The sequence below is a fragment of the Abramis brama genome, assembly GCF_963993115.1.
Source record: "Abramis brama genome assembly, chromosome: 23".
NCBI lineage: Eukaryota > Metazoa > Chordata > Actinopteri > Cypriniformes > Leuciscidae > Abramis > Abramis brama.
Window position 1 is genome coordinate 29,364,932 of NC_139985.1, and position 144,179 is coordinate 29,509,110.

General features: G+C 40.0%; 7 protein-coding genes across 7 annotated transcripts in view; 4 read left to right on the top strand and 3 right to left on the bottom strand.

The window, feature by feature from the left end:
- igfbp6a (insulin-like growth factor binding protein 6a) overlaps nucleotides 1-3,213 on the top strand; it is a gene marked incomplete at its 5' end in the record, with an annotated part of 5,332 nt that extends 2,119 nt beyond the window's left edge. Inside the window, 4 exons of the mRNA XM_084102007.1 lie at nucleotides 990-1,276; nucleotides 1,646-1,680; nucleotides 1,814-1,933; nucleotides 2,186-3,213. Of these exons, the coding sequence (XP_083958133.1) occupies nucleotides 990-1,276; nucleotides 1,646-1,680; nucleotides 1,814-1,933; nucleotides 2,186-2,299 (556 nt within the window). The 3' untranslated portion in view covers nucleotides 2,300-3,213. The remainder of the gene's footprint in view (nucleotides 1-989; nucleotides 1,277-1,645; nucleotides 1,681-1,813; nucleotides 1,934-2,185) is intronic.
- Nucleotides 3,214-14,232: 11,019 nt separating this feature from the next.
- pip4k2cb (phosphatidylinositol-5-phosphate 4-kinase, type II, gamma b) lies at nucleotides 14,233-35,260 on the top strand. Its single transcript, XM_084100822.1, has 10 exons — nucleotides 14,233-14,787; nucleotides 15,016-15,113; nucleotides 16,254-16,350; nucleotides 24,241-24,390; nucleotides 25,965-26,111; nucleotides 26,429-26,467; nucleotides 26,741-26,854; nucleotides 29,126-29,390; nucleotides 32,365-32,468; nucleotides 32,589-35,260. Exons 1-10 carry the CDS (start codon nucleotides 14,638-14,640, stop codon nucleotides 32,670-32,672), a joined length of 1,248 nt encoding a protein of 415 aa, XP_083956948.1. The 5' UTR covers nucleotides 14,233-14,637; the 3' UTR covers nucleotides 32,673-35,260.
- Nucleotides 35,261-36,775: 1,515 nt separating this feature from the next.
- Nucleotides 36,776-53,248, top strand: ube2v1 (ubiquitin-conjugating enzyme E2 variant 1). Its single transcript, XM_084100823.1, has 4 exons — nucleotides 36,776-36,979; nucleotides 39,322-39,470; nucleotides 45,489-45,614; nucleotides 52,074-53,248. The coding sequence occupies exons 1-4, from the start codon at nucleotides 36,958-36,960 to the stop codon at nucleotides 52,218-52,220; spliced, it is 444 nt and encodes a 147-aa protein (XP_083956949.1). The 5' UTR covers nucleotides 36,776-36,957; the 3' UTR covers nucleotides 52,221-53,248.
- A 9,669-nt stretch (nucleotides 53,249-62,917) lies between these two features.
- Nucleotides 62,918-67,657, top strand: b3galt6 (UDP-Gal:betaGal beta 1,3-galactosyltransferase polypeptide 6). Its single transcript, XM_084100824.1, has 2 exons — nucleotides 62,918-63,227; nucleotides 66,044-67,657. Exon 2 carries the CDS (start codon nucleotides 66,051-66,053, stop codon nucleotides 67,053-67,055), a length of 1,005 nt encoding a protein of 334 aa, XP_083956950.1. The 5' UTR covers nucleotides 62,918-63,227; nucleotides 66,044-66,050; the 3' UTR covers nucleotides 67,056-67,657.
- Nucleotides 67,658-105,818: 38,161 nt separating this feature from the next.
- LOC311074944 (EEF1A lysine methyltransferase 3-like) lies at nucleotides 105,819-109,051 on the bottom strand. The gene is made up of 3 exons (XM_084101989.1): nucleotides 108,148-109,051; nucleotides 107,628-107,739; nucleotides 105,819-106,864 (listed from the first exon to the last, which is right to left on the bottom strand). The coding sequence occupies exons 1-3, from the start codon at nucleotides 108,529-108,531 to the stop codon at nucleotides 106,476-106,478; spliced, it is 885 nt and encodes a 294-aa protein (XP_083958115.1). The 5' UTR covers nucleotides 108,532-109,051; the 3' UTR covers nucleotides 105,819-106,475.
- A 4,416-nt stretch (nucleotides 109,052-113,467) lies between these two features.
- Nucleotides 113,468-123,895, bottom strand: cyp27b1 (cytochrome P450, family 27, subfamily B, polypeptide 1). The gene is made up of 9 exons (XM_084101445.1): nucleotides 123,631-123,895; nucleotides 122,232-122,422; nucleotides 121,395-121,591; nucleotides 121,080-121,280; nucleotides 119,637-119,800; nucleotides 117,622-117,788; nucleotides 117,431-117,512; nucleotides 117,145-117,342; nucleotides 113,468-115,238 (listed from the first exon to the last, which is right to left on the bottom strand). Exons 1-9 carry the CDS (start codon nucleotides 123,814-123,816, stop codon nucleotides 115,125-115,127), a joined length of 1,500 nt encoding a protein of 499 aa, XP_083957571.1. The 5' UTR covers nucleotides 123,817-123,895; the 3' UTR covers nucleotides 113,468-115,124.
- A 5,129-nt stretch (nucleotides 123,896-129,024) lies between these two features.
- Nucleotides 129,025-144,179, bottom strand: part of mettl1 (methyltransferase 1, tRNA methylguanosine) — a 37,103-nt gene continuing 21,948 nt past the window's right edge. Inside the window, exons 4-6 of the mRNA XM_084100536.1 lie at nucleotides 138,325-138,438; nucleotides 130,278-130,379; nucleotides 129,025-129,280 (exon numbers count right to left, since the gene is read on the bottom strand). Coding sequence (XP_083956662.1) covers nucleotides 129,161-129,280; nucleotides 130,278-130,379; nucleotides 138,325-138,438 — 336 coding nt within the window. The 3' untranslated portion in view covers nucleotides 129,025-129,160. The remainder of the gene's footprint in view (nucleotides 129,281-130,277; nucleotides 130,380-138,324; nucleotides 138,439-144,179) is intronic.

Consider the following 144,179-nt stretch of genomic DNA (forward strand, 5'->3'; position numbering starts at 1 on the left):
CATTTCAACTTAAATTACATTAAACTGGCTTAAAAAAAATGTTGAATCTTGTATAACTTACAAAAGAAAAGATGAAAATTGCGTAGAAGCAATATAAAAACATATGTTGTCATAACTTATTGATCATATACTGATTTTTTACAGTGACTCATCAGTTCTCATCATTACTCATCATGTGTAACTATCCACAACACTGTCCAGCATTTGTGAGGCAGCAAAGGTTTCAAAGATAACCAAAACAAACTCTTCAGGGTATCAGTAATAAATACAATTTAATAGAATTACTCCATTTTAAAAATGGCATATAGAGAGATGCCTCTCTAAAAGTACCAGAGTGGCAATCAGATTTATTGTCTGGTTCACCATCAATTAATTAACTAATATAAATGAAGAATCATTCTCGTTTTAAAACATGGTCTGCCCATTTCTGCAAGTATATCTTGCGTAAAAATAAGTAGATTGTAGAAACCACTGGCACATTACAATGCTTTTGGGAAACCCACAATATCAATGTCTAAGTTTCATCTCTATATGCAAAATGCTTTGGGAAAATAGACTCATTTCAGTTTAATAATACCTGGAGAAATACCTATTATTCTTTATGTGCATCAGTGGAAACAAAATATTGCATGTTCACATAATTCATGAACTCAAACCAGCTGAATTTGTACATCATTTGAAATGTAGCTGTGGCAGAAATGGGGAGGGATAGAGTTATCCAGTAACTCCACCTCTTATTTAACGCCCAGCATCTCTCAGTCTCCCACCCCTACAGCATCTCAGCTCTTTAAAAGCAGCCCATGTTGCATTACTGAGCAATTTGATCTAATTACTGTCTTTAGATACCTGATTTCACACTACTACTTCCATTGAATATCAGAGAGACCTGGAAGAGAGAAGAGCATTCACTGAAAACAAGCTTTTCTGTACTGGACGAAGATGGTTTCTTTTTCTTATTTACTAACCATTTTGGTTACCATTCAACTCAGCTTATCTGGCTCCAACTCCCTTGTATTAGGCTTGAGGAAGATCTGCTCATTGTGCAATGGGCCCTCAGGGGACCTCAAGGGTCACCGAGCTGAAAGTTTATCCGGGGAGGAGATCACATCCACGTTGGCATTAGATGAACCCTGTGGGGTTTACACCCTACCGTGTGCTCAGGGTCTTCGGTGTATCCCTCTTCTCGGGGAGCAAAGCCCCCTTCAGGCACTGCTTCAGGGACGAGGGGTCTGCAAAAACATCAAAAGCACCTTCACTGACATTCCTCCACCTACAGGTAAGATGGTCTTGCCTCATGGCATCTTTTCTCACATGGATTTTGTCTGGTTTAAAACTGGCTAACCTAAACAAACTAAACCTAAAAGTTGAGCATGTAGATACTAGAATGAAAATGCAATTCACGTTCAATTTTGAGTTGTTCATATGAAAATGTGTAACAATGATTTATAAGTTATATAATTATTTTGCATGTGTTTAAGAGGGAAAAGAAACCAGCAAACTTAATGTAAAAGGCTTATCTGTACTTTGTACAATGAAAATGGTAAGAATACAGTACAAGGTATTCTTGAGCATTTTAAGAAAGTGCTGTTTAATTGCCAAAAAGCCGTACTGTAATCATATTAAGACTATAAGTTTTATTTTCCAGACAATCAACCATCAACCACTGATAACAATGAAAAGGTAACATATCTTCTTATGGCTCTGTAAATGATGTTATGCATAAATATTAATATACTGTTCATACTGTCTGACTTTGAGTCATAAATGAAAACTTTTGCATTAATCATGTTTTCATTGTTGTTTCATTCTATAGGGTCCTTGTCGCAAACTGTTAAACACAGTCCTCCAGAGCATTGAGCTCACAATCATTCATTCAATTCAGGACATCTACATCCCTAACTGTGACAGACAAGGGTCCTTCAGGAGGAAACAGGTGTGTAGAGAAGAAAGACGGTGTTTTAGCAATGCAAAATCAAGGCAAAGCATGTCAGGATTGTTAAAGCAGACGAATAAACGTGCTGCACATCACTGTAACAAATTTAACATGTTTGCACGGTCCAATCTGAATTGTTACTTAGAACCGTTCCAATTAATCCATTTGTCTGTGTTTTGCTCCATCGCCATGATTGTAAGAATGTAATCTGTTCTCTATAAACAATAATGCAGTTTGCTCTTCTTGAGACAGTGTCGCTCATCAAGGGGAATGCAAAGAGGCCAGTGCTGGTGTGTTGATGACAAAGGATCAAAGATTTCATCCCGTAAAAGAAATGATGGAACTATCTCATGTAACGGTGTCTGAGAATTGTGACAGAAATCTGGACCTGAAATGTGTTTAGGAAGGACTGAGAGCGAGCCAGCGAAAGAGATGACATACACTGAGAACTCTATGACCACAATCCTGTACAATCCTTCATCTCCCTCTGGTTGTGACAAATATGTTTGCAGCGTTATGTGGCAGTCATTTAACAGTCTGAACAGTTACAGTTACTGAATTAAAAACCTTTGTTTTCTTTTATATTAATAATTTTGTTTGTTATAAATCCTTTTAATCTTATTAAATGCTTGATGGAAAGATATAAAGATGATATACTCCAAGTGAATGTCATCTCCCATTAATGTGCTGTATGTCTAGATTGAATAAGAGCCTTGCAGTAAGAACAAATTAGTGGAAAATGTATTTTTTTCAAATTACTTAATATATTTATGTTGCCTATATATTAACTTCTTATATATTAATATATATTAACTGTCCTTTCTTTTGACATATATATATATATATGAAACAAAGTAAACTCTGTGTGTGTGATTTTAAAGAATGTATATAAATGTTGCTCAAGATATTGTAACACTTTATTTTAATCAACAAAATGTTGAACACAATGCAGCTCAGAGCATGAAATGATTAACATGCAAGACAAAATTAACACTACCTTTAGACTGCAAGCAAATGTGGTCAAACTTTTCTTATATGTGTTTTATCTGAACAGTCATGTTGACATTTATGCTGAGTTTTACATCCCTCATTCATCACTGTTCTGTGCTGCTGGGAATCACTCCAAATATGTAACATATCAGTAGTTCTTCTGTGAATATTGAAGATAGTTGGGACGGTAGTCACAGGAGGGACTGTGAGGTGTTGGAACTTATTATTTTGGGTAACAGATACAAGCACAACTTGAGCGACTGTATTGTAAATAAATAAAAAAAGTGCTTTCTTTCTCTTTACTCTCACCCTCATTATTGCCCGCTCATGAATTCGCTAGCTCCGACATCGCCTTATACAGTATGTACAGTAAACATGTAAACACTGACTTTAATACCCCAGTACTAGACCCGGGGACAGGGGCGTAACACAAGATCCCGGGCCCTATGCATAGGCAGTCCTGATGGGCCCCCATGTTCCTCAAAAAAATAAAAAATAATAATAATATGGCCTCTGCACACATGAATCTGTAGACCTAGATATTTATAGCGTAATAACTATTAACTGTAAATGCTTAGAGTAGCCTGATCATTTGTCATGTGTGCACACACATTTCAAACCTCCTTTCAACATTCTCTAGCCTACTTTACTGTGGGTAAGTTTAAGCTAAATGATATCACAATTTTTTTTGTATATAACACTCAAAGTAGGCTATATAATTGCTAATTTTAGATATTATAGCCTATTAATTTAAAATTAAACAGGTTTCAATTTAGGCTATTATAATGGTGTGTTGTGCAAACAGCATTGTTACTGTACAGTTTATTTATTTAGCCTTTACCTCAGATTACATGTATAACCAAATTATCATCTGAAAGTGTATGTTCTGCTCTTTCAGTGGGTTGTCTCAGTTGATTTTTAGCACTAACGATCGCGGAGATATTCAAGCAGTTTAGCACTACAGATTTCGTGCTCTAGATTGTGCTCACCTTTCTTTGAAAATAAGTCAGTTACCAATTGTTTCCCCTCATTTTGTTTTCTTTCCTTCTAATGTCGTTCCTTTCATTTGGAGGGGCCTGATTTGCCTTGCTTTGAGAAAGACATTTCTACAGCAGAAGTTTGCGCTCCTCCAGATGCTGAACTAACTAACATAAACAAATTGCGTGCAGATGGACTAAACCATTTGGCGCATTAGCAAGGGGTGGGACCAGTCAGTCAATCAACAGTTATTCAGCCAATACACTAATTTTACATTTCATCTGACATTCATTATGAAATTGAATTAGGAAATGAAAATATCTAGGTAACAAAATATATTCCAGACTTTTCAAGGGCCCTCTCTCCCTTTGGGGCCCTGGTAATCAGTACTGGTTTTACCCCCAGTCCGACGCCCCTGCCCGGGGATGGAGTGGATTTTTCATTGGTCCAAAGGTTATTCTTATGAACAAACTCCCTTTCATCCATACCGACTCTCACACCAAGGTTCAGGTCAGGGCAACAATAAAACTTCCAAAGACCTCCAAATGAAGCTTGGTGATTTTCTGACCATCAAATATTGACATAAGTATTCAACAGTACTTAGCTGAAGCAAATTTGGCAGAGATTACAACCTCAAATATTTTGTGTATGATGCATATGACCTGGATTTGAGGATTTTCTGCTTCTCTGCAGATCATCTCAAGCTCTGTCATGTTGGATGGGGACCATCAGTGGGCATCATTTCAGGTCTCTCCACATATGTTCGACTGGGGTCCGTTTCACTCATTCACAGAGTTATCCTTAAGCCAGGGGTCTCCAAATTCTTGTAGACTCTGCTTAAACACACCTTCCTCTAATTTTCAAATAACCCTTCACACGTGAGGTCTTGAGAGTTCTGGGTTGGGTATTCATTAGGGATATGTCAGTTTTTCTGGATTCAGGCTTTCATGTGTCTTGTATGGAAGAGAGGCTTCCGTCTTGACACTCTTGAAGGCCCAAATCGGCATGATGGTTGGGCTTCTGCAAATTTCTCTCATCTCCAGACATGATCTCTGAAGCTTGACCAGAGTGACCATCAGGTTTTTTTGTCACCACCTCTTACCTTCTCCACTGATTACTCCATTTTGCTGAGCGGCCAGCTCTAGGAAGAATCCTGGTTCCAGCTTTCGTCCATCTAATAATTATAGAGGCCACGGTGTTCTTGGATACCATTAATGCAGCAGAATTAGTTTTTCTAGCCTTCCCAAGATCCAGTTGATCTTTGTTGTAAGCTGTATTGATGAAAGAGAGAGAATCGATTTAATGCAGATGGGTTTTTGATAAAGTAAAGGATAAGGCCACAGTTTGGCAAAAGCTTAGTCTTTTGAGGACTTCTGCTACTGTAGCTGTTAGGAGACTGACACATGTTGTGGTTTCTTCTCTTTTGTGAAATCACTGCTCAGAGATCTTTGATGCCAGAAATATTAGACTTTATTTTACAACAAAGCCGAGCATCTCCTTGTCACGGTTGGTAGATCCGCTGTCTCATTCTAGTCTGTGTGTTTACGTGTGTGTGAGTGTGTGGGTGTGTCTCAGTTCATTCATTGTTTCATGTGGGCGTTGTCACTGATCTCCCTATCATCCTGATCAGCGACAGCTGATTGTAATTATCACAGCCTATTTAATGCCCTGTCTTTCGTCTCATGTTTGTCAGATCGTTGTTTGATGAATCCCCGTCTGCGTGCCTGCTCCTGTTTATTCCCTCGTGTTTGCCTGCACTGCACTGCACTGCACTGCACTGGACTGGATTATTCACCGCCGATCTCACCACGGATTCTTCACTTGCACTCCCACTACGGCAGTGGCGGAACTAGAGTTTTATACATGGGGTGGCCAGGGGGTGGCCACTGCTACTTTCGGGGGTACACAGTACACACACACACACACAGTGGAAAAGCTTATGGAAGGAATTGGGTCACTCTGTTTGTGTCTATAAGTGTTGAACATCCAAAATATTTGCAGAAAACAAAGCTTAAGCACCAAGGAGATAAGATACCGTAGCACGTGTCTGTTATGTACTGCTGCGTTTATTTACAAAAAAACTCACATTTACAACCAAAAAAAACTGTTTTTTTAATTGTACTTGAAAAATGTAAACAATTGTATTGCCCATCAATATAAAATCTTATCCTAGGAAGATTTAATACAACGTAATTCTTTCTTTATAATAATTTATAATTATTCTTTCTAATTATAATTATTTTTTTGTGTTCATTTTTGGGTGAACTATCCTTTTAATCTGGCAAAATCATCTCAACTTAAATTCCTGAATTGGGTATGTGATTGACTGCCTGACTCTGGTAGATGCTCTGACCTGTTGCTGGTCCTGAAGTCTGACCACACTGACTCTGACTAGCCAGTGGTGATGCAAGGGCTGGGGTCTGTTTGCACCTGATCTGCCTGTTAGTCATTTTAAGCCAAAATGGGGGTCAACCTTTAACAAATTGCAACAGAAGCAAACTCAACAGAAGCAAGAGATTGGGTTTGGGACTGGGTCTGGGACTGTTTCTGGGGGACGAGTCTGAGGGAAGAACAGGAGACAATGGTAAGGAGAATGCAAAGGACAAAAGGTAAAATAAAAAGTGAATCCCCAGAAACAGTTTTCGAAACTTTCCCCTAATGGGATTCTTCTAGACTTTTTTTCCTTACTCAGGACATATTGAGGATACAAAATGATTTGAGTTTGCTTCTGTTGCAATTTGTTCAACCTTTTTTCATAAAATGACTGGACTATGTTTGTGCTTATTTAAAAAGTAGGCTACTCTGATATCTCTCCCTTTCTTTTCATGTTTAATTGACCCTGTTCAAAAATATGACAAATTTAAAATATGATTCCAATCATATTTATATTCTAATCATCATCCAATTACCAACATTTTTATCTTAACTCTTTCTCGCAGTAGCCTATAAAAAAAATGGTGTTTTTGGTAATTTTCACAATTTCATGGCACCCCAGAATATTTTGTTGTATGAATATCTGAACATACCAAAAGAATGAACAGACAAAAAATTGTTTTATTCTAGCTTTGTGCATCTTTTTTTATCAACACTTGAATGTTGGCAAGTTTCATAAAAAGCAACATGAGCAAAAAGCTGAGAAAATCGCATTTTTATCAAAGACTACATCTAGATCAGATTCAGAATGATGATCAAAACACAGTAGATCGACTCCATCAACACCCTACACCCATAAAGCTTCATAGTCCTATAGTGATCGCATTATGATATCACTTGTTTCTGCTCTTCTTTGCCTGCGTTTTGATCTCCTATCCTCACATTAGCTAGAACATTTGTATACTGTAACGGCAAGGTACTGCATATGCGTGTATTAGGCCTAATGTAGGCTATTCGGAGCAAACCACCCTGATGCTAAACCTTAAAAACTTACTTCAATATGATGTTTTCTTATTCGGTGAAGTTCGGTATCTTGCAACCATCTCTCGTCCTCTGCTCGTCCGTTTGAAAACTGTGCGAACGTAATTTTTTTTTTTTTTAAATCAGCATCAGCAACTGCCAGTAGCAAATAAAATTTTGGGGTGGCACCCGGGGTGGCCAATCGCATGTCAGGGGTGTCCAGTGCCACCCCGGACCCCCCTCTGGCTCCGCCACTGCACTACGGATCGCCTGTCTCAGCCCCTGTGTCACGCTCTCCTGTTGCTGTGTTCCTGGCGATCGCATCAAGAAGAATTCGTTGTCTGTCATTAACCTTGAGTATTTGTTACCCAATAAATATATTGTGCACTCGCACTTGTTTCCTATCAGTTTGTCGTTACACTCCTGCAGGAGATCACTCCCGATCATTGCCCAGCTTTACACATATATACATACATCTTTTTCCAAAGATGGTAACACACCCTATAGATTATTTTTAGGGGTTTTGTACCATGTGACTTTCTCAGAATAGAATGGCAACATTCTATGCCTTTTTTCAGGCTTCCAAAAGTCAACCCAAAGGCACACACAGAGGAAATAATAGTGTACAAATATATAGCTAAATTACTTTTTTTTCTAAATAATAAAGTCTTCTACACACACAAGCAATATTGCATTTAAAAGACGTCTAATAGCAGTCCAAACACAGCCCAGACGTCTAGGCTAAAACAAGGCAAAATTTGGGCTGTCAGTGAAAATGTAATAGACTTCTTACCATAGCCCAAGAATAGACCAGTCATCAATTAGATAACATGTCAAAGAAATTAAACTGAACACCTTGTAATCACTGTTGACTTTGCCTACATGGTGGAATATCATACATCTCGCAAGTTATTTTGACAAAAATGACATGTAACCAAATTCAGTGTTATTTTGGCTAGAAGTGGGTTACTCATAGCAGGACTACATCGGGTCTATAGTTAACTGAGATGGTGAAATGACGGCTATTGCTTGCTGGGAAGGATTGATGATGATCCCAACAGCAGGACTTTATTTAGGAACAGTAAACAGGTAAGTGAACTTCGCAGGGTGTAAAGTCGCAGGGTGATTACTGGAAGAAGATGGCTGGAAGAAGACAAGGCTCAATGGAGATGACAACAGAGGTGGGAGTAAGTCACACATGTGCAAGTCACAAGCAAGTCTCAAGTCTTTACCTTCAAGTCTCAAGCAAGTCCAAGTCAATTTTGTGAAAAGCAAGTCAAGTCAAGTCACTGCTTTATGTCAAGCAAGTCAAGTCAAGTCGTAGCTTGACTAGTCACTGGCAAGTCATACAAACGTTTGATGATTTCACTGAATTTATATATTAAAATAAGTTAAAACAGAAGTTGTGGACTATGGTTTTATTTGCAACATTTTTTTTAAATATGCATTTCCACATACAGCTGAGTGGTTACTACAATAAAAATCTAAAAAATAAAAAATTAATAAAATTTCAAACTACATAGCCTAAAATGTAAATGTAACTGAAATTAGGCCAACATTAAAGCATGAAAAAATAAATATGCCTCAAACACTGCAGAAGACCATTAAAAGGTATTAAACAATTCACAATTCAAGTATAATGGTTCCTATGCCACCAAATGGCATTCTTCAAACTGGCATCCCCTTTATATAAGTTATATATTTTTAATTATGAAGTTAAAACCGCCAATAGGTGGCGCCAAATCACCGTCTTAATGTACGAGTCATAGAAGCATTCATTCAACTGATTTGTTCAAAACGGCAGATTCGTTCTGGAACCAAGCAACTATAGGTCACTGAATCACAAATATGCATAACTCTTGTTTGGAACTATTGTCACTGGAGAAATAGAGCAAAAACAGAGAATATTTGGAATATTATGTCTAAAATGTCACATCACAATATTCACTCTTTGTTTACTGAACTGTTTTATAAAATCATTATCACATTTGCAATCGCGTCAATATTCTGGAAATATTTTTTAATATCATATGCTATAATTATAAAAAATAACTCATAGCCTACTAGGACAATTTTTCCACCACATTATGAAATTTGGGTGCATATTAATTCTGCTGGCATTTTGCACCCAACCCCCTGATAACATCTAACCCTGCTTTAAGAGAAACATAAAACACGACAAAACATTAACAGTTTTCTATGTTGTTTTTTGTCATTGGAAAGAACAACATATTTGGCTTTAAAGCATGATTGGAAAGAAATGTGACAAATGTTATACAAAACATATGCCATCATTAATTATCATTTCAATACTGACAACATTAAGCTACATTTGAAAACATAATTGTGTATAAAGAGGCATGCTGTTTTGACCAATATTCTTTCTAGATTTAAAGATAGTCAAATTAACTATAACAAACAGGTTAAACAAGCCATAGCTTACTTTTAGACGTGGTGAATGAAGTTTGACTGTTCGAGGTTGTGATGGTCGTCCGATATCCCTTGCCTGTTATTATGCGTACAGCAAATCTTCTTGTATAAATATGGTCAATTTCTAGTGTTTATATCCAAAAAGAAACGATGCTGGGAGATGTTTTTGTATTTAGCGCGCTCACCGCGATGTATGTTTTTTCTGGGCTTGTGCAGCGTCACGCAATCGCGCATAATCTGATGACTGGTGTCAATGGTTCCGTTGCTTTCATTTTGTTCATCAATTGATGTTGCGATGATTTATATAAAAATGTATATCAAGTCATTCTCGAGTCATACAGTTCAAGTCAAGTCAAGTCTCGAGTCATTGGATCTCAAGTCAAAGTCAAGTCGAGTCATTTTCTTAATTTAGTCAAGCAAGTCTTAAGTCCTTAAATTTGCGACTCGAGTCTGACTCGAGTCAAGTCATGTGACTCGAGTCCCCCATCTCTGGATGACAACTGGAGGCGAGAACTACTTGGACGTCCCAAGCTTGTCTAGACAATGAGTGTGTGTGTGGTAATAGTGCTCTTATAATTAGTCCTCAAAGATCTTTCCACTGGGCCCTATCCCTTGCAAACATGGTAGGATTGATACGGTATTGTTCAGGTAATTGTAAAAGGTAAGTGACTGGGTTGGCCAGAGCTGCAGTAAAGGAGTGAGGTAGTCTGCCTTTACTTGAACAGGAGTTTGAACCTCATACTGTATGTCCACTCGAAGAATTGCTGTGGCGTACACTGGTGAAAGCCCCCCCAAGGGATAAAGAGTAGCAAGGTTAGTTGTTCAAGGAAGGAGGAGGCGGGAATCGACGAACATTTCACAACTTTAATCATAAAATAAACACAAAACCAATGTAAAGCAGCAGCTCCTCACGGACAACTGCCACACGCACATAAACATAACGTAAAAGTCCAGGCCTGGTCCTCTCCCATCTTGCACTGTCATCACTCAGTGGTGATGCTCATTAGCAATCGCTCTGTCGGCCTCGCTAGTTCCCATCTCGGCCTCGTCCTGCTCGCCACAAAGAGTAGTAGGCCCGTTGTGGCTTCCTCAATAGGAAGGGCACTAATACTCATGCCCACTTATCCTCTTCCCAAATCTTCTGTTCAGCTACTACCTCAAATGTGTGGCAATGTGCCTCCACATCTGCCTGGAGTGTGGTTTCCGTTCAATGGCAAAACTCGCTGCTTAACTATAGTACGATGCATCGTTGAAGAAATCAACTAGCTAGTCACGACTGTTTCCCGAAACCATATTGTTGCAAATTGGTCGTTCAACCGCGTTGGTTAATGATGTCACGCAGGTGGTGGAGTAATAACTTCTTTTAATGAATCTGTTTGAGATCGAATTAATGCAAGATGTTTTGCTATAAATTACGGACATTGCATTTGATGACTATTTCTTATTTTTCTCAGTTATTTTCCTTTATTTCCAGATTCAATCATAGGCTCGTTCTTACACACTAGAGCACGTACGCACATGGGCACTCTTCAAAAAGGACGCTTTAAATCTCTTGATGTAAATGACATTTGTATGTATTCTAAATAAAAGACATAGATAGTACTGAATGTAAGTGTAGCCACCGAAGGGGTGGATTTCGTGATTCTGGACTCAATTATAATTACAACACCGACTACGCCACCCTGGGAATTTCACCCAGGGAAATAATGGTCCAATAAGGACACACAGGTTCGTTCCCACAAGGATAGAGCAGAGACGTGAATATAGAAAAACAATACTTTATTATAACTAGAATAAAATCTAAACACAATTCAGTACACAAGGGGTTAATATGGCTTCAAAATCAAAACTAAAGGAAAATAACAAAATCAAAGATAACATTTCAGATGGCAAGGAGAAATAACAAACCTACCCAATTCCACTTCACTACAAGCACTTCAAACGTACACTAATGTACTCACTTCACCACAAGCACGTGCATTCAAGTGACAGGAAATTCAGAAGAATCAAATCACTCAGTGAACAAGGGTACCCATTAATTTGGACCTAGAGTGGTCAGCACTCCTTCTTAGCCAGTCCAACAAAGTTAACAAAATCAACGTCAAATTGTCACAAATCAATAAACAAGAAAAAAAAAAATCTAATTATCATAAATCAAATCAATAAACAAGGGGAAAAGAAAAATACAAAGTTGATCAACAAAATACAAAAGCAACAAATGACAGATGCAAATCACATTACACCTGGTCCATTAACAATATACACACACAAAAGATTCACTCCATAAGATCACGCAAACTCACAACCATTAATAACCTACTTCTCACGCTCGCACACTCGCACACACGCTCGCACACACTTCCAACAATAACCGAACGCACTCAACCAACTCACATCAACTTATGAATTCATTCACACAACAACCTAATTATACCATACAAACCCCACAAACACACAAACACAGTCTTCCAGTTGAAACAGTGCGGAGGTGGGCAAACGGCCACACGGATTAATACTCGGGTCTCACAATCTCCCGGCGTCAAGTTCACTTGATGTGGGCTGGTCAAGCAGGCGCAAATGAGGCGAGGCAAGACGGAACGTCGCGACAACGCGCAACAAAAGTAGGTTACTCAAGACAACGAAGATAAAGACCAAAAAAAGGGAAGGGGAAGCCAGGTCACGGTCCCAATCAGCTCGCTGTAATCATGCCGACATTACCAGCGCTTGGCGTCTTCAACTGATTATTAGCAAATCAGCCCTCCCAACGTCAAACCACGATGGATAAACACAGCCCGGGATGCATACCAAATGATATGCGGCTCAGCTCAAGGATCCCCATACAGGAACAGCTCGGAAAGACGGTGTCAGAGTTTGCAACAGTCTACACAATTCCCAACCACGCAGAAACCTTCCTTATACACACTCACGCACCTATAGCGCACCTGGATCTAATTAGGTGATTACCATTCAGTTAGTACTCAGGTTGTTACTAAAATTAACTAGGCAGCTATGCCTGCTAGGCCTACATAAACTTGCTTATTTGGCTCAAGATAAGGATTTATTGAGTCCACATGTCATGCAAACAAGAAACTACTTCTAAACACAGGTCGAGAGCCGTCGTTCCAAACACACAACTTTGCGATTCTTTTTGCAAATGTTTGTAAGAACTATGGTTTTGGGAAACACTGACTCGTTGAACTGTGCTGATAACGATGGAACTTGCGACCATAGTTGGCTAATGATGGTGTTGGGAAACACACCCCTGGTCAGTAAGCTTCTTCAGGAGGTCTGTCCTTTCCTGACGTCTGGCGTACAGCTGCTTCTTGAGTTTATGATGGCAGAGGAAAAAATGGCTAGATACAGCACCAGGATTTGCAAAGGACATAGTTTACTCATGTATACTCAGTTTAGGGCCGTAGCTGGGGTATTTGGGACCCCAGAACAGGTGGGGAGGTGGGGAGGTGGGGAGGTGGGGAGGTGGGGAGGTGGAGGTCCAATACAACGACTAACGTTAGAATTATATTCTCTTGAATTTTGATATGGCCGACACACGACCAAAAAGACGACGTTCCGATGAACAAATAGCAAAGAAGAGGGGAAAAGGAGAAGGAATGCGCCGGGGAGGGGGCAGGATGAGGAGGAGGGAGGGTCGAGCTAGCCTCCGTTTTGTTTGACAATACTTTGAACGTCAACAAGAAGTGACGTCACCCAACATCGCTTAGAGCACCTTTAAGTCACCTCCTTTCGCCCCGCTAGTGACTGCCCTGACTCACTACACCCAGTATACAATAAACTTAGTATATACATAATCCACTCACGTAAAGTGATAATATATACTGTATACTATAAAGCAAATCTCAACTGCTTGATTGATTATATCATCACAAAATGCAAACCATATTATCGCCCAGCTCTAGGGCCAGATTTACTAACAGCTCCAGCTCTTTTGGCGTTAAAAACGACTGTCAGGATTTACTAAAGACACGCAGTGAAAAAATATAACTGAAAAAGGTTTAGACAGGGTTATTTTTGCAGTTGACCTTATTGCATAAGCATTTGTAGGAGTTTCCCTGTCATACGCTAAATTTATGGGAGGAGAGTATTTAAAGGAATCGTGCAAGGTGATTTACTAAGGTTTGCGCTATTTCATTTACTGGTATTTGCGCCATTATTTTATGCCCAAAAAAGTACATCTTAAACTAATTTGCGCTGCTCTTGGTAGATTGCGTTGGTCATTATGGAAATGTGCGCATCGTTGATAGATCACGCTCTGAACTTTCCACTCCCATCTGCGTCTTTTATTTTTATTTTTATTTTTTTATTGCACTCTCACTCAAATTTGCCCTGTTAGTAATTCTGGCCCCTAATCTGCTAAATGTGAATATAAGACATGAAAATATTATAAAATTAACTTTATGATTTTCTAAACATTACACGCTACAGAAAGTTTAATATGTAAAAAGGCATAATAGGACCCCTTTAAATGTGTTGTTAAGCTAAACTCGGTCACTGCAGCAATGGCGAGCACACATTTGACTGTGTCAACACAACTAACCACCTCACCTCAGCACACACATGCACAACAATGCATCTATTTTGCTCTTTCACCACTGAACTTATCAGAAAAGCTCTTATTAAAAAATTGCTAGACTTAGGAGGAGCTTTCATTTACAAGAAAAACTACACGCCTCCGACAGAAATGCTGATCAGGCATGTGACTGTTTTGGATCAAGTTATAACAAGTTTAATTCTCTCAAGCTATTTTGGAGCAAGTCAGCGGAGTAGTTTATCCTCTACTGTATAGGTTCATTGCAATCGTTAATGTCTCCAGGCGTTTCAAGACATTCATCATCACAACTGAGGAGGCAAGTTGTTGTTTTGGTCTAAGATTACCTGGGTTCATTTCTGCAATTATGTCTTCCCCTGGTAAAACGGGGGCTATTTCAAGAACAAGACTTTCACGAACAAAAAGCAAGAAAAAACATTTTGTGCATCAAAAAGTGGAGATATTCTGGGCCAGCGACCCCGTCCTGACTGTTTTTATGTGGGGCATCAATCACACGGTATGTTACTACTGAACTTTATTCTGAATCTTAAAAAAACGATCTATTTAGTTTCCTGTAACGCCTAAATATTATATGTTGCCCTATTGCTAAAGTATGATGTATATTGTTTATTTTTGTTGTTATGTGCTTGGGAGAATGGCTGTCATTAATGCATATAAAAAACAACATAAAACAATAAAAAAGATGTCAGTCTTCCTTTAACTTTCCTGCATTTAACCTTTACAGATAAATGACCTGTTTCAAGTGCCTATGCCAGTAATGCTACTTCCAGATGACTTCAAAGCCAACATAAAAATGAAAGTCAACAACCATTTATTCAACAAGTATGGTATATCGAACACACACTGCAACAAATACTTTCTGAACATTAAAACTCAAAAGAAAGATTTTTTGACTGACAGATGAAAGCCAATGTCAATTTTAGTATGTTTGAATATTTGGATACAGTTTGAGAAGACATGATAAGGTTGCATATATACCATATATAAATATACATATACAAATAAAGTGCTAATTTTCACCTCCTATCTGTTCCTTTAGTTTTGATGGAGACAATTCTATTTAACTTAAATTCCACTTATTTCCAAAGAGATACAAGTGATACAAATATTTATATCTAGAAAATACTTGTTCTCATTGTCACAGTTTTGGACTATTTTGTGCACAATGAACTGCACAAAGCTTTTGTAAAACTCATAATCCGCTGTGGAATGGAGACAGGGTTGTTTTTTGGTGTTGGTGGGGGTTGCTGGCAAACAGTCCAGACTTGTGACCTCAATGAAATGCAACCTTAGACACAGTTCTTATGATTACATGCAATCACCACAATTGTCAAGCAAAAACAAAACAAGCAAAAAAAAATTTTTTTCGTTTATTCGTACACAAATGCATGCACTCAAAGTATTTGCAATTATTTTTGATCTTGACAGTAATGTGAGTGTGTGGTTTCTGCATTAAATTAGAATATTATAATAATTCAAATCTTAAATGTAATAGTAATGAAATAATAGTAATTATTACTATTATAACAGAGCAGAATGATCATTATCAAGTCTTTTTTATTTGTAGCCATTTTCACCATTCATGTTGTTTGTTTAAAAACAATTGTGCCTTAATGTCGTGAAGCCCCAGTAAGCAAAATAAATATATATATATATATATATATATTTACTAAAAGTTTAGGTAGTGAAGAGGAAAAACCTTAAAAGGAAGTCTGGAGGAGCTCTCCGACTCTAGCATTACAATTAATGCACATGATAAATATGATCCAGTTTTGTGTAATAAATCAATTAAGTTTTTGGTATGTTAGTAAAGCAACGTTTGAACTGTAAGGATAATGGTTAAATATATTCATTAGTATATCCTTGTTTTAGTTTTAGTTATTTAAGGAAAGAGAGTTTATTAAAGGTGCTCTTACACTGTTAAAATCCACAATGTTTATTTATTTATTTTTAAATATTTAGGGAAAACCTCCCTGGACATTTTAAGTTTAAGGAGTACTGCCCACTTGTGTTCCGGAATCTGAGAGAGAGATTTGGAGTTGAACATCAAGATTATCAGGTATGAAATTTCTGTATAGTTTAAGACTGGAAGCATAAAAGGCTGAAAGCTCCCTGTGTCATTTATTGTAGAATAGTTGCATCAGTCACAATCATGGTTAAACGTCACAACTGTCCCAGACAATATTTTGCGGTGAGCCTCTCTTTTTCATTATTTGCATAGATCAGGTCAGGCCTATTGGACGACAGATGTGCTCAACTTCATTTGAATGGTGGCCATCATTTGCTTTTATGTTTGCATGAGGCTCTTGCCAATGTAGTATTCGGCATATGTGTGCTTTAAACCTTCAAAATATACCAATTCTTTACATGACAGTAGAGTTTTATGTCATGATGCACTTCGAGCACCTAGTGGCCCACATGGATCCTACAATTTGCCCATAGGTCATATTTTATAAATTTCAATCCTTAAGTCTTAAAGGTTCTCTAAGCGATGTTGGGTGACGTCACTTCTTGTTGACGTTCAAAGTATTGTCAAACAAAACGGAGGCTAGCTCGACCCTCCCTCCTCCTCATCCCGTGCTTCCTGAAACAGTCATGAACCATTTAGAAAAAACAAACTGGATTTGCCCACCTGTCCAGCAAAAACAGAGCCACCTGAATGTCGGATTGGAAGCACTTCTGCCGGCGGAGTTCTCGACACCTTTTGAACGCTTTGCCGATGTAAATTCGTGACTTTGCGCGTTCCTTTTCCCTCTTCTTTGTTATTTGTTCATCAGAATATCATCTTTTTGGTCGTGTTGGCCATATCAAAATTCTCAAGAATATAAATTTTTAACTTTAGTCGTTGTCGTTGTCGAGGACATCTCTCTTCTAGCTAACTTCCCTCTTCATGCTTCTCTCTCCTCTACTCCCCACATGTGCACGCGCACTAACCCCCCCACCCCCACCCCCACCCCCACCCCCAAATCATTCTTGTCGGTTATTGGCTGGAACAATGTTTGTTATGTTTCGTGGTCCAGGCTGGGCCAGTTTGTTTTTGTTGCCGTTTGTGGAGCCTGGGCTGTCTACAGAGACCGCGTTTTTTTACAGTGTGTTCAGGGGACAGGCAGCTAGCGGATCGTGAGGAGATGTTTGCTGTATGTGACAAAAAATGTTTTGGCCTAAAAAACGTGTGACATCACGAAAGGACATTTTCCTTTCTTATAATACTTGCATGAAATTATAAAATTTGCTATTGTAAAAGTCCATATAACACAAAAAATAATAAAATATATTAATTAAATAATGTAATATTAAATAAGTCCCGGTTGAGTCAGGAATCCTTTTTGTATGGAGTTTACATGATCTCCTCTTGTCTGCATGCATGGTTTTTCTCTGGATACGCTGGTTTCCCGCACAATCCAAAAACATGCAGCATTGATGATTTATGTGTGAGGCCTGTGATGGACTGGAGTCCAGGGTGTTCCCCGCCTGTCCTTATTAACCAAACTACTTAAACTAAAGGAAAAGAAAATGAGAGTACAGCAAAATAAGACAAATAATAATAATAATAATAATAATTAATAATAAAACTCCCTTGCTAACATGAACAGGAGAAAAGGTCAAGTTCCAAGAGAAAAAAAGATGAATTAAACCATACAATGAATAATCATTGAAGTTAACACTCACTTCTTCCTTTTAAGTCTCAATCATAGAGTGTGATCAAAAGAGACTAAGGAGAGAAAACTCTACTTCAATAAGTAGAACACAATTGAGGTAAAGATACACAACACCACCAACTACTTGCTTCAACACATCAAGTCTGGGTTTGAAGATGAGACCTTAAAGCTGTTGCACACAGTCAAGCCACCACCAACACCATAGACAGTAAAAGAAATGGACACAGCGACCCCATTGGATTCAACGAAGAAAAGTGAAGTAAATTAGAAGCTCTTACTTCCTGATGGCTGAGCGACTGCGCAGACTCAAACTGAGCTTGACGACGTGGATGTGACGTGAGCAACCCGTCTGTCTTCTAGTAGCTGTGCCAAGAGAAATCTGAATCACCCTTCCAAAACTTGCAGAGACGGAGAGTGCGAGTAGGAGGTGTCCATGAGCTGGAGCAGGAGCAACTTTTGCTAAGTATTCTGATTAATTATTTTGTCATTTTGCCTCCACGTCCCCCCGATTGCCCGCGAGCTTCTCCTCCTGTCCATACGGTAATCTCTCTACTGTGCGACAGAGAGTTGTGTGGTTATGACGCAATCGTTAGCCTATTTTTACAAAAACTGCTTCTACGGGGCCATAACGTAAGATTACAAGGTAATGGAGCCTTTTATACATTTTCGTGTTTGTTTAGAAATAAATAATGGACAAATGGAGTCTTTAAATGCCTCAGATGTAAAGTTATTCGCTGTTAAAGTGACGCCAAAATGAATGGGAGTCAATGGTATGCTAACAGCAGGTGATGGTCTGCTAATCAATGGCGGCACCCGGGGAAGCTTCAATGTTTTCTGAAACTTTGGCCCCCTGGCCAACACAGCTCTTCTTCTTCTTCTTTGGGTTTTTAATGGCAGATTGCATCCTTGATGTTGCATTACTGCCATCTTCTGGTTCTAGTTATTCCCCATATACTTTAGTCATTAGTCCCGTTTTAGTCAGAAAGCAAATCAAATATTTAATTCCTTGTTCACTCCTACTGCAGTCCATTATACTCTTTACTCCATGTCCTATTAGTCCTATTTTTTTCCATGTCTTTTATCATATCTATCCTCTGTAATTCATATTTTGAACCATTAATAAGCACATATTCTACAGTCTCAGGTATTTGGCACTGATCACAAAACCCAGTTGGATGTTTCCCCGTTATATGAAGAGTACTATTTAATTTATTATGCCCTATTCTTAATCTGGTTACAATAGTCTCTTCTCTCCCTGTTTCCTCTCTTATTTTCCACAGTGTCAACTCTTTTTTTAATTGAGTATAAATGTCTTCCTCTTAATTCTTGGTTCCACCTTTGTTCCCCACACATACCTTTACTTTTAGGTATAGTTTCTATTGCTGCTAATAATATTCCTTGTTTTACTTCATTATTCAATAACTCTATATAGTTATCAACTTGACTTGATATTTATCACTTTCTGCTTGAAACTTTTCCCAATCAGCTTTTTCAAACACCCAATTTCCCCCTCTTCCATCTATTTGTTCCACTACAGAGATATTGACTTTACATAACCGGATAATGTTCACTCCCTATTGTCCCATCCTTATGTACTCTCCAATCACAAATTGATGCCAAATTATTTGATACCAAGGTAAGATCTAGCACTGATTCCTTTCCTGTCCTAATATCAATCTGTGTCTTATTTCCGTCATTTAGACACACTAAATTGCTTTCTTCCAACAACTCTTCTAATACTAAACCATTATAAGTTTGTTCATTTCAAGCTTTTTACATGGATCATACTAATTTATAATTGATCATTTTGATTTTCCTCCCCAAATCTCTATTCCCACATATTCTTGCTCACTTGCCAAAAGGAATTTGGCACAAATGTAATGTAACACACCCTCCACCTCCACCCTCTTTCCTGTATTGTCTTATTGCTATATATCCATTTAAAACAAAATCCAAATTAGGCTTTAGCCAAGTTTGGACACATACTACTTCCGGTTTTTCCTCTCTGTTGCCTATAAATTGTTTAAAATCTTTCCCATTTGCAATTAGACTTCTGGCATTCCATTGAAGGATTAACATAATTAATATTATCAACCCACCCTTGTTGGCTCTTGACTTGACTGCACATTAAGATCATCTCTTACTTCTTCCCATTTTAATCCTACTAGGTCCAAATGATGTACTGCCGCTTTAACTATGATTTGAATCCTTTCAGTTTTAGATTTGATCTCAGATGTTGCATTTATTACCCCTGCTATAAAGGTAACTAACTTCTTATTTTCTTCCCAAATCTTCCCCCATTCTTTATGTTCACCTCCATCTTTTCTTTTATTATACTCAGCATCCTTATCCTGCTTTTTCCCCTCACTTCTCTTGATAGCATCAGCATAAGACATTTTCTTCACCTTAATTTGTTGTACTTCCACCTCCCGTTTCTTTACTTCACATCCTCAGAAGGCAACACTATGATTGCCTCCACAATTGCAGCACTTTGGTTTAACACCTTCTCCACATTTCCCATAATCGTGATCTCCTCCACATCTAGCACATCTTCTTTGCTTTTTACATCCCCTAGCCACATGACCAAATTCCTGGCAATTATAACATCTCATAGGCTTAGTTATGAATTTTCTTATGTTACATTTAATATAACCAAAGTATATCTCTTTAGGAAGGTCCTTACAGTCAAATTCAATCAGAAGAGAATCCGTTTCCTTTTTGTCAATTCCTCGTCATTCTTTTAGCAGATTAAACTGATCCATTTCTCATCCTCAAATTTTCTACGATCTCCTTCATACCCACCATAAGAGGAACTCCTGCCATTATTCCTTTACAACTGTCGTCTTTTTCCCCTCCAACTCTTACCACTTTTGCTACTTTAATTTTTCCCACACTTCTCTTTGCCTTCTGTTTTTCAGAGCTACATCCAATAAGCAAGTTTCCATCTCCCAGTACTCTTGCATATTTTACTTCTCCTATTTGTGCTTTAATTACTTTATTAAGTTTTAACGGGTCAGTTTTCTTTACTCCCCCTTCTCCCTCAAAACGTAAAACTACATTGAACGATTCTGATCTCAAATAATTTACCTCAACTTCTCTTCCTTCACTTTCCGTTCCACCCAAACTTTCATCATTTTTCTTTCTTTTATGTCTAGCCAATTTCTTGGTTCTGGATCTCCTTATCACCTCCTCCCATTCACTTTCCCCTTCTTGATCTCTAAATTCCATGTTGATGTTTTCATCTACTGATTCCCTTTCCGTCATCCTGAAAAGTTTGATATTATTTAGTTGATGGGAAGTAGAGGAGGAGCACTGCTACCGGACCTATACAGGCCGTCGGCTGGTACTCCCACACTCCTCTCCACTACCGACCTACCGTTACCAAGTCCAAAAAAGTCCTCAGTCCAGTGTCCAATGATTAATCCAATAAATCAGTTCAAAATAATCCTCTGTTACTGTCCTAACACGCGCGTCACACTATGGAAAGCGAGCAGCTGCCAAACGGCGTTTCCAGAAGTCCCAGCCAACACTGCTCTGATGATGGTTGCAGTTTAAATACTCTCCTTCCCCTCCCAGCATCCAATCACAGCAGGGCATTGATTACTGACATCAGGTGGAAACCATATGTAAGTAATACATAGAAACCATCTACGAAGAGAGACAGGGAGGAGAGAGAAACAGAGCACAGCTTGGGCACACACAAACAAAACCTTACAGCTCTGGATGTAACATCAGTGAATTGAAAGCAGACAGCAATCATTTTTATTGAATTTGAACCAAACCAGTAAGAAAATTGCAAACTGAACTCAAGCTTCTTTCAGGGCCTCTCATTTTTTGATTTAACACAAAAAGCATTCTTAAAGCTGCATTATGCAGCTTTGCCGACTTCTTCGCTGTTTTCTCGCTTTTTGCTCGAGGGTTTCTCTATAGAGCTCCCCCTACAGCTTCGGAATAGATATTTGACAACACTGTCGTTAAAACTCGTTGGCTCGTCCCATCTTCTCCCGCTGGTCATGTGCATTTGTTTTCAAAGAACCCGGCGAACGCACGGAGCCATGTCCACTGAGGTATGTATAATACACAGAAGGCTAGCATATAAATGTTTAGATAGTGTATGTGTGGAGTGCCGTAAAGCAGTTTGTTACATCGCAAGACCTGATTTCACGCGATACTTCCTGATGCTGCGGCCGGCGGCCTGCCGGCCCAAAGTTGCAAGGGTGGTTTTTCGTCTCACAGGCGCTCGAGGGGTGCGAGAAGACCACCATTCAACCCGAAAACAGTCATATAACCATTCCAGTGACTCCGAAGCTGTTCGGTTAAGATAAAAAAGTTACTTAGTTCACCTTTAAATGGTGAAATTCTGAAGAGCACAGTGACTGTGATAGCGAAGCACCACATGAGCGAGACCAACTAGGAAATGTTGAGGCCAACTGGGAAATGTTCAAGACAAATCTCCACTGTGTAAGTAAAGGTAATGAAGGAGTTGGAAAAACAGATTTAAAGGGTTAGTTCACCCAAAAATGAAAATTCTGTCAGTAATTACTCACCCTCATGTTGTTCCAACCCCGTAAGACTTTTGTTCATCTTCGGAACATAAATGAAGATATTTTTTATTAATCTGAGAGCTGTCTCACTGCTCCATAGGCTTCTCTGTTATTGAAACTTGCCGGCCCAGAAAGTTAGTAAAGACAATGTTTAAAATAGTCGAAGTGACTACAGTGGCTCAGCCATAAGTTTATCAAGCGACGAGAATGTGCGCATTTTGTGCACAAAAAAGCAAACAAAAATAATGACTTTATTCAACTATTCATTTTCTTCTGTGCGGGCCTCTGATGCGAGTTCACATAGTGTAACAGCGCAGCGCAATGTCAGAACGTAGGCTCGCTATTGGCCAGCATCACACGCATCACACACATGACCAGCGTCGGCCAATAGTGAGCCTACGTTCTGACGTTGCGCTGCGCTGTTACACTCACTATGGAGAGCCCCACAGATTCCCTACGCAGTGAGCAAATGTAGCGTTCATCATCTCCCTTCTCCCCAGGTGTGCTTTAAAATGGGCCACCACCTCAAAGCATGTTATTCCCTGATCATTTCGTCATCCATAGAACTGTTAACCATGACTTGTCCTTTAACAACAGATAAATACACTTTCTGAGCCTCTGGTTTGTGAGGAAAGGGACACTACCAGACAGACTACGTTAACCAGATGGTTAGGACCCTCTCCGTGCTCCAGGATATCAGCGTCCCATTTGTGTTCAAGGCTTGAAAGGGATCCTTTCCGACTGCATTGTTACCCAGCACAACCCAGGACCCCGGGACTACCATGTGTCATGTACCATGTGTGTCATCCTCAGGAAAAGAGGACAGGAGGCTATTTAGCTCCTCAAGGATATTGAGGAGGCCTAGTTTACCTGGTGAATGATAAATGACAATAAAATGAAATTTGGCAGGGTTAATAACAGTAATGGCATGCACTGTTTCAAAGCCAAAAGGTTTTTACTAGCTGGCAAAGGCTGGGATGAAGTCTTTTCACAGATATGAATTTCATTAAGAACATAACTGTGAAAGTTGCAGCATCATTTTAACTGTGAGCAGCGCATATTTTTTCAGCGCCCATGTTATAGAAATGAGAGTCTCTATATGGAAAGAGTCATGCTTCACCACAGAGGATTGTGCCCTTAGCAGAGTGCAAATCAAGAAAACCGGGCATTTATCTTAGTCTTTTAACACGGTTGCTTGACTGTGGGGGTGGACTTCACATCCATCTATTTTCCAAACTGCTGTCCTAGGGTTGTGGTGATGCTGGATCCTGTCCCAAAGTCTCAGGCCTGGCCATCCATCTCGTATCCAAGCTTAACATACCTGGTGGTTTTGAGCAAGGATGATGATCAAATGAACGATTGTGTGTAGATCAGTTTTAAGACAATCATTTTAGAAAGTAAATTTGAGGTTCAAGTATAGGTCATGGTTTGTGAAAAACTGCATGAATTCATGCTTATCTTTATAATAGCCCTTTTATTGGATTCTGCTTCCAATATGGACTTTGAAATGCCATATAAAACACACACACACACACACACACAAACCCCTTGTTAACTCCCACTTACCCCACCTGTTTCCCTTTATCAGTTCTCATCTGCCCCGTTTCCCCCTCCCAGACCATTACCATGTGGTTTTGTATTGAATGACTTTGATATGTTATAGTAACTCTTTAGGTCACACCTGCTGGTAAGAGAGATTTAAAGTGGAATTTTCCAACATTTCCAAATTTCCATGTGTCCTTTTAGGTTTCTCTAACGCGTAGTCCTCCAGTTAAGGAATGCAAGAGTCAGGAAGCGGGATTGTTGCTGACATCATATGACTGCACATTAATTGTCAAGCAAATCACCAGTGAGGAGGTGGAGGACATGCACAACATCCTTTCAGAATACCACCAGGTATAGAGCACTGTTTCATAAGTCAAGTTGTTTAATAACACGTACATTTAACCTTTGTAAAATGTAGTCTCCTGATTACACTTAAAGGATTAGTTCATTCAAACAAGAAAATTCTGTCATTATCTACCATATATAGTACTATGATGCATTTAAAAGATCTAGTGAAAGAACTATTGGTTCACAAATTGGATATTGTTGCTTCTATCATGAGCTATCATGAACATCACAGAAAGCTAGCACAGATGTCAAGTTAAATTTTAGTCTGTTCCTCATACAAAGCTATCGTATTGCTTCAGAAGACGTGCAGAAGTGCATAAGTCATGTGAACATCTTTTATGGTGCTTGTTTCTCCGATGCACAAGGGGAAGTCATCTGGTGCACACTCATGTCTTTAATGCTCTGTATAGTTGTTCAGTTCAGTTTGTTTCTATTCCTAATGCCGGTCCATTTCCAGTCCAAGTAGGTTGGCTGGTCTTGGCTTTCTGTGAGAGGGAGGGAGTTCAACTGCCTCTCAACTGCTATCAGTTTTCTTCCATAAATCTAGTCCATATTTACATTTAGAAATTTAGCAGACAGTTTTATCCAGGCTGACTTCCTAATGAGGAACATACTAAGGAATTTCACTGCAGTCAACAATATCCATACTATACAATGCCATGTTTATTAGAAGGCGATATTAGCAAAAACAGATTGCAGATTGCTTATTTGTATTTATATTGGAAGTAAGTGCCTTTGTTTAAGGTTGTGGAGTGATTAAGTGCTTGCGGATGAGTTGCTTCTTGAAATATGTGATGGTCTCAGCAGATCGAGTGAATGTTGGTTGGTTGATAGCTCAAAGAGGCGAAGGTTTTGGAGAGTGACTTTGAATCTCATTGTGGAGGAACAACAAGGTGCTGCTTGTTTATTGAATGCAACTGTTGTGGTCCAGTGGCTGTCCTGATTCTGCCAGCTATTGGAAGTGATATCAGGAGAGGTCTTTGACTGATTGAAGACCAGATGCATTCTGGATAATATGTAGATGCTTTGTTGCACTGGCTGGTAGGCTTCCCTGCTGAAAAATCCAGCATGTTGGTCCAGGCTGGTTTATGTTGGTTAGTGCTGGTCAAGCTAGCATAGTCATGCTGTTCTCAAGCAATCTGAGCTGGTTTGAGATGGTCTCGCCTGGCCAAGCTGGTCTAGATGCGTAAACCAAGCAACTGCTATTGAGATGTATTTGAATGCTGTTTGGATGGATAGAATTCCCCAGACAAACCAAGCATAAACTAGGCTTTATGTCTATTTTACTCTTACCACAGAGGTAAACACTCACTTATTTGTGTTTAGTCATTGATTTATTATTTAAAAGATGAGAACAAGTCTATGTAACATTTGACTGCAATGCTATTTGAGTAAAATATAATAAATATAATATAATTACATAGGTAAAAAATAGTTTTAAAGATGTTTGTGCTGGTTTCATTGAGATGTAGCTTGATTGTTCAACTGACAAGCAACACTCACCTGGACATAGAAAGGCTAGTTTTTTTTATTCCCTTTTCTATCGAACTAAAACATCTACTTTTCTTTTCCCTCAGCACATTGTAACGTGCCATGGTAGCACACTACTTCCCCAATTCCTCGGCATGTACCGTGTCACTGTGGACAATGAAGACACGTATATTTTAGTCATGAGGAACATGTTCAGCCACCGACTAACTGTCCACAGAAAATATGACCTCAAGGTAGATCAATTTCATTCTTTAATCATTGTTTACTATTTAATGAATTTGTTATTGAGCCATAATGGTGAGGAACTAATATGTTACGGGTTTAGTATGTTATTCAAAACAATATGTGCAAAATAAGTAAAAGAAAAATGGAAAGATCACAATAAAAATGTGTTATATAAAAGTTATTGTTTTCCCTCAACTTGCATTTTTAAGGCAATTTATTAAATAAGATAGAGCTACTGTGTCATATTTATGTAACAGCTATTTTTTTCTAAGGATCATCAATTATTGTCATGTCTCTAAATGATCAGGAATATTTCATATTATAGGGCTCGTTGGTTTCTCGAGAAGCAAGTGATAAAGAAAAGGTAAGAGATGCAACCATGTTGAGTTTGTCCAAAACATTTACATTTATGAATCTTAAACATTTTGTTTTATAGCCTCTTCAAATTAAAGATTTCTTTTGGTTATTTTTAGAATTGCTTTAGAACAGGTTCCTAAATCCTAAACATTTACACTATATCTTTTCTTGTTTTCATTCTGATACAAAGGCATTCTTGTATGCTGTTCTTGAAAGATGTTTCTCAAAACTGAAAATTTGTTCTTGAAAAGAATTGCTTAAAGGTCATTTGAAAACACAGGTAAAAGAGCTGCCTACCTTCAAGGATGTAGATTTCAGAAACAACATGCAGCGAGTCTACATCAGTGAAGAGGAGAAAGAAAAGCTATTGGATAAACTGAACAGGGATGTAGAGGTGAGACGATTTAATGACAAAATTGACAAAATATTACATTAGGGTCAAATGTAATTTGATTGATTGATTGATTGATTGATTGATTGATTTTACCCACTGCGAAACCGAGAAGTTTTCTTGGACCCAAACAACCTGGTTTTACTGAAACTAAGGCCCTGTTTACACCTTGTATTAAGATGCGTTTTGGTCGATCGGATCACAAGTGGACGGCATTAAATACAGGTGTAAACGGGGTGTAAAACATTTTGAGCTTGTCTACTTTCGACCACTTTCAGAGTGGAAAACGCATTTGACCGGATTGCGTTCATAGTGTAAACGCTCATGTGGTCGAATGTGTTCGAACAGCCGCAAAAGACCTTTTTCTCTTAACTGACCTAATGCGCAGTGTGTGGAAAGAGTACTAAAAAATTTACTTGAGTAAAAGTATCTCTCAGTAGAGGGTATGTGTGTGACGTCACCGTCAGCCGGAGTGACTGCGGTCACACACACACTGAGTGGCAGAAGCACTGAGCGGCAGCATTGGTTTTCAGCGTGAATTCCGCGAAAAACACACATAACACATCTAAAACGGGAAAGAGCTTTGCGATTGACTGTACAACTAGACTTGACAAGAAATCTGAGGTATATTTTTACAGACTGCCGAAAGCTAAAGAACAGAGAAGCAAATGGATCGCTGCAATATAGAAACAACTGGATCCAGGCAGAGAAAGGTGGATTTGCAGTTATCATTTTGTGTCTAATATGCTGAATTCAGGGGTGAAATTATACCCTATATTGTATTGACAACTCATCAATTAAATATTTACCATCGTATATTCTGCATAATTGGATGTTTTTAAATAAACACTGACAAAAAACTATACAAGTTTATGTATATGTTACGATATGTTGATATATATAACATTGACATAAATGATCACATGGATTTATATTTTTTTTTATATAAAGCGTTCACAGGCTCAAATAAATGTCAGGAAACACGATTTCTGGCTGCATGTCAATATCTATGGATCACTGGATCTTTGGTAAGTTTTAAGGAACAGTATATCGAGTCCAACCTTTAGTTTAAACTGAAAATAGCTCTACGTCTAATCGAAAACTCGCGTTTTCCGCTAAAGTCTGGTTTGAAGATGAAAAACGTACCAAGCACAATATTCTCTCACCATTCCTGATTTCTAACACACACTTAGGCCTCGTTTACACTGCAGGTCTTGATGCCCAATTCTGATTTGTTGCCTATATACGATTTTTTTTGACTGTCCGTTTACACGTTCTTTCAATTGTGACCCATATCCGATTCATGTGTTTACAATTGCCATACTATCTGAAACACTGCGCATGCTTAAAGGGGGTTCTTGTACAGATGGACGAACGCAACATATGCTTGATGCTAGCTCTGCGATATAGGCAAAGTTCGCCAAACATCGCCATGATTATGAGGCGGAGGAGGACGAAAAGTGCCATCATTGCAGAATGCGCATATGCAACAGTTATTGTGTGCGAGGTCTCAGGACTGGTGGGAGCAGATTGTGTTTAAATATTGGCTTTAAAAAGGAGCAGTGGCTCTGAAATTGTAGTATGAGCAAGCCAACCTTTGATATGTTGTGTCAACGTTTGTCCACATTCCTCTCCTATGACGACATGACGTTTCGCCGGGCCTTTGTAGATGGGCGTCGGGGTTTCTCTCGTCATTAATCTGCAGAGACGTCGCCTAATGCCTCAGAAAATCCGATTTGCCTGTTTACATGACAGTCGCATTGGCACATATCCGATTTATTTCCACATATGAATGAGGCCTGAAACCGATCTCGAAAAATCCCAATGCATGTGTTTTATTCCTGTTTACACTGTCATAGAATACATCCGATCTGTGTCACATATAAGCAAAAAATCGGAATTGGGTGACATTTCACTGACAGTGTAAACGAGGCCTCAGTGTTCGGCTGGTCTTGTGGCTGTCAGAGCAGAAACGAAAGCTGCTGCTCTCCATGTGTTTTTCCGTCTCCGGTCGCGTTCATATGTAAATTACGTGAGCTTATTTCGGCAATTAGATCTAAAGATCAGAAAAAGCCCAAACATTTTTCCGCCCAGAGACTCTCCCCTCAAAGAAATCAGGACAGAAGTGGTTGAAAGTGGACAAAAGAGACCAGGTGTAAACGGGAATGTGTCTCCCTCGTCTATTTGTGATCCGATCGTCCAAAACGCATCTTAATACCAGGTGTAAACAGGGCCTAATACTCTGTTTTTGTATCTGTATGTGTTTGTGTGCAGTTTCTTGTGCGTTTGAGGATCATGGACTACAGCCTGCTGCTGGGCATTCATGATGTCGGGAGGGCAGAGCAAGAGGAAGAGGTAGAAATGAAAGACTCTTTAAGTGAAGAGGAGGAGGATTCAGAGAATGACCAGTGCCTTACAGCCGTGGGGTCTTTCGGCTCGTCCCCTGAGGGCATCGCAGGGTACATGAGCTCTTATAAACCTCTTGGTCCAGGAGAGTTTGACCCTTATGTTGATGTGTATGCCATCCAGAGCGCAGTTGGTGAGTCACAATTCAGTCTCATGTCAAACTCTACATGAAAACTTTGAAATACATAATGGACAATTAATGCAAATGGAATAAAATTCAAATAAATGGTTAGCGTACCAGTACCCAACTTTTCTATAATCTTGAACGCATTGAGTAATCTTTTCATGAAGGTAATGGCTTTTGCATTTCTCTTAAAATAATTGTCCATTACTCATTTTGTGTTACCCCTCTTACCTAATTTGTCTTTCAGATCAGGGCTGCGTTTACCGAAACTTTCTTAACGCTACGTCGTTCTTAAGTTACACCTTAAAGTGTAAATTGCAGGTTAACCACCACAACCAATTAATGTGTAAATTAAAGTGCTCAATATGTATATATGTAAAAATGTCTGTCTTAAAATGTGTTAAAATAACATTTATTGGGGTTTCTTCAAAGGTAGCGTGTTTTTTACAGTGACTGGGTGATGACGTCATAAGAGGCACTCGCAGAACATACTCTGCTAGATTCCCACTGTTTGTGGCTGACTATGGAGAACGACTGGGAGACTGATAACATTAGGGAACAAGCCAAAGTCTTTTCAAAATATTGCCGTCATGTAGAATAGCAAGGAGGGACAACGACTGAAGACATTATTTACTTACATGGTGTCAGTAGTCAGGATGCACACACTGCACAGGCACAATGGCGCTCTGCCGGCATCTGCTGACAGAACGCGATATTGTCAGTGCTAAAACGCAACAACACGGAGCTGTCGCGAGATACGCACCTTTAACTGGATTAAGCCGAGAAAAGCCGTTTTGGACGGACCGAGCTCAAGGCGGATGAGCGCAGCCCGCGGGAGGGCAGGTGTGTTTCTGCGGCGGGGTCCAGTTAGCGAAAGATGGACAAAAACCACTGAGTGCCGAGCAACCGAACTCTGAACGCCGTGGAGGTGAATTTTGATGTATTCGTACATCCCGCACAAACACAATAGTTAACCATTTTTGCTAGCTAGGTCTCCAATATAACTGCTAAAGTTAGCCTACTTGCCGTTAGACTAACGGTAACTCTAGGCTTGGAGTCCCTCTTATGACGTCACGCCCAGCCTAGTGGAAGGGAGAGGGAGTGCTTAAAACCACTGTAAAAAGTACCAACTTTTCATATTATATTCAGCATTTTGGTATAAAAAACATACAAAACAATGGTGGGTGGTTCTTATCTTTATGTTTAATAAGCACATTGCATTATCTTCGTGAAAAATTTAACCTGCAATTTACACTTTAAGCTGTACCCTATCGTTAATACGTATTTCCCGAAACGTTCTTAGTTAAGTATACCTTCTGTAAGTCATATGTGCGGAAGGTTGGTCTGGACCACTCTTAGCTTCACCTTATCACTGTTGCAGGTCTATATGAATATAATTATGAAGTTTTAATACACACAGACAGTGTTCAATTAGGCGAATTCAAGTGTTTTCATGCAAAGAATAAAATTGTCATTACACTGATTGCTGCTAGATTTTTAATTACATTATCCCAAGGTACATCAGCTGGCGAACCATTAAAGGCATAATAGTCTATTTAAAGGGAATGATTGCGGTGGGGAGTTTAAGCTATGGCAGCGATACAGCGAATAGTTGTTCTAAAAGACGGCGCCGTCCGCGGAGCGCTTTCAGAGGCCAGTGAAAGCAGACGGGCAGTTAAGTCGGACGCTAATTGTTTCTCATGGCCTCGTCCGGTATTTTAAACATTTACAGGGGTAAGTCTGTGATTTTAGTGCCGTCCGAATCCATAATATCAGTGTTTTTTCTCACCCAACACGCGTAAAAATCCCTGGCCAAATTAGTACCTACTGTTTTTTGACAAACAGGTCGTGTGGTGATTTAATTGTCGTCTGAATCCACATCTCCGAGTTTACAAGAAGAGATTCAAAATCCACTGTTTAAATCCTTTTTGATCACCGCCGAGCACCGCACGTAAGATGTACACTTTTATTACTGAAACGCTGGAAAGTATTTACAAGAATAATATTTTATCGCAGCTCCACCTCAGCGAACAAAAATGGGAAAGAGAAGAAAGCACGTAAAAATTTGAAATGGTTATTATGGCAGCAATATATGATACAATTTTAAAATATGTAGGCTAGGCTATTATAGGTGTTACGGTCACCAGCTGGAGTGCTCTTGAGAGCCACCAGAGGGCACTCCACACCAGACTATCATGTTTCACTCACAAACTACATTTCCCAGAACTCACTGCCCGGACTCATCATCACTGATTGCATTCACCTGTATCTCTTTACCTTGTTAGTTTCAGCGTATTTATTCCATGTTCACTCATTCACTCACTGTGAAGTTTTGTTTTAGTGTCACACTGCAATTCTGAGCATTCTCCTGGTTTTCATGTCTCTTGGTTTTGGATTTCTTGCCCTGTTCCCTGGATTACTCTTTTGCCTCTGACCCCTGCCTGTTTTGTTTGTTTGTTTGTTTGTTTGTACGGACTGCCTGCCTGTGTTTGACCTTGCCTGTTCTTTGGATTACCCCTTAAATAAAAGCTGCGTTTGGATCTTAACTTTCATGTCTCGGAGCAGTTCGTGACAATAGGCTATTAGTTTGGATTATTTTTTATAATATCCCATGAGTCCTAATAAATGCAATTTCAACTATTTCTGAAGTGCTTCTTTTATAAAGAACACCGCTTTCTCGCATAATGCATTGAAGCAGCCCCTGCACGAAAGAATAATTGATTCTCGAGCCATCGATATCAACCAATTCAGCAGCATCGCCACGGACAGCACCGGGTAACGTCGCACGTAAGAAGGTATATCTTAAGCAGCTTCCTAAGGTATGGTTCGGGGAACACGCCTAGAATTAGTATACCTTTAGTTAAGTTATACCTTAAGTGTCTTCGTAGCGCGCTAAGAGGCAACGTTATTGGGAAACGCAGCCCAGGTCTTTAAATCCTCACATTTCATTTATGAGTCTTGTGTTTGTCTGTCCTTGATCTAGGTGCCCCACACAGACAAGTGTACTTCATGGGTCTTATAGACATTTTGACCCAGTATGATACCAAGAAGAAAGCAGCCCATGCAGCGAAAACAGTCAAGCATGGAGTAAGTGATACTTAATGAATCGACAACTGAGATTTGCTCTTTACGCATTTATTGTAAAAAGACTAAACTGAGCTGTAGCCTAAATATTCTAATTTTTATTTTTATTTTTTTTATTTAAAGGCTGGGGCTGAGATCTCTACAGTTCACCCTGAACAATATGCCAAGCGGTTTCGAGAATTCATCGCAAACATATTTGCCTATTGAGAGCATTTTAAATCTAGTGGACAAAAAGTAGATTGATTGAGTGGTTTGTACGATTACAACATTATTAAATTATTTCAAAATCATTATTTAATTATTAAAAATTTTTTTAAAGCTTTTACTGTATAAATTATGGAAAATGTTATGAAATTGTGTTTTAGTGCTCTGATTTACAAGAGAATGGCTTTATTGCTTTTAAATGGATCCTTTAGTTTCTGGGTAAAATAAATGTGTAAAAAAATCATGTAAATTATAGTTATTCATTTAAAAAAAAAAATAAATAAAAACATCTGATATGGTACAAGAATTGGATGTGCAGACATAACTGTGAAACATAGGCTAATCATAAACATATCAAATGTAATCAAAGTGTGAAATTGCTTTTCAAGCACTGTGTTAAAATAACAGTGTATTGAAGAAAAAGTTAAAAGAGCTCCGTCACACACACAAACAAAGATCTGCTGCAAGAAGACGACGGTTCTGACGCCTGTACCAAACTGTAATGTAGCTCATAATGAGAAAAAAACAGGTATGCTTAAGCATGCTGTCTTTTTAGCATTGTCTCTTATGACATCGTCACGGGTGGTTGTAGTAAAGCGCATACGACGAAGGAGATGATTAACAAAAGTAGTTTTTAAAAAACCAGCAATGCGGGTTTGAGAGGTGCCGCCCCGACAAATCTCGCGAGAATCACGACTTGCTTTACGGCACGATGTCACATACATCAACAACATATGAAGCAGCCTCTGAAGACACTAGCACGCATTTCAAACGTGAATCATGGCAGAGTCGATGAAGAAAACGAAGAAAGCGCGGTCGGAAGAGTCAAGGAAAAGAAAACGACGGCTCTGCGTGAGTGGTATTTACGACAGTAACTAGGGGTCGCTGTTTGAGAAAAACGGAAACTGCATAGTGTGCCTTTAAAGGTGCTGTATGTAAATTTTTGACTGTACTAAAGCATAAAAATACCATAATGTGTTTGCAGATATTTAGGAAACATCCTGAGTTCACATACTCGTTTCTCTGAAAAACACTTCTACAGCCAGTTATTTTACTTTGAAAAGTACTTTCCGTGTTGGAATGTCTGTTTTTGTTTTGGTCTGTGCGATATCGCACGTTGCCGATTTACCCAATAGTATTTCGCCACCACAGGTTGCCAGTTGGCGGAAAAAACAGCATATTGCAGCCAGCGAACAAACTGGGTCAGAGATTGCAGACCCGACCTAAAAAGCCTCGGTATCCATCTAAATATCAACTCATTAATCAATAAATCAACTCATGAACTTACAAGTAAGTAAGTTTCATTGACAGTTGCGCTCATTCCTGTTGCGTGTCCTCAATCTGGCAACTTGCGTGAGCGTTGAGTCTGAGGAGGGGGCGGGGGAAACAACGATCTCTGATATTTTGAATTTGGACTGCAGTACCTATTTCAACCACTAGCTGTCAATCTTACAGACTGCACCTTTAAATTCATGGGGCCTTGAAAACATGTTTCCTCCTTGAGTCTGTTGTAAGGAACCTTTCATTTTTCATGATGATAAAATGTTATATTGTGTTATTTGTGTAATTCTTATAATTCTTCACTTGTTATGTTGTCCATATACCCCCTTACTTACAGTTAATATCTGTATCCTTTACTTTGGAAAAAAAACAGCTTATAGACTAAACACATAATACACATGTGCATGACGTCACCGCTTTCACAGATTCACGTTTTTGTAGTTTACACGGAGATTATGAGTGTGTCCAGTCGTATTCAAAAAGTTGCACTTTGAAACCCGTTTTCAAAGGTTTGCGTTTTATGTTGCAAAACGCATAAAAAGTTTTCAGTTTTTAGCTGAAAACGGTGTCGTGTAAACAGCCCCTATAAGGCAGGCAAAACAGGAACAGAACGAAGAAAAAACGAAACCAAAACTGAACATAATCGATAAAATCATATCCTGTTTTTGGTTCATTTAGATGTCTGGTTTGTGCTGCATATTTCAGTCGAACTGCACCAGGGTTTGTTTGGAAGCAGACCCATAGAAAATGTGATGTGTCTTCTTAGTCTGCTTGTTCGGTGCGCACCCAGGGCCTCATTTATAAAATATGCTTACTATTTTATTCAGAGGCCCAAACTGAGCAAAAATAGCAATTTGGAGCAGTTATTATTTATATGGCCTAAAGTGTAAATCAATGAGATCTACAGTATATAACAGTATAGCAGACTACTTACATAAAATGCATTAACATATCTGTCATCAGTTTTCATTTTCATGGAATTTTAGTTTGTTTGTCATTATTTCCTGTTGTCTTTGTTCATGTTTCCTGCCACTTGTTTGTTGGATATTCATTTAATCATCACAGCTGTTCATATTTGAGTTCGTTCTCATTGTATACTTAAGTTCCTGTGTTTCCTCAGTTCACCGTTACGTGCATGCTGTTATGCCTTGTGGATTATTTGTAGCCTATTTGATTTAATATTAAATACGTTCGTATCGGAACCTTTTGACTCTTCTTCATCTTTGGACTTTTATAGTTTTGAGATACATTTATAGAGATAAATTGAGATGTATGCATCATAATAAACAACATGTTGCGATACAAATCACAATTCATTTGTTGTTTGCAGTTGTTGTAAATTATTTTATTGGATTTGCAGTCATACATTTTTATTTTTATTAATCAGATGGACATTTGCCTGAACTTTAGCTACAAGTTTATTAAAAAATAACATTTTAATTTTACTGTCAGGTGGATAATTAAACATTTACCTGAACTTTAGCAACACGTTTATTAAAAATTCACATTTTAATTTGACTGTCAGATATATCTTATGTGAAATAAGAGCGTGTTATCTAGTAAAGTGCAGCAACGGCTCCACCATAACAAGAAAAGCAATGTACAGTGAGATTAATAATTTGTAATCAATTTAAGATTATTTAAAAGTAATTGGTTTTACAAATAATTGGAATGGAATTAAAAATAATATATTGATATTAATTTATAAAAATGAGTCTGCATTTACATTGCGCGTATCTATTTAGACGTAATATTTTTGTCCCGTGCTAGTTATCACTATGTCAATTTAGAGAATGAATTCCGCATTTATGTGTAGATGTCACTTCCAAAAGTTTTAACGTGTAATTGGTCATCGGTCCTTTTTGCAGCATAAAAAAACAATACTTTTATGAAAGCACGAAATAGCGTACAATAGCTTTACAATCACTAAAAATAATTAAAAAGCGATTTAAATCAATAATGTAGTCTTCATTACTGCATAATGAATATCTTACTTACATCGTGTCTTTCTTTGTTAAACTCGTCACTGAACAAAAACTCATGCGTTTTGAGCGGTGAGTGGATTCTAACTTAAACACCTCTGATTGGACATTGCGTTCAAGAGATCATCAAACATGTCTGTGATTGGCTACATTTCTCACCGCTGCAAAAACACGCTGCAAATAGGAACATTTCGCCATTTCTCCAGAACTCAAAAACAGAAAGGGAGTGTTTGCCAAATCTGTTTCGCCAATATTATAGTATTACAGTATCAACTGAGGGTGCTCTTGCTTTCGTTTCAGGGTGCTTAAATTTGACTTGTTTTATAAATTCATTTAAATTTGTGATGTTTTATTTTTATTTTTTTTAACAAAAAATTATTTGTGATCAAACATTAATTGGAGGACCCCCTGCAATACCACTGAAGACCTTGGATTAGCAGTTTTGAGCAAAAGAAAATAAATTAAATAACTTGTTCAAAGTTCTTCATATTTTACATCGGAACGGTGCAATGGATTTCTGATTCCCTGGCTATTTTAAACAATATTTTTTCTTTTCTTTTTTGTAAATTTATGTTTACACATAATAATATTATCTAATAATTTAATATGATTATTTCCTGGGGTTGAAGTTCAGCTATCCTTTGAACCTTAGTTTTGGATCTGATGTTGAACAAAGATCTTGACACACCAAAAAAGATTTGACGAGACCTTAAACTACATTGTTAGGCCTACTTGGCTACTTCTAAGCTCAGATGATGTGAACCTTTTTTTTCTTTTTCTTTTTTACAGTCTATTATGTAAACAAACTCTGCTGATTCACTGTATACATTACATACAAAACCTACAATAAAAATATACATTTCACATCAGCAATTATTTAAGAAATGTGCTAGATTCAGGAGCATATGATGAGTAATGAACGCACCAGAGAGAACTTCAATATCCAGGTTCAGTGATTATTCACATGCATAATTCATGAGGCGATTGTTCACTGTTGGCGCGCGTCCCCGCTGCTGAGCAACAAGATGGCGGCCGCCGCCGGATCAGGTAAATTTATGAAAAACTGCTGTTGTATTAGATTATTTCTTTCTTTAGTATGCACAGCGAGTGTTATGATAAGGTAAAACGCGTAAAAAGTATACTTTCATTGAAGTATTCACTCGTGTTGCTGTGTTTAGGGTCTCAGCAGTCATGTGGGTGTGTTTGCACAGCATTAGCCTGTCAAATCCGTAGCATTTGTCGCGTTTAATGTCGATGGAGTTTATGTTTTAGCCAGTTTTAAGTAGCTTAAGATTCAGATACATGGTTATTAATGTATAGGGGTGAAAGTACAACAGGGTTTTAATGTAATCTGCCTTTTCTGTTGGTTAGCCATGTAGCTTATTCAACTGCAGCGTCATGATAGGGAAACAACACAATACACAGGCTGTGTCACAAAACCTGCTGAGCCGCCTAGCTAGACTGCAGTTCTATGTATCATAGACGCCTTCCGAGTACGTTATTGAACTCCAGTGATGTTTTATAAGTGCTTTCTAGGTTGGCAGCTCGTTAGGTTTAAGAATATATTTACCAAAGTGCGGTGTAGGTAGGCAGATCGTTAATTTGAGGCACAGCCATTGACTTCTGTGATCTTTACAGACAGGGAACCAAACCTATCACTTCATTACCTCTTCCATTTAAGCACAATATCTAACATTAATTATCCGCCTATATTATTTTTTAATGTCCATTCAAATGTCAGTTGCTTTGCAGACCTCTGGTTGAAAACCCTTTCTCTATAATTATAATTTTCTCATTCGTCACACCCCTTAGCTCAGTGGTTTGTAGCACACAGTTGACATTTATATATATAACACACACATACATACACATATTATACTTTTTTTGACACAGCATATTCACAATATGCTTGTTATTTTACTCTGTTTTGTTTTTTATTGGGAGCTAATAATAATATTTTTTCTAAGCCCCCAGGTTGGTAATCAATGATAAAATTGCAATGATTCTGCAAAAACAATCTCCACCAATTAGAGAACTACGTCAAGCAAATTACACCAAAATAACTTGCGCCTTTTTTAGCGCCTCCCACCCGCATGAAGCACTGCGAATGATGTAATAGTCTACTTATGCTGTCAAACTATTTGAATGTGTGTGTATATATACATATACATATTGCAATCAATGTAAAACATTGTTCCTATATACACGATCAACATATCTACATCAATAGTTTTATAGTTCTCTATCATTTTCTATTTGATTGTCATTTGCAGTGCTTCATGAGACTGTGGCCTTTTCTCTCACTAAAGCCACGTAAAGTACACAGTATTGTTCCTTTTTTTCTGATTTTCAAATACATTTTGTCTTCAAAATTCCCTACGGGAATAATAAATAGGAAACACAGAACATGTTTTTCCATTCCACTGCTCTACTTTTCCATTGTTTTTCAATGTAAACTCATGCCAGACGGACGTCTTTAACCGTTGCGCTCGCGTCTTTTGCAGCGCATGACACGGCATTCAATAAAAAAACGTGGTGCACATGTTAAAAGTTGTTCAACTTTTAAAAAAATGCATCTCTTGACCTTTTGTTCCACTGACATGCGTCTTGTGTTTTTAACAGCATACATTTCAGGCTAAGTACCACCGTTGATCAAATCTGAGCATCTAACTACCACCTAGTCCTCACTAATCCTCTCTAGATATACTAACATTACTGGTTTGCAATCCAATTTAAACACAAATATCACAACATAAAAGTGCTTTGGGACTGCACTTCCTGGTTTCATTATCGGTATCATGCTCAACTGAGTCTTTGTTCTTAATCCAGTGTTTGTTAGTCAAAATCAGGCCATTCTTTAAGCTCACCTTCAGGAAATCAAGCTCACTGACTTTAAGGGTAAACACAACTGTGCTTTACCTTTTGCCATGTGCCTTATGGTTTTATGACTCTCTGAACAATTGACAGAGAAAAGACCGTATAATTGGGAATTATCTTTTGCATTGGCTGACTTAGAAAACTATTGCCTGGTTTCACAGACAAGACTTAATCCAGTCCCAGACTAAAATGCATGTTTGAGCTGTTTTAACCGAAAGCAATCTTAAAATATATCAGTGTCATTGTTTTGTCTCAAGATGTTTTTTCTAACCCATGTTTATATAAAAAAGCGACTTAGATGTCCTAATTGAACTAAGGCCTAATCCTGGCGTAATCTTAGCCCTGTCTGTGAAACCAGGCCTATTTGATATTTAAAAAAGATTAGAAATTATGCATAATATTCTGACCCACAGAGTTTCTATATCAGCGAGAAGAAGCCGTTTCCCCTGCCGTATCTGTTTTGAACATTATTCCAGCAGCAGATGTTCATGTGATTGTGTGTGTTTTCACAGGCGTGAAAGTCCCCCGTAACTTTCGGCTGCTGGAGGAGCTCGAGGAGGGTCAGAAGGGTGTTGGAGATGGGACAGTGAGCTGGGGTCTGGAAGACGACGAGGACATGACCCTCACCCGCTGGAGAGGAATGATCATCGGACCCCCGAGGGTCAGTTCTACCAGCTTCCTGGGCTCTATTTAATACAAATGTATAGATGCATATACTTGTGCATGAATAAGGCTATCATATTTTTATCATTTCACATCTTCCTACTCAAAAACAAGAGGTCTCTGTTTATTCTATTAGAAAATGCAATGTGCATGACTCTGAAAAGAACCGAATATGCCAATAACAATTACTGAGGGATAAAAGGCATATTACTACACTTTGATGTAGGGGTGTGCGATATGTATCATCTATGATAATATGGTAATTGTTGTTTTAACAATGTGCCAGCTGACATTATCAAGTATGTCACTTATTTTCTAAAAACCAAACACGCCTTCAGAGTAGACGACTGCGAGCGTACATTCAGAGCTCACACTTTCACTGCGTGATCTAGCCTGTGAGAATGGCCCAAATTTCATGATGCAAAATGCAAGATTCCTGTTTTTCTCGAATAGTAGCAAGCATGATTGCAAATGTGTATTGAATTGCTGTATGAATTCACTATCGCAAGAATTTAATATTAGAAGGGGTCATGAATTACACTTTTTAAAATGTTCTCTGAAGTCCACTTATAATTTTGTTAAGATTTTTGCATCAAAAACAGACCGTCTGGGTTTTTTTTGTTGGCCGTCTGGTTTGAACACTTCGTTTAAATGGGGTGTGTCTCCTTTGTCCTTTTAAGACTTCAGTGTACACGCCCATTCCTATGATTGGGTAACATCATTTCATGTGAAACATGGTTTATACATGTGTAATTGTTGAAAGTTTGTTTAAATCATTTCAAATTTCAACAGCCACTTTTTTTTCAACATCAGCTTTTTTAATCTACGTAAGCGCCACAGATCCTGACATGGCATTAAGTAAAACTATTCTGGTACTGATACTTAATCTACGTAATATCTCTTGCATTCGACTGCAGTATTGTCAAAACTCTGCATCCCGTTTGATCACTCACACGGCTCAAGAGAAAGAATGAGCATATCACTTCGATTCTACATAACCTTCACTGGCTTCCGGTTTACTCATGTATCGACTTCAAGATACTACTCCTCTCTTACAAAGCACTTCTTAACCTTGGTCCTTCATGTCTATCTGAATGACTTCAACCTTATCTCCCCTGTTCGCTCCATAAGATCTAGTGCTGGATTGTTAATGACTCAAATGTAGTTTAGTCACTACAGGGCCTGGTCTTTAGTGTTAGTGAAGGCTCTTCCTCAAGACATCCGTAAAGCTTCTTTCTTTCAAAAGCCTTTTAAAAACACATTTATTCTCTGTATATTATTCTTCAGCTCTTGGTCCGTGATCTGTAGTTGCTAATTTTTTTTCTTGAAATCTAACTTTGTAAAGCGACCTTGGGTTTTGGAAAAGTGCTGTAAAATAAAATATTATTATTATTATTATTAAGTGTGCTTGCTGAAAGCAGCACACTTATTGTTCTTCTTAAGTTTTCTTCTTCTTATTATTATTCCCGGGAGAAACATTTTGGCCAGCTCCTGCGCCTAGGCCCTTTGAGACAGAGACACCGTTCCAACTTTAAAACGTCCGGTCAGTACCGGTGTAAGTTGCTCGCGAAGATGACATCACGAGTCCATGTCGTTTGTCCGCCATATTGGATTGAACAGAAAGCGAAACTAAACTTTCACAGGTCACAAATTTGGTCCGAACTTCACGAAACTGGACGTCCATGATCCTTGGACCAAGCCTCACAAAAGTTACTAGAAGGATTTTTGATTTTCGGAAGCGTTTGCCCGTCACAGCCAAACGAAATGGCGGCGTAGTCGCCAAACAGGAAGTCGTCCATATCTCAGGAACTCTGTCACGTATCGAAACCAAACTTTGTACATGAACTTGGGACTCCAATGTGAGGATGCACAAGATCTGAATTTTTTTTTTTTTATTTCAGGCTAATTGACAAACCCATTTACCTATGTCTATGCAAAAGAGTTTCACCTCACACTTTTAATGTTAATGCATTTAGACAGTAGGTGGCACTGTTGTATTACATTTCACAGAGCTGCCAAGTCAGTGTATAGACTGCATTCGTTTTTACTAGGTTTGTCTTAATAAATGCAGGGCCTGAATTTCGTTTTTTGCATCGGTCTAATTTAATCATCTTCATTTATTAATATATACAGATTTGTATGCATGAATTGTGCATTTCCAGTTCTCAAAACAGTTAATAACAAAAAAAAAAAAAAACTTAATACAAAATACATCATGCTCTTCTTCGCTAACCGAACAAACAATTCATTGTCTGTGTTTGTGCGCACGGGAAATATACTGCGCATAACAATAGAAAACAAGGAGAAATGCTCAAACAATCAACAACGTCGCTCTAGAGGTGCGTTGTGGACTGCGAAGTGGACTTCACAGGGTTTTCCGCCATCTTAAGTGAGATTCCAATCCGAAGGGAGCGAACATGTTCAGTTCGAAGGGCACTGCGCACAGCATAGGGAATAAGGGAACATCGATACATCACTTCACAGGAAGTGGAGAGCGATGATCACCCAACTGTCATTTCGCGCACCACGTCATCACCAGTAAGAACGGTCATAACTAACGATGGAGGAGTTTACGTGTGTAAGTATTCATACATTTCGCCATTGTTATACAAATGACAGTATTTTAACGGTTATTGTTGTGAATATTACATACTACTTTTGATGATTATAATTTACCTCAGTGAATGCAGCCAGCTTAGCTAGTTTGTGAAGTAAAGTGATTTTATTTTAGGTAGTTGTAAAATAGTGCAATATAATTGTAAATATATAATATAATAATAAAAATTAAAATATGAATGTAGTCCTATATATATTTATGTTATATCATAATCTGCGCGACCCCGACGTTGACTTTCTTTGATGACGTTTGCAGGGCGTTTCAAATGAGCGGTTATTGTCAGTGAAGTCCACTTCAACTGATATACCGTGCTCAGGGAGTAGGGGAGCAGTGAACACTGCGTAAAAACAAGTGGAAAGCGCGAGCGCGCCACTCTCTCCTTTCCACAAGCGCTTGCTGTCCCGTGGCGTCTGTCATTGCTATGCAACCATGAACTGCGCTCTCCATGATGACAAGGAAGTATCAGCAAAAGATTAATTGATTTCTAGCCCTTGCATTAGCTTTACTACTAGATATATTTATGGAGATGAAAAATAATAAGGCGCCCTGTACAGCTATGATCAGCTGTTCGGCCGAGCATTCAATGTTGTTACGCTGCAAGCTGATGGTTTGTTGCTGCCGCACTCTATCACTCGCACACCATACAGAGCAAATTGTTTTTTAATGTTTCAATTTCGTGATTAAAATGACATAATTTGGAAGCGGATAATTTCTTCACAAACAGCTCATTATGACTCAATGTTAGAATGCTGCACCTACACTCGATAGTGTGAATAAGATCAGCGCAACGCAGACCACTGCATTGCCAGCGTGAAACATATGATCCGTCTACAGCCAGGGCTCAGCGGGAGACAGAAAATGCCGGTCCAGCGCTGATTGAGGAATTAAATTCGAAAATAAAAGACAGTTTGACATCTTTTTTCTCGCATCTGTGAATTTATTTTTTAATCATTTGCTCTGAGATGAAGCGAATATATTTGTGCGGGAATTTCTCGCACTATAAATGCTAACCTTGCGGGAATGGTTTAAATTATGCGCAATCCCCACATTCCCGCACCGAAACTCAAGCCCTGAAATGGCAGCGGGATGTGTAACTCTAGCATATGGCGCATATGTCATATAAAGTTAGGCAAGGCCAAACAGCGTTATCCATGTTGTTGCGATTGCATCGCTAGAATAAGCTAATAGTGAAACTGATAGCGTTTTTCATTTAATTACAATATGAGGACTGACGGTAGGCTATAAAAATCAGTGTTTCTGTGTAGGTGATGACAACCATCTTGACAGCAGCAATCAAAGCATCGCTAATTACGGTAGACCTTAATTTGAGATAGTAAATTTGTTCCTAATCAAAGGAAACACTCAACCACAGAACAGCTGGGTGAGTTTTGTATTGGCTTATTGGATACAGTAAATTAAGACTGTCAACTTCTTTTCAATAATATTTCATCACCCAAAACACTCCCACTCTCTGCTGTATATTCATAACCAATTATTTCAAAACCAACAACCAAGCCACATAAACAATGCCATTGGCACTAGTCTACATTGCAGACATGTCTCTTAATGCAGATGAATTTTCACCTTTTTGCACAATCTTGAAAAAAGTACTATTGTTGAAATTCTCAGATCAAGCAAACTTCAACGCACCCTTATCCACTACCTGCTAACGTTAGTGAACCGCACCCGAGCAAGCACACTTTGCAGTTCCCCCGGAAATGCATTTTTCTAGTTTATTATTATTATTATTATTATGGTTTCACTTTATTTTACAGTACGTGTACTTTCCTAAGAAAGTACTGGATAATATATTTACCTTATATGGGTTATATGGGTCAAGGTTAAGTTTAGGGGTAGGTTCTGGATTAGTACCTAGTTATCACACAGTTAATTACTGTAATAAGTACATACAGGGGGAACAGGTTAAAGTCCTACCATTATTATTATTATTAGTATTATGGCAACTAACTATGGTGTCATCGCTACAACACCCACTTCCTTGCATTTCCTCTGGCTCTTGTTCACCCAGACGCATTCCCGGATTAATCTTGGAAATGTTTCTCGGCTGTAAAGTTTTCTAGCGTTCTGGCTCTGGTTTGCGTTCACACAGAAGGCTTTCTGCCAATTTTATGGCAATCCAATCAAAATTGTGAATGTAGCTTATGTCTGATGTCATGTTTGGCCAGTCTTATCTTCATATTGGTAGCAGTAGTTTATATTTTACAGACCGGGTGTGCAAGTGCATTATTATCAGTGTTTTTTCTGTTTGATCATATACATTTAATCATTAAGCAGAAGCAATCAAATACACCTCAGAATAAACCAGGATCCCATTTTGTTGTAATAAATGTGATACACTTTTTAAGACATTACTAAAATACTAGTATTGTATTTAACTAATAATATAAATAAATCAAATCATTCATAGAATTGTAGTGGGACTAGAATCATTAAATGTTTTACAATGCAGAGCAGTAGAATCCAGCGCACTCATCAATTGAAGAAGGCCCACATATGCTTGACTTCTATCTAGTGTTGATGAAGTGCACTGTTTTTTAGTCTTTTTGGGGCATCATGACCTTGGTGGAAATAAAATTAGACCTAATCCAGGGGTGTCCAATCCTGCTCCATTACAGGGCCAAACCTGGCATCTTCGTTGATCAACGTTTATTTCTTTGTTTTTTGTTTGTTTGTGTTCGCTAGGCTGATGAAAGTCAGTCATCATTGTGATATCATTTTAGAATCAGGGAGAGTTTCTGCAGGTCTTAAAGTCATAAATCTAAGCAGAAAATCTTAAATGCATAGTCATGGCATTAAATGTTGCATGCATCGGAAAAAATAAATATCTTCCTCAGTATTTTTGACCTGCTTTCCATGCAAATATGTAAAATTTTGTAAAGTCTTGAAAAATTGTACAAAATTAACTGAGTTTATACTTAAAACGTACAAATATCTGCTAATGAGTTCCCTTTGAATTAAGCTGAGCCCACTGGCAGATATCTGTTCTTGCTTTATTCATAAACTCGCTTAATTTTAATCAATTTCACAAGACTTCATATTTTTATCATTTTGCATCTCAAGTAAATTGATTTAAGGATTTCTACACAATTGCACTGGAAAACAAGACAAAACTACTGATGATCAGCAGTGTGATCAGAAGGTACGGTAAAGGTTTGGGAGCAGAGTGATTCAAGCTACTTTATTGTAAAATTAATTTTTAAAAAATGGATATCTGTTGAAAGTTGTATTTTTAGACTCATTGTGTTTCTCCCTATATTTAGAGAACATATATTGTGTTCCCTTAAATTTTCTTTACTAGGTCTTAAAAAGTTTTCAAATGTACCTTTATGAAACCTGCAGAAATCCTGTTATAATAATTCTATTTGTTTATTCATGCAGACTATCTATGAGAACAGGATGTATAGCCTCAGAGTAGAATGTGGACCAAGATATCCAGAAACACCCCCTTTTGTTCGCTTTGTGACGAAGATCAACTTGAATGGAGTGCATAACTCAAATGGTGTGGTAAGTAAAACCGAGTACTGAATACTTCAGTTCTTCCTCATCTGCTATTCTTATCTCAGTGGGACCTTCATAATGAATGCATTTCTTTATTCCTTTATCATATTCTGCCATTCTGAATTGCTAAAAATAATTTGGTGATTGTTTTTGAGTTGGACATACCAAAATAAATGCCTAAAAATCCAATAGTTCATTTAGTCTAAAACTGACATGTCAGTTTATTTCACAAAAATTATTTAGCATTTGACTAACAAATTCTATTTCAATCAAAATATTTGGTATTGAGAAACTAGACTGATCTATTTCAAAAACTACAATTATTACTCATTCCATATCAATATTTTATATCTTTAAAAACAGCATTGAAGAAATTGAGGAATTTAGACAATTAACAATCACATACAAAAAGAGGGAAATCAGATTTTCCCAGCATGCTTTGATATGATAAGTGTTTGTTGTGTGTTTTTGCTCAAAATGAATATAGTATGAGTTCTGTTGGCATTTCTGTTATAGCTTGGGTTGAAAGTGGTTATGTTGCCATTTTGGGCTAAAACCATTGTGGTGAAGAGTAGAGCCTGTGGTTATAGGACATTAGACTTTATAAACTGCATGTTGCTTTATATTAGATGTAATACCTATGCATGTTAAATTAGTTACATAGAATATAAGATGGTAAATATTTCATTACAATATATGAACTAGTGTTGTCAAAAAATACAGAAATGATTCCAATACTCCTTTCTGCAGTATCGACACACCGATACCAGCTGCGCTTTCTTGCTCTCCTCTTCGACAGCGGGTTGACACCAAGCAGCAACCTTCCTATTTCTCTTGAAACCAACATGGAAGTGGCTTAAACTGCAATTCATCGTCTGGCCACTAGAGAGAGGCTGCAAAAGAGAGTCAATCCCATAGACCCTCATGTTAAAATGGCCAACTTTACAGCAGAAAAAAATGTGTTTACTGCCTGATACAGAAAGTGGTTTTGGTCTATATAGCAAATTTTTTTAACTGTGAGGGGGTGAATTTTTTTTATAACTCATCCATTTAAATTATATTAAGCCTTAAAGGTGCCTTATGTAAAAATTGAGGTAAAAATATCCAAAAAATGAGCTACATGCATCAAAAGAATGAGAAGAAATAAGGGCGATGATGTCATTAAAAAAATGTCAAGTTATAGTGCTGCAGAGATATCAACCTCAATTAGCATTAGCATTAATAGCCACGGCCCGACAGGTGTCGTAATACCAGTTTCGGCCATGGGAGGCGGTATGCCGGCAACATAACCACCAGCCAAACATGCAATACACGAATAACTCGCACGGCTTGTGGGCGTACTTGAACCTGATGTCAATCGTGTGGAAAGTAGCCTACTGCCCACTACTACATTCAAATAAAATATGATAAAAAAGGAACAGAACCAGAGTAAACATTGGCACTGCTTTCCATCGCTGGAGACAACTAATGGACATGAAAAAAATGAGGTTTGACTTCGAACTTGCAACATTTCGTTTGGATTGGTAAGTAAGATGCTGTTAGTATTTCGTTAGAAGTTTGTTTTATATGTTTGTGTAGATTTTCGGGAAGTTATAACATAGAAATGTATCGAAGGCTGTTCGATAAACGTATATAACGTTCATAAATACAGTATTGTAATATAGTACACATAGCACAATCTCTATTGCTCTTTTTTTCTTGCCAACTACGTGACCTATATTATGTATATTAAATGGCTTTCCTGAGGTAAATCTGACATAATTGTTCTCCAGCTGTGTTATTGACCTCTTCACGATGATAAAAAACACTGATTGGTCGATATTATGTATGAGGAATACATTTTGGTAAGTTGTAGCCTAACGTTACTGTATCTTTCAGTGTTCGTGATTTTTTTACTATTAGCTAGTAGAGATGATCGGTTCACATGCGCTAGGGATCTGTCGTGTAACATTTACAAGCGCCAAAACGGTATTTAATTGACAGAATCTGAGAGCTGAGATTTTTTTATATCATAACTAACCTGCTCTGTCTAGTCTGTCGGTCTCCGTGTCCTCTTTGCTTCGCGATTTTTCTGTGCGTGAGAAAATTGATGTGTGGGGTGAGAGCGTGTGAAAAGTGTTTGCGTGTGTCTCACGGTTAATGCGTGAGAGTTGGAAGCTCTGGTTACGTTGGCGCTAGCTTGGTCAACATCAGCGAATGCTGTCTGTCAAATTAATGTAATTCAAACTAACAATAAAAATGTAATATGAACAAAACGAATATGAACATATTCACTGGTAAAGGTGAAGGGGAGTAGCTTGAAGATATTCATACTCTAGAGTAGACCAACTCACTTTCTGGAGGTATACTGCCCCCATCTGGTATGGAATGTGGAGTATGAATTTATTTATTTTTACATAAGGCACCTTTAAAGTTCTGCATAATTAAGGGCGTGGCCACTTGAGTGACAGATGGATTGCCGCTGAAGTCACTACTAGCCGTTTGTCTGCTGTCTGTTAGCGTCACGTCACCTCAGCTAATCCGCCCCGCTGCCCATTTTCGTTTATCCGGGAGTGACGCACGGCCAAGATGTCCATATTTTTTACATTTTTATTCCTCCTCTCCTCTCATTCACTCCGGTTAAATAGCGTTGGTGTGACCAGGTCTGAATTTCGGCATGGGATTGCGCATAATTCTACTAATTTCCGCAGATTTCCCGCTCGCATGCAAAGTGCGCACACATAAAAAAGCCTCCTCTGACATACAAGTGCCAAAAGTTGCTCTTTTTTGCAGCTTATTTATGGTCAAATACACTCAAAAATAATGTCACGATGCACACATGCGACAATCGTATGCGAATGTCGTGTGCAGCGGAAAGGCGTCTTGAACCGCGGTGCGATTAAAGGTATCTTTTCCATGTTAATCAGAGTTTTTTTGGGTATCGAACTTAGAAATTCCAGTATATCGTGACAACACTAATATGACACCAATTCATTTTTCTCTACCGAGATTCCAGTTGTTTCTCTGAATTGCCGCAATCCATTTGCATCTCTGTTCTGTAGCTTTCGGCAGTCTGTAAAAAGATAGCTCAGATTTCTTGTTGCATGCATTAGCACAGTCGATCGCACAGCTCTATCCCATTGTGTTGTGTGTTTTTCACTGCGTTTACACTGAACACCAGTGCTGCCACTCAGTGGGCGTAAACGCCGTGACCCCGCCTGCTGTGATGTCGTGCATACGCTCTATTAGTGTTGGGCGATATGCTCCATTTTCATATCGTCAGCCTGTGAGATCGGCGATACACGATATTATCGTGAGGGGGGCGGGGCTTACTTATTTGATTATTAACTTGCTTATTTACTCGTTAATTTGCTTGTTTTATTAGTTCGTTTTATATATGAGAATTGTTTTCTATTTTGCTAGCAAAGGTGGAGTGTTTATTAATAGGCTAAATCAGGTTATTTCCCGGTATAGTGAGGTAAAAAAGATCCTATAATCATTCTTGTATCTGACTCAGAGTATTTCAACATGTCAGCGGGAAATTTACGGACACACATTATCCTCTCATGCCGTTACAGATCTGCAGCATTTTGAGTGTACTTCTGCACGAGATGGGAACACGTTTTAATAATTTCTTAGGTCAAGAAAGAGTCGGAGTTTGTGATGCATGTCCTCCTACCAGTGCTCTCTCTGTCTGGATGCACTTGAAAGTTGAAAGTTTATTCAATACTATTACTTTATTCAGCACTTCAATAAGCCCAGAACGCGGGTTAATGTGTTTTAAATGCCGGGAGAAATCAAAGGCAAAAATCTAAAAGTCGATCGGTTTATACTTAAACTTATGACTTGACTCCGATAAAGGAAAATGGGTTAATGTGTTTACATGACATGCATTGTCAGTTTATTCAGCATAATCGAGTTAATAACGTGCATGTAAACGCGCTCATTCCCTGAAGATGAAATCAGAAACGGACTGAGCTTTCGCTGCATTAACGGCGCGTTCTCTCAGAGACGACGGTGGATATAACGGTATAGCAACTATCTTAATTTACTGGCTTAATATTTCTCTTGTGGACTTACATTATAGACAGTGAAACAATTAGAAGTGTTTGAACTTGCTTTTGATTTTCACAGATGGCAGAGTTGTGCTGCGTTCGTGAACTAAAGACTGTTATTAGGCCTATATAATTTTAGTGATATTATTATTATCATTAATATTTTGTAATTGTATTGTTTTTAGTGTTATTAGTGTCATTAAATGTTTTGTTAATGTGCTATGGAAACAAAATACTGACGAACGATGCCGTCTTCATCTTGGCTCTGTATAAGAATATGCGTCTGTTAAAACAAGCACTCTTGACAATTTGTGACTGGATCTCATACGCGCGTCGGTGATGTCGCAAGTGTGGTTATGTGGTGATGTTATGAATTTAGGCAAGGCAAATTAATTGTAGTTCCTAATTAATTTAATAACAATACTAGCTTCATAATAATAATAATAATGATTTAATACATTAATGGGAAAACGAGCTAATTATCGTATTGATATCGTCAAAGGCGTCTGCCAGCAGCGATATCTCTGACTATCGTCGATACACGATACTATCGTCTATCGGCACAACCCTACACTCTATAGATATTATCCAAACATCGGCAACTATAGAGGATAACTAATATTAACTTTTGATTACTACTAGGGGTGTAACGATACCCTCATGTCGCGATTCGATACATATCACGATACTGAACTCACGATACGATATTGTGTTCCTCCAAGACATATGATAAAAGGTTAACAAAAAATGCTAAATTTGGTGTTACATTGTGTGTGTAAATGAATAGTCTTGGACTTGGTGCTGAAACCCAAAGCACAGGACAATAGAGACACCAGAATAACAATATTCATGATTCTGAAGCTGAAAATACAGGATTATTTTAGATGAAAATGTTTGCACTGTCACTGACTAGATATATTTAAAATAATGTAAGCCACATTTACTCGTAACATCAGACATCTGGCATCATCAGGACCCACAAATATTCCCCTGTTGCATTATTATACATTATATTCAACATTATATATAGTAGTTTAAGACACTAAAACTCTGTAAACTTGAATTTTTTTCCTCACACAGCAATTTTTATTTTGGGTGAACTATCCACAATACATATTGTCACTATCCACGATACATTGTATTGCGATATATTGTGACACGATTTATTGTTACACCCCTAATTACTACTGTGCTCATTAATTACTAATGTGAGAGACTTCCTAGTGGAAAAACCGCCACTTCTAGAAATGTCCTGGGGTCTCATTTATAAAACTGTGCGTAGGATCCTTACTAAAAGTGTACGTGCGCCTGAAAGCCAAAAATGACGTACGCAAAAAAATATTCAGACTTATAAAACCGTTCGTACGCCAGAACCTGCGCAGAATTCACTTTATAAATCCCAGTCAGCGGAAGATTGTGAACATGCGTCTCCTCCCCGAAATAACCATATATGGAGCTTACAACGCCTAGTTTTACTATGCAGATCCTCATCTACATATCATTTGCATATGATTATTCATCCACGTGATAACGTTTAACGGTACAAGACACATTACATTAATAAAAATCATGTACTTGCCTATCCTTGTCTTGTTTTTGAATACACATCAAATAGTGTAAAATACATTTCATCTTTTCCACTGGCCGAATTGTATTTTTAATTGATTTATATTTTTAATGGAAACAGATAGGCCTTGGGCATTATTTGCACGAAACTATTTTCTCAGACAATCTTGTATTATCATGATAAGCAATTATCTCTGTGGTTAAAACATTAAAACACAGCACGCTACAGGAAAAGTGTTCAAAAGCATCGCATCCGCAACAAATATTTCTATTGATTGAATATAAAAAATGTTGTAACTTCTCAGTAATGATTTCATGTTTAACTGTTTAACTCCATTAATTTGAATGGCATATTTAATCTAAATGTTTATATCAGAAGTAAAACATAGTTTAAATCATTATTTTATTTATTTAAACTGTTATTTGCGTCAGTTTCACTAAACGGCCCAACGCGCTCGCTGGCGCGGACATTTAAGAAGGGGTGGATATTTGCTTCAAGTGACAGGCTTGGTGAGTGAAATTATATTTGTATTGTATTTCTGTATAATTTTTGACCAAAAAGACACGAATCTCCAGCTCACCATCGGTATCGCCAAACTGCTCCATCTCCAAAACGTTCGTACGCATGGGTCAGAGTTTGCGTGCAGGTGCGCAAATTTTCCCGTCAAGTTTGTTTTTATAAATCACAACTTATGCGTCGGAAGTGGCGTACGCCTCTTTCAGGGCCTGTTTTGTGCGTACGCAGCGGTTATAAATGAGGCCCCAGGGCTCTATGAATCGATTCTGCTTTATTTTTCCCCCCCAAAATTCTGTCTCTCTTTTTGTGCCAGTTAATGCATTGTGTAAATGTCTTTGGTTGGCTTAGGTTGATATGCGAGCTGTGTCCTCACTGGCCAAGTGGCAGAACTCCTACAGCATCCGTGTGGTCCTGCAGGAGCTGCGACGACTCATGATGTGCAAAGAAAACATGAAGCTGCCGCAGCCTCCCGAAGGACAGATCTACAGCAACTGAGTCGTCTTCTTCTCTACCTTCATCAGAACACATTCACACACGCAAGGCTGAGCATTCCTCCTCTTTTTTTTTTCTTTTTTTTTCTGGACTCATGAGAATTCCTCCCAGTCCCTGACCACTCCCCATGAGCTGCAGCAACCAATGAGCAGTCCCGCCTCGGGAGCTCCCATTGGACAGAATCCATGGATGTAGTGGTGTGCACAGCAGAATACTGTACATCATTCTAATCTTCTTTTTTTTTTTTATGTTTATTTGTTATACATGCAAATTGTAAAAATAACAAATGATCTTATTGAGTGTAATCTGTGTGCCCTCATTTGAGAATAGTTCTGCAAGTGAAAATGAATTTGTGCTATCATGTAACATGCTGTGTGGTGGGAATATTAAGATTTTCTTTTCTTTCTTTTTTCTTTTCTTCTTTTTCTAGTGATGATAGCATCAGAATCAGCAAGTCTTGCCTGTTTAATCAGAGGTTTCTGGCCTGACCGGTTAAAGTTGAATCTTGATCGGTGTCTCATTACTTTCTTCCTTCAGCCTCTCAGCTTTATGGGTTTATTAAAAGTTTGTGCAAAATGACAACAGAAGCTCAATGGTAGAAAATGTCTAACAACATCAAAGATGAAGTGTGCAATTTGTATTTGACGATAAATTCTATCCTAGCTTCACATGCAGAGAAAAAGGTGTTTGTAGGCTGGTTATTTTTACACATTATTTTGGTGCTGCATAGAGTACACACTTCAACTTTAACATGATTCGTTCCATTGAGCTGTTGAGAGTGTTGACACCATGAATAAATTTTGTGTTCGATATGTTATAGAAAAATTAGAAAAGTTGTGAATTAAGATAAATTGCACTCTGGGTTTTAAAGAAAAAAAAAAAATTACTATTCAGTCATGGCTGAACAGTCTATAACAAAAACCCACACACTGTTGCTACATGTTGCTTCACCTTCAGCTGTGATTAATAAGTTTACACACCCCTTGCAGAATCTGCTCAATTTTAATAATTAAAAAAGATCCTAAAAATTGCATTTTGATTATTTGGTACTGCTCTAAATAAGCTATTTCCATAACTGATGTTTATAGTCCACAAAAAAATGAATTCACACAAATGAACCAGTTCAAAAGTCGTGTCGTTACCTGGATAATCTATGACTGTGTGAAAGCAACACGCTACATTAAAGGAATAGTTCACCCAAAATGAAAATTGTCATAATTTATTCACCTTCGTGTTGTTCTTAAACCTGTATGAGTTTTCGAGTAGAATGTTGGACCCCATTGACTTCCATAGTGTGGAAGAAAAATACAATGGAAGTCAATGGGGACCCGCAACTGTTTGCTTCCCAACATTCTTCAAATATCGTTTGTGTTCAGCAGAAGAAAGAAACTCATATAGGTTTAGAATAACTTGAGGGTGAGTAAATTATGACAATTTTTATTTTTGGATGAACTATTCCTTTAATTGCCAGGGGATACTGAAGTTTAAAAGCATTCAGTACTAAATTAAAATGAAAGATCTTTGAACAGGTCTTATGTAATTTAGCACTGCCCTTCAGAAGGCATGTAAGTTACATGTTTTCCAGAGGACGAAATAATTTACACATCATTCTGTTCAAAACATTTACACACCCCGACTCTTAACGCGCATCGTATTGTCTTCTTGAGTTGCTGAATTGTGTGAAAACTGTATCTCAACCATTTATAGAAACTGTTGGAAAGGGCTGGAAATATGCAGACGATGCTGGAAAACCAAAGAGTGGAGCTGGAGGATCTTTCTGAAGAACAGTGAGCAGTTTAACTGGTCAGGACAAACAAGAAGAGACTCATGAACAACTATTAAAAACATACAGTGGTCGATCATACTCAGTATTGAGCATAGGCCTAAAGCATTTGTATTTTTGAACTAGTTAATTTGAGTAAATTATGTTATTTTGTCTTGTGGACAGCATCTAGTGTGTGTGAAACACCTATTCAGGGTAGTGATATTGTAAGTATAATTTATTTTTTTGTCAGGTGACGTCTATATAAACTAAACGCAACACCTTACAAAAGTAACCACAGGTTTTGTATTTTACTCACTGCTGAAAGTGTTCAAAGAGCAGACCTTCACTGGATCACTTGATGCACTAAAGTTACCACATTCACAAAATCAAGACTTTGAAAAGTCGAGGCTATATAAAAAGTTGCACACATAAGACATGACTTCAGGCTGATTGGGCCATCCTTTCACAACATTTTCATTTCAAAATAAGTCAAAAAGTGGACCAATGTATACCAGAATTCACAATGTATTATAATCAACTGTAGGCTTCTCGCAGCACAACTGTGTTTACCCATAGCCTGGTGAAAAAAAGAAGAAAAGCTAAGTATGCTTGTAGCCAGAATAATTATCAGTATACTTCAAGTGTGTTAATGATTAATTAACTTGAAGTGTGCTATTTTGAAACAACTAATTTTGTTCTAAGTATAGCCCATTTTAGTTGTAATTAAATTGTAGTAAAACATAACTTTTAGTGTACTAAATTGGACCAACTTCAAGTATTAGTATAGTATATGCCTGTGTAGGGACTAATTACATGCTTGATTAGTGATATTAAAGTGTACTTTATTTGTGTTACAAGTACATTAAAAATTCATTACGAGTGTCTTCGAAACATATAAGCAATATACCATAAGTGTATTTATATATTTTTGCCGTTTTCGCCCTAGGATAGGACAGTAGCTGGACAGGAAGTGAGCTGAGATGAGAAGTCCGGTTCTTTTCCGCGAACCGATTCTTTCGAACAGTTCGTTTCAATGAACCGGATAAAAAAAAACAAAAAAAAAACAGTGAGCCAACTCTCACGCATTGAGAAATGCAAACAATAAATAGGCCTACCGGTCTGGCGCTTGTGTATGTGACAGATCGCTGTAGAGCCTCAAGCGGCAGGTGAACCGATCATCTTATACTCTACTACTAGTTAATAATATATAAACACGAATGAACAATAGGTAGGCAGGCCTATGTTGAAAGATACATAAAACTTACCAAAACGTATATGCCTCATACATATAATCAGTGGGAAACCTGGTCAATGAAACAGCTGGAGAACAATAGGCTATGTCAGATAACGTTACATTTAACGTTATTACCTCAGGAAAGCCCTTTAATGAACATAGCACGTTAGTTGGCTATAACAATTAGCTATAAAGAGGAGTATTTTGCTAAATTTGTGCACTATATTAAATATTATAATAATTATATTATAATAATAATGATTATAATTTTATAGGCTATATCATTAAAATATAATTACGTTGTTATTATAATAAAAAAACGCATCATATTTCATTTGAGTTGTTATTTTTAACCTTTAATAATAATACCACCTGACAGGGCTTTCTGTATGTTTACAGCATTAGGTGAGATTTTTTTTCTTGAGAAAAATTAACATGTAGGCCTATATTTACTGTACATAATATTTATCCAAATGAATCGATATTGAATCAAGTTTAGAATCAAATTGAATTGAAATCACTGTACCATGTAAACATTGTAATATGTTGTCACTTAATACAATTCTGTTTAGTTACCAAATGTTTTGACAATCACAACACACTTTTTTTTCACAGTAAAAATAGTCATAGTAATTTCTTCCTAGCATTTAAAACTAAAAACATTGTTCATTTAATATTTTCTTTTGTTGTGAAACCTTTTGGAAGTCTTAATTTCAAATATTTTACTTAAGTTATTGTTGTTATAGTTTTTCTATACTTTTGATTAAAACCTCCATACTGAGCATTTCCAGAAAAAATAAAGCAGTCCATGCCTAAAAACATTCTAATGTGTGTCACTTCCCACAGTCAAGTCCCACAACCAGTCACCCAGGAACGAAAACCACCAAATACAGATGATTATTAAAAATGATCAATTCTAAAATCAATTAAATTTAATAAATAAATAATTAAACTAAGACTATGGTGACCATTAAACACTTTCATTCTGCCAAGATGCATGTCCCTCAGAGTTGAAATGAGCAGAATTAGTCTCGAACTGTGTAGGCCTCCCTTGCACCACGAAGTCCACCAACAGTGGAAATGCTCTCCATGGATCCAGTAGTTGGGGCACTGGTGGTCAGCAGCCTCTCTACTTCCATTAGATTGAGAAGAAAGTTGTGCCGGATGCAAGCTGATAAAATAAGGCTGTTTATTTTGTCAGGGTGTAAGTTGACCCAGCTATGCAGGATCCTCCAGCGAGATGACAAAAGGCATTTTCTACTACATTGCGCGCTCAAGACAATCTGTAGTTGAAGATGCGTTGTTGTGTAGATAAGTCCCGACCAGGGTGAGGCCGCATCAGGTAGGTTTTTAATGGGAATGCAACAATGGTGAATGGCATGTTCCCCAGATGCTCCTGGAAGATGCTGATCATCTGGCACCTCCAGCTTCTTTGCATCTAGTGCCTGCCCTATGGCTGAGCCAGCAAACACACCCCCATCGCTTGACCGTCCCTTCTCTCCAATATGGACTAGGCGGAAGCGATATTCGGCATCAGCACATTGGCATATTTGTCATCAGGTGTGGTAAACTGGAAAAACTCCTTTTCAGAGGAGCATAGAAGGACCTACAGAACTCCCTATCTGAGCTCCCGTTGCATTCAATGCAATTATATGTACAAAGACTGTGAAGGATACTGGATGTGGACAAAGAGGAAAACTTCAAGGGTTCTACTGTGAAAATGATTTTGCAGGATCATGCAGCATGGACTGTTTTTATGCGGCTGGAGGCACAATCTGATTTTCTATAGACAATATTAGTGCCAGAACACATAGATTGGGTTTGCATAAACCCTCATTGTGTTGCCCTTCAAATAAAAGATTTTGTGATGAGTGTGCTTGTAGTTAATTTGTCTCAAAGTGTCATAAGATGTGTTTGACAGCGGTGCATTTTGCTGTTCATTAGTGTTGTCAAAAATGAATTGTCAGCACATCAGGCATACAACACTCAAAAAAATGTTGTTAAATTTAATGAATTAAAATAAGCTAAAGTAACACGGTTGTTTAATATTTTGTCACAACTTAATTTAATTGTGTTCAATCAACCTAATATATTTAAAACTGAAGTTTGCTTAATTAATTTGTGTGAAAACTACATGAATCATTTTTGTTGACGACTAACTGGGCAGTGGATCTGTAGTTCCCAGCATGCTTTGCAAGGGACTGCATTAGGAGGGTACATTTAGGGATCAAAGTGTTATTTTATGTGTTTTTCTGTAAATGGAAAGATGTTGTTAGTTAATGTTAGTGTTTAATATTCAGTTATGTTAGAAACTTATTTTGTGGTTACCATTATGCAGAAGAGTGGTGACTGTGTTTAGCTTAGGGCTGTGGGCACTCAGTATACATGCATTACACCTCTTTCGCAAAGTGGTTTTAATTTAAGTGAACAAAATTAATTAATTAGTTAATTCATTTTGAACATTCAAAAGCTATTCTTTGAATTAATGTAATTAATTCATGGAAAGGATTTCCACGTGATGAAATGGCTTTCTTTCAGCATTAAGCACTTTTGTTAGGCTAACTTAAATTGCATAGATTGGATCAACTTTATTAACTAGTGTAATTGTACTAAGTTGGATTCAACTATATTTAATTAAGTTGAATGCAAATTAAGTAATTAGTTGGTCCAAAACATTGCAAATTAGTTGGGCTGACACTATTAAATTAAGCTGTGCCCAACCATAGCAAATAAGTTGAATCAACCTTAATAAATTAAGTTGACCCAACGTAAGTACATTAAATTGGAATAACAGAATTGCATAATGCTGAAATAAAGCAAGTTAATCATGTGGAAATCCTTTCCATGATTTTTTTATGTTCATTCAAAGAGTTATTTTTTTGAGTGAATACGACATGAAAAGAGGTTTAAAAATATTTATTTAAAAAAAAAAATGTTTAAGACAAAGCCCAATTCCAAAAGGATATATTAGTGCTTGCTCCACAGTCTAGTTGAGGTGGGACAAATAATTCAAAAAACAATACATTTCAATATGGTTTCTAGCAATACATTATCAATACCTTGGCACTAATGCAGATTGCAACTTGCTTTACTGTATACAGACAAAACAAGCATTTTGAAGATGTCATCTCAGGGGTTTCTGTTCTTGAACAGCTAACAGTCAGTTTAATTAACTCGAGTGTGTTCAGTTCATGTTAAACTCGTGCAAAAGCGATTCAAAAGCATAAGGAACTGTTCTCTTATCGCTCTCGCAGTAATTTGGAAGTGGGCGAAACTTGAAGTCTTGTAGGGTGCAGACAGACTCTATTGCCAACAACAGCCAATAATACTAGAGAGAATGTTTTTTTGTAATTAAAATAAAGGCTGCCTGAATGTGGTGGTGCAAAGAGGAGGATGTGCTTCCCATCTATCGCTCCTATGCAGTTCGGAAAATTTTGAGGCAATATTCCTCCACTCCTGCTCAGTCAGTCTTGATAGGTGTGTATCCATCATCTGCCTGTTAATTGCTGCACCTTGACGGATTTAGCCACTGCTCTCCCCCATACGGTAGTTAAAGGCAATCATTCTTACTGGATTTCCTGTGGCCAGATGTCTGTAAAACATTAACATTAATATAAACATTAATTTCTCCCTCTTCACAGAAAATGAGTGCAGAATGAGATGGATCACATCAAGTGGAAGAAAAGACAACAACTGCCAAGTGGCTCTGGAGCAGTGCGTCACAGGAGTGGAAATACACTGCTGCAATTTCCTTCCTGAATATCTTCCTACAAAATAGAAGGTAATATTTATAGTAATCCATTTTGAATCAAATTTACTTTCTAACATACAGTACAAGGGAGAAAAGTATGATTTGAATTAGACTTTTAAAGGATTAGTTCACCCCAAAATGAAAATTTCCTAATAATTTACTCACCCCAATGCCATCCAAGATATCCATGTCTTTCTTTCCTCAGTGGGAGAGAAATTATGTGTTTTGAGGAAAACATTTCTGGATTTTTCTTCTAACAACGGACTTCATTGGTGACCATCGTTTTTAAGTCCAAATCAATGCAGTTTCAAAAGTCTCTGAAGTGTTTAAACGGGCTGTACGCGCTCACAGCTGAAGAAGAGGTTGTTATCTAGCGAAACGATAGGTCATTTAAAAAAAAATATATATAATTTATAGACTTTTTAACCTTCAGTAGTTCGGATTGAGCTGATCAACAAACGGACAGGGAACTACGTCATCAGGTTGAAAGGTCACGCCGGCGCCGGCAATACTATTTGAACTACTATTCATATTCATCAGAATGTTATTCATATACTATTCATATTCATATTCACTGAATACTATTACTATATATATAATAGCAAACAATACTATTTGAACTATCCTCCTACGTACGGTCGCATTGTAAACAGTGGGGCGGTACTTCTGCCGGCGCCGGCGTGACCTTTCAACGTGATGACGTAGTTCCCTGTCCGTTTGTTGATCAGCTCAATCCGAACTACTGAAGGTTAAAAAGTCTATAAATTATATATATATTTTTTTAAATGACCTATCGTTTCGCTAGATAACAACCTCTTCTTCAGCTGTGAGCGCGTACAGCCCGTTTAAACACTTCAGAGACTTTTGAAACTGCATTGATTTGGACTTAAAAACGATGGTAACCAATGAAGTCCATTGTTAGAAGAAAAATCCAGAAATGTTTTCCTCAAAACACATAATTTCTCTCCCACTGAGGAAAGAAAGACATGGATATCTTGGATGGCATTGGGGTGAGTAAATTATTAGGAAATTTTTATTTTGGGGTGAACTAATCCTTTAACTGTAAAAAAAAACAACTGTGTATGCTCATGTTTGTCTCTCTTTCTTTTTCTCAGTACAATCAGTAACGTTGACTTCAACAACTATGTGGACGGGTCGACCCATGAAGGTGATTTAGAAACACAAATGACTCCAGAAGAGGAAAGCCCAGTACCAGAGAGAGCAGGATGGCCACAGAGACACAGGGGGAAAAAACGCTACCCAAAAAGTCCAAACATACAAATGAATGAAAAGCTTATGGACTTTTTTTAGCAACGCCAACAGTGCCACCAAAACAACATGACGAAACCAAGCTTTTCCTTTTAAGTTTAGCACCTCAAATGAGGTCCTTGGGGAAAAGGGAACAAACACGGGCATAAATAGAGATGCTCCGTATCCTGGATGACCTGTGATTAGCTACAGGACCACCACTGTTTGGTAGCTGAAATGCTCCAAATTAAAATATTGTGGCACCCTCAGCTTTCTCAACATACATAGTTCAATGAGATGTAACATTGTTTGTTTGATTGGTTGATTTATTATTGACATCATAATAAATGTAAACTGTAAATCCGATATGGACTTAAAGGGTTAGTTCACCCAAAAATGAAAATTCTGTCAGTAATTACTCACCCTCATGTTGTTCCAACCCCGTCAGACTTTCGTTCATCTTCAGAACACTAATTAAGATATTTCTGATTAAATCTGAGAGCTGATCACTCCTCCATAGGCTTCTAAGACATTATAACTTGCTGGCCCAGAAAATGTATTAAAGACATCGTTAATATAGTCCAAGTGACTCCAGTGGCTCAATCTTAAGTTTATAAAGCGCTGAGAATACTTTTTGTGTGCAAAAAACAAACAAAAATAACGACTTTATTCCACTATTCATTTCCTTCTCTCTGGGCCTTGAGTTTTTTCACGTAGTGTAACTGCGTAGCGCTTCTCTGTTATACGTCACACGTATCACACACATGACCAGCGTCGGCCAATAGTGAGCCTACGTGTGACGTACAACACATATGCGCTGCGCAGTTACACTACGTGAAAAAACTCAAGGCCCAGAGAGAAGGAAATGAATAGTGGAATAAAGTCGTTATTTTTGTTTGTTTTTTGCGCACAAAAAGTATTCTCAGCGCTTTATAAACTTAAGATTGAGCCACTGTAGTCACTTGGACTATATTAACGATGTCTTTAATAACTTTTCTGGACCAGCAAGTTATAATGTCTTAGAAGCCTATGGAGAAGTGAGACAGCTCTCAGATTTAATCAAAAATATCTTAATTTGTGTTCCGAAGATGAACGAAAGTCTGACGGGGTTGGAACAACATGAGGGTGAGTAATTACTGACAGAATTTTCATTTTTGGATGAACGAACCCTTTAAGTGCAGCTCCTGAACAAGGTGGTGGAAAGTGCCATATTGTTGCCTTTTTTCATTTAGAGGGTGTGTATACCCAAATTCGATTGCCTCTATTCTTCAGTCTGCGACGTAAAAGTAGTGCAGCAGGTTTTTTGGTTCCACTTTATTTCGATAGTCCACTTTAGACAATCTACTAACTATAAGTAACTTTGCAACTACATGTCAACTAACTGTCATTAGAGTACTAGTAGACTGTAGTAGACTGTCAGTAGATTGTTAGGTTAGGGTTAGGGTTCGGGTTAGTAGAATAAATATAAGAATAGGCTTGTAGTTGCCAAGTTACTTATAGTCAGAAGAATTTCTGTTGGGGGAGCATCAAAATAAAGTGTTAGCAGATATTAAGCATACAGTCTACTAATACTCTAATGACGGTTAGTTGACATGTAGTTTCAAAGTTACTTATTGTTAGTAGAATGTCTAAAGTGGACTATCAAAATAAAGTGTTACCGTTTTGTTTTGTTTTTTTGTCAGTCAAAATTGTATCTGTTTGAGAAGAATAGGAAAAACAAGGCATTCATACAAAAAAGCCTTCATAGGTTACGTAGGTTAAATACATATACGCAAATTTAATTATGTCTGTTGAATAGTGCATAATTTATTAGTGAATATTCTTTAGTACCGAAAAGTATTAAAGAAAAACTATTATTAAACTAAAATATAGTACATTCATCTTTCATTGAAAGAAAAAGTTATCTTTTGACAGAAAGGAGTATGAGTGACCCCTAAATGAATAGCACCAGAGGGTGATACGTATCTTGTAGGCTACGTAGCCTAACTGTCATTATACATAACATTATGTTACAAAGAAATAATATATCGCCAGTTACGTATACGATAAACAAGAATAGCCTATCAAATAACTTGTTTGGTTAACGTTTTCACTCGGGTTAGCTAGTAAACGCTAGCTAAATAAATACTATTGTATAACGTCTAGGACAACTCGAGGTATCGGCTCAGGACGCGCACTTTCTCAGTTTATGGCCAGCAATATTGTTATGTTTAAGGATATTATGAAATTAAGATAATGTCTGTACTATGTTATGATTGTAGCCTACTGTACAATTAAATACAATCGTTGCTAAGTCTGCAGTCTGAACACTTTACCTCAGAGCGTCCGTTAACTGAATGAATTGAGAATATCACCTGAAAATCCGATAACTTCTCGAGAAGCGCAGCGAGTGAACACACACACACACACACACCGGCTGACCCATTTAATGTTTTTTTTTTAATTATTATTATTATAAATATGGAAATATGAAATTATTTTAAAATAAAATTAGTGAAATAATTTAAAATTCACATATATTTTTATATAATTGTGATGTGATAAATTAAAACAACTTAATATGGTTTACATCTTTAAAAATTGTGAGTTTAATGTTTTATAAAATGTTAAGATGTTGCGGACATGAAGCCAATGATGTAAACGCAATCATCCCTTCCGGTAGGTGGCGCAGGTCGTCAACATAGATGTCTGAGCATTTCACTGTGCTGCTTGTGAACGGGAAGTGCAGTGTGTATGTGTGTGTGTGTGAGTGTATTTTGAGCTGACTGCTGAGATGAAGAAGTAATGACTCTTCCACACTTTCCAATTTAGTCTGACCTTTTTAGTCGTTGCGGTAGATCTGTGCGTTTGCTGTGTGTAGATAGTGTACGTGTTGTTTGGAGGGGCAGAAGAAGGACAGATGTGACATCTCCAGCACATCAGCTGCCACTGCAGAACAAAACAACCTCTCATAAAGATGCACAGGAGGAGCCATAAACACAGTAAATGATCACTTCGGCGGAAATCTACCAGGTAATTTGCATTGATGGGTGATCAGTCTTAAGTGGCACTATGGTATCTGTGAGGTTGATTTGGCTTTCTAATGTTTCCACAAAATAACATATTTTTTTTAGTTGACATGCTATACTTAATATGATTATTTTTATGTTTATGATTATTTACCATGCAGTTGTAATGGCCTTATTAGTTGAGGATATTTTGAAGAAAAAAAATCCTGCATGGAATAATTGTGCTTTTAAAAGTCAAGGCCATCTTAAATTATCTAGTGAACTAAAGAAACAAGGTGTACAAAAATATAAACAACAAAAAAAAGTTTTACAATGTTATTTTCATGTGCCTGTTCACACCAACACGAATGTTCAGCATGAAAATTCATGATTTTCGAATGTGATTTGAATGAACATTCATTAAATCATTCATATGTCATTGAATCATTCATTCAGACCAATTCAACAAAATTAATTCAACATTTTTAAATAGATTAAACATTTAATCAGTACGTCTAGTAAATGACATGTCATTTCATGTCTATTCGGAATCATGAGAGAATCGTGATCTCTGAATAAAAATTTAGAGAATTTAATTAAAAATTCTCTATTTACCCAGAATCGTGCAGCTCTAGTCTTCGGGTACATGAACAAATGCACAAATCTTATCGATTGACCAGTTTTATTCAAAGTGCAATGGAAAAGAGATTAGAGAGCCGCTCCGTAACAAACCCGACGGCATGCGTTGAATGCTCATGTAAGTCTGAACAGACGCATCAACAGCCCTTCATTCAAGTGAAAATGTTTATCGCACAAAACAATTCATCTTGCTGTGAACAGGCTTTAAAGGATAAGTCCGGTATTTAGCACTTTGAGTCTCTTTTCTGGATTGTTTTGGAGGAACTAGAGTGGTGGACACAGAAATGTTGACGATGGTCCTGTCCCGCTTCGGAGTGGCGACTACGGGCATGCCCGAACATGTCCTTAAAACAACCCTTAACGTTCGTTTTCAAAACTGTGCAACTCACCGAGTGGTTAGTGGTGTTCGTGGATGATTAAAAACAAATATATCGGCGCAATGTATGATTTCAATCCGTGCTATTTGCTATAGTGGAACTATTTTTTCAGATACCTCACAACCGCGTATAAACTTCCGCTCGATATTTGAGTCTGAAGCGCAGTAATATCAACGAGCAATGAGTCCTCCAACAGAAATCAATGGGATTCTACAAAATGCCAAATAAAACACGACAGAAACTGTATTTCGCTACGCTACTTGATTTGGAACATCCACGAACACCACTAACCACTCGATGAGGTGCACAGTTTTGATAACGAACGTTAAGGGTTGTTTTAAGGACATGTTCGTGCATTCCCGTAGCCGGCCACTCTGAGGCCATCCTTAAAAATATTCTTGTTTGCCGTAACCCGACCGACCCTGTCAATTTAGTACCGACCCAATTATTTATTTATTTTCCCTTTTAGTCCGACCGACTTGCCGGTTGTAAAATGCATTAAGACCGACCGATATTTTTTTTAACTCTTCAAACAACTAATACAAATGCAATAAAATAATATTAGTTATTAAGTATTGTGAATATAAATTGCCTAGACCTACATACAAACATAAGCTATGTTCTTTCTTTTAAATAAAAACCCGTGGCGCGTCATCTATGATTATGTTTACACCATTGGTTTACACATGTCACACTACGGCCTGCAGGCTAAGTTCGCTTCGTTTCATTCACTGTCAATGGTTCGCGCTTGGTAATGATGGCTGCGGCTTCATCCATCTCCATGAACGCGCGCCGACCGCCACCGGAAGCCAGTTATTTTCGTTTATAAAGTTTTAAATATGTATATTTTTACGACAAAACCGCACGGATTACCCTCAGAAGGCCTTCGTTTATCCCCCTGGAGCTGGATGGATTATTTTTGTGAAGGATGCATGCACATTTTCTGTCTTGAATCAGCTGGACCCCATTGCTTCACATTATAACCACTGAAAGATCTAAGACATTTTCTAAAATAACTGAAAATGTGTTCGTCTGAAAAAAGATTGACATATGCATCTCGAACGGCTTGAGGGTGAGTAAATCATGGCTTAAATATCATTTTTAGGGGAACTATCCCTTTAACACACAATCATCTTCATTAAATGTAAAGAAACGAAATGATCTTACCAGGGCTGTTTCCGCTTTCTCTTATTGCGGGCTTTGATTTAGAAATTTTAGCTGATGATCAATAAAATAATGTATCTCATAACTGTTGCTTTCGGTGACGTGCACTCCATTAAATCTGCATATAGCGGGAATTGAAGATCGGATTTATCCGCAAAAAAAAACACACGTTTAGCCTATGTAACCAGGTGTAAATGGAATCGTTTTGATAAATCAGATTGCAATCCGATCTGAGAAAACGCATGAAGTGGCCTGGTGTGAACAGCCCCTAGACATCGGTGAAAAATGTTTTTCCCCCCCATCTCCCCCGACCCCCAATTTTTTTTTTTTTTTATAAAAAAAATATACTTTTTTATATATTTTTTTTTATATATATTTTTTTATATATATATAAAAATATAGACCTACCTACCGACCCTTTTTTTCTTTTTTTTTGCTGTTACTGCAAACCAAAATATTTTTAAGGATGGCCTGAAGCGGTCAAAGGCGATTCTAAACGAGTCAAAAAGTCGAGACAGGACCCATTGTCCACCACTCTAGTTCATCCACAACAAACCAGAAAAGATACTCAAAGTGCTAAATACCGGAATTATCCTTTAATGTTGCACATTTTAGGTAAGGCTTGTTTTCAAAACTGATACGATTTCCTTCTGTTCCTCAGTGACATCATGAATTTGGTCCGTCTTGTGTGTCGTCATAAGACAGCCCTGGCACTCTGTGTCCTCTTCCTCTTTGCCGTCGTCCTTTTGTTCCTCGCCAAATGTACGTCTGAGACGCTGAAGCCGGCTGAGTCCCCAGGGGTGGCGCCGCGGGCCGAGTCCCGTCAGAAGCAGCCGGCAGGGCCTCCCCGTGCCAGAGAGCTCTCGGCGTTCCTGGTCGTCCTCATCACCACGGGGCCGAAGTACACCGAGCGCCGCAGTATTATCCGGAGCACCTGGCTGACCAAGCAGGATCCCGAAGTGCTCTACTGGTTTGTCATTGGCACAGAGGGTTTACCCGCCGAAGACCTCCAGAACATCGGGACCGAGCAGGTCCGCCACCATGACCTCCTCTTGCTCCCCGACCTCAGAGATTCGTACGAGAACCTCACGCAGAAACTGCTGCACATGTACTCGTGGTTGGACCAAAACGTGGACTTTAAGTTCGTCCTGAAGGCCGACGATGACACCTTTGCCCGCTTGGATCTCCTCAAAGAGGAGCTGAAGAGCAAGGAGCCCAGTCGCCTGTACTGGGGCTTCTTCTCTGGACGCGGGAGAGTGAAAACGGCCGGGAAATGGAAAGAAAGTACTTGGGATCTGTGCGACTACTACTTACCGTACGCTCTGGGCGGGGGCTATGTGCTCTCCGCCGACCTCGTGCACTACGTTCATCTCAACGTGGGGTTTCTAAAGATCTGGCAGAGTGAGGACGTATCCTTGGGCGCGTGGTTGGCCCCCGTGGACGTGAAGCGGCTTCACGATCCACGCTTCGACACGGAGTACAAGTCGCGCGGATGCAGCAATAAGTACCTGGTCACACACAAGCAGAGTTTAGAGGACATGTTGGAGAAACATCAGACACTACAGCGAGATGGGCACCTGTGCAAAGAGGAGGTCAAACTGAGGCTGTCCTATGTTTACGACTGGAGCGTCCCACCTTCCCAGTGTTGCCAGCGGAAGGATGGCATCCCCTGACTCTTTGACACCCGTGATCTTGTGCATTTTTTCCACTTGCTATTTATTTATTTATTTATTATCAGTGTCGACCTGAAACAGGTTACTTAACCTTTTAAAAAAAGGCTTTTGAAATGAGAAGTGTGGGTGAGGGCACAGAAAGCTGCTCTTCTGGAAGTTGAATCAGTAAATGAGATGGTCTTCTGGAGTCAGTTTGTGCAGAGAGCCTGGGAAGTGATCAATGTTTTCTGCTGTATTCTCTCCATACACCTTCTGTACTTGATGTCCACTGCTACAATTTTCCATGTGTAATCCTGAGAAGTTTAGAGTGTATATGTTGTAATAAATCGACATATGAAATGTGAACCAGACAAACAGTTTATTAACAGGAAAGAAACTTGAAGAAAAATTAACCTAAAGTATTTTTTCCATTTGTGATAAAGAACCCGAGATGGTTTTCTTTGAGTTTTGCTCACAAATTTGCCATATGATGATAAAGCTGTCTTGAGGACTTGGCTCTGCCAGGTTTGGCCTATTGTTAGTATTTTATGTGATGTGACAGAGTTGTAAATAATGTACCTCAAATTTTATTAAACATTTGTTTGTTCTGTTTTTACACCACATCTATCGCCTTACGTATGCATTTTTTTATATATCTATCTATCTATCTTTCTTTCTTTCTTTCTTTCTTTCTTTCTTTCTATTTATCTATCTATCTATCCATCTATCTATCTTTCTGTCTTTCTTTTCTATCTATCTATCTTTCTTTCTTTCTGTCTTTCTTTCTTTTCCATCTATCTATCTATCTATCTTTCTTTCTATCTATCTTTCTTTTCTATCTATCTACAGTGAGGAAAATAAGTATTTGAACACCCTGCTATTTTGCAAGTTCTCCCACTTAGAAATCATGGAGGGGTCTGAAATTGTCATAGTAGGTGCATGTCCACTGTGAGAGACATAATCTAAAAAAAAAAAATCCAGAAATCACAATGTATGATTTTTTAACTATTTATTTGTATGATACAGCTGCAAATAAGTATTTGAACACCTGAGAAAATCAATGTTAATATTTGGTACAGTAGCCTTTGTTTGCAATTACAGAGGTCAAACGTTTCCTGTAGTTTTTCACCAGGTTTGCACACACTGCAGGAGGGATTTTGGCCCACTCCTCCACACAGATCTTCTCTAGATCAGTCAGGTTTCTGGGCTGTCGCTGAGAAACACGGAGTTTGAGCTCCCTCCAAAGATTCTCTATTGGGTTTAGGTCTGGAGACTGGCTAGGCCACGCCAGAACCTTGATATGCTTCTTACAGAGCCACTCCTTGGTTATCCTGGCTGTGTGCTTCGGGTCATTGTCATGTTGGAAGACCCAGCCTCGACCCATCTTCAATGCTCTAACTGAGGGAAGGAGGTTGTTCCCCAAAATCTCGCAATACATGGCCCCGGTCATCCTCTCCTTAATACAGTGCAGTCGCCCTGTCCCATGTGCAGAAAAACACCCCCAAAGCATGATGCTACCACCCCCATGCTTCACAGTAGGGATGGTGTTCTTGGGATGGTACTCATCATTCTTCTTCCTCCAAACACGTTTAGTGGAATTATGACCAAAAAGTTCTATTTTGGTCTCATCTGACCACATGACTTTCTCCCATGACTCCTCTGGATCATCCAAATGGTCATTGGCAAGCTTAAGACGGGCCTTGACATGTGCTGGTTTAAGCAGGGGAACCTTCCGTGCCATGCATGATTTCAAACCATGACGTCTTAGTGTATTACCAACAGTAACCTTGGAAACGGTGGTCCCAGCTCTTTTCAGGTCATTGACCAGCTCCTCCCGTGTAGTTCTGGGCTGATTTCTCACCTTTCTTAGGATCATTGAGACCCCACGAGGTGAGATCTTGCATGGAGCCCCAGTCCGAGGGAGATTGACAGTCATGTTTAGCTTCTTCCATTTTCTAATGATTGCTCCAACAGTGGACCTTTTTTCACCAAGCTGCTTGGCAATTTCCCCGTAGCCCTTTCCAGCCTTGTGGAGGTGTACAATTTTGTCTCTAGTGTCTTTGGACAGCTCTTTGGTCTTGGCCATGTTAGTAGTTGGATTCTTACTGATTGTATGGGGTGGACAGGTGTCTTTATGCAGCTAACGACCTCAAACAGGTGCATCTAATTTAGGATAATAAATGGAGTGGAGGTGGACATTTTAAAGGCAGACTAACAGGTCTTTGAGGGTCAGAATTCTAGCTGATAGACAGGTGTTCAAATACTTATTTGCAGCTGTATCATACAAATAAATAGTTCAAAAATTAAATATTGTGATTTCTGGATTTTTTTTTTTAGATTATGTCTCTCACAGTGGACATGCACCTACGATGACAATTTCAGACCCCTCCATGATTTCCAAGTGGGAGAACTTGCAAAATAGCAGGGTGTTCAAATACTTATTTTCCTCACTGTATACTGACACAGATAATCATTTTCATTTTATGAATGAATGGCTTGCTCTAACTGTTGCTGGTCTTCGTTTACAACACGCGCTTTTGCACCACCTGCTGGTGAGGTCGACTAACAGCAGATGGAGAGTATGCTCGGCAATCTACTGCTTTTCCTGCAGTTCCTGGATGTCAATGTTGAGTTTACTGTCGAATTTGAACCACTGAATTTGTGGAAGCGAATTTGCAAAGCGAAATAAAATGGACCGAAAATTGCCTGTTGAATATTATAGGTTGTATTTTTAAACAGTTTGAATATTTTGGAAGTGAAATATGAATGGTGAATATGGATTATTGAATTTTTAATAATGAAAATGTGTTTGAATGTTTTTAATTGAAATATTCACAGCTTAAATATTCAACCATGTTGAATTTCAGCCCATAAAAATGCAAGCCCTAAAAATACAATGCATTAAAATGCAAGCATGGTTAATGCAATGCCTATTTTTTTCAAGTAGTGCAATTCAACAGGCTTTTTTATTTCAAAAACATTTGACATTATTTTACTTCCATAGCTGAACTTCTGTCACTGAAATATCATGTCAGAATAACTGTGTAATAAATCCTCATATAGACATCAGTGTCTGTGACGGTGTGTATCTGTGCTTTTCTCAAGCTCTGTTTGTGTTGATGAAGATCAGCTTCATTTAGTTTCACAGTAGATTCACATCAATCATTTATAAATCATGTAGACGTGGGATTTGTTAAACGTATTTTAATCCAGGTGTATTTAATGCAACATTATTATATTTGCACTGTTTTATCAGTTATTATTTTTCTGCACTAAACATGTCTGGGCGTCAGAGACTGTAAGTCATAAAGATTTCAAGCTTGGAAATAAAAGAAACTTCTCCTCGACCGTTTGATCCAATTCACTCGAAACTCATGACAAAAAGTCATCAAAAAAACCCTGGCACATCAAAACACTGTGAAGATATTAAATGATAATTTGTATGTGTTGATCTGTATCTGCTGAACGTCATGATCAAACCCAACAAATCCTGATATTCATCTTCTCTGGGTCACATGATAACACTCTTCAAATATCACTCACACAATTCAACAAACATGGCCGTCAGCAGCCAATGAAATCACAGCAGCTAATAAGGTCAATTCATAATGACTGACTCTTATGATAATTAACGTATATGTGTCAAATCTTGTGAGATTCAGCCACATGGTGGCGCTATAATAAGCAACATTACGTTTTTACTGATAACTCTGTTTCCTAGTGAAGCTTCAAAACACAACAAGCACTGAAAACTGATAAAAGAACAGATATTATACAGACACCTGATATTTAATCTTATTAGATGTTTAGTTCACTGCATCTGATGGATTATACTTTCAATAAAACATTTGCAATGTGTTTGTAAAAGCTGTTTTAGTGCAAGTTTGGCCTGAGTTATTGCATTCCCTGTTCTTACCAGCAGGAGTCGCCAGCGTGTGGCGATTCCAACGATTCGAAACACTGAATCATTTTGTGTTGATGACGGCTTTAATATTAATGTTCTCAGCTCTAGGATAAGAAATCAATAGATCCACTTTCATTTGTATGTTTACTGCACTTTAAGATGAAATGTTTCCTCACATAAACCTCTGTTTACACCTGTAAGTTCTGTTCTAAGACTTAATAACACACCTGTTGGGAATCTAACTTCTCTCATACTGGAAAGCACTGCTTTAAGTTCATGAGGATCGATTTTCCCAGTTAAGGGTTAAAAACCACAGAAGATCCTGTGATGATGCTCCTTTGGACGAGATGAGAGGCGTCATGATGTCACACTCACACACACACACACACACACATTCTTGTACATCTATCTTTAAGAGGACATTCATTGACACAATGCAATCTCTAGCCGCTTACCCTAAACCGACCCTTAACCTCATTATAACCTTATACCTAAAACCTGTGGTTAAATTGTGCCAGGGCACTCCGGGGTACGGTGTACATTTTAGGACATCCTCAGACCTCAGACATATGAAGACAAGGCATCATGCCTCAGACTAAAAGGCTTCAGTCATTGGACAAAACGGCATCGCGCCTCAGACTGAAAAGCTTCAGGTCTCAGGAAAAACAATGTCAGGTGTCAGGTCTCGTACAATTAGGCATCAGATGAAACAGCCTCAGACAAAAAGGCATCAGACGAAACGGACTCAGACTAAAAGGCATCACAGGGCCGTTACCGCTATCCATGATGCTAAATGTCCTAATACCTGTTGATACTACAACAATGCAAAGTATATGCTCTTAACCTTGCAGTTTTTCACATATCATGTAGGACTCAATTTCTCAATTTCTTTGCACAAAACTCTCCAGAAAATGACATTTAATGGTTTATTTTTCAAAAAAAACAAAAACAAAACTCTTATTGTTACTTGCACCTCATGCAACATGTTTAGCATATCCTTTTCTGTGAGCACAGGATTTACATGTGATAAATGCAGGGAGATAGTAAAGCTGACGGGGAAGATTTCAGAACTAGAGACACGCATCCAAATTTTAATTGAGCTTAATTGTAAGAATGCAAGGGCTTTAGATACTGCTTTGGATGCGACTAGCTTTGTGAACTCTGTACACTGTTCGGTTCCAGCTGTAGAGCCTGTGCAGCAGGGCAATTGGGTGATGGTGAGACGCTGTAGTCGTAAAATTGTAGTAGCCAAAATTAATATTAAAGATGTGTGTGAACTCGAGACGATCTCAGGCACTGTAATTTGCTCTGGCCCCCTTCCTGTTCGCAGAAGTGATGAGATAGTTAGTAGATTGTCCTCTCTCAATGGCTGGTTGTCTAAGTGGTGTCCGCAAAATAATAAAGAATTCATAGACAATTGGAAAAGTTTTTGGGGCAGACCTGACCTGTTGAAAAGAGATGGTATTCATCCCTCCTGGGATGGTGCTGCTCTTCTCTCTAATAATATGGCACATAGTCTTAGAGCTCAAACATGACAATCTGGGGCTCAGGTCAGGAAGCAGACAGACTGGCTAAACCGACCGTCTGCTAGCTGTCTCACGTCACCGAGGTCAGATAAATCCCATCACATAGAGCCTCTTTCACCTAGATATCATCATATAGAGACTGTGTCTGTTCCCCGAATTAGGACATACAAAAAACTTCCAAACCCATCTAAGGGTAAAAATTTAATTGATGTTCAACAAATAAAAAACAGATATAATACAAATGAGCAAATGATAAAGCTTGGGTTGCTGAATATTAGACCCAAGGCCAGACTTACCATTGGGCTTGACTGGGCTCAAGCTCATGGGCCCCGCCCAATAGGGGGCCCCGCCCGTTTACGTTTTATTTTTTTCAATAATATGTCAGTCATTTAATTTTTCATTTAAAGTTTGTTGATTGGTCTAGCATTGTTACCTGGTCCTGCCCTGCAATGAAAAATGTAATTTAATTAGCTAAATTAAATGTCAGTCATCTTGAGGTTTGCTGATTGGTTATTGGCAGTTACGCAGTGCCTCGTTTACTGCCGTTGAAAAAACCTTTCTGCATTAGACAGTGATGTCGGACAAACGGTATCAGAGTGGCGCGCTTAAAAGAAAATTAAAGAATGAAAGACAGCAACGCAAAAAGGACGTTATCAGTAAAATGAAAAGGATTACTGGATTTTTTACACCCATGACACCACAGCTTGATGTGCAAGCGGAGAATCCAGAGGACAACAACCCAAACCCGCTGGAAGAAATGGTTGGAGACGATTTGAATTCACGAGCAGGGCAGCCCATCAATGAATCATCATCTCTTCAGTTAGAAACAGCGACCGAACAATGTCCAACTACAGATTCTTTATCCACTGATCCTGCTCGCTGGGGTAAAATTGATGAAAGCGTGCGTGCTTATTGGGCGCGAAAAGGTCCGGAGTCCGTTCAAAATAAGGATGCTAATGTCAAGGCTTCTGAACGCCACTACAAACATCAGAAGAGACTGTTTTCTAAAACTCATTTCAAACGCAAGCATTTGAATGGTGAGTACTTGCCCAGAGAATGGTTGCTCTACTCACCATCCACCGGTTGTGTGTTTTGTTTTGCTTGCCGCCTTTTTGGCGAGGGTGATGGTCAATCCCTTTTTGAGTCTGGCTATAATGACTGGAAACATGCTACCAGACGCATTGCCGAGCACGAGAATAGTGACAGTCATAGAAAGGCTATGTTTAATTACATCAACAGAGCAGCAGCTGACGGCGTTATAGATTCTCAACTTAAAAAGCAGTTCGAGTCGCAATGCAATTATTGGAGTGAAGTTTTGCAAAGAGTGGTTGCAGTTGTAAAATTTCTGTCAGAGCGGGGATTGGCTTTCCGAGGCTCCAGTGAAATATTTGGTCGAGCTGACAATGGGAATTACATGGGAATCCTGGAACTGATCAGTGAATTCGACCCATTCTTGAAATCTCACATACAGATATATGGCAATGCTGGGGTAGGAACCCCCTCATATCTCTCATCAAAAACATGCGACGAATTTATCGAGCTAATGAGCAATAGAGTGCTTTCTGAAATCATTGCTGAAGTGAAAGTGACAAAGTACTTTTCCATTTGCATTGATTCAACTCCCGACATGACGCACATTGATCAGCTTACATTTATTATAAGGTATGTTTCACCCGAGGGCCTCGTAGAAGAGCGATTCTTAAAATTTCTTCCTATATCTAGCCACGCAGGGAAGGCACTCTGTGATGCAGTGCTCACAGTTTTACATGAGATGGACATAGATATTAGTAACTGCCGTGGACAGTGCTATGATAATGCCGCAAACATGGCAGGAGTGTACAACGGGCTGCAAGCTCACATCAAAGACATTAATCCACTAGTAGAGTGGGTGCCGTGCGCCGCGCACACGCTTAATCTGGCTGGAGTTAATAGCGTAAACTGCTGCACAGAGACCGCCGATTTTTTTAACTTCATTCAGACTTTGTTCAACTTCTGCTCGAAATCCACAGCTAGATGGAAGGTGGTAACTGCAGGTTTGCAGCCTAATGAAAACCACCGCATTGAGACACTAAAATCTCTCTCTGACACCAGGTGGGCTGCGCATGCACAGACCACCAAGGCATTGTGCAGAAATTATGCTAATATTCAAGAGTCACTGATGAACATTGCAGAAGACAGCAAACAGAACCCGACAACACAAAATGATGCTTGGTCACTGCATAAAAAAATGAACAGGCTTGAGACTGCTTTTCTTTGCACTATGTGGAATTATGTTCTCCAACGCTTTCATGGGACAAGTGTTGCACTTCAAGCTGTAGATCTGGACCTGTGCAATGCTGTTGATTTGGTGAGGTCACTGCGGGAATATATTGTTGGTTTGAGAGATGAATTTGATTTGTTTGAAGACCAAGCAAAAGCAATGTCTCCCACCGTTTCAGCAACATACAAACAAGACACACAAAGACAAAGAAAACGCAAGACTCATGTGGGTGAGTCTGCAACACCTGAGGTTCACTTGTCAGGAAGAGAACGGTTCTCATCTGGTGTGTTTCTAGTTGTGATGGATAGGCTGCTGGCTGAACTTGATCGCCGTTTTCAGTCCTATAATGACCTCAACAGCACTTTTGGTTTCCTGAACAACATATCTACCCTCTCTGCAGAACATCTTCATAAAAAAGCAGCAGATCTACAGAAGAGATACCACACTGACCTGGAAAATGAATTTTGCGAAGAAATCATCCAGTTCAAAGAATTCATCTGCCATGATGAGCCATCATCTGCTAGGGAACTTCTTTTGTGCATTAAAAAAAGAAAACTACAGACCATCTTTCCAAACGTGGATGTCGCTCTCAGACTTTACCTGACATTACCAGTCACAAATGCAAGTGGGGAGCGCAGTTTCTCCAAACTGAAACTAGTAAAAAATAGACTAAGATCCACAATTGTCCAGCAGAAATTAAATCATCTCACTCTGATGTCAATTGAGAGTGACCTTCTACGTAAGGTGGATTTTACTGATTTGATCAAAGACTTTGCTGCAAAGAAATCCAGAAGATGCCACTTCTAAATAGTACTATGTTAATATCTTTAAAATGAGATGACATACATGAAGTCATAACCTGATTACCTTTCTCTCTCTTTCTCTACCTTGCCTGTTGTTGTTTTAAATGATCAGCCTCTGGATTCTGTTGCTGATGTCTTGCTTTCTTAAGATATGATAGTGTACTATTTTTATTTTATTTTATTGACTGTACATTTCTAATTTGTGTGCATAGTTTAGATTTTTCACTACAACACTTACGTACACACACACAATTTATCTTGCACTTTGTTCAATGAGTTATTTTGCTATATTCTTGCAATTGAAGGCACTTCCTATATTATAATTACTATCTTAAATTAGCCTACCACTAAATTTGAACAAAGTTAGGCATGTTCTATGAAGTTCTATTTATGTATTTTTGCTAGAGTACTAAATTACATCTAATGATCTTTAAAATGCCATGGTAATGAGAAAATGCTTATTTAATTTTGTTATATATTATTCTCTAAGATTGTAATTTATGTGATGTAGTAGACATACTGTAGGTCAAAGTCAGCCTAACACTGCCTATATGTATACTGGAGATGTATATAATCTATACAATATGTCAGCACTTACCAAGAACAGTTTTTTTTAAAGATTTATACACTCATAGATTTAGCTATTTAAATGTAATACAAATGATTTGTTATGATTGCAACCTTACAAGGTAGGCCTATTTGTTTGTTTTTCAATATGTTTTCCAGGTAAATAAGTGTTTTATTCTCATTCTGACCAAGACATTTGTGCATTGCAATAAACACATGATCACTTTGAACTTTTTTAATCATTATTTATTTATTAGAAAAACTTTTTCAAGCTTCAATCAGTGGTCATATAAATAAACTATTACGTTTTTTTTAAAACATGTAACACTGTATACTGTACTAGTCACCTTTTGAAAGTAGCTTTGCACTTCAAATAACGATTGGATCGATTATATTGTTATGCCACCAGATGGCGACAAATTACTTTAAAAAAAAAACATTTGTCATTGAATCGTTCATTAAGGAGATTTGTTTAAAAATGCTGATTCATCTATGAAACAAGTGTATTTGATTGAGGAATTGAATCATTCATTCAAACCCAAGTTTTTTTTTAAATAAATAATTCAGATTAATTAAACATTTTTATAGACTTCAGCAATTAACATAAATTATGTTATTTTGTTTAGTTGTTTGTTCAGAATCGTGATCTCTATTTTTATTCTCAGTTTATCCAGAATTGTGTAGCTCTAATACATAGCGTGTGTATGTATCATTTTGTTTTATTTAAAGTAATGTATCCACCTGTTTCCGGTAGGGCCCGAAAGTGACTCAAGCCCAGGGGCCCCCACCACCCTAAGTCCTGCCCTGATTAGATCCCTTACTTCAAAAGCACTTATTGTTAATTATATGATTACAGACTATAAACTAGATATGCTGTGTTTGACAGAAACCTGGCTAAAACCAAACGATTACATTACTTTAAATGAGTCCACCCCGCAAGATTACTGTTATAAACATGAGCCTCGTCTGAAAGGCAAAGGGGGAGGTGTTGCTGTAATTTATAATAATATTTTTAGAATTACTAAGAAGTCTAATTACTGAAGTGTTGTTGCTTAATATAGCAATATATAGTGTAAATGATAAATCACGTTTGAGATTTGTGCTGGCTACTGTATACAGGCCACTAGGGCACCATAAAGATTTTATCAAAGAATTTGCTGACTTTCTATCAGAGTTAGTACTGGTTGCAGATAAAGTCCTAATTGTTGGTGATTTTAATATACATGTAGATAACGAAAAAGATGCATTGGGATTGACATTTAAAGACATTCTTATCTCTATTGGAGTTAGAAAACATGTGTCAGGACCTACCCATTCTCGTAATCATACCCTAGATCTAATATTATCACACAGAATCAATGTTGATGCCGTTGAAATTCTGCAGCAAGGCAAGTTTATTTACACTCACCTAAAGGATTATTAGGAACACCTGTTCAATTTCTCATTAATGCAATTATCTAATCAACCAATCACATGGCAGTTGCTTCAATGCATTTAGGGGTGTGGTCCTGGTCAAGACAATCTCCTGAACTCCAAACTGAATGTCAGAATGGGAAAGAAAGGTGATTTAAGCAATTTTGAGCGTGGCATGGTTGTTGGTGCCAGGCGGGCCGGTCTGAGTATTTCACAATCTGCTCAGTTACTGGGATTTTCATACACAACCATTTCTAGGGTTTACAAAGAATGGTGTGAAAAGGGAAAAACATCCAGTATGCGGCAGTCCTGTGGGCGAAAATGCCTTGTTGATGCTAGAGGTCAGAGGAGAATGGGCCGACTGATTCAAGCTGATAGAAGAGCAACTTTGACTGAAATAACCACTCGTTACAACCGAGGTATGCAGCAAAGCATTTGTGAAGCCACAACACGCACAACCTTGAGGCGGATGGGCTACAACAGCAGAAGACCCCACCGGGTACCATCATCTCCACTACAAATAGGAAAAAGAGGCTACAATTTGCACGAGCTCACCAAAATTGGACAGTTGAAGACTGGAAAAATGTTGCCTGGTCTGATGAATCTCGATTTCTGTTGAGACATTCAGATGGTAGTCAGAATTTGGCGTAAACAGAATGAGAACATGGATCCATCATGCCTTGTTACCACTGTGCAGGCTGGTGGTGGTGGTGTAATGGTGTGGGGGATGTTTTCTTGGCACACTTTAGGCCCCTTAGTGCCAATTGGTAAATGGTAAATGGACTGCATTTATATAGCGCTTTCACAGACCTATGGCCACCAAAGCGCTTTACATAGCCTCACATTCACCCATTCACTCACTCATTCACACACCGACGGCAGTGTCAGCCATGCAAGGCGCCATCCAGCTCGTCGGGAGCAGCTGGGGTTAGGTGTCTTGCTCATGGACACCTCGACACTTGGTCAGGTGGAACCGGGGATTGAACCACCAACCTTTCGGTTTGTAGACAATCTACATGAACCACTGAGCCACTGCCGCCCCGGGGCATCGAATTGGGCATCGTTTAAATGCCACGGCCTACCTGAGCATTGTTTCTGACCATGTCCATCCCTTTATGACCACCATGTACCCATCCTCTGATGGCTACTTCCAGGAGGATAATGCACCATGTCACAAAGCTCGAATCATTTCAAATTGGTTTCTTGAACATGACAATGAGTTCACTGTACTAAAATGGCCCCCACAGTCACCAGATCTCAACCCAATAGAGCATCTTTGGGATGTGGTGGAACGGGAGCTTCGTGCCCTGGATGTGCATCCCACAAATCTCCATCAACTGCAAGATGCTATCCTATCAATATGGGCCAACATTTCTAAAGAATGCTTTCAGCACCTTGCTGAATCAATGCCACGTAGAATTAAGGCAGTTCTGAAGGCGAAAGGGGGTCAAACACAGTATTAGTATGGTGTTCCTAATAATCCTTTAGGTGAGTGTATATAGCACATTTCATACACAATGGCAATTCAAAGTGCTTTACATAGAATAAATTAAAATAATAAAAAGAAATAAGAATAATTAAAACAGTTTAGAAAAATAAAATACAATTTATAAAATAAAATAAAACAGTACAAACAGTCGGACGAACAGTGGCACAGTGCTCGTAGTGTAGTGTGCTGAAGTGTTCCTTTTAACGATTTATAGGCTGCATGCTATAGGCTATTGTTATTATTATTTTATGCAGCCCTACACGTATATGCCTACAAGGCACAACAAAATCTGTTCATTTTATATATATATATATTTTTTTAAATCGCAATTTTATCCAGAAAAATCTAAAATGTATTCCCAAAATCGTGCAGCCCTATAGTCTCTCTTGATATCAGCATGTTCACAGTTGTCTCGTTTTTTTGTTTGTTTGTTTTTTTAATTACAGAAACCAGATGCCACTGAGGAGTCCTGCTGACTTAAACATTCACATGAGTCTCTGTACATGAACATGGTAAAATGAAAAATGAAAAATGAAACACCATGGATATGACAGGTATGTACTATGTTTCAGGAATGGCACAAAGTTAAGTGACTGTTCAAGTCTCTGTCTTTAGATCAGTGTGTTCAATAATGTGCTTTTTTGTTGTAAATAAATCCAAACAATTAAAAAGCCATTCTTTTTTAAATCTCTTTGTCTTTCTCAGGTGTGAAAAAGACTTTCTCAATATTCATGATGATTCACGCCTCCTCGCATAAAGCTTTCTTACACAAAACATGTCTTACAAATTTTAAATCAATATATTGTTTCATCTGAATGAGTACACAGGATGATTTTCACATAGTTTTGAAGCAAATATTCTAGGCTACGTAATACAATTTTCAAAAGTCTTGTGAAGAAATAATCAGTATGGGTTTCATGATCTTATTTCAGTGACAATTTTGTTTTTGTTTTTTCACAAACCACGCATAAATGTCATTATCTCAAAACTACAAACTTTTACATACATGCTGCTTACATATTTTTGTAGCAGGGTTTGTGCTGAATACAGTGTAATCAGACTTTAGCCATGAAAATGTCACAAGTAACAGAAATAAGCACAAATGTCAGAGCATGTCAGAACACCTCCAGGGCCCGGAAAAAAACTCAGACCCCAGAGGGTTAATGTGATGGGCAATATTAGACAATATCTAATATATGTTGATTTGTAAGTTAAATTTAGCAAATGAGAACAACAGGAATGATATTAAATAGAGATTCAAAACAGAAGGCTATACGGAGCTTACAAACACAGACCAGCAGCAAGGCAGACAGGAGCAATTGATACAATCTCTAATCTATAATAAATCGAGCCATTACCATCTCTACCTTAAGCTGGAGAAGTGCGAGTTCCATACCACCTCCATCCACTTCCTGGGGTATGTCATCGATCAACATGGCATCCAGATGGACCAGAGGAAGGTGGATACCATCCGCAACTGGCCTCAACCCACTACCATCAAGAAACTCCAACGCTTTCTAGGATTCGCAAACTTCTACAGACTGTTTATTCACAATTATAGCCTACTTAGTTCACCTCTGACCTCTTCACTCAAGGGCAGGCCCAAGTCTCTGTCCTTAACCCTGTCCGCATCTGAAGCTTTTCGACAACTCATCGAAATCCTGATCCTGGTCCACCCAAATTCAGATCTCCTGTTCGTCGTCGAGGTGGACGCCTCATCTACCGGGGTTGGAGCGATCCTTTCTCAGCGGCAGGGTGATCCTCCAAGACTCCATCCATGAGCCCTCTATTCAAAGAAGCTGTCCCCGGCAGAGCAGAACTACAACATTAGTAATCGTGAGCTGCTCGCCTGAAGGACCTTCGCCTGAACCCGATGTCAACGCAGTGTTGAAGTGCCAACTAGTCTCTCCCTATGGAGGATCCCTTTACCACTCTACAGATAAAGCGTAGTCGGGAAAACTCAATTCGCGTACCTACCCCGAATTGATCAAATAAAATAAAATTCTGTATCAAAAATTATAATAATTATATATACAAAATTATATATAATTTAATAACAAATGATCGTTGCGACGGAAGCGAATCAATCAAAACTAACTTTAGCTGGAAAATAACTTTAAGAACCGCTATAAAGCCAAAACAATCTTACCTTAAATTATACGTTTATCTCTGTAAAGCTGCTTTGAAACAATCTACATTGTTAAAAGCGCTATATAAATAAAGATGACTTGACTTGACTTGGCCATCAAGCTAGCTCTGGAGGAGTGGAGACACTGGCTGGAGGGAGCACATCACAAGTTCGAGGTCATCACAGATCATCGAAACCTCGAATATCTGTGGGAAGCTAAGAGATTGAACTCACGTCAAGCCCGGTGGGCTTTATTCTTCACCAGGTTTCATTTCACCGTCTCATATCGACCTGGGGGTAACAACAGTAGGGCAGATGCCTTATCATGTCTTCATCAACCTGATCCTGAAGATTCCTCTCCCAAACCTATTCTGCCTCCAGCCATGATCGTCAGTCCTATCAAATGGGCCATCGATGAGCAAATTACCCAGGCTACTCGCTCCAACCCTGCTCCGCCGGGAGGTCCAGAAGGGCTCCTCTACATTCCACCGACCTGGCGCCTGCCCCTTCTGGACTCAGCTCATACATCTCCGGGCTCTGGACACCCAGGTAGCCGACGTACCCTCTCACTCCTACGTCAACGCTACCTGTGGCCCACCATGACTCGGAATATCTCCCGGTACAGTTAGGGATGCTCAGTCTGTGCCGTTACCAACACTCGCGGGAAACTTCTTGAAGGAAAGCTGGTTCCCCTGCCAATTCCACATTGTCCATGGTCACATCTGGGCATCGATTTTATGACTGACCTACTACCATCAACTAACCACACCTGTGTATTTGTCTTTGTGGATCGCTTCTCAAAGGCATGTCATTTAATTCCGCTCAAGGGATTGCCTACTGCCCTTTGAAGCGCCCAAAGCATTATTCCAGAACGTTTTCCATCAAGACATTGAAGACATCCCGAAGACATTGTATCAGACCGAGGTCCCCAATTTATCTCTCAGGTCTGGCAAGCCTTCTTCAAGCTCTTCTGAGTAGCCGTAAGTCTCTCCTCCGGTTACCATCCTCGAACTAACGGTCAGACTGAGCGGAAGATCCAGGAAATCGGGAGAAACCTGAGGCCCTGCTGCCATGAGAACCTGGAAAGCTGGAGCCAATTCCTCCCGTGGGTGGAATACGCCCAGACCTCCTTACGACAATCCACCACAGGGCTCACCCCTTTCCAATGTATCCTGGGATACCAACCTCCGCTATTCCCCTGGTTGGGTGAGCCCTCTGAGGTTTTAGCTGTCAACCACTGGTTCGAGCAGAGCGAGAGGGTATGGGACTCAGCTCATGTGCATCTCCAACAGGCAGTGCTGAGACACAAGAGACAAGTGGACACCCGTAGAACATCTACCCCTCATTACCAACCAGGCCAGAAGCTTTGGCTCTCCACACGGGACATTTGTCTCCGTCTGCCTTGCCGTAAGCTGAGTCCCCGGAACATAGGTCCATTCACTGTGCAGTGGCAGCTCAACAAGGTCACCTACAGGCTAAACCTTCCACCTAACTACAGAATCTCACCATCTTTCCATGTGTCACTCTATAAACCTCACTCTGAACCCATGTTTTCTCCTCCCACAGAATCTGGTGGCGATGAGGTACCTCCTCTTCCCAACATCGCAGAAGAGGAAGCTATCTACTGGGTCCGAGCTATCCTAGACTCACGACAACGGGGTCGGGACTCCCGAGGAGCGCTCCTGGGTAGCTCATCATGACATTCTCTATCCTCACACATTACCATACTGAACACCCAGATTGACCGGCGCCCAGGGGTCGAGGTAGGCCCTGTGGAGGAGGGGGTCCCGTGGAGGAGGGGGTACTGTCACGGAGTCACCAGATCAGCACGCTCTGCCCACTCGTTCACTCTCCCTGGAATTCTGATTCACTGCATCTGCACATCATCTGCACATCATCATCAGCACACTCTATAAAGAGACACTTCTCCTTCACTTCCTTGTCTGGTCTCGTCCTTACGTACACTTACAGACTCCACCCTGATACCTACCGTTGACTACCTACCTTCTATGATCCGTCATCTGTCATTTGTTTCCGCCTTCAGCCTGCCGTATCCTCTTCAATCACCTGCAATCAGGAAACCAAGATTAACACTCAGCTAAGTTCATCATTTAACTCTGATTCTCTGCATCAGCGATACAATATTTGCTGATACCTCAAAAAATTCGAAGTTACGATTACGATTCAATCCGATTCAGGGCTATATCGATTGATTTATCGATGTTTAAATATTATGTGCCTAGTTTCCACAACCATTTACATTTTTATTAACTCACAAATGCAACCAAAATATATAACATGGACATTTAAATAAACTCTGCACACCCTCTCACAATTGGGACATTTACAACAGAAGAGTTAATTTGCAAAAACAGATAACTTTCCCTTTCATATTCATAAATCAGGTTTTTATTTTATTTATTGTGCATTCCAAGTAATATCAATCAAACTGCAGCTGGGTTGTTTTGATTAAGTAAAAATAACAAAAAAAAATACAGGTAACTTGCAAAATTAAAGTTCATTGGAAGTATGTTTTTTTATATATTAAAAGTTTGTTTTTCAGCAAAAGCAGATAACTGCAACAGACTTCTTTTTTTTTTGCAGAAACAGATAACTCCACTTTTCATGTTTCAGAGTTAAACAAAACCAGGTAATTGCTATGGTGTATAATAAAACGCTCAGTTAATCTTTGTAATGTTAATCTCCTCAGCTGACATAGACGCCTGACAAACTTTGTTGTTGTGATTACACGCAATACAACGTACTGCTTTAGCAAGGTTCCATGAAAAACTGTCAGCTTTTATTTTCCTTTTATGCCCCGAAGAAGATATCGCGGGTTCGTCAAGTTCATTGAAATGATCCATCCTCGATCACTTTTAGTCAGCTTTGACAAAACTCCTCTCAGCTAATGTCTTTTCGAAGTGACAAAAAGGCTTGTCACCTGATCTGCATACTGCGAGCTGATTCGCTAAAACTGACTTATCGGGTTGTGTTCACAAACAAGGATGCTTGTCGGTTTTTGCTGTAAAACATGAACTTGCGATGCCTTGACAGTGGACAATACCGGCTTTTGTGACAAAACGTGATTAGGGTTCAGTCAATCTTGTCAGGCGTCTATTTCAGCTGAGAAAATTTAGGTTATAAAGACACTCCGGCAGACAGTATGATGAGTAAATGCACGCTTTGGCGGAAATGCGTAGACGGACGTTACGTGAGGATGGGGAGTGTGTCAAAATAAAGGTACCGTATATCAATATTTTACGTGTGGCATCGATGCATCATATCGTTAGACGTTTGATCGCTGCATCAATCCATATCGATGTTGTCACGTTCACCATCTGTCTCTGCACTACATTACCCAGGATCCTCTTTGACGCACCTGCACTCACTCTCTCCGGATTACTAATCACTCGCACCTGTTCCCAATCAGCACAGTCATTATCCAGCACTATAAAACACTCACCATAGCCCCAGTTCTTTGTCAAGCCTCCAACAGGAATAGACCATGATCTGTTGTCTCCTGAAACTCTGATGCTTCCAAGATGTAACGTATACTCACCTGTGAAACACTAGCCTCTGTGTCATTGTTCTGCTTTCTCCAGGAATCCTGTTTGATTTCCTATTGCCTGTGATCCGTTGTTCTCCCGAGCTTCCAGTGTTTCCTCCGAGCTTGCTTACTATTGACCGCATCTGAAGTATTTATGAACTGACTGTTTGGTATCTACAAACCTGAAGTGAACATGCTTACCTGCTGTCTGCCCTGCACCGAGTGATCTTCACTGAATCTGCATTTGAACTCACTGAATACTCACCTTGCACTATTGTCAACTTGAATAAAGCTGTGTTTGGATTCACTTACCTCTGTCTCCGTGCCTGTATCCTGACCATAGACTGTAAAAAATATGGACAAAGCGTCTGTGACGTCACCCATAGACTTTCTGAAGAACGGTTTTGAAGCCGTTTATGGGGGTATGGGTGGCGCCATCTTGGAAAATCTTGGGAAATCCTAACCCCGCCCACCTTCTGGCCAATCCATATATGGGTAAAGGACGCGAGTCCGGTTATTCCAAGTACAGAACAGCGCGCGTCACTCAGCTTGCTCTGCTACTCCGGTTATCTCTGTATATTTTAGGCAACGAAATATGTTATAAAACGCCATACTAACTCTTTTCGTTTTTATTTAAAGAAATCTTAAACATTATAGCCACACAAATGTGGTTCAGGTAACGCGTATTGATTATATTCACTGCATATAACGTTTGCCTATTTATAACAAAACGAAATATAAAACCTGCCTCTTTTCGTTTAAATATAATATAAAAAATATTAAACATTTTAATATGATCCAGGCAATATGTGCATTTGTACTAAACAACAGATATTGCAGTAAACAACATTACAGATCATCTTCGTTGTATTAAAATTTAAAATGACAAAACTCAACCCAGTCTCTTTTTGTTAAATTTCAGTAAATGGTACAAGAAGCTATACAAATAAAGCAAACAATTCAGTCAAACATACAAAGTCAGCGCTCTAGTCTAACCATACAACGGTAAAGTTAAATAGCTTATAAAGTTATGAAACTTCCCCTCAGCCAAAACGATTGGCCAGGGAACAAATTATAGATTCACGAGACCAAAAATCGCCCGTTAGATATACACAAGACGAATTATATCTCATGTTTAACCACTACAGAGATGCCAGAGTCAGCGGCAAACGTCAGAACGACTAGCCGAGGAAAGGCTGTACCAGGCGGGGTACATGACGCCGAGCGCCCGGTCATCGCTGGATCTCACAACCTGGATAAAATTTTCATAAATCTTTATAAATAAACCACAGATTTGAGCTTTAAACAACTACATTCTCGCCTGAAAAACTCTTAAAACTACATCTCATGATACAGAAACAGTAGTATTATATTTCAACTGTATATTAAAAAATGGCGCTTCTTATGTTGTCATTCTCCTTGGCGCAGCCTATGCTCGTTATCAGCTGTCAATCAAGCTGTCAATCAAAGTTAACCACGCCCTTATTTGTCATACATTTTATATCTAAATACGATCTAAACTAACGAGTTAGAAAAAAATTCACCCCCCTCACAGTTGTCAGGCACTCGGAACCTATCGAAAAATACAATAAAAGTCCATTGGACCAACCTGTAAAAACATTAATTTATGCTGTGAAAACGGACATTTTAACATGGGGTCTATGGACATTTGCTCCCTTTTGGGACCTCCCTCTAGCGGATTTTCAATGTATTGCAGTTTTTCGCACTTCCGGGTAGGCTTCATTTTTCAGATTAGAATGTTGCCCCTTGATCCTGACAGAAGTCTTGACCCTATACCGCTATGGATCCTGCACAGCCCGCAGACAGCGCTTCCGCGAACCCCAAGGAATCCACTATGTTCGACCAGAACGGTAGTACTCTGGAGGAATTTGCTGAAGTTTTCCTGCACCTTTACCAGGATGGGAGCTGGGAGGAGGACTTCCTTCAACAGCAGTTCTGGAGCGGGTTAGACGATCCACTCACCCAGATACTGCTGTTAGATGATCTCAACCTACCTCTCGTCAAATTCATTGACCGCACGCTGTGGGTGTGTGGTTCCTCACTCACTGTGGGAGACATCCAGCCAGATCTTCGCACCCAGCCTGATCCTCACCTCATCAGCCCAGTTAAGCCAGAGCTTTACGTCAATCCTGCCGACCCAGAGCCATCATTCGCTGCAGCGCCCCCTCACTCTCGTAAACGGAGGAGGAAGAAGACTTCCTGCATTCCCCAAATTCTGGAGGCCACCCCTGAACAGTCTGCTCTTCATGTCTGTTCAGTTGAGGTTGAAGAGACTACCCTTTCCCTGTGTGTTGCTGCTATTATGTGTGTCTGGGCCGCACATGCCTCCCTATAGGCTACCTCAGCTCCATCCTCTCCTGAGCCACGTTGCCACCCTCAGTCCTGCCGAGCCTTCACTTCACGTCAGTCCTGCCGAGCCTGCACTTCACACCAGTCCAGCCGAGCCTGAGAACGTCATACCCGCCGAGCCTGAGACTGAGAGCATCATGCCCCCCGAGCCAGAGCCAGTCTTCGAGCAAGAGCCAGAGCCAGTCTTCGAGCAAGAGCCAGAGCCAGAGCCAGTCTTCGAGCAAGAGCCAGAGCCAGAGCCAGTCTTCGAGCAAGAGCCAGAGCCAGTCTTCGAGCAAGAGCCAGAGCCAGTTTTCCCAAAGACATTTTCGCTGCTGGTCCCGTCCAGCCCAGAGTTTTCTTCGCCGCTGGTCCTGCCCAGCTCAAAGCCCTCTTCACCGCTGGTCCTGCCCAGCCCAAGACCCTCTTTGCTGCCGGACCCCCCCCCTTTCCTGTCAATTTCCCCATTCAAATTTTGGGGGGGGGCAGTATACCTGCTAGGGGGACCTCCCAGTGCCGCCATGGCCACCTGAAAAAACATCTCCGCCATGGCCGCCCAAAGGGTTTTCTCCGCCATGGCCGCCCAAAGGGTCGTCTCCGCCATGGCCGCCCGAAGGGTCGTCTCCGCCCTGGCCGCCCGAAGGGTCGTCTCCGCCCTGGCCGCCCGAAGGGTCGTCTCTGCCCTGGTCGCCGGCACAACCTGATCCGCCCTGGTCCTCCGAGCTGCATGATCCTCTGTGGCCGCCTGAAAGGCCGTCTCTGCCCTGGCCACCTGAACTGCCGGCTCCGCCCTGGAGGCTTCCTGTCCTGCCAAGCCACGTCCTCGTCAGCCTCCAAGGCGCCCACCCCCTTGGGGGGGGAGTTATGTCACATTCACCGTCTGTCTCTGCACTACATTACCCAGGATCCTCTTTGACGCACCTGCACTCACTCTCTCCGGATTACTAATCACCCGCACCTGTTCCCAATCAGCACAGTCATTATCCAGCACTATAAAACACTCACCATATCCCCAGTTCTTTGTCAAGCCTCCAACAGGAATAGGCCATGATCCGTTGTCTCCTGAAACTCTGATGCTTCCAAGATGTAACGTATACTCACCTGTGAAACACTAGCCTCTGTGTCATTGTTCTGCTTTCTCCAGGAATCCTGTTTGATTTCCTATTGCCTGTGATCCGTTGTTCTCCCGAGCTTCCAGTGTTTCCTCCGAGCTTGCTTACTATTGACCGCATCTGAAGTATTTATGAACTGTGACTGTTTGGTATCTACAAACCTGAAGTGAACATGCTTACCTGCTGTCTGCCCTGCACCGAGTGATCTTCACTGAATCTGCATTTGAACTCACTGAATACTCACCTTGCACTATTGTCAACTTGAATAAAGCTGTGTTTGGATTCACTTACCTCTGTCTCTGTGCTGGTATCCTGACAGATGTATTGCTACACCCCCTATTATATATCATTATGACTAATAATTATTATTAGGATTATTACTAGTAGTTGTACTAAAAAAAATAGTAATAGTAATAACACTATTTCATTATTGAAAAATAAAAATACAATATTTAGGAATAAATATAAAAATATCAATAATAATTTTACTTAAAAGAAAACTTTTATTTTATACGAAAAATGCAGGCAGCCTATAGCTATAAATAATTAGAAAGAAACACTTCAGAAACAACAAACAAAGACAGAGAACTAATGGTGACAGGGGAAATAAAGCAGAATAGGTCAATGAAACTAAACAAGACAAGGTTCTGACAGGCATCTCCTTCATATTGACATTCAAACAGGTCTCCTAGCTGACAATTCCAAGATGGCGGCACTTTGGACGTACCTGAATCAGCTGAGCTACATCTATTGTACATATCTATGGTTGGCAACAATAGCTGCGGTGAATGCACAGGTAAGTGCACTCCCTCAGACAAAATGTGGAAGTGTAACCAGATGTATTTCATGAGATTAATGATAAAAAATGTTTAGAAAATTATTTTATGAACCATTCCTTCAAACATAGGAAGTGTTACAAACTAAAGCAGATGAGCTTCAGATTTTAAATGAAGACACCAGAGGACTTTTCTTAGCAGACCAAGGAAACAAAAAATATCCAGGTAAGATTGAAATGTTGTTACAATAGGCGAGTGTGCTATCAACAAAATCACAGGACAGATTCAAAATCACTAGAAGGAAAAATTGTCTCAGGTTACATATGTAACGTGGTTTTCTTAAGAGGGGTTGGTAATGACATTTCAATCACCATCAATCACCCCATCAAGGTCGGTCAGAAATCTTGGAGTAACATTTGATGACCAGCTGACCTTCACAGATCACATTTCAAAGACAGCTCGATCATGCAGGTTTGCACTGCACAACATCAGGAAGATCAGGCCTTTCCTAACTGAGCATGCAACACAACTTCTCGTCCAGGCCCTGGTCATCTCTAGGCTTGACTACTGCAATGCTCTTCTGGCTGGACTTCCATCATGTGCAACTAAACCTCTACAAATGATTCAGAATGCTTCAGCTCGTCTTGTCTTCAACGAGCCCAAGAGGGCCCACGTCACTCCTCTGTTCATCTCTCTGCACTGGCTACCTCTCGCTGCTCGCATCAAGTTCAAGGCATTGAAGCTTGTTTACAGATCTGTCACAGGCTCAGCTCCCTCCTACTGTCACTCACTCCTACGAGTCTACATCCCTACCAGAAGCATACGATCGGTCAACAAGCGACGTCTTGTGGTTCCATCACAGAGAGCCACAAAATCACTTTCCAGAACATTCTCATTCACAGTTCCATGCTGGTGGAATGATCTCCCCACCCTCATCCGGTATGCAGAATCCCTGACAACATTCAAAAGACAGCTGAAAACCCATCTCTTCCGTGAGCACTTAACCTCTTAAAAATAAAATAAAAAAAACACTTCCTTTTCCTTTAAATCCTTGCTTATCGGGCTTATGCTACTCTGAATAATGCCTGAACTTCGTATTTTGAGCACTTCTTGCGTTGTTTTTACCTCTTCACGATGACTCGCTTAATTTAGTCCTAATTTGTAAGTCGCTTTGGACAAAAGCGTCTGCTAAATGTAAATGTAAATTTTTGGGCTTTACAGGTCTGTGTTCCTCCACGTGGACTATTTGCATGTCAATCGCTTGTGCGCGCGTGGGTGTGGTCACATTAGAGCTAATGAGCTCGGGCTGGAGAAACTGTACATTTCGTTGCTTTCATACGGATTACTTAAACAAAGAATATTTGTTTTTGATATTGTAAGCTGGAGAAACTGGAAGAACTGGTTGAGGAACGACCACTCCTCAAGAACACAAAGGACCTTTCTGGAAATTAACATTTGAACTCACCCTTGTGCACTATCGAGATGAAAGTCTCACCTCCGAAACATCCTAATCTACATTTCTTCCCCGCATCCCCCACTCCTTCTCCCTCATGCTGAGATCACCAAAACTCACACAAGAATCTATATGGTTTAATGTGAATAATTATCATTGAGTATTATACATGTTTAGTATCATTTGCAATGTCTCAGTGTGACTGGTACAAATGTCTCATTTCCAAATAAGTAAAACAAAAGGTAATAAGGTTTTTAAGAGTTTAGAGATAACATGCACACAAAGGAGGGTGGGAGGGTTACACCCTCCTGTTCTCAAAGGGTGTAAACACTGAATCCAAATGACCATTATTAGCAAATATTTCCATGTGAAAAGCTATATAATGAAATGCAACTGGAGGCTCGGGGCCTTTTGTAACTCAAAGTTGGCCCATGATGCTAATAGTGACCAAAACTGTATGTATTTTAATGTTAGGTTCACATCTTTTCTCTTTATTCTAGAGCATTCTGTGTTATTCTATTGATTATCTTTGAAATGATTATGAAATTGGCATGATACATTTACCTGACATAATAAATTGTAAACATTTGATTTTATTCTAACGGACTCTAACATTGTTTTCATTAAAGAGTTAAAAGGAATAGTCAAATATTCGCTCACATTTAATGATGTACAGATATCATTAAAACATTTTCATTTATGGAGTCAGATGAAATAACGAGAGAATACATATGAGAAAATGTATTGCATTTAATCAAAATTACTTTGACACGTGGAAAGAAAGTAACACGCAGAGACCTTTCCCGCTGGTCGGATGCCTACTTCGGGCCGATCGAGTGCGGGCTTACAACAATAAGCCACATTTGTATGGCAGTGTCCAGGTTTTACACTAGATAAATTAATAAAGCAGTAGTGACACGTAACCTGGCAAGTATCTTCATTCACCAACTTGTAACACTAGCCTTTGCTAAAACACACATATGTGTGAGATGCGGAAGCGGAATGGATAAAAATAACTAAAAAAATAAAAGACGACTTGAATAAGCTCATTAATGCCATGTTTGAGTCATGCTCTTGACGAACTATTCGTCTTTCCATATTGTGAAAAATAAATGTGTATCATTTTAATTAGCCTGTTACACAATGGAGCCTAACTTATTGTAATAATTATTTAACATAGCCTACTTTTACACTCAGAATTATTCCTTGGCACCCTCACGTACTAAACTGTTTTTTTTTTGTTGTTGTTGTTTTTTGGGTTCTGGAGGAAAGTTACACTATTTCGGCATGTGCAGAGAGATGTTAACATTTAAGCTGGTGAGAGAAAATGGCACTATCAAAGAGTCTAAAGAGGAAAGTTGACAGCGTAAATAGGGCATACAAAGAAGAATGGAAAGACAACTATGTGTGCATCCTACCTAGTTTTGTAAATGCAAAGCCGGTGTGTCTGATCTGCAACAAAGCGATCCACAGACTCTTTTGAATGTCTTTCAGAACTTTTCAAATTAAAAGCTCTCAATTCCTCTCAAAATAAAACATTGCTACAAAAACGTTCTCGTACTTTTATTTTGAAGGCAATCTATTTCAGAACCAGCCGCTATCAGAATAATCTGCGGCGCGGGCCAGATATTATTGCTGGCGGGCCAGTTTTGGCCCGGCCTCTGGTGTAATGGTTAGCACTCTGAATCCAGCAATCCCAGTTCAAATTTTGTTGGGACCTTTCCTTGCGAATCGTTTTTTGTCTTTTTTTTTGGGAACAAAACAGCATGAATGAAAAGACGTAAGAAATGTTGATACTATTACGATACCAACCCTAACCCTTCCTGCACCATTGACTTATTATGAATTATATCCATCAACAATTTGACTTTTGATGGAATCATAATCGCACCATGTTCGTTCCTTTTTAGGCCCTTCCCCGACCAAGCCTGCTTTCTCCAAAGGTTTCTTTTCTCCATTTCTATCACCTGATGGTGTTTGGGTTCCTTGTTACTGTCGCCTTTTAGCTTGTTTTCCCTAAGTATACTTTAAGTTAATTTTATTAAGTATGCTTAAGAAGTCTGTTTGCATCATTGAATCATTATTGTCCTTTTTTTTTTTTACTGTGAAACTGCTTTGAAACAATCTGAATTGTATAGAGAAATAATGAATTTAGAAATAATGGTGACTTCACTTAAGTCAATAACAAAATAAAAGAACTTTGACATTGACTTTGAACAATGATTATGTGACATATAAACATTTTCCATTTATTAATACATGCAAAGATGTTTTTGGCTGATATATAAAGATTCATTAAGAAAAATGTAATATTGTTTTACAGTTTGGTGGCACTTGGCATCATGATATCAAAATGATTTGGGTAAAGCTCATCTTGTACAATTGTTAACGGACAAGTTCCACATTCATAATATGAAATGTGTCTTTATAGCAATATTTTCTTCACCTTAAAAATGATTAAAGGCATTATATAAATGTAAATATATGTATATGTATAAGCAAAAAGTCTATGAGAGCCTGCAAAAAGTTAGTACTGTAAGTGTATTGAAATAGACCTGGCACCCATGTCCTCTGTTTGACACTTATTGGTCGTATTAAGGGATACAGTTTTGGGATACTTTTGTTGGAAATGCCACAACAAATGACATCTTTTTCCCAAAGTGCATGAAAAATGTCCCCATTGTATCACAAATTTCACAGTGTGTGTTTCTGTCATTTCCACAAAGGTTCAGTGCTATCTAGGCTGTAATTTCATTGCTAAGCTAATGACATTGACAAAGTTCATTTTGTTTTAAATAAAAATGTGACGTCTTTTATAAAATGCACCTCTTCCACGAATATCAAAATCTCTCACCCTGACTATTATCAGCAAAGAAAACACATTTGCCATCTCATTCTAAAATGATTAGAAGTCTACATCCCATTTCCTCTGCTCTTTGCTGATGCCCAGAGTTCTGTTCAGAGAGGAAAGCCTGTTTAGTACGCTGGAGAGTTTCAGTGAAAGGCGGCATTACTGCTATTCAGCCGCATCACAACAGAAGAAAACAGAGCCTCAGAGCCTCTTCGCTGTCTGCAAATTCACCAATCGGGACAGAATAAAAGTCATTGTAAACAAACAGAACACGATCATTAAAAGACCCATAATCTTGAATGTGATAAATATTACAAACGTGACAGGATTGATGTTACTGTACAACTATGTGCATATGAAAATATAAATAATTAAAGCTGCAAGCAGCATTTATCGGGGTTCAAGCAATTAAGGCCTTTAAGCACAAAAGCATCAAAAGTTATTAAGTTTTATTTAGCAAGCATGTAACCACTGACATAATAGATGGAAAAGACCATTTACAGCCAATACAGGCAATGTACCATAGGAAATACATGGTTTTGAAGCTGTTTAACAGTTATAGCGCCACCTATCGTCCGATCTCCATAAAATTTTGCACGCTTGTTAATGATGTTATGTTACATAGGCTCATCAATTTTGGTGAAGTTCTGAGTTTTCATTTAGGATTTATAGGCTTTTTAGTGTATTTTGCCACGCCCCTTTTCTAACCCTGTTACAGCCACCCAAATGCAAAAGTTCAACTTTCGATAATTATTGATCTAGAGAGTCCAGAGAATTGTCCTAGACTGGTCTGGTTCCGATCGGGCGAAAAACCAGGGACTAGTTCGCAAAAGTAGGTTTTGGACAAAATGCGACATAGCAGAACATTTTTCCTGCCTAAATCGAATTTGGAGATAGCCATTGAGCCAGGGATCACAGTGGTGTAAGGCACTTGAGTCTAGGTCAAACGGCCTAAGAGTTATGCACAATTTTGTACTTTTGGTTGCTGTAGCGCCACCTATGGGCCAATCGGGGTCATACTCTGATAGGTTGTCCCCAAATTGAGGCCTACCATCTGGCCAGGTTTCACGTCTCTAGGCCTTACGGTTTGGCCTGCACGATGCGTTTTACGAATCCTTACAATTAGGGTTTCAGCATTTCATGCTTGAACCCCTAAATAATAATTCTCCACATATGTCAGCAGCTTTCCAGAAGTGTATATAGTGTTCTTGTGATATTGGATGCTATGATTTCCTTTATTTGTATGACATCACCTTCATGTCCAGTGCTGGTTCAGTAGCTCATCACATAGCCATCAGTAAGCATGGCTTTGTTGCAAAAACAATGAAAACCCTTTTTTGTGCTGAGTAACACATTCCAAGTAAGCAGCTTTTTATGTGTGTGACTTACATGAGTGTCATATTAACATCTAATTGACATTCTGTGGTGGAGGCTGTTTACATTTGAGCAAATTCTTTGCAGGACTTCAGTCCAGAACTTTTAATTAAACTGCAGTTGTGACTGGTGTTGCAGAGAGCCTCTAGCTGAGGCCGACGGGTGGAGACTGAACATTCCTCTCGTGAAAACACGGCCCACTTCAGTTCAAGCGCTTAGCCTCCGCTGCACAGTTCATCTCACGGTAAATCAGAATTCTGTCTTCCGTTTGGTTGTGATTTTCATGATTTATCACAGCAGTGCATTAACATTTTTTGAGTTTTGCCTATTTATTTTTGGGACGCTTTGTCTTAGAAATAAAGCTGATTTAAAAGAATGGAAGACCTACTATATGTCTTATATGTCACATAAAATAATAAATTCTGCTATCACTGTTTGTAAAACAAACAAAAAAAATGTTTGTGAAAGTCACTGTATTATTTGAAGTTATAACCCCTGTTTAAGGATTACAAGATGGATTTTTTGAGTAGCAGAGAGAAGGACCCATTGAGAGCCAAATACAGCACTTTTCCTGGATGGCATTCTTCACACATGTAAGTTCATACAAATATTTAATTGAAATGTTGAAAATGTCACAATCTATACGGTTGTCATCTTTTAAAAAATAAAAATAAAAATAAAAAGTCTAGACATTACAAGCAAGAATTGTATATTACATTGGGGTTGGCAACACACTAAAGTAATAGTAACCAAACCATTAAACCAGTTTATTCTGTTCTGAATCCCTACAGATTAATATGAGTAATTGATTTGTTTCATAATTACCTTCTAAATACTTTTATCCACTTTGCACACTAATATACATAAGATACTGTGTATAAAATAGTATAAAAACCTGTGGCAGAACAAATATTGATTTTAGAAGATGCTGACATGCACATTATTGTGATATTTGTGGTTGATTATGGTTATTATGATATAATTTGATATTTTATTTTGCATTTCTTTTTACAATGTAGTAATGCATTTGTGATAACAATATAGGGTAAAAAATAAAACTGTGTTTAACATTAAATAATATTTATATGAGAATATATATATATATATATATATATATATATATATATATATATATATATATATATATATATATTACAATGGACTACTTGCACCTGGCTTTATGAGCAATAACTATAAAGATTTAATAATCATTCGAACTTTAAGAGAATAGCGGAATCCACACTAAGATTATACCAAAAATGACACAGCGAAACGTTATGGTTGGATTCACTTTCAGAGCTGATGAACGTTGAACGTAAAATGTTTTAATTACTTGTTTTGAAGGGATTGTGACTTGTATTTATTTTATTCTTTTTATGTTTCTTGAGGTTCACTTATAATGTCATATTTCCCATATTGTGGGCGTGTCCTTGAGATAACACGAAAACGAGTGGAACTGAAAGTATTAGTGCACGCTCCTCAAATTGCAACTTGTTTAATAGATTATTTTGAAAAGCTAATAAAGTTTCAATGGTTTAATTTGCTAAGAAGATGTTACAAGATGTTACAAACATATATTTAAAAGCAGGACTGCCAAAATGAAAGTGTTAATGGTTGAGATTATTTATGTGTAACATTTATTTAACACATTTATTCAGTTTGACATTACAATTGTTTCATTCTGTTCTGTGTGATTGTTAAAGACTGGATTAAGAGCACCAACAATGTTTGCAACCTTTTTGTGCAGGGGATTGTATGCTCATGACTGTCAGTAATGTTACAAAGAAAAAAACATCATGTTATGCACATATCCTTACACAGCCTTACACAACATCTGGGAGTAAAATGTATACCTATACATAAAAAATACATTACAAACTATACCTTATAAAGCTGCTTAAGATATACCTTCTTACGTGCGACGTTACCCGGTGCTGTCTGTGGCGATGCTGCTGAATTGGTTGATATCGATGGCTCGAGAATCAATTATTCTCATGTCCAGGCGCTGTTTCACTGCTTTATGTTAGAAAGCGGTGTTCTTTATAAAAGAAGCACTTCAGAAATAGTTGAAATTACATTTATTAGGACTATTGGATATTATAAAAAATAATCCAAACTATAATAGCCTATAATAGCCTAGCCTACATATTTTAAAATTGTATCATATATTGCTGCCATAATAACCATTTAAAAAATTTTACGTGCTTTCTTCTCTTTCCCATTTTTGTTCGCTGAAGTGGAGCTGCGATGAAATATTGTTCTTGTAAATACTTTCCAGCATTTCAGTAATAAAAGTGTAAATCTTACGTACGGTGCTCGGCAGTGATCAAAAAGGATTTAAACAGTGGATTTTGAATCTCTTCTTGTAAACTCAGAGATGTGGATTCAGACGGCAATTAAATCACCACACGACCTGTTTGTCAAAAAACAGTAGGTACTCATTTGGCCAGGGATTTTTACGCGTGTTGGGTGAGAAAAAACACTGATATTATGGATTCGGACAGCACTAAAATCACCGACTTACCCCTGTAAATGTTTAAAATACCGGACGAGCCCATGAGAAACAATATTAGCGTCCGAATAGAACTTAACTGACAGTAGCCTATGCTTTCACTGGCCTTTAAAAGCGCTCTTTAATAATATAATATATAATAATAATATAATTAAAATTCTAACAACAATCAGTGTGATTGATAATTTTATTCTTTGCATGAAAACACTTGAATTAGCCTAAATGAACACTGTCTGTGTGTATTAAAACTTCAGAATTATTTTCATATAGACCTGCAACAGTGATAAGGTGAAGCTAAGAGTGGTCCAGACCAACCTTCCGCACATATGACTTACAGAAGGTATACTTAACTAAGAACATTTCGGGAAACACGTATTATCGATAAGGTACAGCTTAAGGTGTAACTTAAGAACGATGTAGCGTTAAGGAGGTTTCGGGAAACCCAGCCCTGATCATACTCCTTGTGCATACACAAATCTCACTGGATTATTACAATTAATGGCAAAAAGAATGTTTGGAAATGTAAACTGATATTTCCTACGGACACACTACAGCAAAAGATAGAAATAACTGACTTAAAACCATGCCTAAGACTTTTGCACAGTACTGTATATCATCCAGGAAATCAATGCAATTTGATTAAATAAATTAAATAGAATAAGAATAAAAAATAATCTGCCTTCCAATGAAAAACTCTCTGTATAGATGCACTGAACTTTGTTAACGGAAACACCTAAGATTTAATAAGCAAAATGTGAAGTGGTTGTGCAAGTAGTCCATAGACAGTTAAAATGCATTGACTTCTATTCATAAAATATAATACATAAGGTACCAAACCAAATATGCCAAATAAGACATTTTCCTCCCTTTACCGTTGCAAAGGATTTACTTACATTTCTGCATAAATCAGTCATGAAATCTTGTGTTTAACCGAGTGACAACAATAGGCAAGCATAGTATTTTTACACCAATAAAACACAAACAATGTTTTATGTATTTTTTTTACATATTGTGCAGTCATTAAAGAATGGAAAAAGTATGTAAACTCTTAATATATTTAATAATTTAATAAATGGCTGACACACTTTAGACAGCTAAAAACTCCAAGGATGTTATTTTTCTATATTATTACAGGTTTCCATTTTTTTTTCTCGGGAAATATGTTTTGAGCACATGAATTGCGTAAAACTGAGAAAAACAACAACAACAGCACAACCTACCAAGGGCCGGTCCACACAGAACCACATTTTGTGTCCCACTATGCTACTTTTTAATTGTATTTTTTAATATCCACTAGAAGGATGTCTTTAAAGGAACACTCCACCGTTTTATGAAATAGGGCTTATTCACCGTCTTTCCTACATTTAGATAGGTGGGCAAACACATTTTTGTCTCAGTACCGCCGATAGCTTAGCATAATGATTGGAATCCTTTGTTGCCAGCTAGCATGTCATGAGTAAAAGTGATAAAAAATAAAAAATAAAAAAAACGAATTACTTCTTGTGGCCTGCGTATTCACAACGAGTACAAATAGCAATGCAGATTAAGACTAGGCGATTTTCTAGGCAGATATTGACTTGGGACTATATTGGGGGGGAGCACAGGCGAAGCACTGCTACTTGGGCGCAGAGATATCACACAACACCTGAAATCCCCAAACTTCCATCAACATACCAGCGTGAATGGTAGCCGGCTATTTTTTCCTACAGTAGACATAGTGAATGGCGATGAACATGGCGGATTTTGTGAGAGACGAGGAGGGTGACTTCTCAGACAGTCAAGATCCAGAAGCATACCTCTATGAAGCAGAGTTAGAGACGACAGGAGGAGGAGTTGCGATCGCTCAACAGCCTGAGGACTTGAGGATGAGAGCCAACACGAACTGGTGGTGAGTGTGATATCTCTGCGCCCAAGTAGCAGTGCTTCGCCTGTGCTTCCCCCTAATATAGTCCCAAGTCAATTTCTGCCCAGGAAATCGCCTAGTCTTAGGGCGCTTTCACACTAGCACTTTTGGTGCGCACCTGGGTTCGAATGACGTCAGAGTTTGGTTCGTTTGGATGATGTGAATAATATAATAAATAATAATATAATGTGAACACAGTCCAACGGGGGCAGGGGGAGGGGGGAGCAATCGAACTCGGGTTCGGGAAAGGCAATCGAACCAAGTGTGAAAGCGCCCTTAATCTGCATTGCTATTTGTACTCGTTGTGAATACGCAGGCCACAAGAAGTAATTCGTTTTTTTTTTTTTTTATCACTTTTACGCATGACATGCTAGCTGGCAACAAAGGATTCCAATCATTATGCTAAGCTAAGCTAGTGGTGGCGCTTCCAAACTAAAACAATGCATGCACTGAGACAAAAATGCGTTTGCCCACCTATCTAACTGTAGGAAAGACGGTGAATAAGCCCTATTTCAAAAAACGGTGGAGTGTTCCTTTAACCATTGTGCTGTGTTTTGTACATGATGAGCATTGTTTAAATGCCATGTCATGCCATATGAAGCTAAAGGAAGATCAAGTTCAAAACGCATGTCGAAACCCTTCCTGGTTTCATATAATTTTTCCACCCTGCACTGTAAATGTTTCTTTCTTTCTTTCTTTCTTTATTATTTGTCTCAAACAATCAACATAGTTATACAACATACAAAACAATAAATAAAACCACAAAATAAAACAACCATCACAAAAACAAAAAACAAAGTAAAAGTAATAAATACATAAATAAAATAATAATAATAATAATAATAATATCAAAAAAAAAAAAGATTTGTTTGAGAAGGAGCAGGCAGAAGCAATTAGCTTATTTAAACCTGCCCCTATTTAACAACATAATATTACAAAGCAAATTAATACGCAGTTAATACATTCATTTTTCTCAGATCTTACATAACTCACAACAATACCTTAACCACAACACTTTCACATTGCAGATTTAGTCCTGTGTTTCAATCTTTGCTTATCTATATTGGTCCAATAATGATTAATGTTTACATGGTATGTTCAAATTTGTCCATGCAGTCTGTAATTGTCTATTGTTCTGACTAAGAACAACAAGATCATATTTTATGACCAATTTATGGAGACATCAACTGACTTTTTCTAGCAACTGTACATGACTCTTGTTTTCCTTAACAGATATCAGCGCAACCCTTCTACAGCCACTTACCTGCAACACCCGGCAAAGTATAACAGCTCGACTGGAGAACCAAAAACATGGGTGACATTGGGTCCAGGAACTAGCTGGAATATTCCTGACATTAAAAAGCAGACTGAGATATCAACTACACAATTCCCTTCACAAAGCGAGTTATCTCACAGAGAATTAACTGACTATACTGGTAAAGTTAGAAGAGAAAAACAGAGATCAAATATGGTGAGGTATAAAGAAAGAGACATACATGAACAGCGCGAGGGCTGGGAAAGCACATGGCCAATAAAATGCAGAGGAAAAAGAGAAAAATGTGGAACAAACCGTCAGAAAGAGCTACAAGCTTATGCCAATTGCTATCATCATTCACTTTCCAAAAAAACGTCTGGTTTTGAGGTTGGGGAGTGGAAATCCTCTAAGTGTGCTTCAGGCATGGAGAAAGTGTTGGGATATGGGCAGTGGGTTGTTAGTGCAGAGACCAAAGACAAATACCAGCCAACTATATTGACACCACACAAAAAAGACAAAACTGACCTCAGCAACAGAGAGAGGGAACAGTGGAGGAAATGGAGCACTTGTAACTCGAGAAACACAGAAAGTATTTTCCCACTAGTATCATTTAGACAGCCTCCATCCTACACGGCACCACCAGCATACAGCTCCTCGAAGGACGGTGGCAAGCTGGCAGGAATCCCGAAAGTTACTGCACAGGAAAGTATGGGAGCTTTTAGGGAGCAAACATTTGAAAGCAGGAGAGTAAACTCTACAGAGTCAACAGAAACACAATGTTATCCTTCGACAAACAATGGACATTATTTACAAAAAGATGACCAGACACAGAACACAGAGAGCTATCGTACTGATCAACGCTGTCTGGAAGGCTTAAACACTACCTCTGCCATGCAGTACACAGCAATAAAAACAAGACCTTCTTCTCCACAAGCACAGCTTCAATACCGAGAGTCTTCAGAAATGACCGGTCCTGATATTTCTCAGACTAAGCAGACCAAACTCGCGAGAAGAAAAGGTGGTGAGATTGTGTTTTGTCTCGTCTCTCGTATGGGTGAGGTGTCCGGCTTGTCTACTTCTCCAGAGGAACCACTTAAATCCCATGTGTTACCTCTGTTAACTGATTCCAAACCTGAAGACATGACAATCACACCTGAGCAGACAATCTCACCTCAGTGCAATGATGACGGCAGACAAAACCAGGATGGATATCTGCAGACGGATGGAGCAGTGAGGCAGCTCCATGGATCTTTCATGTCTGGAGAGTTTGGGTTTACACCCCTAGAACAGACAGGAGAGGAACAAAGATCTAGCTCTATCCAAGATTTTAGTAATGCGATAAAACCGAATGAAGATAAACAAGAGTTGCAATGTTATGCCTCACAGTCACGCTGTTTAACCCAGAAGTCATATATGGAGACAAATGGACAGGAGAAACCGCGCAGGGAAGTAGTAGAGAAATTCCCATTGTGGAAAGAGCCAAAATATCAGCACCACTTGACAGATATGACAAAGCAAAGAAACCAAGGGATCAACGATGAGTGCGAAGTTACTAACACAAAGGACACAAACATATCAACAAAAGACCAACAGAAGAGTCTTGTGGTCATTGATGCAACTTGTGTTGTTGTCAAGGTTGAGCTTGTTCTTCTTCCAGAGAAGGAACATGTCCAGTATGTGTGTTTGACAGAGGACAGGGAGAGGACCGATGTGCTAAAGCAGGACTGCAGTGCCATCTCAAGCCAAGAGACCCCTGAAAACAGTACTCTGGACAAGGGAGAAGAAAGGATTCTTGGAATACCACATGAGTATCCCAGGACAGGATTACAGACATATGAGGGAGTCAGTTCCTGTGGGAGTAACATAGAGGATCCAGTAACAGAGTTTGAGGAATCTCCATCAGCAGCCAAAACTGTTGAAGACTGGCAAGACCTGGAAAATGAACTGATGGCGGGACAATCCTGGAGTGGGACAACACTGGAGAATAATGAAGGTTCAGAGGAAACGCTCAGCATAATGAAAGTGGGAAACCAAACCACTGCAAAAGAACCTGAAGCTGCGATTGAAGACTCCGTGGCTTTAACCAATGCAAAGTCCACATCTGAAGTTTCTGGGGTACAAACTGAAAAGACCACAGTACAAATGAATCAAGCCACAACTCAAGAAAATGGACGAACACTGGACGACAGTGTAGTTAAACACAGAACACAGAAAGATAATCAAAAGGATACTTTACCAAAGAACCATACCAACGATAGTTCAATAGAAGAAAACCTCTCAGATGAAGTAGAGGACGGGGAAGAACTTGCTTTAGATTTCTCCAAACCTCTCCTAAAAACAAGTGCAGAAAATGCCATCAAAGAAATTCAGCACGGTGAACATAAAGTTGTTTTCCCTTCCATTGTGGGTTTCAGTACACTCAGAAGATCAAGCTCTTCCCCTCATGTGTCATTCCCCTCTGCTTCCAACACGCTGGATGGATCTCACACAGAGAACAAACCACTGTTGCTTCCATCTTCTACACATACCAAAGGCACCCAGTACTCCTCACTTCCCTCGCTTTCGTCAACTCCTGTTCCAGTTCCAAATCCTTCTCTCTCAAAGACAAGAAGCACGCCTGCTGATGTCTTACTCTGCACGTCATCTCCCCCTGAACACAAGCAAGAAATACAACATACCAAGTCTCTGTGGGACGCTGTAAGTCGCATCCGCAAACACACTGCTCCTGACTCCGAGACCGAGGACGAGGAGGCGGTGGAGTTCGGGGAACAAACTGACTCGCTTCATCAGAGGTTGAACACAGAGGAATGAGTATTGGAGGAGAAGTCAACAAAATTTAAAACGATGTTCCCTTGGCAGAAAACACTGAGTGTAAACTATCAGTGTGTTCCACTGTAAAACCAAAAGAGACAGTGACATCACACCAATATTAGACTGTTTGTATCACTCAGCTTGTGTTTGTTCCAGGTACTGTCAGTCTGTGTATTAGTGGTAGGGGTTTTAAAGCAATGCTTTCTGCAGGTTACACTGTTATGAGCGAGTCACTGAATCTCCTGCTCAACCAACCAGTGAAAAAACACTGATTCATGATTCAGGAACAAGAAATGACATGCTGTGTGTTGCTCAGATACACACAATGTTTAATTCTGGTTTGTCTTTGTTTGAAACTATTTTAACAACATGCAAGAAGGGTGTGTTCGCTGGCAACATGATATTTCATTTGCATAAATAATTACACAAAGAAATTTGCTATGCTTGTTGCCTGAAGCTGGATTTGTCAAATAATCGGAGTAAATTTATGGCCTGATATAAATCCTGTCAGTGCAGACGCCTTGTGCTCAGTGCTCAGACGTGCTTCTGGCGACCCGAGTTTGAGTCCCGGCTCGTGGGATTTCCCGCTAAATAAGGAGGAACTGAACGGTCATTGCCTCTTTATCTCCAGTCTTCAAGAAGCCCTCAACACCTCTGAGCCGCAGAGATGCGCTCGCTGGACACCGGCTCGATCCAGGAAGAAACACGGCATTCCGGAACACATCCGTAAAATGCCAAAATCACTAAAAGAGCACATTTCCATTTGTTTCAGTGAAATGGGTCTAGAACATCAAAGGTCCTCATCATGACTTTATGGATCATTTGCTTAAAATGTACATATAGTGAAAACAGTCAAATTAGAGGGCAATTTGTCTGTTTATATATATGGATTTTCATCCATCAGATAATAAGGAAATACATATATAGTAAAAAATTCTAAAAAAGTCTGATTGTTGATTGTAATAAAATTCCTGTTTTTTTCTGATGAGGTCCAGTGGACTGAGATCCGGTCTAATGTGGTCTGATGTTGTTCAGTAGAGTCTGATCAGGTCCAGTAGTGGCAATCGGGAGAGTCGGGACTTTTCCCGGTGGGTCGGTAATGTTTCGAGGCCGCGAGGGCCGGTCTGGTCGGCTGCCCGCTGGTCAAACTGTGCAGCCTCTGCTAAACCCGGACGGCGGGCCGCAGATCCTCTTATTTCAAGAGAAACACAGGCTAATCAGAAAGCACTAACAAAGAGAAGGTCCAACTATGTCTAGGATTTTCACAAATATAGGGGGATCAGTGAGCGGCCCCTCCCCAAACGGCATCGCCCGTCGGCCTATGACGTAAAGCCATCGAACACCTCTTTTTTTCCTCGTCATGTTTTGGAAGTCTAACGTTAACAGACAGTGTGTGAGTGAGTCTAAATGATGGAAAGGCAAAAAAGAAAAGGGAAAGGTGGCGCTGAGAAGGTCAGACTCAAAAGGAAAAAAATTATGGAGGAGGAGGCAGCGAAATGCTCCAAAATAACGGATATGTTCCGGGCATAAACGAGCAAAGAGACTACAGGTGAAATAAGCTAACGCTCCTAATGTCTCCGCTAGGCACAGATGGGAATTAGCAGGGAACCAGCCAGCCAAAAGCTTGTGAAATTTGAAAGTAGCTCGGTGGTAAATATGAGACAAATTAATGGTTTACTATTGAGTGGCTCTTGAATTTGTCCTTCAGTGGTTGGCAGATGTTTCTAGTTTTAAAACGAGTAACTTCCCTTGGCTGCTGCTATGTTTAGTGTATAAGGATTATGACGCTAACACTAGCAGAAGCTAATGCGTGTTCGAGCAAGGCGACCGTCAAAATCATCAGCATCGTAAATCCTACAAAGTTTTTTATAATTTCATTTTTTTTAAATATGTATTTATAACACTATACTTTATATTATATTACCTTTGTATCAAATTACAAAAAACTAGTTAATGCTGCTGTGAGGGTGTTTCTAATACTGAGGGTTTTGTCATTTTATTGTAATTTTAGATTTCAGCATTTGCTTATTTACAGGGAACCATTTTCATGAAACCTACGAAAACTTCACTCTATAATCTACAACATGCATTTGTGTAGTGGCATCTAGTGGTGAGATTGCAGATTGCAAGGTATTAACTCATAGATCCCATAGAACAAGACCTAAAACATGAGGTGGTGTTGCAGATATTTCACTGGATCTAAACAAATCAATCTAACCATAGATGTGGCGGTGGCTTTCTTAATCTATTTAAAATAATTTTGCAAGGGTTCTATGACATTATTATATTTTTTACCAAAAATGACATAAGACAAATTAAAATGTATTAGAAAAGTATTCTAGTGTAGTGTGGCTGATGTATTAGGTTTCAAACCTGTCATGTAATGCACATTTAAAATGGCACCTTGTAAAGTTTGATGCAAACGGTTCGGAATTTTTAAATATTAAATTACAGATACAACATGGCTTGTGTATTTGTTGCACTAGAGAGGTGAGCTGTTTGCTGTTTTACATTTGCTCTCAATCAGAGGTGTAGCGTCCAGGTTCAGAAAGTAAAAGTCCTCCTCAGTATTTTGTTCCAAACCTGGATTTGCTAATTAGCCGTTTTTCACAACTATAGAACTAATTAGTGGAATCCGCTGGCTGAGTTTATGGGTGGAATAAACATATAAAAGACTTTTACTTTCTGACCCCTGGACTTTACACCTCTGCTTTCAATCCGACTCTGATCAGAGGAACTAAGGAAATACAGTTTTATAACAGTTTTATTTTTGTATCTGCATGGAAAGACGTAATTTGCACTTTTAAGAAACTTTTATATTCTTTTTGACAACAATAATGTAACTACGGGCAGTCGAGCTGAGCCTCATGGATATAACCCTGTTAAAAGAATAGATATATAGTTTCCTGATTTTACTGTTTAATTGCATAAGCTGCTTTGTATTTATAAGCTCTGTATCTCATCCACAGTGAGCCGTTCTTCATCTTCTAAAAGCTATTATAATCATACAGTATAGAGAATACCTGTGTGTTTAAAGCCTTTCCTCTACAACTTTCTGAAATATCAAAATGACTCATTTCAAACATAAAACTACTAACCCAACTATCCATCAAATGATTTTTACAGTTTCTGAAGAGAATGTGAGTACTCCACAACACCGTCAGTAAGTTACAATTAACATTCATTTTCACACCAGAATTTAATGGAGAACAATAATTTTACTGAAGTGTACAATATGCCAGATCATTTTTATTCATAAATAGATGTATAAATATAGTATATATTCAAACCTCCCAGCTCCAGATATAAAGTTCATTAATATTGCCTCATGTGATGGACTGTCCATCCGTTCTGGCCGTTTCCCTGTTCATGGCCGAAGACGCTGAGATCGGCTCCAATATCCCGGACTCATCTCAAAGTGGCTTTATAGATATTGATATTGCTCTCCGGATCTCGTTGCACCAGCTCCACCTTGAACATCTGTGGTAACACACTGTGGTAGAAGTCCTGAGCGCCGTGCTCTCTGCGCATCGGGGACGCCAGGAGGACCACAGCTCCGTCCTTACACAGATGAGCCAGCGTGTCCAGGAGAAGAGGGAAGGTTTCAGGCTTGTAGACGATATCAGCGCCCAGCACAAACTCCCAGCTGGAGGAGAAGGAGTCGTGGTCACGGCCCCAGGACAGCGGGAGCACCGCCGGAGCGACTGAGGGCCAGCCGGAGAGAGGAGTGTTACACTCAACATTACTCTGGATCTGAGCGAGGGCCAAAGGCAAGTCTGTGATGGTCACCTGGGCTCCTGAAAGACAACAGAAGATTGTCTGCGAGTTAGAATCGGCATTACAGGTCATGTTTCTAACAATGAAAGTTTAGTTGAGTGTGAGATGTCCGTTCAGTTGCTTCCATGCAGGGGCGTAGCACAAGATCCCGGGCCCTATGTATAGGCAGTCCTGATGGGCCCCCATGTTCCAAATTCAAGGGCCCTCTCTCCCCTTGGGGCCCTGGTAATCAGTACTGGATTTACCCCCAGTCCAACGCCCCTGCTTCCATGGCAATATAAAAAACGCCAGATTTCAATGGCAGAACAGTTATTCAAGAATGAGAAATCATGCCAGTAATGTTAATACACTGTGTACTATTTGCTACTATTTCTTCAATCCCTATGATTAATCCCTTCCATGAAGGGAAAAGAGTTAAAAATAAGATGACAATCAAGAAAGATGACAATCAGCATTTTGAGAACTTAACAAATAGAGGAGACAGGGCTTTTTCTAGTGCCGCTCCTAGACTCTGGAACAGCCTCCCTCCTGAAATCAGAGCTGCGCCAACTCTGTGTATCTTTAAAGTGAGGATAAAGACATTTTTATTTGATCTGTCGTATGCAAATTGAATGTTGAAGCAACTGTCCTGTTGTTGTCTTTGTATTGTATTGCATCATGTTTTTTCCTCTGTACAGCACTTTGGTCAAAGGAAGTTGTGTTTATTTTGTGCTTTATAAATAAACTGATTGATTGATTGATTGATTGATTGAACAATTGCACAAGCATAAATCAATATTTTACCTAATCGTGCAGCCACTATTCCAACAAGCCCCGTTCCCGCTCCCAACTCTATTATCCGCTTCCCACTGAGATCCAGAGACTCTTTCTCAAAGAACTGACATAAATGAAGAGCCTATGACAGAACAGTGCAAATCAACAAGTGTATCAAAGAAATGACGTAAATGACATTTTTCCTAACATATAATGGGATTTTATTTATATCTTTTATTTTAGTTTTACACTTTTAATAGATTAATCAGATAGAATTTTAATTGACTAAAGACATTATAAAATGACAAATACATTGCGGCATTCCTAATTAAAAATAAAATATTGATATCCGTTTGTGATAATCCCAGGTTGCTATGGTCACGCAGGTTTGTTTACGCATTAAACGCGTGTCCACAACATTATCAGCTTTCAGTTACTACGACAAAACTCAGTGAAACGAACATGTCCTTCCCGGTCACCGTAGGCCTACTTCTCTATTTATAGAAGCTGCTGACTCAATATGTAAATAGTTTTATTAATAAAGACTCACGGAGTCCCACACGGACGCAGAAACGCCCAGGTTTGCGCAGTAATACTGATGAATTGTGATGTTCTGTCCAGAAACTCGGTATGTGTTTTCCGCGCTGAACGAGTCCTCAAATAAACGGCAGTCTGCGGGAAACAGAGAGAGTTCAGGATCTGCGTTCATCATCATCGCTGTCTCGGACACACTCCCGCTGGAGGACGGGGTTAAAGTCTGCTCGTTTCGTTCAAGAGGAAAGCTTTTAACACAGAGTGACATGTAGAAACAGCGGAATAGGACAGAAATAAGCAGCTGGAGTACGGAAAGCCTCCAGACCCAAAAGAGACGACCACCACTGCTACAGCCAACAGCTGGAATATCGATGTTCTGAATATTAAGTTTTGAGATCATTTGCCACTGTCTGTTTACAGTCTCTGATTTCTCATCATTTAGTGTTTCTACTGAAATTACATTTCTTGCATCCTGCACTGATACACTTCTCAAACTACTGTTTTATTCGTTTTTATTTTATGTAAATGGGAGACAACATTTTCAATGTCACACTATAGAAGCATTGAATTGAACTGCAAAAAAATACCATTTAAGTTATTATTTAAACACCTTGAAATAAATTATCAGTAAAGCATCTTTCCCTTACATTACATACAATCTTGATGTTAAAAAAAAAATTATAATTTTATTTGTGAGTTAACCATCTACATTTTGCTTTGTGTGCACTGTAATGAATTTATAATTCTTTGTTTCACGGATAATATATCTATTATATAGACTATAGTACTGTTGTTTCCCAGTTTCTTTCTATTTCAAGAAAGATTTGTGTAAATACAGTAATTCGTTGTTTGATTGATAGCTATATATTGTCACACTACAAGAATATAGATGTTAGACATTGTTAGTACTGTTTCAGATTATGTTATTATACATTACCACTGTGCTTTTCATTGTTTGTTAATATGATATGTGTGTCTGCGTGAGAGAGATCACTTACAGGCGCTGAAGAGGACCAGAGTGAAGACTGTGTCAGTGGATAATAACTGCAGGGCTGCGTTCAGCCCCGACAAAACGTTGCACACCGTTTTGAACTTGAACGTGCCCCAGGCTTGCCGAAAGCTTTCTCAGTGGTGAAAGGAGATTCCTGCTGAGAACTTCATTGGCCAGTCAGCGGTGACCTTACATACCCAGTGGGCATTTGATGTCAATTTAACATCAATGCGACATCAAACATTGATGTCAAAATTACGTCACGAAATAGGTCAAAAATGAAAGTCATATTGACGTCAAAACGTTGATGTCAATTTGATGTCAAGATTTTGACCTCTGCTGATGTCATTTTGATGTTATTTTGATGTCATGCTTTGTTGGCATTTGATGTCAATTCAACATTTATTTGACGTCAAGATGTCATGATGTTGATCCCAGCAGGCACAGGATATGGACTACACCGTCGGTCAGATGTTGGATTTTGGTTGAAAATGAAAGTCGGGTTGATGTCTAAATCCAGTGTTTGTTTGATGACTTTATTTAATTTCCGGTTTAAAGAAATAATATTTTGTTTTTTAAAGTCACCATGATGGTGGTTAGCGTTTGCTTTAGTTGTGCTCTTGACTCTTGACTTTTTAGTATAACATTTTCTCTGGCTGCTGTAATTGTGTTTATAAAGCACATTTGTTGTGGCAAAAAAGCCATGAGAAAATTTAGATCAGGTGATGTTGGCTGTTTATTGATGATGATATCATCATGTAATTGCTTGAATCCCTGATCTTATTCAGTGTCTAATGTTTTGATTATATAGAACTTGTATTTTTAATGTTGTTTTATAATAGAAGACAATTGATTTTACAGCATGAGAACAATGTTGTTTATCAAATAATATAAAGGATTTTCAAAACATTTAATGCATTATGCAACATAATGCAACTTTTTCCTCTACATTATTACTTAGCCATCAAGAATCAGTGTATGACTCTCAACAATGGTGACAATAAATTAAATGCTTCAGCTGCAGTGCATGCTGGGTACCACCAATCAAAACTCACCCTTATCTCCCAGCATGCATTGCGGCTTTAATAAATTATGCAGCTGGAGTTGATCTGATTATCTGGATATTTTGTTTGATTGTCACCATTGTTGAGATTCATATGCTGTTTCTTGATGTCTGTACTGCCATAGATTAAAGGTTTTTAAAAATCAAGTATATTTTTTGATAAACAGCACTGTTAGATATGCTGTAGAATCAAATGACTTATATTATGAATAAAACAACGTAAAAACCACAAGTCCTATATAATCAAAGCATTAGACACTAAATAAGATCAGGGATTCAGGCAATTACATGATGATATCGTCATCATCAACACTAAACAGCCAACATCATCTGATTTCATTTTCTCACGGCTTTTTTAGCTATAACAATTGTGCTTTATAAATACACAATTATAGCAGCCAGAGAAAATTTTAATTTAAAGAGTTAAGGGTCAAGAGCACAACTAAAGCAAACGCTAACCACCATCATGGTGACTTTAAAATACAAAATATTATTTCTTTAAACCGGAAATTAAATAAAGTGAGTCTGGTTAGTTTTAAGTGAAGCTGGTAATAAGTGTATGGCCATGCATTTCACCTTTTTGTTTGGTTTATTCCAACCAAAATTCAACGACTGCCCACCGTTGGAGCCTGACGTCAAACAAACATTGGATTTAGACGTCAACCCGACTTTCATTTTCAACCAAAATCCAACGTCTGACCGACGCTGTAGTCTATATCCTGTGCCTGCTGGGCATCTATTTGACATCAGGATGTCATGATGTTGAAGTCATTTTAATGCTATTTTGATATCATTCAATATCAAGCTTCAATATCAGATTAAATTTACCTTTTATAGTATATGCAATTATAGTGTCTGCTGTCATTTTAAACGTGAACTAAATGTAAATATGCTAGGATTTAAATAAATGAAAACACACATGCAAAATACATAGACCTAGGTCTACAACTTTCAAGATCATTCAGGCTAGGTCTTTTAGATGTTGTCACATTGATTTACAATGAGTAATAAATATACTTTTTTCAGACATTTCAGACATTGTTTTGACATAAATTTCCCATCAATTTGACGTCGTTTCCTGACATCAAATCAACATCGATTTAATGTCAATGATATTGACCTGAGATGTAGGGACCAGAAAAAACATGTCAGATTGATACCTTTGTTAGGCATCTTTACAACCACAAGGAAATAATTACAAAATTTAATGAAAATATGCATATTCATGCATGTCATACATGGTGGTCAAAATCTTGACTATTTGTTGATGTCAAATTGACGTCAAGGTGCCCGCTGGGTACGTCATCCTTTTTTTCATGATTTTATTCCCCAAACCAGGGGCCTCATTTATAAAACTTTGCGTAGGACTTGCGTCAGAAGTGGCGTACGGATGAAACATAGGACGTGCGTACACACAGAAATATTCGGATTTATAAAACCGTGCGCACGCACATCCTACGCAGTTTTCCCTTAATAAATCACAATCAATTCTAAATGTAGCGCAGCTTTTGCGGCTTCATGTCACGCCCATAGTTGCCCATAAATAGTCCGTGAAACGCCCACAAGTTAATATTCATCGATTGCGAAATCATGGCAAACACAGAGAGGAAAACCAAACAATGTAACTTCAGTCACGCGCAAGCGTGAAGCGCAGGATCAGCCATTGTGCGTCATTACGCATTGTGATGGCATCATGGCATTTTATTACCATCCATTTGATTGCATCTGACAAACTGCAGATGTGTTATGAGGATGAATTGCATAACATGCCAATATTATTGCAGAACACATTTCACTTTTCTATGTGTTAATTTGCATTTCTGTTGTAATCTTCGTTTGATCAAACGGGTGTTCGTGTAGGCTGTTAATTGTAAGACTTGCTTTGTGAAGTCTTTGTTATTTATGAGAGGCAGTATTGCCATTTCTTTTACACAACGGTCTACAGTTTCACACACTTTCACGTGTTTCTTCCATCTGCCGACGGTGTCGCCATTTCACCTGTTTTTGTGCGTACGCCTGGGTCAGAGTTTGCGTGAAGGACCGCACATTTTCCCTTCAAGTTTACTTTTTATAAATACCAATTATTGCGTTATTATCTAATCTCATCTAAATTATTTTGTGCCAATGAGACCACGACTCGTAATGTGTAGCCTGGTCGACGGAAATGCTAAAGCATTTTCTTTATAATGGCTTTCTATGGAAAAACTCTGGAAAATGTTGCATTCGTGCTATGGTTCATCTGCTCGCCTGAATATAGTCTGCATAATCAATAAGCTGTAGGCTATATTTAATTTAATCTTTAAATATCACTGTTTTTTGTTGGCAAGTGTTTTTTCCTCCTCGACAATGAGCTCCATATTCTCAATATATCATAGGCTACTATATGAGCCATACTATTTATCATACTATTTTTATGACTATTATTTCATATGCTTTCAGTTCTCGAACAGGCCTCACCACAGGATGGCATCCTTACATCAGTTTGGGACTTGCTGTGCACAAACAACCCATAACTATATTTGATTGCTATTACATTCACACTTGGAGCTTTCAAATAAGCATAAGCATTAAGATTTTTAATTAAAACGATTATATACTTGAGAATGGCACAGTTCTAACAATCTAGAGATGACCATTCGTTCTTCAGTTTATTTCAATTCTTATTTGCTGTTATGAAATAAATTCCCGTCCACTTATGACACTGAATCTCAACATGATCATCAGAACGTGCTTTAGGGTTCTAGCGGCGACTGACCAGAAGACTCTCAGTCCACATCTGGAAACCCCGGACTGACGAGGAGCTTCTGTGGAGCGATCTCCTGCTCGTTTCCCAGTAATAATGCTGGAAGCACACATGAGCTTTGATCACTCTGATCCCTGTACGTCTGTCAAAGGCTCAGAGCGGCTGGTGTTTAAAGACTGCGGCTGAAAACATCAGAGCAAACACAGAGTGGCCTTGTGTTCATCAGCCTCTGTGTTACTAGAACAGCGTCGATCCCATTCTGAGAACCCTGTGTCAGTCCTGTGAAGAGGGTTAACCCTGTGTGTGTCAGTCCTGTGAAGAGGGTTAACCCTGTGTGTGTCAGTCCTGTGAAGAGGGTTAACCCTGTGTGTGTCAGTCCTGTGAAGAGGGTTAACCCTGTGTGTGTGTCAGTCCTGTGAAGAGGGTTAACCCTGTGTGTGTGTCAGTCCTGTGAAGAAGGGTTAGACAAGCTTCTGTGGATTAGCATGGCCGATATCATAATAAGAGCGAGCCACTAACCAAAGAATTCCTGTTTTTTTGTGAGTTTTTAATCAAAAGCAGACACTTTATAACCAGCAACATGAATGTTTTTTAAGAATACAGTAAATGCAGTTACCTGTGAAGTTTACTTGAAAGAAAATGAATGGTGCCATTTACATTAAGTGTCTCTAACTAGTATGTACTAACATGTAAATTAACCATTCGATAAAGTGCACTTAGTGTGTACATACATTTTTTCACATTGTAATTATTTTTAAAAATACCTGCATGTAATTGCAGCTGTGATTCATTTCTGTAATTCCATCTATAATTACACTGTTGACCTTCCTTTAACCTTTAACCTTTAACACTTAACCCATCCTTAACCCTCCCCATACCGGTCCTAACCATACCAGTATCCATATCAATAACAACTTACTATAGTAATAACAGTAAATTATGCATAATTACATACATGCAACTAACCCCAAACCAAACCCTAAAGTACATATAGCTGATTAATATTATTCAATATTTAAAATGTAGAATTACACTATAACAAGGGACACCTTAAAATGAAGTGAAATTCAGTTTTTTTGTACATTGTAGTTAAAGACACCTAATATAAAGTGAGACCTATTTAACAAACACATATGGTGTGATTTATTAATTAATCACACTGAATATGGTTTATCAGCAATTATTAAGAGTCTAATATTGTTCCTGAATATGTATGGATGGCTGATGTTTATAGATTTGATATTATTCCAGTTCACAGTTAATGCAACAATATGTGGGAAAAGTATCTTTATATGGAGTTATAAACACATGCTGTGTAATCATCTTTCATCTCAACAGAGTGACCACAGCGAATCAGACCAGCGAATCAGACCAGCGAATCAGACCAGCGAATCAGACCACAGCGAATCAGACCAGCGAATCTGACCACAGCGAATCAGACCAGCGAATCTGACCAGCGAATCAGACCAGCGAATCTGACCACAGCGAATCAGACCAGCGAATCAGACCAGCGAATCAGACCAGCGAATCAGACCACAGCGAATCAGACCAGCGAATCTGACCACAGCGAATCAGACCAGCGAATCAGACCAGCGAATCAGACCAGCGAATCAGACCACAGCGAATCAGACCAGCGAATCTGACCAGCGAATCTGACCACAGCGAATCAGACCAGCGAATCAGACCACAGCGAATCAGACCAGCGAATCAGACCAGCGACGGCTCTTAAACCAGCAAAAACCGTATATTAGCACCAAATCTTCATCTTCATTTGACCATAAGCTTCTCCTCTCCATGGATTCTCTCCTCATTTTTGAGCTGTTTTACATAAAAGTATCTATAAATTAACAGCTGTAAATATATTGACAAGTAGATTCCTGTGCCTTTCCGTTTTCCGAGTCCCGAAGAGACCAAAAGTACTTTCTGTGCAACTTTATCCAACAATGGACATCTTTAGCTGTTCTTACATTCTTATGTTAGCATGGATGATAATACGAGGTCACACTTCAGTTCCCCAGTGTTTGAGTTCACGCAGATCCGCACAGGGACTCGGACACACGGCCGGCTCGTGACCCGCTTCTGGCCTCGGGCCTCCTTCTCTTCGGGACATCCCAGAATCCTCCTGGCTCTCTGGATCTCACCATCAGAGACGGCCAGTTCTGTCTCACCGGGTCCTGGTGACCTCTGACCTCCAGATCAACGCTCAATGAAACGCAGGTTGATAGGTCTCTCTGGAACCAGGAGAGTTCTGGTCATCGGACGGACCGTGTCGTTCTCTTTCGCCGGCTCCACATCGAAGTGCATTAAAATCTGTGAGAGAAAAAATGTGTCATGAATCAAAGAAACACACAAACCTGGAGCTGAGTCTGTGTGTGTGTGTGTGTGTGTTGAGTTTTACACTGTGGACAGAAGCGCGAGTGTGTGTGTGTGGAGTTTTACACTGTGGACAGAAGCACCAGTGTGTGTGTGTGTGTGTGTGTAGTTTTACACTGTGGACAGAAGCACCAGTGTGTGTGTGTGTAGTTTTACACTGTGGACAGAAGCACCAGTGTGTGTGTGTGTGTGTGTGTGTGTGTGTGTAGTTTTACACTGTGGACAGAAGCACCAGTGTGTGTGTGTGTAGTTTTACACTGTGGACAGAACACACTGTGGACAGAAGCACCAGTGTGTGTGTGTGTAGTTTTACACTGTGGACAGAAGCACCAGTGTGTGTGTGTGTGTGTGTGTGTGTGTCCAAACAGGAGCGATGTGATAAACAGTGAAAGCTGTCTCTCTGAGGCCATCCTTAAAAATATTCTTGTTTGCCCTAACCCGACCGACCCTGTCAATTTAGGACCGACCCAATTAATTATTTTTTTTCCCTTTTAGTCCGATCGACTTGCCGGTTGTAAACTTGCGTTAAGACCGACAGTTTTTTTTTTTTACTCTTCAAACAACTAATACAGATGCAGTAAAATGATATTAATTATATTTTATTAAGATTGGTCTGATTTCTTCAAGCGTTCACTATGTTTTTTTTTACTATGTGTATCTTCAAGCGTTTACTATGTTTACTATGGTAATGGTTAGCGCACATAGTCTTTTGCATCACAAACAGAAGGCATTCAAACATGAACGCAAGTTAAATTATTTTAAAAGTCTTTAATGCTGACAGAATCATCCGGCGCTGCCGTCTCCCGACTCAGGTGAACTCCGCCTCTGTTCGTAACCACTCCTCTAGCCCGAGCTGGCCCGCTTTGGCCCAAGGTATTCGACGGGCCAGAAATCCTGGCCGTTGGCCCCGAGTAAGCCCCGAGTAAGCCCCGAGTAAGCCCCGAGTAAGCCCCGAGTAAGCCCCGATCAAGCCCCGGAAGTGACAGTGGAAACGCGACTGGCCCTGGCACGCTCTAGCACGGCCCGGCCCTGGCCCGACAGTGGAAACACGGCTAATGATATTCAAAGTCACATTGCATGCTTTTAACATTAAATAAAGCACATAAACAGTACCTGAGATCATCATCGCCACACTTTGTGTTTGTTGTTCCAGCGCGACGTCGCAGAAAAATAAATAGTTTTTAAAATAGAATCGTCGCATGTCGCGGTCGCGGCTGGTTAGGACAAACACTCGATTAACATGGAAAATAACTTTTTATCGTGTGTTGCGTCGCTTGTAGTTAGGACACGGTGTAAGGTGAGAAAGTTCGTCTCTGTTAAAGTTGTGGACCAGTGACTGATCTTTCCTTCTGTATCGTGACATACATCCGAGTGTAACGCTAAATGTAGGGCGGGGCTTGGTTCTGTGCATCAGTTGTTGATTGGTTGTTGAGATGTGGGCACGGCTTCAAAGGTGTATGCAGATGAGTGTGAGCTGCAGGGGCGGAGTTTATGTGTTTCAGGGGTGGGGCTTAAGTGTTGCAGGGGCGGAGCTTAAGTGCACTAAATCACTGTCCTGCAGAGTTTAGTTCCAACCCTAATCAAACACACCTAAACCAGCTAATCACGCTCTTCAGGGTCGCTGGGAAAAGCTGGTTGGAAATAAACTCTGCAGGACAGCGAGGGCTGAAGACACTGAGGGACTCATCTCCAGAAGAATCCTGCATATGTCACGCAAGCATGGACGAATTGTTCTCAATAAGATCAATAACATGCATGTAGAAAATAGAGCATGTCAGTTCCACTCCATGGCGACGTTCACGTCACAATAACAGACATGCAGGTTTGATTGCAGAATAAATACCCGAGAAAGCGCCAGGTAAAGCTCCAGCTCAGCGATGCGCCGGCCGATGCAGCTGCGTTTGCCCACGCCGAAGGGAACCGAGGCGAACGGATGGTTTCCCTCGGACCGGCTCAGCCAGCGCTGCGGGGCGAAGGAGTCCGGGTCTCGGAAGTGTTTCGGGTCACGGGACGTGGCGTAGTGGCAGAGAGTGATCAGAGTCTGTGAAGGATTGATCACACGCACGCCTGTAAACACCAGCTTCACTAAGTGCACGTGTAGAGTTTTAAAGCACAAAAGATTTACTCACGTTTCTAGGGATGAGATATCCTCCAACTTTAATATCTTTGTCTGGGATGACTCTCGCATTGGCCGGAATTACAGGATAGAGCCTGGAAATGTTTCAGTACTTAATTTGATATAATGAACTCATCAAAAGAAAAGGAACGGATAAACTGTATTTGACAGAAGAGTGAATGCACAAAACGTCAGTCCTTCTACCTGAGGATTTCCTTGATCACGGCCTTCATGAGAGGCATGGCAGCGACATCGCCTGCGTTTGGGACGGTCCGGTCCTTCATCACGCCCAGAACCTCGTCCCGCAGAGCCTTCTGGACCTCCCGATGCCGAGAGAGCTCGTACAGGGACCAGGACAGCGTGCTGGAGATCTACAGCGATGAGAAAGAAACATACATCAGGAATTTGTATTTGGACACCCAACCTCAGTCTTTATTAGAATATCAGCCTGATATCATATAAAGGTATGACTTATCTAGAGGTGTGGATGCAGCATCGTGCAAAAGTAGTAGTTAAAGTGAATTGATCTGAATAATGACTCTTGTCTTCTGTAGAGCTGCTGATAGCTAAAACTGAATAAGTCTCATATTTGATGAAGTTTGATTCTGTTTATTACTGTGAATCTGCTTTAAAACCGTCTGTACTGTGTAAATCGCTGTAGAAAACTTGACCAAGGCCATTGGAGAAAGCCTGTGAAGTGTCTAATAACGAGTGGGTTAACCCGGTCACCCAGGAGCATATCTGCCCCTGCAAAGCTTTTATTAGGCTTCTGATATGACTGGTAGACATGACTTTCAATAGATTTGTCAAAAGTAAAACTCATTTACTTAGGTGTAAAACTTTTTAATTAGGGTCCACGTCAGGGGTGTTGCTAGGGTCAGAAGATATAAGGAATATAGCCGCTGACAACAAGACCCCCAGATATACTTAATATTCAACTATTAAAAAAATTAAATAAAATTGATTTCACTGAATGATTCAATGACTCACATATAAAGACTTTATATGTTTCGTTCCTGGATGAATCAGTGTTTTTGAACGCATTTTTTTTAAACAGTCACTTGTCTCCACCTACTGGTGTAAAGATGTAATTGATACAATATTTATTTGAAGCATCAAGTTTCTTTCAAAAGGTGATTTACTCCATTTTGATCTCTACCGTAGACATCAGTGTTTATATCTGAACTATAAACTTTTATCCCAGTACTTCTGTGATAATCTGAATGATTGTAAGACAGAAAGACTGTTTGTGAAGCTGTTTCACATCTTTACATGACAACGGCTCTCTCTGGATCAGAACTCAGATCTGAATGTTCGCGGTGATCCAACTTATCAAAGCTTTAATAGACAGAGCCGAATCACCGTCATCAGAAGCACGGGTTCATAGAGACAGGAAGTAAACAGAGCGTTACTGACAGACTGGGAAGAGAGGAGCCGCAACAATGGAGAATATGAGGAAATAATCAACATTCAAGCAGGAAAACCTGTTCTAGTAGAGCCGGGAACAACATCAAGACTGTAAAAGGGCAGAATAGGTCCTCATTAAACTTGCAATAACCCTGTTTTGCTGATAAGCAGTATTAAGTCATTGTTAAATATGCAAACTTGTTTTATTAAATAGATGAATCTGAGATAAAACTTTTTTTTAGATTTTATGGGTATGTTCTGAATGGACATATGATATTAATTTAATTTGTGTCGATCTCAATAATGTCATTTTAAAAACCATGCAAATGCCCTGTTTAATGTCCCAGGGCTGATGAAGGAGATTCACACTAACCCTAACCCAGACTGATAAAAAAGGAACATATTTTTCCAGTGGAGTTGAAAAATATCTCCCATCAGTCTGTACTAGAAAGTGTGATCAGATATGGTCTGTCCACATGGTACGGTGATCTTTCTGTAAAATCAAAATCAAAGATACTATATACTGTTTGAACTTCGATGAAAATGACTGGACTGAAAGACTATCCTAGTATTCAGACTCTGTATGAGCAATGCACATTAAATGAGGCTAAAAGGATTTTAAGCGAGCCATCTCATGTATTCTATCGCTCTTATGAACTCAATTAGACTGTTTATTTTTATGTATATGATGTGGATGAATATTTTGTGTACTTTTTTAATGTATCAGGTTTTGGCGAAATGCTGGCTATGGAGTCCATTACAAATTTCCCTATCAGGGACAATAAAGTATATTTCATTTCATTCATTCCTACCGTGTCGACGCCAGCGAGGAGCAGCTCGGTCACATTACTGTACACAGACTTCAGCGGCATGCCGGCCTGAGACAGGTAATAGGTCAGGTATCGTCCCTCTAAACGCTCTCCTCGAGACATCTTCTGCCTCTCCTCCTCAAGACGCTGATCGATGTGACCTTTCGCTGTGATGACAGGAAGAGTTTCAAAATCTCACACATCATTAAGGACATTACAATCCACATCATTACGGCCAGAATCACAGTACAGATGAAGAACATCCACGTGACATTTCCAGCATTTAAGCCACATGTACTCTTTGCGACGGTTCAAATCAGGTTCTGTTGCAGTTTGGTAAATGATTTAGTCACTATTGTACATTGTTGGGTTCTGGCTGTAGAGCCCGTGCAGCATGCTTTCTTCTGGAAACAAACCAGCATGCTTTCTTCTGGAAACAAACCTTGTTGCGTTTTCCTGTTATCTCTGTAAAGCTGCTTTGAAACACTCTGTATTGTAAAAAGCGCTATATAAATAAATGTGACTTGACTTGACTATTAGGGGTGTTGTTAGGAAACTTGCAAATACCTACATTTTAACCCAGTGATCATCAGCCAGTATTAATCTGGGGTTCATTTCCTGAACAATGATGTAATTTACTGCTTAACTACAACAGTACAGTGTAACTTCTGCCCATTAATCGACTCCAACTATAACGGACATCAGATTATTATAGCTCACTTGCATGAAACACAGAAAGCTGTTTATTAAGAGAAACTGCTGAAGACAAGAGTTCATGTTAACATACACGTCCCTCCCGTATACATGCTTTCTCCACAAAAACACTTTCTTCTTGACACTAATATATAGAGATTGAAATAGCTCAAGAGTATGATCTATTCCAGTCCACAAGCCAAACTAATAAAACTATTCTTCTAACCACAGGTAAAGAGCTACAGGTCCAAACAAACACCTCTGCAATGTGGTTTGGGATTGTTTGTTGGAACTATGATTTAACTATGTTAGTGATGATGAAAGTTGCGACCACAGCTGGCTAATAATGCTTTGGGGAAACACCCCCTGGACTGCCAATATTACTTTTCAAAGAATAATTTCCCCCTTCCACCAGAGCTTTTAAAACTACATGCACCATACTTGTTTAACGGTCTTTGATGTTTGATGGTTTTTACAGACAGATATCTTTGAAATGTCACCTTTATATATTTACATTTATTCATTTAGCTGATGCTTTCATTCAAAGAGATTTACAAGTGCCACTTGACTTACAAATATAAACTGCTTTATAAAACACTTAATTTCCTAGAATGCATTACCATTGAATTTCACAAGTTTCAAGTTGAATCCCAATTCCTACAAGAGGTGTCCGTTTCAATTCAATTTCACACTCATTAATTAAAGGGACCCAATTCTGAACCCAGTGACCTGTGACCTCTTTCAGACACTCACCGAACCGGAACATGTCGTCCCAGCAGCGGCAGAAGGTTTCCCAGGGTTTGGGAAGGAGCCGGTGGAGCCACTGAGGCATAGCCATCGTGAGGAGAGTCATGACAAACATGCTGTTGATGGACTGGATGAAGCGCTCCGTCTCCACCGGAACCACCGGGTCGAGGCAGCCGATCCTGGACTCGAACAGCACCGAGGAAATGCCTTCAGGGAAGAGAAAACGTGGCATGAAGACAGTGACAGTCATACAGCACTACACCAAACTCTGGTGTATCTGACAAACCGTTAGCTGGTTCTTCAGGAGTGTCAGTGCTTCACCTTCGAGACCGAAGCGGTAGAACTCGGCCGAGACGTCGGACACGAGGCCGCTAGCGTTCTCCCGCTGGCGTAGCTTGAGCTTCTCCACGAGGTCCGTGACGACGGAGTTCAGCGTGAGGTCGTACGCCTCCACAGCTTTGGGTCGTAACATGTGTTTCCCCAGCAGACGCCGCACGCTCTGCCACTCCTCGCCTTCACTGAACACACACACACACCGAGGGATCAATGACTACAAGCATACCATAAATCACAAGCAAAGGATGACGCTTCAAATCTACTATGAGAACGGCTGCAATCTTCAAATTACTAAGAGAATCAGACAATTCTCAGAACACAGTAATACCAACTCTAATAAAGACCAGCTGACTCTATAACCGTGTGTGATTATAGCATGTGTGGATAACAGCGATCTGCAGCGACACTCAGTGACAGACGCTGATATCTGGACTCATGACTGATGTGATGTGACCGTGTCCAGTCATGCAACTCATCTCTTCTTAAGCATTAAAACTGATTAACAGTAAACCTCTTCAGTCAGCTTCAGCTCCCATCACCGGCGATAACCAGCCCGTGCTCAGACTCCCTCGTCACATTAAAAGAACATTATGGACTACTTTTATGATGACCTTTGTCTTTTTTTGGAGTTTGCCAGTTATCGTATGGAAAGGTTTTGTAAATGAAGTCATAATGGAGTGAATCCCCTTGTGTAGACTGTGAGATACAGCACATTTTGCACCTGATTACTCCTGCAAACTGCAGTTCTTCAGGAAGAGCTGCCTGCGCCAGACAGACGAGTAAAGCATTGGGAGAACGCGTTTGCTGAGCGCTTGTACTCACGCTGTCAGGAGTCCGAACCCTTCTCCCCGGAGCCGCCGGTAATCCTTCCAGGACGAGAGATCGGATCGCATGGGCTGATGACCCTCCTGACGCAGAACCTGCTCGATCAGATCCGGTTCTGCCACATGAACCGTCAGGATGGGTCCGAATCTGGCCTTCCACACCGGCCCGTACTTACTCCTGCCCTCCAGCTGCAAACACAGGCACATATCATTCATGAGCTTATCATTCATGAGCTCATCATTCATGAGCTTATCATTCATGAGCTTATCATTCATGAGCGTATCATTCATGAGCTTATCATTCATGAGCTTATCATTCATGAGCGTATCATTCATGAGCTCATCATTCATGAGCGTATCATTCATGAGCTCATCATTCATGAGCTTATCATTCATGAGCGTATCATTCATGAGCTTATCATTCATGAGCTTATCATTCATGAGCTTATCATTCATGAGCGTATCATTCATGAGCGTATCATTCATGAGCTCATCATTCATGAGCTCATCATTCATGAGCGTATCATTCATGAGCTTATCATTCATGAGCTTATCATTCATGAGCGTATCATTCATGAGCTTATCATTCATGAGCTTATCATTCATGAGCTTATCATTCATGAGCTTATCATTCATGAGCGTATCATTCATGAGCTTATCATTCATGAGCGTATCATTCATGAGCTCATCATTCATGAGCGTATCATTCATGAGCTTATCATTCATGAGCTTACTGTTTCAGGTGTACACTCATGCACAGAGAAACTATTAACATGATTGGGAGTCAGGTTTAAAAAAACAAACAAACAAAAACAAAAGAGTTCTTACTTGGGATCCACGGAAATGTTTAGAGAAAAACAGTGTAAAAAAAGTAATTATTAATTAATTAAATATATTAAAATAAATAAATTAAAATAAATTAAAATTGGATTAAAATAAATAATACAAATTAGATTAATATAAACAACACAAATGTGTTTTAAAAATTATGAAAAATTAGATTAAAATAAATAAGTACACAATAATAATTTCATCTTAAACAAATCCATTTAAAAGTGCGTTAGTGGAGAGTGGCGCAAACTCAATGCAAGTTCACAGGTACTAAATATTTCTCAAATAATATTTTAAATTGGAATGACATGCACTTTAAATTTGTATAAATTAGGTCTTTATACATGAAAACATATAGCTGCATTTTAAATTTAAGGATGAATAATAATGCACTACATGTAGTCGCTGCAGAGCTGCTGCCATTTAACAGAATGTGTCATAATTTAGGGACTGCAGATGAACATAAGGGTCCCTCTTAAAATAAAATAAACATAATAACCAAAGGAATCGAATAAGATCAAACTAGATCAAATGAGTTCATAAGCAGCAGATATCAGTCCGCGCACCTGCATCTGGTGGAGGCGAGTGAGTCCGCGTCTGAAGAACAGATCCCACAGGAATCCCGCGGAAGAAGGTCCGGGCATGTGCTCGAGTGTCTTCACCTGCTGAGACGAGGGCGCGCGCATGACGTCAGCCCACCTGAGCAGAGGGAGCGCGCTCCTGCCGGTCACCTTCAGGGTCTGAGGAAGCATCTTCTCCAGTGCACGCGCGGATCACCTTGCACGCGCTCACCGGTGCTCTGTTTATATCGCACGAGCGCTCGCCTTCCGCGCACACCTTTCTGGGGCTCAGCCAATGGCGTGCAGAGAGCGCGAAAGCCCCGCCCACTGATCTGGGAAGTGGACGTGGTCTGACTAATGTTTCATGTGATACACGGAAATTTCTCTCACAGCTCTTAAAAGATTAGCACCTAAAGAGCTGACTCTTCTGAAATAAATCAATACATTGACTTGTCATGATGTAACCGGAGGACGGGTTATCAAGAAACCTGCACAGACATGTGTGTCTATTCTCAGATCATTTATCCGTCTGGAGCACCTGATCCATAAGGAAACAGCATTAAAAATAAGAAATAAAAACAGCTTTAAAAATAAAAAGAGATTATGATTTATTGCTTCACGCAGGTTCATTTCTCTCATATTAATACATGAAGGTTATGATGAGATCCTGACCTGATTCCAGTGGATGTGGCAGATGTCCATGTGTGCGCAATGAGCTAATATCAACAGTACTGAGAACCAGTGCAATTCTCATCTGAACCGCAATCCTTTTTCATAGAAAGGCTGGATAGAGAAGCATGTCTGGTGGAATCAAAATCTAAAATAAATCTTATACAGAGTTTTGCTGACCACTTTAACAGTCTCGATTACTCTAGATAATCAGGCACAGTAAATGTCAGTCAAGTCAGCTGTATTGGTTTACAAATGCACATATCCTATTTTTATCTAGTTACACAGCATGTAATACAAGACAAGTCATGTGTTCATTAAACAAACTAAGCTATTGGATAATGATTAGATTTTAGGCAGTGGTCAGTGAAGCTGATATAAGATGCAAGTGGCCGTCTGATGTTGATTTATAGTGTTACTGTTTATGGTAGATTTATAGCGGTTGTGTGTGAAGCTGGACACGGAGCAGGAGCTGATATGACTTCTAGTATCCCAAGGTGGAAATCAGTGCAATAATGTTAGCAGAATGATACTCATTTTAAAGTGCAAAAATCCTGAGGACTGGTTTTGATTCCGGCAGAACTGACTGATGCAGCGTAACTACAAGTTTAGACAATTGTTTGGCTGAAGATCTGAGTCTGAGTCTCAAGCCCACCAGGAAGGCGATTCTAACGCGGTTCTCTGGATTTCATCAGTTGGCTGGACTTTTGTGAATTTAATGGAAGGATTATAGCATGAACATTTAGGGATTTATAATGCATATTTGAATTGTAATTGAATACAAAAGGAGGAATGAAAACACTGACAGATCCAAACATAACATTCTCTCTTCCCTTCCTTCCAGAGCCAGAGATGTGCGTCCAGGATCCGTTCATCATGGTAATACATATAGAATGAATTATGGCTTCAGGAACATGCGATGGAAACAGCGGACCTGCTGAAGGCCTGGATAGTGTGAAATACTGTAATACAAGAGCAAAGATGCAATGAAGATCGTACTGATGTCACTTCACATCAATATCAGCGTTGCGTTTTACTCCAGTACCACATAACACCATGAAAGACTTGAGCACAGGTCAATAGGCTTCTATGTAGGAATCAGGTGACTGGTGAAGTTATGTGGAAGGTCACAGGACGACCCAAGAAAAGACCAGAGCGAAAACAGTAAATGTCCAGTTTGATGGCAGCAATACTGTGACCATTTCCCCCTTCAAAATCATTTATCTATTAATCTGGATAAATTATAAGTTTGTAAACTTTCAAAATGTCTCTCCATTCTGTTGGTCAGACTGTATGCAAGATGTTCCTCTGTTCCTGTGAGGAATTCGGTGTGAACACGAGGAGAACTGACTTCATACAGCCATGAAGAATCAGCTGGAGATTTAAATAATGTAAAGACTTGCATCATTTGAGCACAGATGCCATTTCACTTGATGTACTGTATCTAATGCAATGCATTTCAGACATTAAAAGTGACTCAAGTCTCTAAAAAGCATTTATCAAGAGCACAGATTATGATCCCTTGTGTGTCTGATTCCATGTGTATGTCTGATCCTGTGTGTGTCCAATCCTGTGTGTGTGTCTGATGCCATGTGTGTGTCTGATCCTGTGTGTGTCCAATCCTGTGTGTGTCTGATCCTGTGTGTGTCTCTGATCCTGTATGTGTCTGATCCTGTGTGTGTCCGATCCTGTGTGTGTCCGATCCTGTGTGTGTCTCTGATCCTGTGTGTCTGATCCTGTGTGTGTCTGACCCTGTGTGTCTGATCCTGTGTGTGTCCGATCCTGTGTGTGTCTCTGATCCTGTGTGTCTGATCCTGTGTGTGTCTGACCCTGTGTGTCTGATCCTGTATGTGTCTGATTCCATGTGTGTGTCTGATCCTGTGTGTCTCTGATACTGTATGTGTGTCTGATCCTGTGTCTGATACTGTGTGTGTGTGTCTGATCCTGTGTCTGATACTGTGTGTGTGTGTCTGATCCTGTATGTGTGTCTGATCCTGTGTGTGTCCGATCCTGTGTGCGTCTCTGATCCTGTGTGTCCGATCCTGTGTGTGTCCGATCCTGTGTGTGTCTCTGATCCTGTGTGTCTGATTCCATGTGTGTGTGTCTGATCCTGTGTGTGTCTGATCCCGTGTGTGTGTCTGATCCTGTGTGTGTGTCTGTGTCTGATCCTGTGTATGTGTGTCTGATCCTGTGTGTCTGATCATGTGTGTGTCCGATCCTGTGTGTGTCTCTGATCCTGTGTGTCTGATTCCATGTGTGTGTGTCTGATCCTGTGTGTGTCTGATCCCGTGTGTGTGTCTGTGTCTGATCCTGTGTATGTGTGTCTGATCCTGTGTGTCTGATCATGTGTGTGTCTGATCATGTGTGTGTCTGATCCTGTGTGTGTCTGATCCTCTGTGTTGTCTGATCCTGTGTGTGTCTGATCCTGTGTGTGTCTGATACTGTGTGTCTGATCCTGTGTGTCTGATCCTGTGTGTGTGTCTGATCCCATGTGTGTGTCTGATCCTGTGTGTGTCCAATCCTGTGCGTGTCTGATCCTGTGCGTGTCTGATCCTGTGTGTCTGATCCTGTATGTGTCTGATTCCATGTGTGTGTGTCTGATCCTGTGTGTCTCTGATACTGTATGTGTGTCTGATCCTGTGTCTGATACTGTGTGTGTGTGTGTCTGATCATGTGTGTGTCTGATCCTGTGTATCTGATCCTGTATGTGTGACTGATTCCATGTGTATGGTCTGATCCTGTGTGTCTCTGATACTGTATGTGTGTCTGATACTGTGTGTGTGTCTGATCCTGTGTCTGATCCTGTGTGTGTGTCTGATCCCATGTGTGTGTCTGATCCTGTGTGTGTCCAATCCTGTGTGTGTCTGATCCTGTGTGTCTGATCCTGTATGTGTCTGATTCCATGTGTGTGTGTCTGATCCTGTGTGTCTCTGATACTGTATGTGTGTCTGATCCTGTGTCTGATACTGTGTGTGTGTGTGTCTGATCATGTGTGTGTCTGATCCTGTGTGTCTGATCCTGTATGTGTGTCTGATCCTGTGTCTGATACTGTGTGTGTGTCTGATCATGTGTGTGTCTGATCCTGTATGTGTGTCTGATTCCATGTGTATGGTCTGATCCTGTGTGTCTCTGATACTGTGTGTGTGTCTGATCCTGTGTGTGTCTGATACTGTGTGTGTGTCTGATCCTGTGTGTCTGATCCTCTGTGTCTGATCCTGTATGTGTGTCTGTTCCTGTGTGTGTCTCTGATCCTGTGTGTCTCTGATACTGTGTGTCTGATCCTGTGTCTGATACTGTGTGTGTGTGTGTGTGTGTGTGTGTGTCTGATCCTGTGTGTGTCTGATCCCGTGTGTGTCTGATCCTGTGTGTGTGTGTCTGATCCTGAGTGTCTGACCCTGTGTGTCTCTGATCCTGTGTGTCTGATCCCGTGTGTGTGTCTGATCCTGTGTGTGTGTCTGATCCTGTGTGTGTCTGATCCCGTGTGTGTGTCTGATCCTGTGTGTGTGTGTCTGTGTCTGATCCTGTTTATGTGTGTCTGATCCTGTGTCTGATACTGTGTGTGTGTCTGATCCTGTGTGTGTCTGATCCTGTGTGTGTGTGTGTCTGATCCTGAGTGTCTGACCCTGTGTGTGTCTCTGATCCTGTGTGTGTCTGATCCCGTGTGTGTGTCTGATCCTGTGTGTGTGTCTGATCCTGTGTGTGTCTGATCCTGTGTGTGTCTGATCCTGTGTGTGTGTGTGTCTGATCCTGTGTGTCTGATCCTGTGTGTGTGTCTGATCCTGTGTGTCTGATCCCGTGTGTGTGTCTGATCCTGTGTGTGTGTGTCTGATCCTGTGTGTCTGATCATGTGTGTATCTGATCCTGTGTGTGTGTCTGATCCTGTGTGTGTCTGATACTGTGTGTGTGTCTGATCCTGTGTGTGTGTGTGTGTGTCTGATCCTGAGTGTCTGACCCTTTGTGTGTCTCTGATCCTGTGTGTCTGATCCCGTGTGTGTCTGATCCTGTGTGTGATCCCGTGTGTGTCTGATCCTGTGTGTGTGTCTGATCCTGTGTGTGTCTGATCCCGTGTGTGTGTCTGATCCTGTGTGTGTGTGTCTGTGTCTGATCCTGTTTATGTGTGTCTGATCCTGTGTGTGTCTGATCCTGTGTGTGTGTGTGTCTGATCCTGAGTGTCTGACCCTGTGTGTGTCTCTGATCCTGTGTGTCTGATCCCGTGTGTATCTGATCCTGTGTGTGTGTCTGATCCTGTGTGTGTCTGATACTGTGTGTGTCTGATACTGTGTGTGTGTCTGATCCTGTGTGTGTCTGATCCTGTGTGTGTCTGATCCTGTGTCTGATACTGTGTGTGTCTGATCCTGTGTTTGTCTGATCCCGTGTGTGTGTCTAATCCTGTGTGTCTCTGATCCTGTGTGTGTCTCTGATCCCGTGTGTGTGTCTCTGATCCTGTGTGTGTGTGTGTGTCTGATCCTGCGTGTGTCTCTGATCCCGTGTGTGTCTGATCCTGCGTGTGTCTGCATTCAAACACAGACTGGCCTTTTCCCTTTTGCTCATGAAGATGAACTTGAGAAACTTTAATCAGTTGTTCCTGGCATTAAGGAGCCACGCAGCGATTGTGGATTTAAATTCACTTGAATAGTCTATGAAAACACTAGAGAAACCTCACATGAAGCTCTCAGAGTCAGAACCATCAGCCAAAGGACGAGCTCATGGACACATGAAACAGAGACACGCTTAATATAATAAACATTTAATATACAGAAAATGTCAAGATCTGTTTTTTCAGATTTAGAAAAAATATTCTACATGCTGGTTTGGGAATCAGTTTCTGTAAATGATCTTCTCCTCCCTCACTTCAGGCCGCAGAGTCTCACGTTGCGGGATCTTCCACTCGGCGGAAAACTGCTAAAAAGTTTTTGCCTCCGTTTCTCTGAACCTTCTTTCCCTCTTCCGTGCACGTGCCCAGGTGACCAATGATGATGTCATCAGCCTGCGACACAATCAGTCCAAACATCAAGTCATTCAACCCAATGAGTACAGACTATTTATTCTGAGGGCTCAAACCATCATTTATGTATTTGAAACACTTTTCACACTGTGCTAAACCCCGGGTTAAGGTCGTGATAAACCCCTTGTTAAGGTCGCGCTAAACCCCGGGTTAAGGTCGTGCTAAACCCCGGATTAAGGTCGTGATAAACCCCGGGTTAAGGTCGTGCTAAACCCCGGGTTAAGGTCGTGATAAACCCCGGGTTAAGGTCCTGCTAAACCCGGGTTAAGGTCGTGCTAAACCCCGGGTTAAGGTCGTGCTAAACCCCGGGTTAAGGTCGTGCTAAACCCCGGATTAAGGTCGTGATAAACCCCGGGTTAAGGTCGTGCTAAACCCCGGGTTAAGGTCGTGATAAACCCCGGGTTAAGGTCCTGCTAAACCCGGGTTAAGGTCGTGCTAAACCCCGGGTTAAGGTCGTGCTAAACCCCGGGTTAAGGTCGTGCTAAACCCCGGGTTAAGGTTGACAAAGAGTGACAGAAAACGCAACTGGCGTGACGAGAGTGTTTTATTCTTACCTTTTATAGTCTGAAAACTCCATTCAGTATAAATGTGAATTTACAGTCAGCGATATAATACATGGATGTGCAACACTAGAGCCTTTATGTAAACAGGTCACGTGATGCGCTCGTCCAATCAGTGACACTGACACCGCAAATATGCTAATCAGGATGACAACCAGGAGTTTGGGGATGTACAGTGAGAAACATCAGTATATGAATAACCAAGATAAATTGATAATGAGCAATGTGAAACGAAGCAGGATAACCTTGCATTAACCCGGGGTTAACATGAGCAGGGTTAACTAGTTCAGATGTTTTTTTTATCAAAAATACTGTCAATAATACACGAGAAAGCATTATAATCAGCCATAATCTTGTGGTTTAATACAATTACTATGTTCAGTATTTCAGGCCTAGAAACAGACAGATGTAAAACATACCAGTTGTTCGTCCGACACTCTGGTGAAGAGAGGATGATCCCTGAAGTGTGTGACGATCCAGTCGTGCACCTCTTCCACATCAGTGTTAGTGTACACTAAACCCTACACAACACACAATACACATCAGTGTTAGTGTACACTAAACCCTACACAACACACATCAGTGTTAGTGTACACTAAACCCTACACAACACACAATACACATCAGTGTTAGTGTACACTAAACCCTACACAACACACATCAGTGTTAGTGTATACTAAACCCTACAACATCAGTGTTAGTGTACACTAAACCCTACACAACACACATCAGTGTTAGTGTACACTAAACCCTACAACATCAGTGTTAGTGTACACTAAACCCTACACAACACACAATACACAGTGTTAGTGTACACTAAACCCTACACAACACACAATACACATCAGTGTTAGTGTACACTAAACCCTACAACACACAATACACATCAGTGTTAGTGTACACTAAACCCATTTTGTGTTCATGTCAAGTCAAGTCATCTTCATTTATACAGTGCTTTATACAATATAGATTGTTCCAAAGCGGCTTTACAGTGATAATAGGAGATCAGTCTATGCGTATTACGAGTTCAGTCTATAGGTATGAGCATTTGAATATATGTGCGTAGGCGTGTAGTCCTTCCCTACAAACCAACCCTCAACAAACTACTTGTCTAGCCTTAAAATTTATAATACAGAATTTTTATTTCTTCCGCGTAGCCACGTGAACCGGAATTATCCCGACAACGCTTTATCTGTAGAGAGGTAAAGGGAAAGAGGCCTTCACAGGGGAGAGACTAGCGATACGTTGTCGTCGTGTCCAGACACAGGTCCTTCATCAGATCTGGAGTGTGTGTGTGTGTGTGTGTGTGTGTGTGTGTGTGTGTGTGTGTGTGTGTGTGTGTGTGTGTGTGTGTGTGTGTCCAGGCGCAGGTCCATCAGATCTGGATCCGGCGGATTCATGGGGAGTGTTCCCGGTTCCGGCTGACCTAATCTATGCAGCCTAACATTGCATTATAGAAGTCTATAATGTGTTATGTGAATGCTAGGCCAAAGAGATGTGTTTTTAATCTAGCTTTGAACTGATCAATGTTCAATGTTAGGAAGACTGTTCCAAAGTTTTGGTGCAAAATAGGAGAAGGATCTACCGCCAGCAGTCGATTTAGATATTCTAGGTATTATCAACTGGCCGGAGTTTTGAGATCGCAATAGACGTGAAGGACTATAATGTGTTAAGAGCTCACTCAAGCACTGCGGAGCTAAACCATTTAGTGCTTTGTTGGTAATCAGCAATATTTTAAAATGTATCCGATGTTTAATAGGGAGCCAGTGCAGTGGCCGACACACCAACATGACGAATGCGCATGCGTCGCGTCTGAACGCGTTGTTGTTGTCTTTGGAGCTCCATCGATTTGATTTATAATTCTTGATTTTTCTCTTTAAACTCACTTACAACGAACATTTTCTACTTTTCCTCACTGAGAAGCACTACTGCTCAAACCTCATAGTCACAACGCGGACTGTTGAGCAGACTTGTCTCAAGCCTATTAGTGATCCAACGCCGGATACTCTTAAAGGTTACTCCTGGGGATCACGGCTGAACGCGTCTTCTCCACACTCACTTACAAACAAACATTTTTTCGCCTATCGTGCGTCTACTCTACACCCGTACCACTAAAAAGACGGATTATATCCAAGACTTCAGTCATAAATTAGTATTAATATTGATAGCATCACTGGTAGCGTCGTTGCTAACTTATTGACCATCTGTTAAAATGGCGAATATATCAGATGTAAGTAGTCTACCTTTTGGTGCAGGTGAGGACACATTTGAGCTGCACGCGGTGCAGTCTGAGCTGGAAGCTGTTGAGAAACAGATCCACGACCTTTTAGTGAGACAAGCCGAGCTGATAGACCGGCGTTTAGCTCTTGAAACATCACGCGCCGATGCACACAAATCAGTGATTAACGTTACTAACCCGCTAACTCCGACCTCGTCTACTCCGTGCGTTTCTCAACATCGGTCCCGAGCGCAGAGGTCGCGATCAGCCATGGTCTCGTTCACTCCGGCTCCAACACGCCACCACGAAGCCTGGATGGTTCCGCAGCGGAAGACGCGAGTCAGGTCTAGACCAAGAAGACTCTCTCCGACCCTCCCGGTTTTCGAGATATCCACCCAAAACCGCTTCTCCCCTCTTCGCGAAACTGAACGCGATGCTGTGATCATCGGCGATTCCATCGTTCGGCACGTACACGTAGCGCTACGTTAGGTAAAAGTAAGGTGCACAGTCACTGCTTTCCTGCTGCTCGTGTTTCTGAAATTGCTGCTCACGTTCCCGAGATTCTGAACGGTGACGAGCGCGTCGGAACTGTGGTCCTGCACGCGGGAGTGAACGACATCAGGCTGCGCCAGACGAAGGTTCTGAAGAAAGACTTCAGGAATCTGATCGATACGGTACGCAGCACATCGCCTGAAACAACGATTATTGTGTCAGGACCGCTTCCCACGTACCAACTAGGTCATGAAAAGTTTAGTAGATTATTCACGCTAAATGAATGGTTAATGTCATGGTGCAATGAGCACAAACTGCTCTTTGTAAATAATTGGAATCTGTTTTGGGAGCGTCCTAGGCTTTTCCGTGCTGATGGCTTACACCCAAGCAGATTCGGAGCGGATCTTCTGTCGGATAACATCTCCAAAATGTTAAATACCTTTTGACTAGTAACCAAAAGTCCAAATCATAGTCTTTGCTGCACCAATTTAACTGATATAAATTCTAGTGTAGAACATTGCATAGAAACTGTGTCTATTCCTCGTTTAGTGAGATCAAATAATAAATTTACTGCAGGATCTAGGAAAAATCTAATTGTTATTAAAACAGAAAATGTTGCTATTAGTAAACAAAAACAATTTCTAAAGCTAGGTCTTCTAAACATTAGATCACTCACACCTAAGGCAGTTATTGTAAATGAAATAGTCACAGATAATAGCTTCGATGTACTTTGCCTTACTGAAACATGGCTTAAACCAAATGATTATTTCGGCCTAAATGAGTCTACCCCAGCAGGATACTCCTATAAGCATGAGCCCCGTCTGATTGGTCATGGCGGCGGTGTTGCAACAATCTATAGAGATATTCTCAATGTTAGTCAGAAAACGGGTTATAAGTTTATTTAGTTTAAAGTACTTGTACTAAATGTTACGCTCTTAGATGTTAGAAAAACTTCCCTATTATCTCTAGCCTTGGCTACCGTATATAGACCGCCTGGGCCTTACGCTGATTTCCTAAAAGAGTTTGCAGATTTTCTCTCAGACCTATTAGTTAATGTAGATAAAGCATTAATTGTTGGAGATTTTAACATACACGTAGATAATCCAAATGATGCGTTAGGGGCTGCGTTTACAGATTTATTAAACTCCTTTGGGGTCAAGCAAAACGTTACCGGACCAACTCATCGTTTTAATCATACACTCGATTTAATTATATCACATGGAACCGATCCAACCGATATAGATATCATTCCACAAAGTGATGATGTCACTGACCATTACATGGTAACTTGCATATTACGTACTCCTGTAATATATCATGCTGCGCCGCGTTATCGATCAGGCAGAACAATCCTTCCATCCACCTTAGATAATTTTTCAAATTGCTTATCTGATCTGTCTCAGCTGCTCAATGAACCCAAACAAACAGATGAACTAGAGGAATTAACTAGCACTATGAGCACCATTCTCTCTGGAACATTGGATATTGTTGCACCCATTAGATTAAAAAAGGTCAGAGAGAAAAGTAAAGCACCATGGTACAACAATACTACGCATGTTCTAAAGAGAGAAACCCGTAATTTAGAGCGTAAATGGAAACAAACTTATTTAGATGTCTTTAGAATCAAGTGGTGAAAAGTGGTGAAAAAGATCAAGAAAATATGATCATATAACACCAATTTTATCATCACTACATTGGTTACCTATAAAGTTCCGTATTAATTACAAGGTATTGCTACTGACTTATAAAGCCCTAAACGGCTTAGCTCCAGTCAATTTAACGGATCTTCTATCGCCCTATAATCCATCGCGCTCTTTAAGATCACTAAATTCGAGGCTTTTGGTCATACCTAGGATATCCAGATCCACCAAAGGAGGGAGAGCATTTTCACATTTAGCTCCAAAACTCTGGAATAGTCTTCCTGATACTGTTCGTTGCTCAGACTCGCTCTCCCAGTTTAAAACTAGATTAAAGACGCATCTCTTCAGCCAGGCATTCATATAATACTTTTAATCTTACAGTTAAATCCAACCTCTAGTTCATAAACGCCAGACGAGAACTGGCCCCCGACTGAGCCTGGGTTCTCCCAAGGTTTTTTTTTTCTCAATTAGGTCACCTGATGGAGTTTTTCGGTTCCTTGCCACTGTTGCCTTTGGCTTGCTCAGTTGGGGATATTTGGGATATTTAATTTAATTAATCAATCAATCAACAATACTATTGATCAGCATTACCAAACGTGGACATTTTCCACTAGAAACAAGCATTGATGTATTATTTTAATTTAATACTGTGAAGCTGCTTTGATACAATCTGTATTGTGAAAAGCGCTATATAAATAAACTTGACTTGACTTGACTTGTTGACAGAACCGGGCTAATATGGTCATACTTCCTGGTTCTGGTAAGAACTCGAGCTGCTGCGTTTTGGACCAGCTGTAGTTTGTTTATTAAGCGTGCAGGACAACCACCCAGTAGAGCATTACAATAATCTAGCCTTGAGGTCATGAACGCATGTAGTTCATTACACAGTGTGTTGAAGTGTATTTTCTCAGTTACTGATGCTCGAACACAGTTTTATGAAGTATTGTAGCCTAATTGTCCTTGCATGCACATTGTCATTAAGGAAATTATATTTTATTTAAGAACAATTGTTTGAAAAGTTAATGCACTTTAAAAAGTGAATGTCATTTAATTTCAATAAAAGATGCAATGCTTGATTTGGTTTATATCTGTTTATTGCGCTCGCTTGCACCCTCTTGTGGGTGTAGGAGACAATACAGTACTTTTTTCCTCTAACGTTAAGTATTGCCTTCAGAATTCAAATGTAATTTGCTAATATTTAAGAAAGAATTTCTAATTTAGCTTTTCAGCCATTTTGACAGACCTAACGCACGTGCCATCGCAATGACATCCTGATGCCACGTGTCTTTACAGGATTTTTACGGGATGTGTGTGAACGCACTCACGGATTCCGGAAAATCACTGGCAGTGTGAATGAACCAAAATCAAACGATCCTGGGACACATTATCCATTTATTTTCTGGAATCTCTGTGTGAAAGGGGCTTTAGTGTACATCAAAACCCTACAACACACAATACACATCAGTGTTAGTGTACACTAAACCCTACACAACACACAATACACACTGACATTGACACACTGAGAGTGTGTGGCGAACATCTGAGAGTGTGTGTGTCGAACACCTGAGTGTGTCGAACACCTGAGACCGTGTGTGTCGAACACCTGAGTGTGTGTGACGAACACCTGAGAGTGTGTGTCGAACACCTGAGTGTGTCGAACACCTGAGTGTGTGTGACGAACACCTGAGTGTGTGTGACGAACACCTGAGAGTGTGTGTCGAACACCTGAGTGTGTCGAACACCTGAGTGTGTCGAACACCCAAGAGTGTGTGTGCCGAACACCCAAGAGAGTGTGTGTCGAACACCTGAGAGTGTGTCGAACACCTGAGAGTGTGTGTCGAACACCTGAGAGTGTGTGTCGAACACCTGAGTGTGTGTGTCGAACACCTGAGTGTGTGTGTCGAACACCTGAGTGTGTGTGTCGAACACCTGAGAGTGTGTGTCGAACACCTGAGTGTGTGTGTCGAACACCTGAGTGTGTCGAACACCTGAGTGTGTCGAACACCTGAGTGTGTCGAACACCTGAGTGTGTCGAACACCTGAGAGTGTGTGTGCCGAACACCTGAGAGTGTGTGTCGAACACCTGAGAGTGTGTGTCGAACACCTGAGTGTGTCGAACACCTGAGTGTGTGTGTCGAACACCTGAGAGTGTGTGTCGAACACCTGAGAGTGTGTGTCGAACACCTGAGAGTGTGTGTCGAACACCTGAGAGTGTGTGTCGAACACCTGAGTGTGTCGAACACCCGAGAGTGTGTGTGCCGAACACCCGAGAGTGTGTGTCGAACACCCGAGAGTGTGTGTCGAACACCTGAGAGTGTGTGTCGAACACCTGAGAGTGTGTCGAACACCTGAGAGTGTGTGTCGAACACCTGAGTGTGTGTCGAACACCTGAGAGTGTGTGTCGAACACCTGAGTGTATCGAACACCTGAGAGTGTGTGTCGAACACCTGAGTGTGTGTGTGACAAACACCTGAGAGTGTGTGACGAACTCCTGAGAGTGTGTGTCGAACACCTGAGTGTGTCGAACACCTGAGAGTGTGTGTGTCGAACACCTGAGTGTGTGTGTGTCGAACATCTGAGAGTGTGTCGAACACCTGAGAGTGTGTGTGTCGAACACCTGAGAGTGTGTGTGTCGAACACCTGAGAGTGTGTCGAACATCTGAGAGTGTGTCGAACATCTGAGAGTGTGTGTCGAACACCTGAGAGTGTGTGTGTCGAACACCTGAGAGTGTGTGTGTCGAACACCTGAGTGTGTGTGTGTCGAACACCTGAGAGTGTGTGTGTCGAACACCTGAGAGTGTGTGTCGAACACCTGAGAGTGTGTCGAACATCTGAGAGTGTGTGTGTCGAACACCTGAGAGTGTGTGTGTCGAACACCTGAGAGTGTGTGTGTCGAACACCTGAGAGTGTGTGTGTCGAACACCTGAGAGTGTGTGTGTCGAACACCAGAGAATGTCGAACACCAGAGAATGTGTGTGTCGAACACCTGAGAGTGTGTGTTGAACACCAGAGAGTGTGTGTGTCGAACACCTGAGAGAGTGTGTGTTGAACACCAGAGAGTGTGTGTTGAACACCAGAGAATGTGTGTGTCGAACACCTGAGAGTGTGTTTGTTGAACACCAGAGAGTGTGTGTTGAACACCAGAGAATGTGTGTGTCGAACACCTGAGAGTGTGTGTTGAACACCAGAGAGTGTGTGTTGAACACCAGAGAATGTGTGTGTCACACACACCTCCACATCTCCAGTCCAGCACAGTTTGCATGGAGATCAATGCAGTGGTCTTGCCTTACACACTTTGAACTGTCCCAGATTCCCCTGACAGAGCGAGTCGAAACAGCAAACATTGGTCTTATCGCATGTCATTGGCGTTTACTCTTTAGACAGTGCAGATAGAATAATCGGAAGATAAGATTCTCAGAAGTATCAAAGGGACTTCAGTAGCCGTTCACTCTCACTAACCCTGCCTGGAATGAAGAAGCGTTTACATGAATCTCTAATGTTATTTCACTGCTTTAGTTGAGCTGTATCATCAGACCCTCATCTAACCTTCGTCCTCACATCTTCACTGTAGACAAATCTACATATTCACTCCTTAAGGCGGGTTCTCTCTTTCTACAGCCTTTCCAGACGTTTCCTCGCCTCCAGCAGGGAACACACACACACACACACACACACACAGTGGTTCCACATGAGTGCTGAATGTGCAGTCACTCTGTATTAATAACCCACATTCACAAATACAAGCCTGCCATTGTTCTGCTTTCATCTACCTCCCTCAGTGCTGTCACACACACACACACTCACACACACACACACACACACACATATATATAGAGATAATATGCCAAGACTGACAGAATTTCAGAGCCATGTTTTCTCTAATTCCATATCAATAACATTAAGGTAAAGCTAATAAATAAAGAGAGTCGCTCTCGAAGTAGATTTCCACATCAAAAGAAGTAAATCTGTACGGCGTCTCCTAAAGCTGGAAGCGTTCGGGCCTTCAGGTCATCTTGAAGGATTAGAACTGGTGATAAATGTGCTAGCAATTAAACCCCTTGCACTGAACAGCATTGGTTTGTTTTGCACGGCTCATAAAGAGTAAAGCGCTCTTACCCCGACCCGGAGTGTGTACGCGTACTCCGCCAGTAGCGTTGGGCTAATGATGCGCCACTTGTGTTTGGTTTTCTTGAAGTGTGGATCCGGAAAGAGAAAGAACATCTTACTGAGCTGCAAAAAAACAGAAACAAAAGAAAGCATAAGGTTACCTGTGATTTGTGGAACTGTACAGTATCTGTTAGGGAAGATAGTTGCTCTACTCTTACTATTTTTACCAAATCTTTTTATGGCAGTAATAGTTAGAGTAATATATAATTCCGCAACTTTGAAAGTTCCTTAAAACTACCATCTTGTCATAATTTAAATGGTTAAAGTCAAGAAATCTTGGCTACAGCGCTGTGCTCGAGAAGAAACTGTGATGGAGCCTTTTGTCACATTAAATTAGCTTGTTGCTGTAGAAGAAGTCACAAATGAATAAGCTGAACTACTGCAACTCTTCAGCCGCTCACAGCGCCACCTTGTGCTCTGGAGGAGGAAATGCTCAAACTCTGAAACGTTATGATCTCCGACTGAGTCCTATAGATAGCTGTCTTCTACGTGGTGTTAATTTTGTCAGCTACTTTTTAATTTAGCCTTAGTCCTGTGTCAAATGTCATTTTTAGCTTTTGTCATATTTAGTCAATCTATCCTGGTTTTTGTTTAGTCAAGTCTCAGGGGCTGTTTACACAATACCGGTTTCAACTAAAAACTGAAGATTTTTTATGCGTGTTGGCTGTTCATTTCAAACTTTTGAAAACTGGTTTCAAAATGCAAGTTGGATGGAGATGGATAGGTCTATAATAATATTTATTTTTAATTAAGCAAAAGCACGTAATTAAGAAATGATGATATTATCATATTGCTTATTATTGCGCGTGATGTTGCCTATAGACATTTTTACCCATAAAATAAAATAAAATAAAATAAAATAAAATAAAATAAAATAAAATGTTAAATTCCTGTAAAGTGAATTTCCCGTAAAAATTTCCGTGCGCCAGAATAATCAAAGCTTTACTGGCATGACTGTTGGGCATCTATACACTATATTGCCAAAAGTATTGGGACATCCCTAACCCTAACCCAAACCATTGAGTTCAGGTGTTCCAATAACTTCCATGGCCATTGGCCACAGTTGTGTAAATCAAGCACTAGGCACGCAGACGCTTCTACAAACATCTGTGAAAGAATGGGTCGCTCTCAGGAGCTCAGTGAATTAAAATGTCCTCACTACTAAATTTTCCACAGTCAGCTTTTAGTGGTATTATAAAAAAGTGGAAGCAATTGGGAACAACAGCAAGTCAGCCACGCAGTGATAGGCTACACAAAATCCCAGAGCAGGTCAGCGCATACTGAGGCTCACAGTGCACAGAAGTCGCCAACTTTCTGCAATCAATAGCTACAGACCTCCAAACTTCTGTGGCCTTCAGATTAACAGTGCATAGAGCTTCATGGAATGGTGGTGTAAAGCATGGGATGCAGAGGCGTAAGGCGTGGGATGCAGTGGCGTAAAGCGTGGGATGCAGTGGAGTAAAGCGTGGGGTGCAGTGGCGTAAAGCGTGGGGTGCAGTGGCGTAAAGCGTGGGATGCAGTGGCGTAAAGCGCGGGATGCAGTGGCGTAAAGCGCGGGATGCAGTGGCGTAAAGCGTGGGATGCAGTGGCGTAAAGCGTGGGGTGCAGTTGCGTAAAGCGTGGGGTGCAGTGGCGTAAAGCGTGGGGTGCAGTGGCGTAAAGCGTGGGGTGCAGAGGCGTAAGGCGTGGGATGCAGTGGTGTAAAGCATGGGATGCAGTGGCGTAAGGCGTGGGATGCAGTGGAGTAAAGCGTGGGATGCAGTGGCGTAAAGCGTGGGATGCAGTGGAGTAAAGCGTGGGATGCAGTGGCGTAAGGCGTGGGATGCAGTGGAGTAAAGCGTGGGATGCAGTGGCATAAAGCGTGGGATGCAGTGGAGTAAGGCGTGGGGTGCAGTGGCGTAAAGCGTGGGGTGCAGTGGCGTAAAGCGTGGGATGCAGTGGAGTAAAGCGTGGGGTGCAGTGGAGTAAAGCGTGGGATGCAGTGGCGTAAAGCGTGGGATGCAGTGGCGTAAAGCGTGGGATGCAGTGGCGTAAGGCGTGGGATGCAGTGGCGTAAAGCGTGGGATGCAGTGGAGTAAAGCGTGGGGTGCAGTGGCGTAAAGCGTGGGGTGCAGTGGCGTAAAGCGTGGGATGCAGTGGCGTAAAGCGCGGGATGCAGTGGCGTAAAGCGCGGGATGCAGTGGCGTAAAGCGTGGGATGCAGTGGCGTAAAGCGTGGGGTGCAGTTGCGTAAAGCGTGGGGTGCAGTGGCGTAAAGCGTGGGGTGCAGTGGCGTAAAGCGTGGGGTGCAGTGGAGTAAAGCGTGGGGTGCAGTGGAGTAAAGCGTGGGATGCAGTGGCGTAAAGCGTGGGGTGCAGTGGCGTAAAGCGTGGGGTGCAGTGGCGTAAAGCGTGGGATGCAGTGGAGTAAAGCGTGAGGTGCAGTGGCGTAAAGCGTGGGATGCAGTGGCGTAAAGCGTGGGATGCAGTGGAGTAAAGCGTGGGGTGCAGTGGAGTAAAGCGTGGGATGCAGTGGCGTAAAGCGTGGGATGCAGTGGCGTAAAGCGTGGGATGCAGTGGCGTAAGGCGTGGGATGCAGTGGCGTAAAGCGTGGGATGCAGTGGAGTAAAGCGTGGGGTGCAGTGGCGTAAAGCGCGGGGTGCAGTGGCGTAAAGCGCGGGATGCAGTGGCGTAAAGCGTGGGATGCAGTGGCGTAAAGCGTGGGGTGCAGTTGCGTAAAGCGTGGGGTGCAGTGGCGTAAAGCGTGGGGTGCAGTGGCGTAAAGCGTGGGGTGCAGTGGAGTAAAGCGTGGGGTGCAGTGGAGTAAAGCGTGGGGTGCAGTGGCGTAAAGCGTGGGGTGCAGTGGCGTAAAGCGTGGGGTGCAGTGGAGTAAAGCGTGGGGTGCAGTGGCGTAAAGCGTGGGGTGCAGTGGAGTAAAGCGTGGGGTGCAGTGGCGTAAAGCGTGGGGTGCAGTGGAGTAAAGCGTGGGGTGCAGTGGCGTAAGGCGTGGGGTGCAGTGGCGTAAGGCGTGGGGTGCAGTGGTGTAAAGCGTGAGGTGCAGTGGCGTAAGGCGTGGGGTGCAGTGGCGTAAAGCGTGGGGTGCAGTGGCATAAAGCGTGGGGTGCAGTGGAGTAAAGCGTGGGGTGCAGTGGCGTAAGGCGTGGGGTGCAGTGGAGTAAAGCGTGGGGTGCAGTGGAGTAAGGCGTGGGGTGCAGTGGCGTAAGGCGTGGGGTGCAGTGGAGTAAAGCGTGGGGTGCAGTGGAGTAAAGCGTGGGGTGCAGTGGAGTAAAGCGTGGGGTGCAGTGGCGTAAAGCGTGGGGTGCAGTGGCGTAAGGCGTGGGGTGCAGTGGTGTAAAGCGTGAGGTGCAGTGGCGTAAAGCGTGGGGTGCAGTGGAGAAAAGCGTGGGGTGCAGTGGCGTAAAGCGTGGGGTGCAGTGGCGTAAAGCGTGGGGTGCAGTGGCGTAAAGCGTGGGGTGCAGTGGCGTAAAGCGTGGGGTGCAGTGGAGTAAAGCGTGGGGTGCAGTGGCGTAAAGCGTGGGGTGCAGTGGCGTAAAGCGTGGGGTGCAGTGGCGTAAAGCGTGGGGTGCAGTGGCGTAAAGCGTGGGGTGCAGTGGCGTAAAGCGTGGGGTGCAGTGGAGTAAAGCGTGGGGTGCAGTGGCGTAAAGCGTGGGGTGCAGTGGCGTAAAGCGTGGGGTGCAGTGGCGTACAGCGTGGGGTGCAGTGGCGTAAAGCGTGGGGTGCAGTGGCGTAAAGCGTGGGGTGCAGTGGCGTAAAGCGTGGGGTGCAGTGGCGTAAAGCGTGGGGTGCAGTGGCGTAAAGCGCGGGGTGCAGTGGCGTAAAGCGTGGGGTGCAGTGGCGTAAAGCGTGGGGTGCAGTGGCGTACAGCGTGGGGTGCAGTGGCGTAAAGCGTGGGGTGCAGTGGCGTAAAGCGTGGGGTGCAGTGGCGTAAAGCGTGGGGTGCAGTGGCGTAAAGCGTGGGGTGCAGTGGCGTAAAGCGTGGGGTGCAGTGGCGTACAGCGTGGGGTGCAGTGGCGTAAAGCGTGGGGTGCAGTGGCGTAAAGCGTGGGGTGCAGTGGCGTAAAGCGTGGGGTGCAGTGGCGTAAAGCGCGGGATGCAGTGGCGATCTCTCCTCATAGATCTCTCCTCAGTGACGGAGGGCAGAATGAGTTCATGAATCTGAGCCGCCGTCAGCGTTTCTGCACGTTACCGTCTGGAATTCCCCCTTCATGAGCTTTTTTTTTTACACCAGGACCACCTCACACTGCCATCGCACAGTCATTCCCTTCTCATCAGCGGCTAATACTGCAATATGTCTGCACACTAGCTTTTATTGGACAAATAAATGAAGACAGAGAAACTGGGATAATTACTGGGATCAGCAGGCCTCAGGCTCTCTTCACCAGCTGGAAAACACACCACTTTAATTAAGGCTTTATTAAAAGAAAGCAAAAAGACGGCGCTGTAAATAGACCGTGTTCATTTTGGGGTTTCATGCCAAAAGCCCTCCAGAGCTGAAACATCATTTCAGTCTGATGCGGTTCATGCTCTTGTCATGTTCAGGTGTGCTGACGGTGTTATTCACATCCCGAAACCAATGAATCCAATGTAAAATTCTTAAGTAGAAAGACTGAAATGTTTTCTTGTAAAGGCACCGACTGACGGCAACAGACACCGTCGGTTTTGTCAGATCCGTGTATTGTGTTTTCGCCGACTGAACATGTTGAATGTGTGTTTGAAGTGACGTACAGCAGTGTGTGTTTGTTGCCGCAGGAACAACTGGCCTAAAGATATACTTAAATAATCTTCTATTTATTTACAACTTAGCTATTTTATATATAAAGATATAAACTTAGCATTTTCTACTACATTTCATTTCATTTATTATACAGGAAAATTTAAAAGCAACAATTTAGTTACAATAAACGGGCCTGACTCAGTTTAAAAACTGGTTTACAGCAGGTTCCTGTTCTGCAGCAACATAAAACAATGATCACAATTTCAGCACATTTATACAGGACATTATTATTGACTAGACAGATACAAACAAATAAAACATTAAATACGGAAAAACAAGACTAAAAACAATACATGAACAATCAGTGTGTGCAAGTATGACTATCAAGAAGAAACAGTTTATATGACTTTTTGAAATATGTGATGGATGATAATGTTCGAATGTGATAGGGAATGTCATTCCAAATTTTAGTATAAATATAGAAAAAGGATTTCTGACTGTAGTTGTTTTTGTATGGGGGAACTGGAACGAGTGCCTGTGAGACTGACCTAGTGAAACGTAGTGGTCTCACATTGTGTGTCGGAAGAAGAACTATAAGTGCTGGTGAAGAGCTATTTTGAATCTGAAAATAAAATGCAATAGCATGACTGTTTACGTAGTTCTGGTAAGTCAAAGCATTTGTGCATGTGAGCGCACTACAATGATGAGACCACCTTGGAAGCTTACTGTGGATCTTAAGTGCTCGGTAGTATAGTCGTGCTATTGGTTCAGTAATGTCTTTAGTGGTTAGCGACCAGATTGGAAGACAGTAGGACATTGTTGAGAACACAATGGCATGTAGGTAGGTTTCAGAAACCGAAAAGGAAAGATATGATCTAATCTTGTTAAACACAGAGTTTCTGATTCAACTTTTTTGTTAATTTAGAAATGTGTTCCCGATATGTAAGATGTGAATCAAGTAGCACACCAAGGTAGTTGTAGGTCTTTTTATTACTGCAAAAGTAATAAAATCAGTAAAAGAAAGACTTTTTCTGGGTGAATGAAAATACATACATTCAGTTTTCTTTACATTGATGGTCAGATGGTTCTTTT

Excerpts from the sequence above, each read along its gene's own strand:
- pip4k2cb (XM_084100822.1), top strand. The coding sequence starts at position 14,638 with ATGTCTTCCCCTGGTAAAACGGGGGCTATTTCAAGAACAAGACTTTCA. Across the intron at positions 24,391-25,964 it reads TCCTTTCAGAATACCACCAG|CACATTGTAACGTGCCATGG; the intron begins GTATAGAGCACT and ends CTTTTCCCTCAG. Across the intron at positions 26,855-29,125 it reads AACTGAACAGGGATGTAGAG|TTTCTTGTGCGTTTGAGGAT; the intron begins GTGAGACGATTT and ends GTTTGTGTGCAG.
- ube2v1 (XM_084100823.1), top strand. The coding sequence starts at position 36,958 with ATGGCGGCCGCCGCCGGATCAG. Across the intron at positions 39,471-45,488 it reads TGATCATCGGACCCCCGAGG|ACTATCTATGAGAACAGGAT; the intron begins GTCAGTTCTACC and ends TTATTCATGCAG. Across the intron at positions 45,615-52,073 it reads TGCATAACTCAAATGGTGTG|GTTGATATGCGAGCTGTGTC; the intron begins GTAAGTAAAACC and ends TGGTTGGCTTAG.
- b3galt6 (XM_084100824.1), top strand. The coding sequence starts at position 66,051 with ATGAATTTGGTCCGTCTTGTGTGTCGTCATAAGACAGCCCTGGCACTC.
- LOC311074944 (XM_084101989.1), bottom strand. The coding sequence starts at position 108,531 with ATGATCTCAAAACTTAATATTCAGAACATCGATATTCCAGCTGTTGGC. Across the intron at positions 107,740-108,147 it reads CTGCGTCCGTGTGGGACTCC|GCTCTTCATTTATGTCAGTT; the intron begins GTGAGTCTTTAT and ends GTTCTGTCATAG. Across the intron at positions 106,865-107,627 it reads AATAGTGGCTGCACGATTAG|GAGCCCAGGTGACCATCACA; the intron begins GTAAAATATTGA and ends GTTGTCTTTCAG.
- cyp27b1 (XM_084101445.1), bottom strand. The coding sequence starts at position 123,816 with ATGCTTCCTCAGACCCTGAAGGTGACCGGCAGGAGCGCGCTCCCTCTG. Across the intron at positions 119,801-121,079 it reads GGACGACATGTTCCGGTTCG|CGAAAGGTCACATCGATCAG; the intron begins GTGAGTGTCTGA and ends CTGTCATCACAG. Across the intron at positions 115,239-117,144 it reads TTTACCTGGCGCTTTCTCGG|ATTTTAATGCACTTCGATGT; the intron begins GTATTTATTCTG and ends TTTCTCTCACAG.